We start from the raw sequence: 144,179 nt of genomic DNA, 5'->3' as shown, positions 1-144,179 counted from the left end.
CATTGGGAATGGAGAACACGAGACAATTTCCCAATTTTGGTGAAGGCCACCATGTGCTTTTGATTCTGTTCTTCTGATAGTCCCTGTCTTAGTACTTTAACTCATGCCTCCGTACAAGTATGATCTTCAAAATATTCGAGAACTGATATGGCACTGAAACCAACCAATCAGGACAGACACCATGAATACCCACGAATATCGAACCGGAGGGGATTTCTTGGTTATAAAATAAGTTGAGAGGACAAGGAGTGATTCATTCATAAACAAAAAAACCTGAAGCATATGTGACCTAGACAATGGGGTCTGAGTCCTGAGGTAAGCTGTGCTGGCCACCTTTGTGCTTTTGTGGCTGTTGTCTTTCTCTTACATCATGCTTACTACTTTTAGACTTGTGACTGTTTTGTAAATAAAATAACATAGTTCTTTTTCAACAATATTTCTGCTAATGTGCTTACCATAGATAGGGACTCTTATTTGTAATAGAATCTTCGATCTCAAGGATCTTTAAAAACTTACTGCATTCATGTAGTGTTATATTTAATTCGCACTGAAAAATTAAGATGTCTTTCCAGTATCAAAGCAGATGCTCAATTAATAGCTGTTGAATGAAAATTTATGAAAGCAAGCAAGCAGGGCTCAGATAGATCATGTCTTCCATAAAGTATTCCTGACTGCCTAAGTTGGATGTGATTTCTCCTTCCTCTGATTTTCCATTGCCCTCTTGTTTGTATTTATTACCTCATGCAATTTGTTTTCTCATAAATGCACAAGGCCATTTTCTTCAATGAATTACAAGATTACAGTGTGTTTTCTGCTTTTTCATACCACCCACTTTCTTGGTAATGAAAACTTGAACTGGGAAGAGGGCATGGGAGAGTCAGGGAGACCTGGTGGTGTGAATTCATAACGGTCTCAACTATGTGACCGTAGGAATGAAAGAGAAGGGGAGATAAAAGCAGCATAATAATAGAATCTCTCTGACTTTGTAATTGGGATGGGAGATGGGGAGAAGGAAGAGTCATAGCTAACTTCAGATTCTGAGCCTTTAAAGTGTTAGGATCGTTGGACCTAATCTCTTCCACAAGCTATGTTGCACAGCCAGTGCTGTTTTACTCACAGAATATGAGCTGATAGAGAGAGTCTAAGTATTGCTTTTCAATCTGGAATGGGTTTACCATTCAGCCGAGGTTACACAGCTAGGAAATGGTCGGCAGGGATTATGAACTCAGGGAGTGTGGCTCCAGGGCACGCTTTCTGGCCACTGGGCTGCGTAGCTTCTTACATTAAATGAGATAAGGCATATGAAACTTGCAAATTCAAAAGCTGCATTCAAATATTACTTCAAATGAACACGATGGGTAGTTTGTATCACTGGAACAAACTCAAAGCATTAGGAGCAGTCAGTGGCAGATGAAGAGGCGTCCGAGGGAAAGCTAGAGAGATAGCACAGGACAGGTGATTCCACAAAGGCACAATGAGCAACCTAATGTGTGAGAGAGGGAAGGAAGATGTATGTGGGTGTCAAACAACATGACCAGACCTTTTCTCCAGTCAGCTCAGTGAAAATGGAAACCTGGGAAAGCATTTACTCTTAGAAATTTGATCCCAGAGTTTTCTAAACACTCTGGATCTGAGAGAGGGGGACAATAATGTGGGGTGTGTAGCTAAAATATTTCTTCCACCTGCCACATATACACACAATATCTTCGGGCTAATCAGTTAGGATAATGGTATCCCAGAGCCTGCTAAAGCAAGGCCACTCTATTCCTTGGAATTGTTTCTAAGTGTAAAGTAGAGAGTGATCTTTTGTTTGAGCCACAGAATATAGGAACCAAGAATCCCAAGATCCGTCATTCAAAATGCAAGTGTTATCCTCAGAGACTATCACAGCATAAATAGAATTCCTAAATGCAGAGGGCAAGGATTCTGTATGGCCCACATGCACAAAAGAACCGGTAGAGAGCAGTTGGGAATCAATTCTGTTAAATGCAAACACAATAGGGAGCAAGCGTGACATTGTTTCAGAGGCATTCTTAATTAAACAATTCAAATATGCATTTAATTCCTGTTCAGAGTGGGGGCAGAGAGAAGGCAAGTGGACAGCACGGATTGTTAAATGTCATGCCTTGGGAAGTGCAGGGTGTTAGAGGAGCTTGAATGGGGCCAAACTGGTAAGAACACAAAGCATGGAAGTAAGACAGAGCGGGGACAGTTAGAGAGGTGAGTAGAGTCAGATCATGAAAAGCATTTTAAGCCATGGTAAGGAATTAGGATCTTATTCTTCAGGCAATAGGAAGGAAGCCATCTGAAGATGAAGAAGAAAGTGCATTTTCAGTTTAGTGTTGGTGAGGGAGAAAGAATTGTTGAGGATGGTGAAATAGAGGTTATTCTAATAGTCTCTGCAGGGAACAATGACAGCTAACACTTGGGGTGCCTAGCTGGCTTAGTCAGTACAGCGTGTGATTCTCGATCTTAGGGTTGTAAACTCAAGCCTCACACTGGGAGCACAGTTTACTTAAAAATAAAATCTGTTTTTAAAAAAAGATGACTAGGGCACCTGGGTGGCTCAGTAGGTAAGCCTCTGCCTTCGGCTCAGGTCATGATCTCAGGGTCCTGGGATCGAGTCCCGAATCAGTCTCTCTGCTCAGCAGGGAGCCTGCTTCCCCCTCTCTCTCTGCCTGCCTCTCTGCCTACTTGTGATCTCTGTCTGTCAAATAAATAAATAAAGTCTTTAAAAAAAAAGATGACTAACACTTAACTAGCACTTAAAATGTGATAGTAACTCTTTTAACTACTTATTTATTTTTCTAACTACTTTTTATATAATGTGTATATTTATCTATGATAAGTCATTTAATGCTGTGATGATATGGTAGATGCTATTTTTATTCCCATGTATTACAGATGATGAAACTGAGGAATAGAGAGGTTAAGGAATATCCCATTGTCACATAGTTAGTGGCATCACTGAGATTTGAACTCAGCCAATATTTTCAATCACTAATAATACACTTTCTGACTAAGACAGTCTGATTTGAGGGGAGAAGAAGTAAACAGAGTAAAAAACAAATAATGAGGTGATCCAGCGCTTGGTGATTCACTGCGGGCAGTGGAGACAAGGATTTTGGGTTTAAATATATTGAAATTGAAGGGCCTTTGGGTCATTCAAAGACAGTTGATAATTGCATAAAGGGACAGAAATTCAGAAGAGAGATCTGGGTTGTAGGTCCCCATCTTAGAACTGCCAGAGTGGGAAAAATTCAGCAGGGCTAGTGTGAATTGAAGAATGGAGAAAGGTGAGGGCCTAGGACATAATCTTGAATTTTCCTCATATTCAAGGGCAGATAGCTGTTGGTGTTACCACCTCTGAATTGAAAATTGGCTTCTGCCCTTAGACCTACTGAAGTTGACTATTCCTTTAGGTCGGTTGTCAGTCTTGAATGTGACAATGGGAATATAGCAGAGGCCGATGAAGGTAAGGATTACTTTTCTTAAAAACACAAAATATATCTTGATCACTGTACAAATGAGTTATCCGACATTGTCATTTACCTAAAACAGAGCAGAGAAATTCTGTAGAAAAATATCCAGCCATTAATATAAAGATGACAAAATTCATGCATTCAAACTTGTGGCTTTTCTTGCAGGAGAATTTCTCAGACATCCCATTCACTCCAGTTTCACACATGGCTTGCACAGGCTGGAGTGTCTGGAGTCGGGCCGGAAATGAGATAGGAAGCGCGCTAGAGGCAGGCGTATTGAGAATACAAGCGATGGATGAGAGTAATTCAGTGAGGAAAAGCAATGTAAAAATAAACGTAATGCAAACGAATGAGATTCTCGAGTGTTTCGTGTTGGAGATTCAGCTCCATATCCTTTAATAATTTCTGAGGTCATCCCCAATACAAGTATCAGAGTAGGAATTCGTGATCATAATGATTCTGGAATAGTGTAACTATAGGGTTGTTTAAAATGGAAGCAAGTAAAGTTTTAAAACACTCTAAAAGGGTATAAAATCAATAGCAAGTCACTGTCCCACTCAGAATGAATTTTTATCAAAAGACTCAGAAGATCCGTAAATTATATTATTTCTGTTATACTTTGTGTTCTGCAAACAGTAAAGGAAGAAAAAAATATTTTTCTTCTTCCTTCCTGGATGAGACAAATTTCTTAAGTAGATAAAAATTGTCCATCACACTTCTGTTTCCTTTCCTTGCCTCAATTTAATATTTTTATTTTTATTTTGGGGGGGAGAGAGAGAAAGAGAGAAAAAGAGAGCCCCAGTGAGTGGGGAGGGGGAGGGGCAGAGGGAAAGGGAGAGAGGGAACCTCAAGCAGGCTCCACACTAGCGCTGAGCCAGATGCAGGGCTCAGTCTCACACACCTGAAATCATGACCTGGGCCAGAATCAAGAGTAGGACGCTTCACCGAATGAGCCACCCGGGCACCCTTCCTCATTTTCGTATTTTTAACCTTGAAGGAATTCTTATTACAGACACAGTGTGCCCTCATTCTGCACTAAGCCCTCAAGGTGGCACACTATTACCTCTCCTCTCCACCACTCCCTGCCTCCCCTTGGACTTGAGGACTTGGTCTTGTCCTTGTCCACTTGGTCTCTAAGTGTTCTAGTGATTAGATGCAGCCTGGCACCTAGAAGCCTTCAATAGGTCTAAAGGAATGAATGAAAGAATAGGTGAATAAATGAAAAAAAAAAGCTTTCAGTGCCTCTGATTGTTTTCATATTTTCTCCAGAATTAAGACTCTTTAATTCAAACGCTTTCTGGGAGTTAGGTGGAAGGCAATCTGGTTGAATTAATGCAGTGTGAACATGGTCATGATGGAAAGCCCATTCATCTTTGGTGAATCATTTGCATTGTTAGAGAGAGTGCTTGATAATCCAAATGAAGACCTAATTCACAGAATTTTAGGCAAAGGAGCAAGGTGAGACTACCTACGAACAGGCAGGCTTAGTAATAATATCAGGCAGAAGAGAACTGATTAGGGCAGATTAACTGTTTGTTCCCAGGGTGAGAGTCACTAAAGCTGCCTCTACCTTTTTATAACTTCTTTTTACCTTCTCTTCCAAACCAGTAGGTTTTCTATGAGCTCATAAATGTTTTCTGGACTACTTTTATGTTCCAGTAAAATAGAGCATAGGACTAGAGTAATGACAGTCATTTATATAAATGGGCCGTTGCTGAGTCAGGGACTGCTTGCCCGAGAGATAGAGGAGATGGAGGTCTTTGCTGCGGAGGGTGTTCGTTTTGGCAGAGCAGTTCAAGTTCAGATGTAGAAGCTTGAATGTCTTGTGTAGGGATGCTTCACACCTCTAAGACCAACTTCTGGATGACCCCCAGGAATTTAAGACTGGACTTTGGATCGGAGTGCGTGTGTATGTGTGAGTGTGCGTGTAAAGGTCAGGTTTGGAGAGAGCAAGAAGCAACAAACAAGACTGGCCATGGATCATCCTCTTTCTCTGGAGCAAGAGTCACCTCTGCTTTCCTCCCTTCTCCCCCTCCCCTCCGTTCGCTCACCCCGCTCCGTCTCTGCCTCCATCTTTCTGACCCTTCATGTGACAATATTTACGGATCACGTTCCGTATGCTTGAGCGCTTTCCTACAGTTTCGTTGCATTTGGGTATTAATAATGTTCTGAGACCATACCAGATTTTAAGTCGCTAAGACCTCAATTTTGCTTGAGCTTCTCTAATTAATCAATCCCCAGTGGTTGGTGGTTATTTTTGTAATCGTAGATGTTTAAGGGTGAATTCCTTAATAATCATGAAGCCGGCAGTCTCTGTTCTTTTATGCTTTATCAAGTCCTACTCAGGGCCTCAAAACAATGAACTCTTTGGTGAAAATTCTTCTCAGTAGAGAATGAGAAGAGCAAATTGAGAGAAGGTCGCTCTGCAGTGCCAAAATAGGACTTGAACAAAAATTTAACTAATTATTCACTAATTCATATGCATTTCTTTAATTTTCTTCCATATTCTAAGATTGAGTTTGGGTCTTAGATGGATGTTTGTTTGTTTTTGAGTTATTTATTTCTGATTCTGGAGTACCTTTTAGATTATAACAATGACCAATGTTAACTGAGCTCTTAGTAGGTATCGGGCATTGCACAGACTACTTCTCAACAACCCTGAAGGGAACTGAAGTAGGTACTGTTAATACCAACACTTCATGGATGTGAAAACAAAGCTGAGACTGGTCAAGTTGTTTGTTCGTGCTCATACAGGTAGTGAGTAATGGAACCTGTTTTAGAAGCCCAGAGTCCTACCCTCTGGCATGCACTACATCTTTTCTGTGATTCTAAGAATATAGACATTTAGAATAAGAGAAATATCTCTGTCTGTTTATATCTCATTGACTATAACATGTGTACATTTTTCAAGATTTTGTTCATTTTTTGGGAACATGAATAAAATTAGTAAAAGACTAAAGTCCATTCTGCATTAAACGGAGGTTTTCTGCTGCATCAGGAAGAAGAGTAGTAACAACCATCTTGGTATTTTCTCTTTTTCTATTGCTATTCTGAGCAAGAGTGAGATGGGTTTCTGACCTCTTTTTCTTGCTTTCTACTTAAATAGTATCCTCTGACAGCCAGATAGAGATTAGTCAGTGTAAGAGAAATCAAAGCTATTTTCTATTTGAAAAGGTTACTGAGGTAAATTATTTTTTCTCTTCTGGAGATCTTTTAAACAAACTACACATGCACGCGTGCACGTACACACACACACACACACACACACACACACACACACACATGTTCATTCAGGAAAAATTAGAGCCCTCTGGAGAAGTTTAAGACCGGAATGGATTCTCTCACCTGCCTAAATGTAGAAAGTAAAGATATAATCTTTGTTCTTTTATAACTCTGATATTTTTCCTCTGTAGAGGTTACTGTCCAGTTCTGTAGATGAAACACAGAATCACAATAAAAAGCTTTAGTTTCTGTCCTAAGACCTTTGATAATGTGGCAGAGCAATGATCTTAGTCATGCCTTTCACTTTTGAAAAGCAAGTTAAGGTTTACTGGGTTAAGGCTGCACATTTTAAGAACCATACACAACCGTGTTCCCTTTATGGTTCATATTATTTCTTTGGGAATAGGCTAAGACTTTGCAGAGAATGGCAAACTATTTGAAGTGACTGGGAAAATAGGAAGTGTTGTCCTTACTAAAGACAATGATGCAAAGGGTCTGATTCCTTTTTCAAATAGTGTAGATGATCCAGTAAGTTTTGCTCACAAGTTTTTCTTTGCTATTGTGATAGGTAGAAAAATGGCCCCTCAGAGAAGTTCACGTCTCCATCCCAAGAACTGTGACTGTGTTAGTTATGTGGGAAGAGGGATTTTGCTTGATGTGATTCAGTTAAGGATCCTGGGATAGGGTGGCTATCTTGGATTATCTAAGTGGGCCCATATGGTCCTTGTACAGGAGAGAGGGAGGCAGGAGAGAGCAGGGGTTAGAGTTGGGCACTGTGTTTCCGTCACTGTGTTTCAAGATAGAGATAAGATCCATGAACTAGGGAACGGAGGCAGCCTCTGGTAGCAGGAAAGGCAAGGAAATGGAGTTTCCCCCAGAGCTTTCAAAAAGGAGGTTGTCCTGTTGATATCTTGATTTGAGCTCACTGCTACGGTCTGAATGTTTGTGGCTCCCCAAATTCATATATGAAAATCCTCATACCCATTGTAATGGTACTAGAAGGTGGGGACTTGGGGAGTTCATTAGGTGTTGAGAGTGAAGCCCTCCTGAGTAGGAATAGTGCTCCTATAAAAGAGACCCCACAAAGCTCCCTAGCCCCTTTGCCACGTGAAGATACAGTGAGAAATCTGCCACCTGGAAGAGAGCCTTGCTCAACCATACTGGGTTACGGATCTTCGATGTCCGGCCTCCAGAATGTGAGAAATAACTTTCTGTTGCTTCTAAACTAGTTAGTCCAGTATTTTGTTATAGCTGCCCAAATGGACTAAGAAATCCATTAAGACCCATTTTAGACTTCTGATCTTAGAATCGAAGATAACAGTTGTTTCAAATTATTGAATTTGTGGCAATTTGTTATAAAAGCAATAAGAAATTAGTACTGCCATGGATTGTAACAATTGTTTTGGAACAGGCATTAAGCCTATAACTGGAATCAGCATGGGAGGAAGGTGCCGGGAAGTAATCTGATGTGTGTGAATGATCTTTTTGGTGCTGAAATTAGAGATAGAGTCGATTTGGAGAATACGGCACTTGTTACACTTGTGTTTCTGTATCTACCTCTGCATTAAAAAGTCTGGGGTTGGTAAACCACCTGGAGGGGTGGTTTGTGTAAGTGTGTCATAATCAAATACTGAAAGACCTTCAGGTGGGGAGTGGATGGGAGAGGGAAGAAACCATGTTTTAAGTCTTTAACTAGGAGGATAAAAATTAAAATCAGACATGTGCAAGATCGAAGTTTCTAAAAATTAGTTTCCTGAGACCCTTAATTACATAACAATACCTAAATATGAAAATTTAAAAACAATGAGTTCTTTTTACCCAAGATAGTTTTAATGAGAGCTTTTTTTGTGTTTCTGCATATCCCTCGTGAGATATATAATATAATATAATATAATATAATATAATATAATATAAATGTCTCTATCCCAGTTCCTGACATAGAACTTCTAAAAAATCTTTTTTTTTTTAATTTTCAAAGATTTTATTTATTTATTTGACAGACAGATATCACAAGTAGGCAGAGAGACAGGCAGAGAGAGAGAGAGGAGGAAGCAGGCTCCCTGCTGAGCAGAGAGTCCAATGTGGGGCTCGATTCCAGGACCCTGGGATCATGTCCTGAGCCAAAGGCAGAGGCTTAACCTACTGAGCCACCCAGGTGCCCCAAACTTTTAAAAAATCTTGTGGTTTTCTAAGTTATAAGAGCTCTAGGATATCTTTTTTTTTTAAGTATTTGGTCTTTGACTGTAGTTCTTAAATCCTTTGGAATTTGCTGGGTGATAACAGTGTCTTTGTTCTAATGAGGTGTCTCTCGGGATGCTTAGGAATGGGGCCTGTCACCAGAAAGAAAGATTAAGCCATGACTAGAAACTTGGAATCGTCAGCCCCCATGCCATATTCCCCAGGGATATAGTGTCAGGACTGACTTGAATTGTAGGACCCCCTGCTGGTGTCACAGAGAATTGCTGGTTGTGGCAACAATGCCTCCCACAACTGGTGTCAGAAGTATGAGTATGAGTATGGTGTCAGAAGTATGAGTATGAGTATGAGTATGGTGTCGGAAGTTGTGAGTATGGTAGTTGTGGGAACGTAGAGGAAGCACCTGGGAGGAAGACGGTTTTCCCTGTACACACCTAACCTGTGCTGATCCTTAGAAGGATGTTTCTGAAGAACTGTGATATGACAACATGCTTTGTTATCATCAATATGAGGTAAAATTATTGCTTAGGCATTTTACTGACCGTGTTAAATACTGACAATCCACAAGAGCCATGTATGTCAAGTGTCATGATACTCTGAGAGAACAGAGAACTTGGAGGCATAAAGTCTGAGTTCTAGTGTTGATTCTCAATGCCTGTGTAATTCTCGTAGGCTTATAGCACTTTGGGAGTGAGAAATTCAATTACACCTCTTTCATCTTAGGATGGGGATAGCCCCTTTGCCTGTGCTTTCCCATCTGTAAAGTGGGATTATATACCATCATCTTTCGCAACATTTCAGGAGCTTAAAGACCCTTTAGGGACTTAAAATTACATATTGCACTTAGAATACTTTGTCACCTTAGTCTACTACAGATGTGTAAGGTTTCCTTAACACCGGGGATACTTAATTTGCTGGAAGACACTATTCTTGACTGTGGGGGATCATAGAGAAATGGTCATAAAGAAATGGTCATGACGTTACCATGTTTTGAAAATTCACTCATGTTGGTTTTGGGGAGGCAACAATGATAGTGAGTCTCTTTTCTCCTGTTTGGCCTACATTTAGCCCTGCTTTGCCTTTCATTGACAAGCTTGCTAATTTCTTTTTTCTATCTAGAGAGTATAAGCCTATATACTATGGCTAATGACATCTTTTCCTCTTTCCTGTTTCATTTCCTCGTTCCCGTCAGTGGAGGGGTTACTTGGCTCTGGAGTACTGTTCTGTTTCATATGTCTTGGGGCTGATTTTTTCCATAGAAAGCACAAGCGAATGAGAAAAATATGGTTTCAATATCAGAATTTTGCTTTAAAGACAACTTTTAATAATGAACTCTGTTTATTTTATTGAGAGGTATCAGTATAACTTTGTTTCTGCTCTGTGCTAAGCATTCCAATGTGACATCTATTGTTTGTTACTTTTAATGTTCTCATTAACCCAACGCTTTTGAATGAGCCATAGAGTTAAATTATTTCAGTATCTGAAAGTGAAGATATTATCTAGTAAGTTGCTGCTCCAGCATATTCTGATGGTTTCAAGGAGCTAATGAGGCTTCCAAAGGTGCCTGTTTGGAAGAAGCTAAATGACCACAGACATCAAGCATAAGTAAGTGTGCAATACGGAACTCTAGCTGGGAATGTGAATAATCAATTAAAAAACCCAGAAGCGTCAGAGTAAATCTTAAGGATGGAATATGGATTCTACTGTAGAAGGCTTAATGAATCACTATTTGGATAACTATAAAAAGGTACTTCCTTCCTGGGTTCTTCCCCTCCCCTTACTATTTTCCCTTCTGAGTCTTTTGTTTGCTGGCCCCTTAAACCATTCCCTTAAATCCTTCAATCTTTGGGGCCGCCTTGACCTATGATATTTTTATTCCTCCAACTTTTCCTTAATTGTATCCATGTCCATCATATGACAAAGATTTCTGCTTGTTGAATCAGTATCTGCTTATGCCTCTTCCTTAGTTAGCAGAACCCCGATTTCATGCAGGGAGTTAACGGGGTCAGCTAAAACCGTCTGCTCCCTGACTTCTGTTATACCTATGTGGGGCGGCATGGCAAAGATTAGGCTAAGGAGTTGTAATCGAAGTGGTGTGCACGACTTCAGGGGAGGTTCCTGAAAGGGCCTGGAGATGTCCTCTCCTGCTCTGCTTGCCTTCTTTCAGCTGCTCGTAAAGCAGCCGCGATGGGCAGAGCTTGGAGAGGCGCACGAGACCAGGAGGTGACCTTAAGGATGGAAACCACGTACCGAGGACAGTGATGCAGAAAGCTGGAAACCTTGCTCCGTGATGATAGGTTGTAGTCACTGTATCGGCTTGGACGCTGCATCTCTGGATCCAAAGACATGGCTTTTATTTCTGTTAAAACCACATTATAGCCAGGCGACACAATCTTCATTGGTAAACGTAAATTTTTATGTGGATTCCTATACTACATCTTTATCTCTGACCTCGTCCCTCTGAGTCTTAGATTCGTGTGTTGAAATAATTACAGAACATTTCCTTACTGATATTCTGTAAGTATTATAACGTCATCTTCTCCAGCCTGAGCTCCTAATGTCCCTCCAGTCCTCCCCCTAACCTGCCCCCACGGTTTTTGGAATTTAGCACAGTTGCAGATCCAAGGAGAGCCCACGGGGGCAGTTCTGGATCTCTCTGCTTCCTTTCCCATCATTCCAATCAGTCATCAGACCTTTCTAGTGCTTTTCTCCTCATAAATATTTACTAAGTGTGTCTCCTCTGTCTCCATCCCTCTCACACGGCCCCAATTCAGCTTCTCATCATCTCCAGCCTGCCCTGGGTACTTGAAAGGTGATTGTGCCTTTAATTCTATCTTCGGCACAACTAGTTTTTGCACATGTCACAAAAGATTTATTTAAAAAGCAAATTGGATCACATCATCTCCTGCTTAAAACATTTCAAGAGCTCTGCAGCGACGGCCCCTTGATCTTGGAACACAGGGCCGTGATCGGCTCCTACTTATTTCATAATTTTCATCACTGCTCCTCTCTGTCTTGTATTTCATACTCCAGTAATACTGCAATTTGTCATTTTTACAACACGCGTGGATTTCCGAGCTCCTGTGCTGTTGCTCATACCGTTCCCGTTGCCTGGAACTGTTCTCTCTTCCCCCTTAATCTTTCTTTTGTATACTGCATGTCTTCCGGAACGAGTTCGGTCCCATCTTCTCTGTGAAGATTTCCTGGGCCGCCGTTCCCACCTGGCTGGATTGGGTGCCACCCCTCCTCCCCACCCCCCACCCCAGACCAGTTTTCAGTGCTGAGAATCTGGGGGCGGGGAGTGAGGGAAGAGAAAGAAGGGGTTCTCCAGCAAGACGGCCGGAGTTAGCACATACAAGTCCAGGATGCCCGCTTAAATTTGAAGTTCAGATAAAAAAAAAAATGCGTAGTTTTTAAGTATAAATACATGCCATGCGATATTTGGGAACACATCTATACTAAAAAGATAAGTTGTTTGTTTAAAATTTAGACTTATCTGGGCATCCCATAGTTTATCTGGCAACCTTATATTGAAGACAAATTAACATACTTCTTGTTTTTGCTTCGTTCTCTTTCTGGCCTCGCTTATGAAAATATTGAGAGTAAAGAATGGATCCGTTTTCAATGTCACTGTCTGATCCCTGCCCGCAGAGGCACTCCTTGAAGGAGGGAGAGAGGACAGCGTGAGAGCAGAGAGCGAGCCAAGCTTGCAGGAGGCCTCACTTCCACACGCACTTCCCTCCACTTTAGAATAGGGGCAAATTGGAGGGCGCCTGGGTGGCTCAGTGGGTTAAAGCCTCTGCCTTTGGCTCAGGTCATGATCCCAGGGTCCTGCGATTGAGCCCCACATTGGGTTCTCTGCTCGGCAGGGAGCCTGCTCCCCCCCCCCCCCACCGCCTGCCTCTCCGCCTACTTGTGATCTCTCTCTGTCAAATAAAAAAATAAAATCTTTAAAAAAAAAAAAAAGGATGGGGCAAATTTGAAACAAATTATAACCTTGCCTACTGGATATTAATTGAGCTTGTTGAAGTGTCATTCTGAATCACTACAACCTGGTTTATCATTCTACTCTAAAGAGGAAGAAAAATGTTTTCCAGCTCCCCAGAGCCTCAGGAAGACTCTCAGAAGACAGCAGGAGGCAGGAAAGTAGACCCAGTGGTGGGCTTCAGAGAATGGAATTGCTGACGAACGCGGTCAAGAGTACAGATGAGCTCAGCCGAATTTGGCTGTTCCTTTGAAGGGACAGAGAGGGAACTCACATTTCTTGGGCGACTACAGAACAACACGGTTGCCTAGCATTTCCTTAAAGTTCTGCAGACCCGTATTCAGAACGTTGGTGTCCCACGAGGGTCTGGCAGCTTTCTGTTGAGAATTAGGTCAGATGCACTTTGAAGGAAGTCTGCTTTTATCATACAGGGCATTATAGAAGAAATATATCTACAAAAATAAATTTATACTGGACATTTTGAAGTATAAAGATGAACTTTTAAAATAATAAGCTATGAGCTTGTAAAATCTGTGCGATTAACACTACGGCTACATTTGGCCAGGTTATTTTAGCTGTGTCCACTGCTACTTACAAATTTCCTTTTCCTCCGTGGAAGAGCTATTGCTAACCCACAGTGTCTCTGCATTAGGGTCTGCTCAGTCTCTCGCTATTCTCCCTTCTCACAGCTGGAATTGCAACAGATGGGGTGATCGAATGCAGAGAAAGAGATGAAATTAACCCAGGTAATGAGCAGTAGTTTTACTGATGGAGGAATTTTAGTTCATTTGGGAAAATTCCAGACGCTCAAGATGTGCAGTAAGATAAATCAAAACCTAGTTTTGGGAAATAAAAGGGGTACGGCAGCCATTTAACATTTATCGAGAGCCAACATCACACTGAACATGGCGTGAGGTAGAGGAGCGGCTTGGGCTTTGGCCTCCGTTCCTAGTTTCTTGTCTAAGAAAAAAGCTTTTGGAAGTTGGAGCCACTTCGTATTTTAATTGGTTCACATGGGCATTTAAAAAGTGCATTTAGTTAAGAGGATGCCACTTGCTCTTCAGAGGCTGATGGTTTCTATTTATCTAGATCTACTCAGGAAGCAATGGAGTAGACGTATGCCACCCGTGACTTAAATGTCGTAAACAAGGTAGAGGCTGTTTTCGCACTGAGAGGAGCTAGAGTTTTAATGATCCTCGCAATCCTTCCTTTGTTGGTTCCTTCCTCCTCTCCTTGCCTTCTGCTTCCTTCTTCCTCTCTTCTGCCTCCTTCTACACTATTTACTGAATATCTGCTTGCATTCTTGGTGTAAGAGATAGAGTAGTAAGCAAAATAGAGCCCAAATCCTTGCGCTCAGTATAGTCTACTTGGGGAGACAGATCTTAAACAAGACAAACTTGAAAACATATACTATGGTAGACAGTGACGTGCATGAAGGAGGAAACTAAACAGGAGGAAGACGACGAAGGGCATGGCTGTTAATTTCACACAGAGTGGTCAGGAAGCGCTTACTCAGAAGATTTCAGGACAGATCTGAAGAAGTAAGGAAGCAAATCGTATGGATTTTTGTGGGAAGAGCATTTTAGGAAGAGTGACCAGCAAGAGCAAAGGCCCTGAGGTAGGAATGTGCCTGTCTTTGAGGAGGAGTAGCAGGCAGACCAGTGAGAGGACAAGGTTAGTGAGACATGGCCAGAGAAGGGATGGGGGACCGGACTGTGTCGGGCCTTGAGGTGTCTGTAAGAACTCTGCGCTTTACTCTGAGCAAGATGGGAAGGTGTTTGGGAGTTTGGGGCAGAGCAGAGGCATGAATTGACATACAGGTGGGGGTATTCACACACACACACACACACACACACACGTACACACATATACATACATACATTTAAGATTATTTATTCATTTATTTTGAAGAGTTTATTTATTTATCTGTCTCAGAGAGAGAGACAGGGGAAGAGTGGAAGTGTCAGGCAGAGGGTGAAGTCTGATGTGGGGCTCCATCCCAGGCCCCTGGGATCACGAGCTGAGCTGAGGCAGACACAGCTGACTGAGCCACTCAGGTGCCCCTATTGACTTATTTTTGTGAGACAGAGAGAGAGGGGATGTGTACCCATAATGGGGGAGGTGGGGTGGGGACAGAGGGAGAAGCAGACTTCCTGACGAGGAAGGAGCCCAGTGCAGGACTCAGTCCCAGACTCCTGGGATCAGGACCTGACCCAAAGGCAGACACTTAACCTACTGAATCACCCAGGCCCCAGACTGACTTATGTTTTAAAGGGATCCTTTTGGCTGCTGTTTTGACCAAAAACTAAAAATGGGCAAGAGTGAAAGCAGGAATTCCCATCAGGAGGCTATGACCACAGCCTCAGCAAGATGTGAGGTCAGTGTGGAACGACACCCGAGGGAATTTTAAGAACTAGTCGTATTCTGCTTGCGTTTTGATAGTAGAGCTGAAAAGATTCAGTAGTGGATTGTGTGTAGTGCAAGAGGAATGAAGAAATCGAGGAGCATGCCAAGGGTTTGGCTTCATACAGAGATGGAAAGGATTTGGGGGCAAGCAGATTTTGGTTAGAAATGGCAGAAGTTCAGGCACCTGGGTGGTTCAGTGGGTTAAGCCTCTGCCTTCAGCTCAGGTCATGATCCCTGGGTCCTGGGATCGAGTCCCACATCGGGCTCTCTGCTCAGCGGGGAGCCTACTTCACCCCTCTCTCTCTGCCTGCTTGTGTTCTCTCTCTCTGTGTGTCAAATAAATAAATAAAATCTTAAAAAAAAAAAAAGAAATGGCAGAAGTTCAGTTTTGGGCATGTTAACCTTGAGATGTCTGTTAGACTTCCCAGTGAAGATGTCAGCAGGCAGCTGGATATACTGGACTGGCGTTCAAGGAAGCGTCTTGGATGGAGATAGGAATTTGGTAGATATCGACATGTGGGTGGCATTTATAGTCACGAGGTTGGATGGAATTACAAGATAGGAAAGCACACATGTCCCAAAACTAAGCTTCTAGAAACTTCGTATTTGGAAGTTGGGGAAGTGATGAGAAAGTAGGAAGGAAAATGGAGGAAGAGCATCCTGGGAGGGAAGAAGGAAACCAGAGGGGTTTGACAGGAAGAGGCTTTGAGTGAAAAAAATGTTTTAAAGCAGAGAGAGTGACCAATAGTATCAAATGCTGCTTACGGGTCTGCTCAATGCTGCCAACAGGTCTGAGAGCTGTTCGTGGGGAAGGCCTGGGCGGATCAGTCTTATAACTGAACTTGCCACTTGAGGTGCATTAAATTGAACACAACCCAGGGGAGTGCTGAAAGCAAAGAACTTTTTATTTCTTGTTACACGTAAGGAGGCAGGGAGATAGCTCTCAAAGTGCTGTCTCCCTGTGGGGCTAGTGCAGGAAGCTTTTATTCACCATATCAGGGGCTGGGGGCAGGGAGCCTGCATATACATTAAGAAGCTTAAACGTACTCTGTTACTTAGGCACTGTGGTTCAATTGCACATTCCTAGCATGTCCACGGCTAGTGCATACCTTGAATGTTCAAAAAATGCTGAACCCCCTACCCCAATGGAAGTTCTCGGTATTATCATAAGCTACAGGAAACTTCAGGACCACTCGGGAGGGCTCCTGCACAGGTTCTCAGCTCCACACAAGCTTAAAATGGCTCACGTAGTAGGGAATCAGGTGATTCCCTGATTGACCTAGCTGGGGGTCTCCTTGGCAGGAATTGCTGGTTTTGCAAAACAAAAACGCATTCTTTCCCTGCTTTTATTCCCTTCTCTTCCTTTCCTCTACTGCTAGCTTTCTGCCCTCTGATCTAAGTAACTGCCCATTGCATCGTAGCTAACAGGGGCAGAGGTCACCTGAGAAGGTGGACGCTGTTGATTGAAGGCTCAGGTGGTCATGCTAGCAGGTGCCCTGGTGCCACTTCGTCTGGTCCCCAGAGGTCTTCTCCATCTCAAGAGTCTTGAAATCTAGAAATATCTTTATTCTTTATGTTGAAGATTTCATTTGGTACATTCGGCGATTGTATCTCTGGGGTAGTGCTGATGAACTATCTATCCTACAGGTGTCTCTGAATGATAAGCAAGCATTCTCAACCCTCGAGCCTAGGTCCATGGTTTTCTTCGTTGGTTTGTTTGTGCCTAGGGATGCCAGGACCTCTAATATTCTGAACTGACAGCATGGACCTGGATAGTGGCTTTGGTACTGGTGGTGGGAAGGAAGGCACACTTGGTTAGCGAGAAGCAGAGAGGAGAGAAGGAAAAGATAAAAAATACTGAGTGTAGAGAGCACATCCGAAGAGTTGTATCATAAGGAAGAGAACCTCCTCCCTCCCTTCCTCACCCCTTCCCCTCGTTCCCTCTTTTCTTTATTTTCTTTCCTTCTAATTTTCTGATAAGATATTAATGGAAAAATAAGTGAAGTCCTCTAGAATCCTTACAGCTTCTAAATGGTAAAAGAAAAAAGGCTTTAAGACAATAGGAAGGAAGAAAGAAGGAAGAGGGAATGGTGGGGGGAAGAGAGGAGAGGAGTCTAGGACAACACGGCGGGACTGAGTCACAGTGAGTTCTGTTCCGGCTCTACTACTCCACTGCCCTCTAGCCTTGGCCATGTTATTTCGCATCTCCATCTCCTGGGAACCTCACGTATGGAATGGGAAGAATTTCTCTCCCTTAAGATTACGGTGGCAGAATTCTGCACAAGGCATAAAATGCCATGAGAAATGGTAAAGTAACCTTAGTGGGAATGGAAACATATTTAGAAAGTGCAGAGCAAGTTGCAGTAGATATTGACTTTTTTCAGACGTGAAAAAAAAAAAAGATTACCAATTCTATTTTAGACTTAACCAATATGGGTTATATTTTCTTTGATTAGGAAAGAGCAAATACTGTTTTTATGCAGCTAGTATGTGTGTAAGTCTATGCTACGAGTCTTTATTTCTATGCTCTAGGACCTTAATATATTGGGAAAACAAAACAAAAATACACATCAGTTTCAAATGGAAAGGGAATATAAAAATTTGTTAGGTAGGATACAGCAAGATAAATATTTTTCTATTACCAGTTTACAAAATACAATATAGGCAAAAATGTTATACCAATTTCTTTCAGAGTTATATATCGCTAGTGTAATCCATTAAAAAAAATCATTAAATAGTCATTAGCATTGTCTCATTTACCATGCGCTTAGGTGGAGAAAGTCAATTGTTACCCCGATTCTGGAATTCGGGCCCGTGATATGCAGTCCTGCCTCCGTCAGAAGATTTGGGATGAGTCAGGACCGCATAGGAATTACAATTCTAAGAACTTGTGTCCTGGAAATAGAAAGATTATCAAGTGACAATAGAATCATGATTCCTGGAATAATTTCTGCTTCTGCCAAGAAACCAACACAGTTACCTGAAACCTCACTCATAAAGTGTCCATAATAGGAAGGCATGGGACAGAGCACCTCAGCCTCGGATAGCTCACTTGTGGCTGTAGGAAGAGTATGGCCTGTGAACCAACGCACACAAGACCTACTTGACGCCTGAGAATGTCAAGCTCTACATCAGCACTGGGAGCTCTGAGATTTTTAAGAAAGCAAGCTATTCCTTTATATGAGTTTCATCACCTTACAAAGCCAGGGTGGGTAGCAACATTTTAGATGAATTGTTAGTCTTGGGATCACCAGTTAGCAAGCTGCGAAAATGGATCCTTTTGCACTCAAGACCCCCACTTTCCTATCAAGTAGTACCTCCTTGTCAAGTAGTACCTTCCTTATCATTCCTCCTGGTGTGGCAAACACACATCTTCTGCCTTCACTCTTTTCATTCTCATAGATCGACTTATTAAAAAACATCATCTTCGTGATGAAGAATAGTTTCTCAGTTTGAAAGGTTGCTTTCAGCTCATTTTTAGCTATTTTCTTAGGGCCTGGGACTTGCACACTGCAGGTGCTTAATAAGTGCAGCTAAGGAAAGTTCATGTGACTGTCTTCATCCGTGCTGCCCACTTACAGTAGAGCTGTCATGACAAGGATGCTTCTCAAATGTTGAGCTCTAAAGTTATGTTCTTCCAATATGTGAGAACTGCTATGGACAAAACAGTGTCACCCACCCCTGAATCAATCCTGCCCAACAGCTGCCAGTGTGATATTCCTCCAGCCCCAATTCCCTGGGCTCAAAATCTGCAGTGGTTGCTGGGATGGTTCCAGCGGAGGGTGTACTAGAACCAGCTGGGCGCCATTTTGGTTTTACTGTTTTCCACGGATCTGAATTTTCTGTCAGTGTACATGGTACAAAAGAGAAAGAGCTACACACACACACACACACACACACACACACACCTTGGCTCAGCCCTAAACTTCTAATCAACTCTCATAACAGTTAAGTTCTAATGAAATTGTCCAATGTGCTCATTTGTGACTGAACAAGATTCAAACAGGACTCCCTGCTGTATCTCATAAAGTCTTGTTTGGAAGATTGTATCTAATAATTAACCCATAGGAAGCCTTGATAGGATCGCTTAGAATTTTCAGAGATTTTGCCAGCTCCACACATGAGTCTGAGAGTCCATGACAAATCAGTGCTCCGTTACAGATGGCCTATATATTCTGCGTGGTTTGGGCCCTCATAGAATGAGCACCTGGTTGGCTGACCTCTGAGAGAGTGAGAAACTAATCTTGCAGATCTGTGACTTTGGACTGGAGGAAGAACCAATGTCATCATGCTGCTTTTGCTTCTCTGTATTTGCTCCAGAGGAGTGCTAGGCTCTCCCGAGGACCTTATGGTTTGATCTCATTTTATCTTTCCAAACTTCTCCTTCACATTAATTTTCATTTCAATAGATCCGTGAGAAATTGTGGCAGTTCTAATAACATGAACATTAAAAAAAAATCCCATAACATCAAGGTTGCATATTTCCTACTGATTAGTGGTTTTCTCTTGATTAAATTATGCATTTTTAATACAAGTCCTTTATTTCTCAACAGTAACACATGGCAGAGTCATCCCTTGGTGTAGACCAAATGCGTTTATGGGTCCCTGTCTAGGCATAGAGGGAACTGCTTTGAACTTCAGACTCCGTGTATGAAAGACATCCAAAATGCTTAATAAACGCTTTTGTTACAACTTTTTACATCATCTCTCTGAGGGGGAAAGGAATCTCATTGTTAAGCTAGTGAAGGAAATGGAGACATTGAAGGTGGTTGGCTTGTCCAAGGTCACTAAGAGACTTACCGTTGCACTAGCTGAGTAGCCCAGGGATTGAAATCCCAGACTAGATATCGCCAAGTACATTCGATTTCCAACTGGTTTAGTAACTATGCGAGGCCTCACTGTGGTGCACTTTGTTAGCACCGAACATCCAAACATATTGATCGTTTTATATCGGCTTCTAAAGTACCTTAATCTCAGTAACTTCTTTATGTTCTATGTGATGCTCAGGGAAATCTTGGCCAGATTTTTGAACAATTTACGGCTAGGCAGACAGTGAATGGGACCTGAGGGTTTTCTGCCCCCTGATTCTTCTGTTTCTGAATTTCAGAAAGCTACATGTTAGGAGGAAGTGCTGCACAAAGAAGTTTTCAGGGTAATTTAGGACAAGTCGTTCTATGTACTTTCTCTCCCAGAATTTCTTATCTTGACTAGAGATCCAAGTTCTTCTGCTGGTTGTAGGCTTTTTGCGTGAGTACAGGACTTTGGCAGGAAATTTCTACGTGTCGTGATTCTGGAACAGGGCTGGGCCTAAGAAGCCTCACGTGCCACGGTGTGGCCCAAAATGACCCGGTGCTTGGTATTGTAAAGTTTAGTTGGAAGGAGGTAAGTTTGGTTAACAAGGGAGACAACACCAATTAGCTCTGAATTATTAGTATAGCCTTTCATTTGTTTCCCTGTATCCATTCTTGGCACTATTAGTCTATATTCAGCCTCATAGCCAATGTGAGCTTTCGAAAATACAAGTCTTGTTTTTCTTTTTTAAAGATATATTCATTTTGTCTATTTATTTATTTACATACTATTAATTAATTAATTAATTAATTATAGTTAGTGAGTGAGAGCGAGAGAGTGTGTGTGTGTTGGGGGGGGGGTGGATTGATCCTACAATCCTGAGATCATGACCTGAACTGAAGCCAAGAGTCAGATTCTTAACTGATTGAGCCACCCAGGCACCTCTAAAATACAGGTCCTGGGACGCCTGGGTGGCTCAGTTGGTTAAGCAGCTGCCTTCGGCTCAGGTCATGATCCCAGTGTCCTGGGATCGAGTCCCACATCAGGCTCCTTGCTCGGCAGGGAGCCTGCTTCTCCCTCTGACTCTGCCTTCCACTCTGTCTGCCTGTGCTCTCTCTCTCTCTCTCTCTCTCTCTCTCTGACAAATAAATAAATAAAATCTTTAAAATACAGGTCTTGTTCAACAGTTTGTCCTAATTAAATGCTCTGCCGTTGCAGCCTGTATTTGTAAGGTTAAAGCTAGGTTATGCTGTGGCAGCAAATAAACTGAAAATGTCAGTGGCTTTTTTTTTTAATTTTAAGATTTTATTTACTTATTTGACAGAGAGACAGAGCACAAGTAGGCAGAGGCAGAGAGAAGCAGGCCCCCCACTGAGCAAGGAGCCCGATGCAGGACTCTATCCCGGGACCTTGGGATCACACCCAAGCGGAAGGCTGCTGCTTCACGGACTGAGCCACCCTGGCATCCCTGCAAAGCAGATGTTTTAAGTCTTGTTCATTCTCTGTGTCCCTATGCTGCAGGATATGGGGGGCAATGCTCTGCCTCACGCAGTGGCTCAGGGATCCAGGCGGGTGGAGTCTCTACCATCCATAACTACTGCCTGCCTGCCCCCCTCCCCCTGTCATCCCCACTTCTCATTTGGACGCAGTCATTCTGAGCTTCTTACAGTTCCCAGATTGTGCTCTGCTGTCTCTCACACTTTCGTGTGCACATATACTGTTTCCTTTGCCTAAACCGCCTCTGCCCACTCTTTGGCACTTTTTATACTGCAGTTCTAATATTGCTTTCTCTGGGTATGAAGATGTTCTTGAAAACCCCACCCCCAGGATGGGTTATTTAGCTGTTATCTTGGTTCCGTAATACCCAGTACTTAAGATCTCTGTAGCACTTATAAGATGGCACACGAATTGTGTGTTGATACATATATTCTTCCTACTAGACTGCCACGAGGTATCTTGGGAGCAGAGACCGTGCTTTAATTAGCCTTGAAACCCCAGCATCAAACACCTGGCCAATAGTAGATGTTCAGTAAATACTTATTAAGTGATTAATCACAAACTTTCACCTTTTTTTTTTTAAAGATTTTATTTATTTATTTGACAGACAGAGATCACAAGTAGACAGAGAGGCAGGCAGAGAGAGAGGAGGAAGCAGGCTCCCCGCTGTGCAGAGAGCCCGATGCGGGGCTTGATCCCAGGACCCTGAGATCATGACCTGAGCCGAGGGCAGAGGCTTTAACCCACTGAGCCACCCAGGCGCCCCAAACCTTCACCTTTGTTAGTATGTCAAAATGGAGATTGGATTTGGAAGCTAGGAAATTTAAAAAAGGTCTATATGAAATACATAATAATTGATATCTGATGTTTTGGGATGTCCATATTCACATAATTCATCAGTCTCTTTTTAAGAATAATTTTATATTTATCTGGGATTAAAATTTCATATTTATCTGGGATTAAAAATTATAATCTGGGATTAAAGTGTTATATCATCTAGATGAGGGATTTCTTTTTTCCTCAAGAATAATCTCTCTTTAAATAACTTTATAAATTTGTGACCTTTTACACCTGTGTTTTCTATTTGTAAAATTGCCTATAGGAATGCAAGTCGCCCAAGCCCATGACCACACTGAGGGCCATGATGTACCTTCAGCTGCCATTTTCCTTGCAATTCTAGGGGAAAGTTCATGCTGCTGATTATACTGACCCTTTGTGTGAGACTTAAAACATTTTGCCTCTGTTACGGGTTGAACTGTGCCTGTCTAAATGATGTTTATATACTAACTCTCGGCACCTGTGACTGTGACCTATTTTGAAAATAGGGTCTTTGCAGAAGTAATCAATTTAAGAGGAGCTCATGCTGAGTTAGGGTGAGCCCTTAGAAGAAGAGGCGAAGAATCCTGTGCGATGACAGAGGTAAAGAATGGAGTAATGAGGGGCACTTGGGTGGCTCCGCAGGTTAGAGCCTCTGCCTTCAGCTCGGGTCATGATCTCGGGGTCCTGGGATCGAGCCCCGCATCAGGCTCTCTGCTCGGCAGGGAGCCTGCTTCCTCCTCTCTGCCTGCCTCTCTGCCTACTTGTGATCTCTGTCTGTCAAATAAATAAATAAAATGTTAAAAAAAAAATGGAGTGATGACTCTGTGAGCCCAGGAATGCCAAAGATTGACAGCCCACCAGAAACTAGCAGAAGAATGATTCTACCCAGTGTCTAAGGGGTTAGCATGACACTTAGATTTTGGACTTGTAGCTTTCAGAGCTGTGCGGGAATAAATCTCTGTTGTTTTACATATCCATTTTGCTATACTTTGTTGTGGAAGACTTAAGAAACTCACACAGCCTCTTCCTAATGTTCTTCATGTAATACACAGAATGCGCACTAGTTTTCAAGTTCAGGCTTGCAAGCTAGCTTGTAAAAACAAAGCAACTTTTTGAGCCACTGAAGGGTTTATGATAGTTGTCTCTTTCAAAGGAGACTATTGTAAATCGACTAGGAAAGAGATGTTTGAAAACAGGAAAAACAATAAGAAAACCAGTGACCCCTTAACTCTGATCTGAGACAACTGTTCTTGTGAGGATAGCTCCAGATAAGCCGAGGCTGGGAAGAAGGCAGGAATCTTTCTGGATTGAAGAGAGCATCTCGATGACCAGGGGTACTAAGTGGCCAAATTTTTGTTGGATTTAGTCAACTGACACTCACGTCTTACCTGCTCACTCTTTGACGTGTCCTCCTGTGCTCCACTGGCTGGAAAATTAAAAATATATTTCCAGGAATCCATTGCAGCAGGAATTCTGGAAGGAAATTATGTTCTGGCGGTAGCATGTCTTTAAGAGAGATTTGGAAGATGGAAGCCAGGCAGAGGTCATAATCCTGCTGCTGCTTCAGCCAGCAAGCAAGGTCCTGGAGATGGCTCAGAGGGCAGCTAGAGGACCTGGCCGAGCGCTTCAGTCTGTGTGCTCAGTAGCTCTGTGGGTGTCAAGGGAGGTTTGTGGAGCTGGTGGTGGCGATTTCTTGATTCCTGGGTGGAACTTATGCACTGTGTTCCTGTCTTCAAAACCCCTGGTGGTATCACCCTGACTTCTGATACACCAGCTTTTGTTAGAGTTTTGTAAACACGTGATTCCCTTTATTAAATTCCAGGCTGTTAAAAATACGAAGTCTGTTTCTTGGACTAAATTCTGACTGATGGGAATTTGGGTTGGTTATATGACTTGGTTGGATTTGAGGGCAGTTATGTTTCTGCTACTACCAGAACACTGGATCCTTGTAGTCAGCGGCATACTGTGCAAGAGGTCTTTAAATGACCACACGAGCTCCCAGGGATAAAAAGTCTATGGGATGCAGGCTTTCGAAGACTGAGGGACTTTTCTGAGAGACTCCTCTGGTAGAAACGGAGACGGCAAAGACTATGGAGTGGTATGGCTGTGATGAGGAACCTTCGAAAAAGTTCTTTCCTCTCTTAAAGTTACAGCCGATAGAGCTGTGATCTGATCAGATGAGTTGCTAAATTATAACATAAGTTGAATTCACAGCTTTACCAGGTTTTTTTTTTTTTTTTTTTTTTTTTTTTTTGAGGAGAAGGAGGAGTGTCAATGTTTGGACACTGGTTGGGAAAAGACTGAGACACTAAGAATTGAAATGGGAACATCTGAGTGGACTAAAATGAATCTGGATAGCCTGAGCAGCCAAACTCCTCTGGACCTCCCTTACCATCAGGGGCAGCCCCTCCCTCCTTCCTATGTGGTCGGTCCTGTGTCCGTTGGACAACTTGGCATGACCTCTCTGGAGGCCTTTCCTTTGAAAGGACATGTCCGCTTTCCTCATGCTGCTTCCCTGCCATTCTTTAATCTTTGATGTAACTCAATCTTAGCATATCCCAGGAGCATGTACAAAGTCTGATCCAGTAGAAAAAGCTTAATATAAAAAGACTTGTTAAATATCAGCAGACCTCTGGGAAACATGGGAAAGGATGGGTTCTAAGTATTCTAGACTGGAGGGGGCGGGGATATATCTTTATGTTGGGCTACATGTAAGGATACGGGTAGACTTACAAAAGATTCTGAGTTTAGGGTGCCTGCTCAGGGATGGGAATTGTTCGAACAAGTTGGAAAGGCCATCATCTACGACCTCCGCACGCAGGTGTAGAGGGTTACTAGCTCCTCCCTTGGTGTGATCCCGGGGCTGGAATCCAAGCCTCAGAATGGCAGTACTCTGATGGGGTGGGTCAGAGGTCTTAAGTGGCAACTTAGACCTTTCCCTGAAGTGCCGGATTTCCATACTCCACCACAGACAAGTCCTATGGAAATTTATAGGAGGCCAGCCGGCTGCAGAAAATTAGTTTTGGACAAGCTAACCCTTATCTTTTACTTGTTAGATTGACCAAACTCTGAACTCAGTTAACACCAAATAAAGTTGACTTGGCAAATGTTGTGTGGAAGAAAGAATACAAAGATTTAGGGTGATGAGAATATCAAAATATATTTTATCATACATTACTCACATCATCCTCCTGAGTCTCCTGAAAGGACTCAGAGGAAGTCGCCTTCAGAAAGCCACTAAGAAATACATTGGTAAAGGGAGATATAGCATTTTTTTTTAAAGATTTAATTTATTTATTTGACAGGGAGAGAGATCACAAGTAGGCAGAGAGGTAGGCAGAGAGAGAGAGAGAGGAGGAAGCAGGCTCCCTGCTGAGCAGAGAGCCCGATGCGGGACTCGATCCCAGGACCCTGAGATCATGACCTGAGTCAAAGGCAGAGGCTTTAACCCACTGAGCCACCCAGGCACCCTGAGATAGAGCATTCTTAAAAGGTGCATTAGTGGATATGCTAGTCTCCTAGCGTCATAACAAAATACCTCAAACTAGGTGGATTATACAACACATTTTTTTTTTTCTCACAGCTCTGGAGATTTGAAGTCTAAGATCAAGATGTCGGCTAGTTTAGTTTCTCCTGAAGCCTCTTTCCTTGGCTTGCAGGTGAATGCCTCCTTGCTGTGTCTTCACACGGCCTTTTCTCTGTGCATGTGTGTGACACCGTGGATGTCTAAGAAATACATGTTTAGTCTTCATTTCTGTTTCTGGCCTAAAGCTTCTAAAACCCTTGGAATTTTCTAAGTAATAGTGATGAAAGTATCTGAATCATAACAAGCCTCTTTCAACCACACCTGAGTTTCTGTTAATGAGGTGACTTAAAGGCTGGGATGGGGTAGGTGGGGAGGTGTGACGGAGGGGGTGCTTGTTGCCATGTGATTGGAAGGTTGGGACTTTCATTCCCACCTCTCAGACCTGTCGGGGGAGGAGTTGGAGCTTGCATCAACTGCCAATGGCCAGAGTTATCAATTACGTCTATGTTATGATGTCTCCATAAGAACCCAGAAGGATGGGGCTGGGAGAACTTCCAGGTTGCGGTACGTGTGGAAGCTTGGGAGATGGGATGCTCAGAGAGCATGGAGGCTGTGTGTTCCTTCCCACATACCTTGCGCTATGCCTCTCTTCCATCTGGTTGTTCCTGAATTATATCTTTTTATAGTAAACTGGTAATCCGGTAAGTAAAGTTTCTCTGAGTTCTGTGAGCAGCGGTAGCCAATGAATCAAACCCAAGCAGGTGGTCCTGGGACCTCTGATTTATAGCAGGTCACTCAGAAGCACAGGTGACAGCCTGTACTTGCAATTGATATTTAAGTGTGCGGGTGGTGGGGTGCAGTCTTGTAGGACTGAGCTGTGACCCTGTGGAATCTGATGTGGGTATATAGTGTCAGAACTGAGTTGAATTGTGGGACACCGAGCTATGTTGGAGAATTGCTCAGTAGCGGGGTGGCGGGGAAAGCCCACACATTGGATAGGTACCAAGTTGTTAATGTGCATCCCTAGTATCTCTCTGTGTATCCAAATTTCCTCTTTTTATAAGGACACCAATCAGGTTTGATCAGGGCCCACCTGAATGGCCACATTTTGACCAAATGACTTCTTACAGGCCCTATCTCCAAATATAGTCACATGCTGAAGTTCTGGGGGCTAGGGCTTTAACACTGGAATTTGGATTGGCGGGGACACAATTCAGGCAGTTCAATAGGGAATAAAGTAAGGATAATTATTAGAATAATTTGACTGCTGGGACTTTTGTGGGGGAAAAACTGATGATTGTTCCTACATTGAATCAAATGGTCAAGCAGGCTTTGGTTTTTTTTTTTTTCTTTTTACCTTTATAACTAAAGATATAAAACAAACCCTTATGATCTGGTGAATGGAAACTGACTTGAGTTGAGGCATCGAGGCCCTTTATCCGAATCTCGGTCAGAAAGCATTCTCACGCCCACAGCGGTTCGACATGTGGTTAGAATACCGGCAACACTTTTGTAAGTGTGTCCACTAGCTCTTTTTCCTACTCTTCCCCAAATGATTTGCCATTTGACACTTGAACACGGGGGAAAAGGAAAAAAAACTAGTTCTTTTAAGGATTATTGATCAGTGACTTTCAAATAAGGATAATCCCTGGAGATCTAGAAAACACTGTGGGCCTCAGATCAGAGTGGGTCTTATTGAGGATCAGGTGATGAATGGATTAAGGGCTGTTTTGGTGTTGAAGCCAAGTGAAAACTATTCAAACTGCTCCTCCTTTTCAAAGTGGTAAATCAAAAATCAGTGCGGTGTCTCTGGGGGAAAGAATCACAGAAATTCGTGCTCCCACCAAAGGTGGAATGGATATGGGGTGGTGGCCTCCGAGAAGGAAAGCGGGTTATTTTCATCAAGTAGCAATTCCAGTTAGTTTCTTTGCTAGAATCAACATAGTCCCTGATAGGCAGCTATAATTCTGGTGAATTCTTTTTCTTTTTATCCCAAAACAGGCAGCACCGGAAGCAGTTTGCTCTTAACCTGACAAGAACAGGAGTACACCTCTTACTTTGAGGCTGGGTCATCTCTCTGCCTCTCTTTCACAATCTGCTCCACAAGACATGGGGTGATTGTGTCACCCCATAGGCTATCCTACGGGTCCGCCTCATGGACGACATCAAGCTGATAGAATCTGATGAGCAGAAGATAACAGGTATTCAGTGTTTCTTAAACAATCAAAGATGATGGACCATTTTTTGTTTTTGTGGGTTGTTGTTTTTTTTTTTTTTGGATGGTGAACCATTTAAAAAAATTTCTAATCTACTCAGACCAATACTTTAGTAAAATATAATAAAAATAAATTACCACTAAATGAATTACTACTGAAAAAATAAAAAGGCAGGACTATAAAAATCGCATTTTAAAAAACAGATTCTGGCAATTTACTATGAACCTTTCAATTTCTGTACTCATTGAGGATCAGTAACATTTTACAATCCAGACCACACTTTGATTAGTATTGACCTACATGCCTTGCCTTTCTAAGACTTATGTGTACCACAGGATGGAATGTAACCTCCATGTAAATTTAGGGGTCTGCCACTTTGCTGAAGTTTTTTGAGTACTCAGTGGTATGGAGGATGTCAAAATATCTCCATTCAAAGAAAAAAAAAAAAGAAGTCCACATATCTTATAAATTCTAACCTACACATACATACGCACATGCACGCACCTACAACCACAAATCTTGAAAGGCTTTATAGATTTTTAGAGGCAACACATACATATTTGCTCCTCTGCTATGATCCAATAATCTCATTAGGTTGCCAGTTTTGAGTGCGGTCCAAAGAAAGAAACAGGTCTTCAGCAACTCTAGACTAGAATGTAATCCGTTCTCCCAGAATGTCTTTTCCTTGACCTTGTACCTCGCCAGTCTGAGGATCCTGGAGGGCAGAAGGAGATGCTGTGTGGAGACTGTATTACAGTCCCGTAGGATTTTGAAGAAAATCATGCCCTCTGTCTCAGTCGGGGTTCTCAAGAGAAATGAACAGTAGGAGGGGCAGGTAGGTGTATAGGTAGATTGTCTTAAGTGGTTAGGGAGGAGGACAAGTCTGGTATAAAGCAGCCCGGCAGCCTCCGACTCCCAGCCGGAAGCTCAAACTGCGGCCCTGAGACACACACCACGTCTTTCCTTTCCTGTCGCCCTCCTGTTTTCTCTGGGTAGGGATTCAACTGTTAGTTCTCCAGCTAACTCAGAATTAGCATTAACTCAAGCCAGGTTTTTGGTGGAGAGCTGTTTATAGCCTTTCCTAAGAGAAACCTGTGCCCCTGTGGCATTTTACTCCATTCTGCCCACACCTCATTCTTCTGCCAATTCATGTGGCTTCTGGCGCTCCTTTGTTCTCACATTTTATTTTACGGTTTGCTTAGAGATTAAAGTATTTTAAAATCTTCTTTGTTTTAAATTTTAATATTTGAAATATTTTTGCTTTTCAATAAATGTATCCCTATACCTCCCACTGTAAATGCAAATGTGGTTAAAGTAATTTTTAAAAATCTTTTTGATTTCCTGCATATGGAATGCCTCTAAATTGTTTTGAACCTTTGACAAAAGGGAGTATGTTGGGCTGTTCTGTTACAGTGTTAAATGTTTACCTGTGCTGGCATATGCTCCTTTTCTGTGAAGTGTGGTGTTTGTGTTTCTGGAATGGCTAATGGATCAAATTCATGGCTTTTGAGCTTATACTGGAGAATGGCACAGTGCATAGGTTTGTGGAAAAACAGAAGTTTCTGAAGCTGCAATTGTCTATTTGACAGTCGTGTGATGCCAGGATTCAGTTACGAAGGGTTTCTGGCAGGTCTGTTGTGGAGTCATACCGCTGGTCTGGCAACTGAAATCCAGATTACAAGATCTTCATGGCTAAAAACAAAAACAAAAACCCCCCAAACAACACCCCCATCCCAACAAAAAAATCTCACCAAAATTCCATAAGCAAACTGTGTGCCTGAGTTCTCAATCTGTTTTGGGTACATATATCCCTAATTTATATTTATGGTTTTAATGGAGCTGTAGCTCTCACTGATTCTTTAATATGCTTCCTCAATGCAAACCCGTTAAAGTAAAATTTTGTCAGATTGAATTCCTTTCTGATTCTCTCTTGACATGATACCGGACAAAATAAAACCACAAGGATGAAAGGGTCTATTTTACATAGCCTGGTTCCTTATCTTTGAAATTGGGGGCACTTATTATCACTCTTCTGAGTGTTACCCTTCAAACTTATGGACAAGGTTATTTGAGAAACCGAAGTGTGGAAAAGAGAATACAATAAGAAAAAAACTTAGAGTTTTTTTCTTTAAAAAACTCTAAAAAAACTCTAAGTTTTTCTCTTTAACATGGGGTCTGCTCTTACTCGAACTATAATCCAATGGTGAGGTAGATGTTGATGTCAGCACGAATCCAGAACCATTTTCATATCTTGTGTGTGCAGAAAACATTTATATTCTTCGACAGAAAGTTGTTTGTATGAGCTAGAAGCCTAGGGAGAACAACTTCATGAATGTTAGTGATATCCCGTAGCTTTGTGGTGGTAAGAAACATGTTCAAGCTTTATTGGTTGGACAGGCAAAATGGCAGCCAGGGATCACCATAAAGGACAAAAGAAATTTATTGTTCAAATGAAATAGCTTGGGGCAAAAACTTGGATGGAGAAGAGGCAGAGCACTGAATTAGATTTGGATGAGCTGGAGTAGGTAAACAGGAGGACAGGACAGGTCAAGACCAAGTGATGAATAAATATGGAGGTAGAGCAGTTGAATGAAATTATTAAAATAAAATTTCTCTGTGTAAAATAAGAGGATCTAATTCCCGGGGCATCTCCTACCTGGGTTATTACAGTGGTTTTTGCCCTAACATTTCTCAGAGTTGTGTCTAATGTTAAACCATCGTATGTATCTTCTTGAAATTCAGAGGATATGTATCAAGTTCTCTAAGTTATCCAAATACTTGCCTCCATTTCTGCATGGGACTAGGGCTAATGGACGGACAACGATGGAATCTCTTCCTCCTTTAACTTGCATACTTTTTATACATTTTAGGGAGCTCAGTGCTAAGGTTTGAAAAATTGTTTTTCAGCTATTTCTTGTAATTTTCGTGTAGTTGATTGAGAACCTAACATAGAATATGGGAGTATGTTGGGGGAGATTGTTGTAGAGCCATAACCACTGGTTGACCTGCGAGCTGGACCTGGGGCCTCAAAGTCTCTCTCTCTCCTTTGTTCTTGGAATGTTGGTTCTGCATGCTTTTCCCACGGCCAGAAGCTGCTCCAAGGACATCTGCTTGAGGTAGTGATGTTGTATTGAGAACCCCTGCGCGGTACCTGTGGTGAATCCTGTTAAGTGAGGCCTCTTTAAGAACTTTTACAGTTTGACAGGAGGGAGGGCTCCATTCATCTTGCTGCCACACAAGACGAGTCTCAAATATAAGTTCCATTGGATTGTTAAAACAGCCACCTACCAACCCGGAATGGCCTAACCTCTGTCTTCTCCTCATGCCCTCCAAATACAGAGGCCAATTTCACATTACACCCAGAAAGCTCCTGAGCAGGTTACAAACCAACCAATGGCCAGCCAGCCAGGAAACCTAGAAATGGGCCATGGGGTTGAGGCATCCAAAAGGGAAATTTCAAGATGGCCAGCAACCTCTGTGTGTGTGGGGGGGAGGGCCATTGTGTTAGATGCTCGTGATCACCTGGTGAGTTTGGCAACGCCCTGAAAACGCCAGCCAGTCTGAATGTGCTTATTGGAGGAAATGCACAGAACACAGTGGGGCACAGAAAGGAAACAGATGTGTGCTGCGGAGGGCTGGCCTCTACGATGGGCGATTCTGCTGGCCACCAGTGCCCTGCTAGGGGGGAAGCTTGGGTCAGAAAGTCAGGAGAGCTGAAGTCAAAGAGGGATGTGGGGGGGCGCCTGGGTGGCTCAGTTGGTTAAGCCTCTGCCTTCGCCTCAGGTCATGACCCCAGGGTGCTGGGATCGAGCCCACATCGGGCTCTCTGCTCAGCAGGGAACCTGCTTTCCTCTCTCTCTCTCTGACTACCTCTCTGCCTACTTGTGATCTCTGCCTGTCAAATAAATACATAAAATCTTTAAAAACAACAACAACAAAAAAGAGGGATGTGGGTGTGTCCATTACTCAGCTGGCTTTGGGGCTGGTGGACAAGGCAGGCTAACAGGATAACGTTAGAGGCCTTACTATGCTATTTTGCAAAGCTTAGGATGGCATATGGTGCCCCAGATTAAGATCCGGACACTTGCACCAAAGCCTGATTAGGACTCTTTAGAGGGATTCTTTGAGAAACTGGTGAAAACGAAGAGGAAGATGTGGTAATTAATGAAGGAAATAGACAAAATACCCAATGCCTTCCGACCTCTAGTACAAAGGGAAGTTTTAAATAGTGATTAGGCCAAAACTCCAAAGAGAAAACTTTCATTCTCTGTCCCTTGAAGTTGAAAATGTTAGGTCTTTGAAATGTAAACATCCCAGGAGATAACCAAAACATTGCCCACAGAGACTGAAGGGAAAAAAATAAAGGGAAAAGGCTTTTTAAAATACAGACTGCTGTAGAAGTTCCCTTATCTGTTGCATTATAATGAGCCTCTTCAGATCTTTAACCGGGGCCATTTTTAAGTGCATTGTCATTGGCAGACAGTTATTGTTTTACTCTGATGATTTGATGAAAAGGTGTTCCTGCAAAAGTGCGTTATCTTTAAGAATTCCTGGAAAAGAGGGACAGATTTCTGATGCCTGAGATCCATCTGTCTTCATGGGGGAGGGACAATAATAAACGTTTCAAGGGCTTCCCCAAGGCTATTTGCACAGCCCCACCGTGTCTGGGGTGATAGCTGGGGACCTGTCTCTGCTTTCCCTCCCACAGCAGTAAAACGGGCCCCCTACGTTGATGATGTAACATGAACACGCAAGGATTTGCCTCTGATGCAGTCTTTGCTGAACATCCGTGAGGGAAAGGAAGAGCAAGGAACCCACAGAAAATCGAAGGCCCAGGCACCACAGGAAGGTTTGGGTGTTGTCTGGTCTAGTAAGACTGATCTTCCAAAATCTGTAATCGATAAGGTTCAAACTTCTCCAGTCCCTAGGTATGTGAAAGGGGTACCAGTTTTTGTAGAAATGTGGGGGTTTGGAAAGACTTTTATTCCCCACCTGGCACAGTGCCCCTGTCATTTATCACCAGCTGGTAAAGAAAGCACACGTGGGACTGGGGATCAGAGCCGCAAGCCGTCTTTGAGAAAGCAAACCACGGGCGAGGCAGGAAAGTTCTGGGCATCTCCCAAGCAGGGCTCCCATTTGAGTGAGATGTGACTGGGACTCTGGAAGGTATGCATCAGCCGCTGCGACAGAGACAATATCCCTGGGGTGTTGGTCCGGGGTCTGGAAGGTGGAAGAAAGCCCTGTAAAGCAAAGCTCCTAGCAGGGTACACAGTGCTCCTCCTGGCAGAGCTTCTCACACAGCAGCTAGAGGGCTGAGCTCAGAGTGGTCTGGCGGGTGGTCACTCATGAGCCCTGGCTGTTAACTCTGCCAGCTGCCAGTCAGGCTGTTCTAAAGGGATTAATCCTGTGGCTCAGACAATGGGAAGATGAGGGGTAGATGATTATAAACAAGCTCTTGTGGGGTCTAAATGTATATGGGAAGACATTTGGGTTCATTTCCAAGAGCCCGAGGTGCCTCATTGTTTTTCATGTTCTGGCTCATAAGGAACTGCCAGGCCTCTGTCAAGCGGGAAGCTGGTGCCCTAGCCCAGATACGAGCCCTATCTACCGACCCTTCAGTAGATACAGCAGATTGAGTGCGTAGAAAGAGTGGCCACTGCAGTGCCCAAGGAGAACGGCATCGCCATGAATGCTGAATTGCTCTGGAAGTATGGCGACTTGGCTAATAAAGCAACGATGTGTCTTGTGAACCCTAAAACACACCCAAGGTGACCGCCAAGAGTCCGTGGCCACCCATCAGAGTTCCTAACCGGTGAGGGGTTGGCAAACTTTGTATCAGCCGCCTCCCACTTGGTGTGTATCAACATCGCATCTGGCCTCACCCCGGCTTTCCCTTGTCTTTGGGCAATCCAGGTTGCCACCATTAGGGTATTAGAAAAACTGAGTACTGTGTGTGGTTACCCTTGTACAGTAAAGTGACGAGGGGTCACATTTCAAACAAAGGTCATGATATACAAGACTGGGCAAGAAAATGTGACATGAAATGGAACTCCTATCTCCCCTGTAGCCCACACGTGGCAAGGCTGGTAGAAAGGAAAATGAACTTTTAAAGCAGCAAATTTCACTGTGAACAGGTAAAACCACCTTGGCTGGGTAGACTACAGTACTGTCCTGGACTTTAACACATGGAAGTGTTCAACCAGCAGGGCCCATTGCCCCATATGCAAGACTGGGGGCCCCTGGGGAGAGCCCCCAACGCCAGGGAAGTACATGAGTCAGGGGAGAGCCACTGCCCTGACTCTCCCCATGAGTCGATGGTGAGATGCGCTGCTGAGAACAAGAAGTCCGGTCACACCTGGAAAGGGGATTGTCTGCCGGAATCTACCTTGAGACCGATGGCAAAGGGGTCAGTGCGTATTTCTACAGTTGCAGTGCCAGCAAAGATCCACTTGGCAACGGAAATAAAAGTGCAAAGACGAAGAGGCGAGGATGAGGATAGAAACATACCGCACAGAAACACAGTTTGGGGTATGTTTTGGTTTTGTATTTTCGGTTATTATATCTTTGTTTTTTCCTTTTTTGGAGAAATTGCACATCATTTGACTAATGTAGGTTTGTTCTTTGAGAAAATACAGCCCCTTTAAGTGGACTTTGCTTTTTCTTTTCTTTTTTCTTTCTTTCTTTAAGATATTTTAAAGATATTATTCATTTATTTGACAGAGAAGGAGAGACAGGGAGAGAGGGAGAGCCTGAGTGGGAGAGGGAGAAGCAGGCCTCCCACTGAGCAGGGGGGCTTTGTGGGGCTCCATCCCAGGACCCTGGGATCATGACCTGAGCTGAGGGCAGATGCTTAACGACTGAGCCACCCAGGCACCCCTTGTTTTGTTTTTCTACTGGGGCTGCTTCTTGATTATTTGCATCAGACTGTTTTTCTCTAGTTGTAATTAACTTTTGTTTCTTATAGTTTATTGTCCTCACTTTTACACACAAAATGAACTTGGAATAAGAGGCCAGTTGAATTGGTTTCAGGTGAAAGCTTCATTAACATTGGTTTTGTCAGTATTTCATAGGCTAAAATCTATTTTTAGTTTTCATGCTTTGTTTGGAGAAACCTTCCTGTCTATATTTGAATAAAGTCTCCATATGCTGTTTTAGTAAAGTCATACTTTTTATCATAAAATAATCCATGCTTAATGTAGAGAATATTGGAGAAGATGCGAAGGAGAAAACCAGACCAGCCGTCATTCGGTCACACAGAGATGACTATCATTATCATTTTGGTGTATTTTTTCCCAGTCATTTTTATATGCATGTTTAACAAGAATATTCTAGTGTGTGACCTGATTTTTTTTTTTGTTGTTGTTTCATTTTATGAGCCACAGATCTAGAATATTGTTCAATGTGATGATTATAGGCATCCTTTTGTTTGGCTTCCTCGTTGGATGGAATGCCTTTCCCAAAGTGCTCAGGAGAATACTAATGACTGATATTTGTGACAAGTGTTTTGTGGTCAAGTGAGGGAGTATAGCTATGTAGGTAATATTTCACATTTTCATTTAGATTAGTTAAAATAAATTATTAGTTTCTTGCTCTGTGGCACTTTGGCCAGACTATGGTTTGAATGTATTTGCTTTAGGAATTTGAGATTTCTCTATTATGGAGGGATAGAATATCATTAAAAAAAAAAAAGTCTTTGCTCCAGATACATTTGGAAGGATAGTTTCTTTTGTAGGCGACAGTTTCCTTTATAGTGACAGATTAAATTAAATAAAAAATTATAGCTACAGATTAAATCATAATAAAATTATTAGTTGAATTATTCTAATGCTCAGTAAGAAATGGTACTTCAGAGTTTACTAGGTTTTGCCTAAAAATAGATTTTTGTCTGAAATTATTACCATTTTGACTTTCCTTTTTGCATTTTCTGTCATTTTTTTCTTTTTTGATTACTTGATCTGTCAAAAGTTAAGTTCTACAGTTTTGTTTCTGTCAGTTTCTTTTAACAGTTTGCAGTTTATTTCTATTTGACAGTATGTTATTTAGCCCTTAAAGGTTTAGGATGTAAAAAATCTTTGGTGTGGACTGCATCTTTTCATCAACACAAAATAACATCCAGCTTCATTTTTTTAAAAAAAGATTTTATTTGAGAGCGAGGAAGAAAGAGCGTGAGCAGGGGTGGGGAGGGCCAGTGCAAGAGGACAAGCAGACGTCCTGCTGAGCAGGGGGGCCGCAGGGGCACAGGGCCCAGTCCTAGGACCTTGAGATCAGAGGCAGACGCTTAACCAACTGAGCCACGTAGGTGTCCCATCCAATTTCAATGAGTTCATCTGATAACTGGTGCTAACTTTTTTGAAGTCACTTTCTTGACCCCCAACTCGGGAGAGAAAAAAAACATTTGAATGACACATCGTTCAAGTGAAGATGAGTTTCTTATCATTGTAGTAAGAAGGGAAACCACCGATGGGTAGATATTTAAGGAATTTTGTGGTTTGGTTTAAGGTAGGTCTTCAAGGAGGGATCCTAATGGAATTGTGCAGTGTTTGAGATAACTTAGGATTGGTGGACACAGCATGATGAAAGTTTTGAAGGAAGTCTTGAGGAGTGAACAGGTGTTTCATAACAAAGTATTCTTATCTAAGAAATCTCTTTCTGGAAAGGGAGCTGATTACCCTAATGCCCAAGGAGGAGGAGTAGATCAGTCTACTGTTTGGATAACTGGATTTTGAGGAGTTCAGGAGACAAACAGTAATGTTATTTGAAACTTGGTTTTCCTTGACAAGACTTTACCAGAATAGTAAAGTCATGTTAATACAGGTAAGTCAGTTCTTGATCCTATTAAATTTGTGGTTATAGCAGTTTCTTCTCCATTTGATAAATCTTTGCCCATCTTTTAAAAATAAATGTGCCATTTTATTTTAGGTGTGTCTCTTGGAAGCAACTTATATTTGGATTATGTCTCAACTCAATTTGAGAATCTTTGTATAATAGTAGAGAAATACATGCTTTTTGTACTACACTCAAATATTTTATCTTAAGTCCTCTTGTAAGTCATCATTTTTTCTTGTTAGTCTTTCAAGTTGTGCCTGTTTCCCTGAGTTTTATCTTGTGTAGTAACAAAGCTCCAGTCCTCATCTATGTTAATATGATCTGAATCTTGGCCGTTACCTGCCTTTTATGTCTCCATTCAATGATTACTTTGACATCGGTCCTCAACCTTTTACTGCAACTTAACAACAGTTATTTAAATTTAACTTTATTAACTATTTTCAAAGTGCACTCTTTGTCTTTATATCCTAACTTTCCTATTCTTGAACTCTTAATTTCAGTGTCTTCAGGAAATTTTCGAGAAGGGCAGAGAGTTTATATTTTTGAGCTCCTGCACCTCTCGGAATCTTTCTGTTTTTTTCATGAATGAATCACATTTGGCTGGGCCTAATTATTAGGTCATAGATTTTTTTCTCTGAAGATCTTAGGTATATTGCTTTATTATTTTTCAGTTATATAATTTAAGAGATGTCAGAGTCCACCTGGTTTTTATTCCTTATTGGTTAATCTGTTTAATTTTCTCTGACATGACATAAGAGAGTTTCCCTTGATTGTATTCCTTTTAAAAAGTTGGCCAGAATCACTTAAAAAAATCATCTCTTTTTATAATTTTTCTTGTTTTACTTTATTTTTTCACTGTCTTGGTTGCTATTTTGATTAGGATTAATCCTGCCTCTCGATAAGACCCGTAAGTGTCAGGTTGATTATAATTCTCTGTCTCCACCTGTAATGTTTTCTCACATAATTTTCATTTTGTTTCTTCATCCTCAGTTATGCTCTTTAAAAAGTATCATTCAGATTTTTTGGTTTGGCAACTATAATTTTGGTTTTCTTGAAATATCCTTTGGTTTTATTTATGTTCCTTTAAATTTTACTTCGTTGTCTTAGTGTTTCTTCATTTACCTCTCCTCGCATTTCATTGGTTGATTTTCCTGAGACAGCCTCGCCAGCTACCTTTTATTGCATTCTTTTGAAGGCTCCTTAAAGTTTTCTGAAACTTTTCTTTTGGTGCTTCAACTAAATCAGATTCAGGCCTTTGCTCACTCTCTGAGTCTTCAAAGATAATTTTCCCTTTCCCTCAGATTTAGTTAATTTTTTTAAAACCACCTTCACTTACTCCCCCATGAGCATTCCCTTTCTTTTGAGGAAAGGAGTATCAAGACCTCAGCATGCCAACTTGTACGTGGCTTCTGTTGGCTTCACTACCTGTTGGGGTGGCTGTTGAAAATGCTTCTAAAGATACTGATCTTGCTCTCTTTTCTACTTCTCATTCTTTGTTCCCTGAAACATTAAGTGAATGGCATTTCTCAGTGGTTCTGAACAGCAGTGATTGTCATAGGGCTTTAAAAAGCACCTATCTCTGGACTTCATACCTACACATTCTGTGCATGTAGGTGTGTGTTTAGAAGAATAATGGGACAGGGTTTGGGAACCTGTGTTGCAAAAACCGGATTGGATTTGACAGTCCTGATCAGTCACTGTCTGTGGCTAAAGTTTTCCACTACAGATTTAGGAACCGAGTCCTCATGCTTTGTGTCTGTCTGATTGAGGCAGCCAAGACTGAACGGGGAAGGGGGTGCAGGGGAAAAACATGGTAAAAAGAGAGAAACACGGAGAGAGAATTTTTACAACTCAGAAATAACCTTGTAAACAGTGAAGACCTGTTTTATTCTAAAAAGAATCTAAAATTCAAAAAAAAAAAAACCCACAACAGATTTGGGTACCGCAGTTGGTACTAGATTCTTCTCAGTTCCCACCCATTTGCTTTACTTCTGGAGACCGTGCCCTCTGGCAACACCAGCTTCACAGGCGAGCAACCCGTGCATTGGCACAGAAGCCTGTAGTTGGAGGGCCCATGCTTGGTTTAATTTTCTGTTGTCTCTGAAACTCCTAACTTTATCTTTGGACTCGTGTTGTGTACGTGAAGTCCGGTGGGGCCACGGAGCACGGAGGGTGTGCGTGCTTGCGGTCCCTCGCAGCCCCTTTTGCGTGTGGCCTTTGTGGTGCTCCGCGAGCATAGAATCCTGGGTGGGATTCTGAAAAAGACTCAAAGCAAGCACCTCTGTGAATTAGGCTATTAATTTCCTTTTGCTGCTCTAACAGACTACCATGAACTTGGTGGCTCAAGCCATGCGAATTTATTTTCTTAAATGTGAGGTTAGAAGCCTGAAATGTGTGTTAGGTGGCTGAAATCAAAGACTGCCTTCTTTCTGGAAGCTGTAGGGGAGAATCTCTTCTCTCGCCTTCTCTAGCTTCTAGAGACTGCCTGCATTCTTTGCCTCATGGCTGCATCCTCTGTCGACTTTAAAACCAGCAATAGAGCATTTTCCAATTTCTTTCTTTGCCTCTTTTGTTACGTTGCCTCCTCTGACTCTGCCGTCCTCCGGCCTTCCAATTGAAGCATTATGGTGGACCCTCCTGGGTAATCCAGAACAATCCCTGGTCCCAACATGCTTAACTGAATTCCATCTTCAAAGTCCTTCCTGTCATGGAAGGTAACATACTCTCAGGTTTTGGGAATTAGGAGATGAATATCTTTGGGGTTAATTATTTAACTACCACAGTGAGTGAGGGCACCACACTTTCTGTCTGAACCAGCACTTACTTCAAATGCAGAAAAAAGCCAATGGAGGTTCTAGAAACACAGATGACCAAGCAACCCTGTCATTTCTTGTTCATGGCGCTTCCCTGTATGAGCCAACTACTGCACTCAAAATGATGCCGCAGAAGAAAAGGCAAAAGGGTACCCACAGTTTCTTTTATTTTCAATCCTTCCTTATTCATCAATAAATGAAGAGTGGGCATGTTGGTAGAGTGTGTATCAAGAATTGAAATAAAAATAGTGGCAGTATTTCCACTGTTCCGGTGGAATAGCTTATGCCTGTATGAGCTTTGAAATACATTGTGTAATTTTGCAGCTTTGCATATGAGGTGAATGCTCTTGTGTTCACATTTATTTATTTATTATTATTATTTTAAAAGATTTATTTATTTGACAGAGAAAGAGAGAGAGATCACAAGTAGGCAGAGAGGCAGAGAGAGAGAGAGAGAGAGAGGAGGAAGCAGGTCCCTGCTGAGCAGAGAGCCTGATGTGGGGCTCGATCCCAGGATCCTGGGATCATGACCTGAGTCTAAGGCAGAGGCTTTAACCCACTGGGCCACCCAGACGCCCCTTGTGTTCACATTTAAAACTGGCACTGTGCAATAGAAAAATGCACAGCAAAAGTCATGTTAATAGTAACAATTTTTAATTTTCTTAGAATGGCATTAAATAGCAAATAATAAATACCAGAGGGGAGAGAGAGAGAGAGAGAGATCACTGAAGAATGAAAAAACATTGTATTTTCATACCTTTACAGCAGCACTTTCTTGCTTTCTGAATAGGGGCTCCACATGTTCACTTCGCACGGGGCCCTGTGAAGGATGTGGCCAGCCCTGATTCCAGAAACAAAAGAACTACTGTTCATCTTCTGTATTTCATATAAGCATGCCCATAGCTATCCACACATACGTGCATGTGTTTATGTGTATCTATGTATTTGTGATGAGTTTTTTTTTTTTTTAAGATTTTATTTATTTATTTGACAGAGAGAGATTCACAAGTAGGCAGAGAGGCAGGCAGAGAGAGAGAGAGAAGAAAGCAGGCTCCCTGCCGAGCAGAGAGCCCGATGCGGGACTCGATCCCAGGACCCTGAGATCATGACCTGAGCAGTGGCTTAACCTACTGAGCCACCCAGGTGCCCCTGTGATGAGTTTTTTTCACTAAATTGAAAGGAAGTAGATGGGATACTGGCTGGAGGGAGCAGGACAAGAGGAGTAGGTCCCTTTGTTGAGGGACCTTCTCGCTCTGTTCACCAAGACAGTCTTTTTTTTCTTAATTTCTTCATCTCAGGAGATTTCAATTTTTTTTTTTTTTAAATTTCTGGAACCCTTTCCTATACTATCTTAAACTGCGTTGAGGATGGCAGTGTGCTTTTCTTTGTATCTTATATTTATTGATATTTATCCTAATTTGAAATGAAAACAAAAAAACTACAAAGTGTTTATTAATCCATTAAAAATGTTAATTGGCTAGTCCACATCTCTTTTAAAATAAGAATTAACTATTATTTTCCAAGTAAAAAACAAGTAAGAAGAGTAGCTTTGCTTTACATTTCTGTAAACTTCTTTAATAAATCTGGCCTCATAAAAGACAGCTGGAATTGCTTATCTGTTCCTATATTTAATCTGTCACAATATCACATGTCATGTTGCTGCTGAAAAGTTTCATAGCACACCCGTGAGAGAATTGTAGTGAAACATGCAAATAACATATTATTTTGAAAATACTTCTAGTTTCATAGGGGTTCCATACCACACTGTGAGAACTGCTACCTTACGGCATGCATTCTCTTACACAGTGCCTTTGCATATATTAACTCTGAGTGGGATACTGATTTTCTCCTCTATCAATTCTTCTTCATTTCTTACCTTGAAGATTATTTGCTTTCTCTCATTTCCTCCAAAAGGTCATATTCTGTTACTTTAGGCTTTTGTAATGCTGGGTACTTCCTGTTTAAAATCCTTTGTCATAGTTCTACATGGGTCTATGCGATTGTGTTTCTTTCTCTCCCATGAGACTAGAAGCTTCAAGAGAATAAGACTGCCTCACCACTGCATCCCAAGTATGAAACATAGTATCATAGTCCACAGAGGTTCTGAAAAGTTGTTGGATAAATATGTATGTTAACATCAATAATGTGGTAGATTTACCATCTGTCATGAATTTCAAAAACATTGTAAATGGCAATCAGTAGAACCACTGTCTTTTCTCAAGACCAGGATATAGAAAATCATAAGCATATTCTCTTTGCATCACAACAAAAAGAAGGTGATCAAGTTAAAACATGAGGAATTTGAGTCAAAAAATTCCTTGATATTTAGTTCCTACTTTAAATTGAAATTTTGCAATGACAATTAAGAATCGGTGAGTTGTTCAAATACTTCAGTGAACTGATGCCAAGTATCTGGGTATCTCTAGATACTTAGAAAATACTAGATAATAGGTGGACTGTTACACTGACATCCAGGTGATGGGTTGGTAGATTAAACATTTGCATTTCTCTTGGTGTTGAATAGAATCAAGGTAACAGAAAAATCAGTAAAGGGATCTTTTTTGGGGGTTTTTGCTGAGAGTGTTATGAGATGATTGCAGTGATTAATTTTTTTTGAACTTTCATGGGAGTATGAAAATGTCTTTTATTTATACCCAAGTTAAATTAAGAAAAAATCATGTGCATGGTCAATAGGATGCACAGATTCTTGAATTTAGGGTAAAATTTTGTATCTGTTTTAAGGGATGGGTGGTTTTCTGGTTTCTTGGTTTCTGGATTGTAGGGCTACTAACTTGATGTCAAGGTCAGGGTCTGTCTTCCTTCTACCCCCGGTTCTGGGTTCTCATTCAGTGCTTAGACAAAGGAGGGTGCTTAATATGAATGAATGAATGAATACTTAAAGCAAACTTCTTTTCTCCGCCTAAGTCTCTAATAATGGAACCAAACTGAATTATTTGTTGTATGTAGTAACAGTGGCTTGAGCAACCTTGGTGGTTGAACATTAGGTTTCCGATTTATTTTATTTAATGTATTGGATTATATTGATAGCCTTGTTCTCTTATAATTTTCTTTCAGATGGAAGGGAAAAAAGTAATCTATGTGGCTAAGTGGAAGTTATTAAGGTATTGTCTACTGAAGATTTCAAGGTCATTTTCATTTTTATGTTCCCCGGTTATTATACCAATCCAGTAGGCTGTCCCGTCCTTTGCCTCTTCAGGTATGAAATGGCAGCTGCTGTAGAGACACAGCTTGGTCACTGTTCACACAGTGGAGCAGAAGTTAATCACCCTTTGAAAACAATTGGCTGACATTCTACCAGAGAGTTAATTAAAGGGAAACTGTTGAGACAAGAATTATGCTCGTTTTTAAAAAGTTTGCCTGTATGACTAACAGTCGAAATCATTAAGAATAAGAACAGAAAGTAAGATTCTAAATTATAATAAATCCTGTTTACCTAACTTTTAGATTGGCTTAATCTAAATTTATTTTGTTCCCCTCTGTTTTTAATGCACTCTGCTTGGAAAATGATGTTACACTGTTCAATGTCATCTGTCTTTTTACAGTTGTTAGGAGCACTTTTTCTCTCTTTCTTTTCTTCTTCTTTTTTTTTTTTTTTTTTTTTTAGTTTTAGCTTCTCATGCCTCTTTAGAATGAATTTTGTCTTTTGCTCAAGGCCCACTAAACAAAGTCATTGGATAAAAGACCCAATAAAATCTTCTCTAAGTTTTAAGTCTTTGTAATTTTAAATCCATTGACTAATTTAGTGTCATTGAGCTTTCAATCTTCAGAGGGACTTCTTTTCATTTAATGGTCTTGCTTTCATTGAGATAAAGATATCTATTTTTAAAACACCTTTAATGCCAAATGAAATTGAAATTATTAATTGAATTGTTCTGTATTTCCCCGTACAAAGGATTTTCCGATCCTATACCCTGTTATTTGTATGCATAGAAAGGACGAAAAATGAGGTTAGTGAAAACGATCTACATTTTGAATTAATATATTCTTTTTGGAAATACAGTATCTATAATTTCAAGGTCAGCCTAGGGAGAAATCATACTTTAACATTAGTACTTTTCCTGTGCACAAAATTTCATATTTTTCTCTTCACTGTTATTACACTTAATTTCGGAGATTGGTATAATATACTGTAACAGGACTTCATTTCCAGGACTTGACTTCCTGAGTTCAAATCTCAACACCATACCATATAGTCAAGTGAGTTTGCATGAATCACTTAGTTTCAAGATATTTCTTTCCTTATAGCTTACATGATGGTAATAGTAATAATATCTATCTCATTGGATGTTGTAAGGTTACAGTGAGTTGTTTTTAGTAATTAAGTAAATTTATTAGAATAAGTCCTGGTCCAGAGTTAGGAATATTATCATCACCACCATCATTATCATCACCACCACCATCATTTAAGAATCTAGATTTAAATATGACCATAATTATACACCTGAATCTCAATTCCCATATATTCCCATATATTTGAGATATGTACTGTTGGGTGATTCCTCCAACATCAATTTCCCTTTCTTTCTTGCCAACAGAATGCTGCTAACAGAGTGCCCAGTCATTGGTATAAATCTGGAGGCTTAAGCCACTTATGGCTCTTGCACTCCAGCCAATGAAGGTAAGAAGAAATTTGCTGGGGATTTTCTGGTAAATATTTTTCCCTTTTAAGTAAAATTTCTTATTTGTATGCTTCTCTTTTTTCCTGCTTTGGGTGCTGTGATGACATGATGCCTGGTGGTTTGGCAGCCATCTTGTAACCATGAGGATACAAACTTGAGGCAAAAATCCTGGACTCTGAGTAGGAAAGAGAAAAGAGTAGGAGAAGATGGCATTTTTGAAAATGGAATCACCTTTAGACTTGTTAACAATATATATTCTTTCTTTTTTTTTTTTAAGATTTTATTTTTAAGTAATCTCTAGACCTGGTATGGGGCTTAAACTCACAATCCTGAGATCAAGCATTGCATGCTTCACCAACTAAGCCAGCTAAGGTGCCTCTGTTAACAACAAATCTTCTCATATTCCTTCTCCTTCTCCTCCTTCTTCTTCTTCCTCTTCTCGAAGAAGGGGCAGAGAGAGAGGGAGAGAAAATCTTAAGTAGGCTCCATGCTCAGTACAAAGCCCGACATGGAGCTGGATCCTTTGACCCTGAGATCATGACCTGAGCTGAAATCAAGAGTTGAGATGCTTGAGGGGCGCCTGGGTGGCTCAGTGGTTTAAGCCTCTGCCTTCAGCTCTGGTCATGATCCCAGGGTCCTGGGATTGAGCCCTGCATCAGGCTCTCTGCTCAGTGGGCAGCCTGCTTCCCCCTTACCATCCCCTGACTGCCTCTCTGCCCACTTGTGATCTCTGTCTGTCAAATAACTAAATAAAAAAGAGTTGGGATGCTTAACTGACTGAGCCACTCAGGTAACCCCAACAAATATTCTCAAAGTTTAAGATACTATTAGTAAATTTTCTTTACTTGCAGATGAAAACATCTTAACTAGTACTTCAGCCATATTTTTTTTTTTTTTTTTTTTGGTGCAAGTGACAGAAACTCAACTTAAACTAGGGAACGTACTCGGGGAAACTTTAGCCAAATTGATTGCCATCAGAATCATGGTAGTTCTAAGGACCTCAGAGATGGAAACTAGGGTCTTGCACACCCTTGTACACTTCCTCTCTCTTTTCCCCTCTTTGCTTCTTCCTGTATCAACCTCATTTATTCCTACTGAAGATGATATATTTTTTTTCTGGTGGCATATGAGCTCCATTAGAAAAAACAAAACAATAAAAACAGAGTCCTCTTTCTTAGCTCCTGTTTGAAAAAAGCTAAGAAAGAATGCTAATTTGGTTCTTAAACCACTTGCTACAGCCAGGGAAGGAGGCGTTATCAGCCCATGGCTTTGATTACGTTGTGAGCTCTTGTTTCTGGTAGATTAATTGGGATTACACATGTATGTGGACAGAGAATTACTGTGGGAGGACAGTCACCACTATTTATTTCTGGTATAAAAATTTAATAGTTGTGAAAAATACTTTCCCTGGGGTCATTTGGGTCATGGTTTGAATTAGTTTTGGTGTTCTCTTTACTAGGGTCATTTTTAATTTCCTTGGACTCATTAGACCCTGTGTGTATGTGACCAACAGGGAAACTCAGAACCCGGCGGACTGTGAGGGAATGTTCCTGTGGAATCTGCTAATGTGTCTCACATTCTCATTTCCCAGAGGCTATTGCTCCGTGGGCTGCACGACACTGGGATTTGGAATGGGGTAGCAGATTATGTACCAAGATTTCTTGGGCTCTTGCCATAGACGACTAATGTCAGTCTTGAGCCCCCTCCAAGGACCTCTCCCTCTTTATCCAAGTATTTTTAGGAGCTCTCTCATAAATGCTCACAGAAAACCATGTGCTATTCCCTGAGTGCTGCCCCACAGGGGACACAGCTGCTGGGCTTCACAGTGTCCGCTGGGCATCACCGTTGCTGCTGGTCACTGCTGTCTCCCCTCTAAACTGCTGTTGCTCAGACACTGCTGGTCCCTGATCTGGGCTCTCCTGCCCTATTTGGGGAAGAACTGTGGTTTCTCCCTGCTCAAGGCAGCCCCTTTTTTGTCTCTCGACAAGCTGCCACTGCCACAGGTATAAGGAAGTTTACCCAGGGGCACGTGGAAAGCTGGGCGGAATGCCTCTGCGTTTCCAAATGTCTGTATCTTATAGAGGTTTTTTTGTTTTGTTTTTAAGTAAGTCCAGTCTTGTCTTGTCTTTTCTTTTCTTTCTTTTTTTACGTTTTAAAGCTCTATTTATTTGAGAGAAAGGGAGTGTGAGTGGGGAGCAGGGGTGGCTAAAGAATTCTGAGGAGACCCCTCACCGCATGTGGAGCCCGATGTGCCGCTGGATCTTACGACCCAAGATGGTGAGCCAAGCTGCAATTAAGAGTCTCATGCCCTCCCCGTAGAGCCATCCAGGCACCCCTCTTACAGAGGTTTTAATAAGAAGCTGGCTCTTCTTATTTCTTCAGATATGACCTGCCCTTTACTTCGTACCTGTATTGCGCAACACCTAGACTTAAAGGCCACGCCTGAAGCCGGGCTGAGCCAGGCATGGGGCACACACCAGAACCCTCCCGCTCCCATTTCCTGGAAGAAGCATCTGCTGTTGAGCTCGGCTTATCCTCTTGACACTTTTTTTTTTTTCTATTGTGCTGTTATCTCCCAGGAAGTTCTTCAGTTTTGAATGAAAATAGATTTCTGGCAAGCTTATTCCATCTACTGTTTTACTCTGAAGGTGAAAACTTATCTAATTTGAGAAGTGGATATGGCTAGAATCTTGGTTTTTCAGAGCGTTGGGTTTAAAAGATCAGCAACATTTTTAGAAAAAAGGAACTTGTATAGCAGTTCCAACTCTGTTTTGCTTACTTAGGATGGCATTAAAAAAGTAATCCAAAGTACCCTCACTATCCATTATTTCACAAATAGAAGATAAAATTTAAGAATGATAAAAATGACATACTAGAAAACTGTCTTTTGTTTTCAAAAATACGCAGTTGAAAATAGGCCTACAGACACAAATATTCAGCAGTACTTAACTCTGACTGCACTTCATAATATACATATATAGTTTCTGGACGTGATCCCTAGAGATGTTGACTCGAGACTGTGATCTATATATTTAAAAAGCTCCCCAGGTGATTCTAATGCAGCCAGCCAGATTAGTATGTACACTGTTTTTCTCTTCTACTCTTTTCCCCGTGAAGTGGTGAAAAATCAATTGCAGATCAGCAATGTCTATAGACTGGCCCTTGGGACCCAGCTGGCTCAAATAAAATCTGGAGCCCTGGTTATCTAAGATTTCCCTGAGATACCCAAGTGCTTTCTTTCCTCATTGGAAGGAGAAGTCCTAAATGCTAAAATGTTACAGATAGGAAAGTTATGTGACTTGATCCGGGTCAAGCGTGACAAGTGAGTGTTAAGTGATAATGAAGTGCCCCTCGATCGGCGTGAAATGCTCGAATGTCACACTGAAAAGGCTGCCAAGGATCAGCCGGAGCTCAGAAGAAATGAATGTCATGATTGATGAGCAGTGTCTCGTCTTGGGTAGAAGAGGAATATCATAGCACATGTAGCACGTATTTGCCATTTTTAATCTGCCTCCTTGTAGATATGTGCATCATGTTTGAGAAAATATTAGTTTTAAGTGTTCTAGCCTCCCATTCATTATAGTACAGTAGTGGGCTCTTTGAAACTGTAGTACAATAATGCCCGAATGCCTGTCATCTCAAAAGTCTTTGTGCCTTAAGAAGTCTTTTAATGTCGAGTTGAGTTACAATTATTGCATTTAAATTGAGACCGTGCTATTGTGTTACATCTGTCTGGCTCCTAAGACACCTTACTGTTTACTGAATGTACATGTATTGGCTATTTGCTGCAGACTTTACCTGCAGGACACTTTATCTATTGGGGAAAGTAGATCTGTAAACAAATGATAATAATAGAAGATATGTACAAAACATTCCATAAACAGATAAAGGGAAGATCAGCTAAATTTGAAATGAAGAAAGAGAAATAGTGTATTTCAGTTGAAATAGTAGAGTAAGTTGTTTCACAGAAGATGCTTCGGTAGGACCTGAAATAGTGTTGCTGAATGTGGTCACTGAGTCCTTGGGCCACCGATTTTTATAGGATCAGCTAGGTGTGATATTTACTTCTTTGAGACAATATAAAATTACTTCATTTATAGTGTTTCATGGCATTTAGCTTACATTTTATTAGCATATTTATCTGGAACCTTCCCCCTCAATAGATTGGAAGCTGATCTATATACATAGCACATCTATCAAAATAAGATGTAGAAGAATAGAGTGAATGTGTCGACATTAATCCCTTGTCAACTCTGTGACCTCAGACAAGGAAATTAAAAAAAAATCTTTATAGCTTTTCATCTGCAACATGAGAATAACAATAAGTGCTACATGAGGTTGTTGTGAATATCAGTCCAGGAAATGCATATAACAATTATTAGTACAGCGCTTGGCACTTTTAGTAAATACTCAGTAAAGTTAATTATTATTATATGTTTTGAGCTCTAAGTCTATGTCTGTATCCCAGTGGACACTTAGTTATTATTTGTTGTTTGTATTGAAATGAAGGACACTTCCTTTTATGAGTTTCTTCTCCATGCATCCATGCATCCATCCATGCATGCATCCATGCATTCAGATTATCGGCTATGTGCCTGTCCCTCAATCCCATTCCCTCCAAAAAGCTCACAATCTTGTCTTCCGAGTCTATTTTAATAACTGTTTAAATTTTGTAACTCCCTCCCAGAGTATTTCAGACAGAATTGAGTAAAAACTTTAGTAGAATAGCTTCATCACATTTCAATCACTAGGAAGGGGCAGTGACGTTAAATTTACTGGGGAGACATATGGCACACACGATATTAATATAATTTGAGATGAGGTACCTCTGAATATCACAATGTGCTTTATCACCTAATACTGTACCTTTATGACCCTGAAGACCATCTTAAGTAACTTTGCTTTTTAGTTATATCTTCCCTAAAATTCTACTCTTAAAAGATAAAATACATTGGGGTGCCTGGGTGGCTCAGTGGGTTAAGCCTCTGCCTTCAGCTCAGGTCATGATCCCAGGGTCCTGGGATCAAACCCCAGCATTGGGCTCTTTGCTCAGCGGGGAGCCTGCTTCCTCCTCTCTCTCTCTGCCTGCCTCTCTGCCTACTTGTGATCTCTGTCTGTCAAATAAATAAATAAATAAAATTTAAAAAAAGATAAAATACATTGTATCTGTTTTGTTCTTCATTATATCTCTAACATCAAGCAGATTGACTTCTGCCTAGTAAGTACTCAATATACATTTGCTAAAGGACAGAATAAACGAAGTAAATAAGTTGCGAAATTGACATTATGACTTTGTATTTTGGATGGGGGATATGATTGTATTGAAGTAACATGAAACAATGTTCTATTTTGGACTTTTGTCTTTTGGGTTTCTTTAAGGCAGGAGTGTGTAGGCACGATTCAAGGCATGTGTCGGGGTGGTGTGGTAGGGTGGGGTGGAAATGATCCTTTCCCATTGAATGATTCTGATTTTCTGGAGGGGATACAGTTTTACAATTGCTAATATGATTAGGTCAAAGCTCATTTAAAAACTCTCAGTGTCTCTACAATGTAATTCTGAGTTAAATTAAAGTACTACATAAAGCATTAAGCTAAATCAAATTTATATCATGTGTTTTTGGAGTCCTACATCTTAGCCAGATACTTATGTCACTGATTTCAGCTTTTGGTACACCTTATTGCTATCTGCTTTTAGTGCTGTTTGACTTCATTTACTTTAATGTGTTAGATAAAACTTAAATAAAGGAGAAATTAAGAATAAGTTATTATTCCTATCAAACATTGTAACACCACTCTTTTTACCCAAATCTTGGGAGTAAAAATTCTTACAAGAAAGATATCTAAGGGTGCCTGGGTGGCTCAGTGGGTTACGCTGCTGCCTTCGGCTCAGGTCATGATCTCAGGGTCCTGGGATCGAGTCCCGCATCGGGCTCTCTGCTTGGCAGGGAGCCTGCTTCCCTTCTTCTCTCTCTGCCTGCCTCTCTGCCTACTTGTGATCTCTCTGTGTCAAATAAATACATAAAATCTTTTTTTTTTTTTAAAGAAATCCAAGCTTTTCAAATTATATCTATAAACAGAACTGGAGTCTCAAACAGCATTTATCTTTAAGTCTGCGTTCTAGCTGTCTTCATTGCTCCCTAAACACCAAATTTTCCACTGTGGATGTGGGACATATGCTCTTTCAGCTCAGTATGCTGTAGAGCCCAAGTGTGGCACATTTACACTGGCAGCTCCTTGGGAAGAAAAAAAATAGCACGGGGAACGTGGAAATCTTACAGTAGAGGAGGTTCGAAATACAAATGTTGCAGCGCTAAGCTCTCAGAAAGTAATAATTTCACTGATTTTTATTAGAAAGAGGATATATGAGCATAGCGATGAATGGTAAATCAGCATTTCTGCCTCTTTACCAGCTTTTATGATCGGCATTAATGGTGGCAACTGTCACAGAGATTACGGTTGCTTTATTTCAAGGGAGTCTAAGAGGCAGAACGTAGTATGAGTATTTTATAAACATGTATTTTTAAAGTCAGCCATTTGGGTTTGCAGGGGTGACAGATGATTCCTGGGAGGGCTTAAAAGGGAGAGGGACGGAGTAGAGGAGGGGAGAAAGCGAGGAAAAGAGTATCATTTATTTGATGCAGAAATTTGGTTGTTAGTTATAGTCTACATTTCTGTTAGCCATTTTATTCTAGCCTAAGTGGTGCCAAAATTATTTTATTGATCAGCTATCCTGGGATTGAAAAAGCCACATTCTGACCGGGACCGTGTGACTTTTACTTCCCATTACAAATCAGGATGGGCCCCTAGCGTGTAGTTGGTTTAACTACATTTGTGATTATTTTGTTGAAGATAAAATCCCCTATCTGTCACTTCCCAGACCTGCGAGCCCTTCTGTGAGGTTTACAAAGTCATAGGGAGGAGATAATCCCTACCATCTTTCTTCTGGTGTGTTCTGTATGTTTGATAAAAGGGAGCTAATGTATACAACTATGGTACAAAATGTACCCAAAGCAAATTGTTCCTACTGAATAGCAGTAGTACGATTTGCTAGAAAGCAAGCTTTCAGGCAGTTTGTGACTTAAAAACATTTTGAAGATGGGAAAAAAAATACACACACACACACACACACACACACACACACACATGCACTAAAGACATCAGTATTCCTGCTTCATCCTCATTGCTCTATTCGAGCTGCAGCTGCTGAAGCCATTATGATAATGTCTGGAGGTTTTAGAAAATTTGTTCGTGCATGGATGGGGGAGATACCTACTTAGAGGACCTGACTCTCAGCGTCCACAGCTGTCTTCTATAGTGAACTCTTGACATTTTGAACTTCTTTTTTTCTCTTTACTCCCAAGTTGTTAGATATTTGTTTTGCTCATTTATTTCTTTATCAGCAAACAGTCATTTAATATTTAGTGTGGGCCAGGGATGCTGCTAGGTGTTCAGTGAACAGTGGTGAATGCGACAGAAACAGTTTCCATGTCCAGAGAACTCGAATGGAGAGATGACATAGGAGACCAGGAAGTGGATTGCTAGAGAAGCACATGGCAGGGCTACTGATTCGGTCTGTAGAGGTTGGGGACAGCTTCCCAGTTGAAGCAGTTTCTCAACTAATAACTGAAGGATGAGTCGGAATTAAATCCCGCATTGGATGGCTGCATAAGACAATGTATATGAAATAACTTACAAATTGTGAAGCACTGTGTAGAGATTATGCTTTATTACTTGTCTTGTAATCAGGTAATTTTTAAAATGTCAGGGACCTGGGGCACCTGGGTGGCTCAGTGGGTTAAGCCTCTGCCTTCAGTCCAGCTCATGATCTCAGGGTCCTGGGATCAAGCCCCAGGGAGCCTGCTTTCTCCTCTTCTCTCTCTCTGCCTGCCTCTCTGCCTACTTGTGATCTCCCTCTGTCAATAAATAAAGTATTTAAAAAATATATAAAAAAAATCAGGGACCTTAAAAATCTTAATATATTTTGATATATATTGTGGCAGCATTATTGTTATTGGCAGGAGGAAGCATCTTATTTATAATTGTTGTTTTCTGTACCCTGGTAAAATATATCATTTTTTAAAAAAGATTTTATTTATTTACTTGACTGAGAGAGAGCAGAAGCAGGGAGAGAGGCAGGCAGAGGGAGAGGGAGAAGCAGGCTCCCAGCCGAGCCAGGACCCCGATGCGGGACTCGATCCCAGGACCCTGGGATCACGACCCGAGCCAAAGGCAGCCCCTTAACCGACTGAGCCACTCAGGCGTCCCAATATATCATTTTCTAGAACTGGCGCTGTATAACCAACCATCTAAAATATTTTACCTGCTTAACTTTAGGGACTCAGTTAGGTCTTTCCCATCGCGTGGGGCAGGGGGAGGATGAACTGTTTCTATCCTGGAGTAAAGCCACAGCCTTATGACCACGGCTTGCCTGATTCATAGGTAGATGGTTTTAGTGTGATAGGGATTCAGAAGAGCTGTGTTCTTGTGCTGATGTAGCAATTACATAGGCAAATGGCCCAAAACAAATAACTTAATTTCATTTGGTCTCATTTCCTTACCTGCATAATGATTACCTCTAAGAGATAATCTGTGATAAACTTGCCAGTGCACTTTCTGTATCTTAAGTCTAATGTTCCTCATTTCTTTTCTTTCTCTCTTTTTCTCTCTCTTTTCTCTTTCCTTCTTCCTTCCTTCCTTTCTCCATCCCTCCCCCCCCCCCACCGCCGTCTGTCTGTCTGTCTTTCTTTTTTTCCTTTTTCTTTCTTCCTGCCTGCTTCACATCCAGCATGGGCTCCCTTGAATTCATGACCCCGAGATCAAGACCTGAGCTGAGATCAAGAGTTGGACACTTAACCAACTGAGTCACCCAGGTGCCCCCTAAATCATTTATTAATGCCTGCTTTTTTTTGGCTTTCCTGTTAAGAATCTCAATAGACCTTAAGTCATTTGCTGATTTGCTTACCCCGTGGAGCAAGTTTGCTTAGCTGTTAATCCAAAGGGAGCAGATTCAAGATGCGTGTACATCTAAGTATGTTCTTCACATGTATATGTGCATAGGGGCAGGCTGTCAAATTGCTAAGTTCAAAAAAATAATCTTCAGAAGGAAATGAAAAATGTCTTAAAAATGTCAACATGGTTTTCTCCCTTTGCTTATTAAACTCATTTTTTTTTTCTCCCCAGATTCAGGAAGGATCATTTTTAGAAGGGACTAATAGATAATGCCTGTGGTAACATACATACATCGAGGCTCATACAATACAGCAGTGTAACGTTTAATGTGTAGTAATTTTGATGTATGTCAGAGACTAAAATAAGACCTTAAGTACTTTATATAGTGAAATACAATGGTAGGTAAATGTCTGTGGGATATTTTAGCTCATCCCTGATGATGTTCCAATGTTCTAAGCCTACAATTCAGAGCTTTCTCCTTAACTTAGACTGTTGGCTTACTTTCTCACTTATTAAACCATCTCAGATAAGGCAACCTTACAGAGAATAATACAGATATGGCTTGGAACAAATCTGTTGTTCAAATTCTATCGACTATGGATATCTTCACAAACGTCGAAACGGTGACTTTGACAATAGTTTCTTCTCTGAAATTTTAGTGGGACCTTTACATATGGTCTAGGCATTTTTCAGTATGTTGCTTTGGTGGCCTGTCCTTGAGTGAATGAGTCTGTGCTTGAGCCCTCTACTAGCAAAATTTCTATTTCCTATAGCCCTATGTTTTTTCTGGACATAAGCTCCATTGGTTGTCAAAACCAGATATTGTGGTGGCTCATTTCTTTGGTGCAGGGTTGAGGGGCCTTAAGTGGGGCACAAACCCCCTTCACCCCAGGGAGAAGCTCCACATTTGTCAGATTCTTCCTGATTTCTTCAAATTCTAAGTTGCTGTGCTGGGGGTCAGGTTTTTGGTGAGAAAGTCTCTGTGTCTTCCACCTGTCTGGATATGGCCCTTTAATTTTTTGTTGTGAAGACATGTTCAGCTAGTTAAAAAAGTTTTTTTTCAGATGGAATTGTTGCATATGTAGTTGTAGATTTCTTGCGTCCATGGAAAGAGGTTCAGGATTCCCCTATGCTTTTATCTTGAACTGTACCCTTCAAAATGCTTTCTTCTGTTTTTATATTATCGATATCATTCCTATTACTTTTTTAAAAAAGATTTTATTTATTTATTTGACAGACAGGTCACAAGTAGGCAGAGAGAGAGAGAGAGAGAGAGAGAGAGAAGCAGGCTCCCTGCCAAGCAGAGAGCCTGACATGGGACTCAATCCCAGGACCTTGAGATCATGACCTGAGCTGAAGGCAGAGGCTTAACCCACTGAGCCACCCAGGTGCCCCCACTTCTATTACTTTTTAATATGGCTTAAGTATACGTCAGTAACAAAATTTAAAGGAGTGCTTATTTTGTTTCTTGATAATACAGAATTTCTTTTTTTAATCTTTTTCTTTTTTTAATGGAGAAAAAAGTATTTATTGTTACTGATTGTTGATATTGAGTCAGTGCCTTAAAACACGTGCATGTGAACACGCACACACTCACACAGAACTGAAAACAGAACATCTTCTAGCATTCAGGGTACCAGAGTTCTAAGGCCAATGATGCCTCTCGCTAGAAAAATAAGCCTGAGTTGGTGCAACACTGGGCTGCTGAGATCCCCTAGTTCTTGGAGGCTCATGGCTCACAACTGCAGATTTTCCTGCCTAAGAAAAGAATCCTTTCTTGCCTAATTCTTGGCCTGTCCCTATACGAAGCCCTTGTCCTCTGGCCAGTTAGTGGTGGTAAGTACAAAGACCCTTAATAGGTTGGCAGCTGGCCTGCCTTTTACTCTCGCCTGTTTCTTCCCCAAATACTCTCTTCTTTCTGTCTAAATTCCATCTCTCCAAAAACATTGAACTAGCTCTGTTTCCACCGTGAAGTTTTCGGTGGCAGGTCTAGCACACACTGATTTCTTACCTCATTGTATTTCTATAGTATCCAAACACCTACCTTTGTTTAGTTGCTTTCCAATGAACAAACTGTCTTCACATATCTTCTCTGAGCAGATCCTCAAAACCGCTCCATAATTTGGTGAAAATAAATGTTATCATTCCTGCTTTACAGTAGAGAAGCCTGAGGGCAGGACAGAATGAGTGGCTTGCTTCAAGTCGCAAAATTGGCATGTACTAGAGCTGGGGTTCAAATATGTATATGATGATTCCATACTGAGTGTTCTTGCCACTTACACAGTGCTGCTTTCTCCAAAGCACTTAGTGCTACGTCACTTAGATAAATTAAGTCTATCAGAGTATTGATTTGGGCTTCTTGCTTGTTGCTGTAGATATTTTCCCTTTTCTATCCCAAGGATGTAGTCTTTTAAGTTCTTTTTTTCTTAGGGTTCTCCTACTAGCATTGGTATTTTAGGTTTGGAAGAAAAAATTTTAATAGTAACGGTGTTTCAGCTTTGGAAGGAAAGTATGTCAGATCCCCAGAAGATAGAATTTTTTTTTTTTAAAGATTTTATTTATTTATTTGACAGAGAGAGACACAGCAAGAGAGGGAACATAAGCAGGGGGAGTGGGAGAGGGAAAAGCAGGCCTCCTCCTAAAGCGGGGAGCCTGATCCCAGGACCCTGGGATCATGACCTGAGCTGAAGGCAGATGCCTGATGACTAAGCCACCCAGGCACCCCTTCATGTAGGTTTTCAGAAGGCACAGAAGCTCTGCAGCAGGACTGTGTCAGAGGAAACCACGTCCAAATACCAGAGACAGAGATGGGTAAAGTTAGCTAGTTACAAGGAATCTTCCACGTTCCATTAATAGTGAGGACAGTGTTTTCCTCCTCTGGGGCTCCCTGGGACACAGGCTGGACCTCGGGAGAGAATGTTAATGTTGCACACCTAGGGATAGTCTCCTTGGCCACATTTTGCCCAGAACCAGTGGAGCCACATGCGTTAAGGCCTCTTCAGGACTCTTCAGGTCTACCAACGGTGACCAGCATAACCTGAAGACCTGAGTACCCTCTCTTGAATATTTCTGTTTGCCTAAGACTCTCAGTTTTTTGTGACTATCTGAAGGGGTGGTTTCTTCTTACATGATTAATATTATCATTTCTTGTCATATAGGCAGATGTGGACTTAGAATAGATTTATGTGATTTAGAAAAAGTGAAGAACTATGACGTTCCTTACACCTGACTTTTGTGGAGTGATAATCTCATACTTGCCTCATATTGATTTTATTCATTGGTCATCTCCTGGATGAAATTGCCGTTTCTCTCAAGTGGAGGTTATCCTTGGACTCGTTTGGGTAGCCTCAGTCACTAAAACTGTACAATGGAAGTAGCAGGAATTCATTAAACAACAACAATAACAACAACAAACTGAATATTCAGATACAGACTTAATTCTGATCTTGGATAAAGAACTAGTTAATTTGAATACTGAATATCCTGTTGAACAGAAAAAATGCATTTTTCTGTTTCTTGGTCTTTTTGAGCCAGTTTGGGCACACCTTTGAAGGATTCTTCCCTAATCATAACCAGAATCACAGGTTTTATGCACGTGTTCAACTCCAGACTCTGGGACTCTTTCAGTTTAAGCCATTTGTTCTGTCTTATGTTCCTGGCCTTGTACAAGAATTCTACTTTGCCCAACTTCTAGAGATGGATGACCCAGTTTCATGGACTACATTGGCTTTGCTTTATCCCCTGGCCATTGTCTTTGGATCATCCTTGTCTCCATACTCTGCAGAATTGAGACCATTCTGGCCTTACTATGTCTCTCAAGATTCCACTGTGAGTACAGTGTTTGTCTGGGAAGGGAGATCAGACCAGTATTTGAACTGGTGAATTAAACTGGTGGCCACTTCAAGTATGCTGAGTAGATGATACACACACACACCCCTCATATTATCAGGCATGACTTAGTTTTATGCAAACCTACTGAACATTAGCTGTATTATACATACTAGATTTACAAAGGAAAGTGTCTTGAGTTGTAATTTATTTGATCATATGGAATTTTAAGCTTAAGAGAATGTAACCAAAATAAAACAACAGCAGTATCAAAAGTTTTAATTTGGAATTTGATGATAATAAGGAACTATTTTGTTTCCCTGATTTATTTTGTTTCTGTATCTCTCTGAATAAAGAATTTCCCTGTTATGGGCAACTGTTATCCCTCAGTTTACAAACTGATTTAATTTTGCACCTGGGTCCTGGGGAATGTATTAGTGTGCGCTTCTACCCATTAATGGAGAGATTCTAAAGGATTTAATTAACTCTCATTTTTGGATGACTGTTAGGTTCTAGACGCTCTATATATTTATCTCATTTATCTCATAGTAATCTGGCATATGTATTGTTCTCTCTATTTTAAGGGTAAAGATGAAGCACCTTGACCAATGTTTAAAGCCAGTAAGTGACTGAGCATAGATTTGAACTGAAGCCTCTTATTTCTATAGATAGCCTGCTCTCTTTCCATCATACCATGGATAATTCAGTCAATCCACACTATACTTAAGCCTTGGCTAGTGTTTCTCAAAAATATGATGCAGGGACCTCCTGCATCAGAAGCACCCGTAAATGTTCACTAAAAATGCAAACACCTCTGCCTGACTTCTGACCTGTTGCACCAGAACCTCAAACTCCCCGTAGGAGATTCCTTTCCTCTCCCTCCGTCTCTTCCTCTTCCCCCTTCTCTCTTGTTCTTTCGATTAGGTTTATTTGTGAGTATCCCATATTATGTTCAATTAATTTTTTAGAATTTTTTAAATTAGGAAACATTTCAAACATACACTAAAGTAGAATATTATAATAAACTTTCATATATGCCATTAAGAGTTAGAATGACCAATATTTTGTCAACCCAGCTTTATCTATATCTCCTTTTATTTTGCTGAAAAAATTTCAAACATGTTTTCAAAAGCAAAAGCATTTTAAAATAAATGCTCAGTGTTACATCACTTTATCATAACGTGCAACAATATGAATTCCTAAAAAAGGTCAACTTCTTACATCACCCATGACATTATGTCTCACAAAACTAATAATTCATTTAATAGCTCATATATAAGTTTTTCTTTGTCTAAAAAATGTCTTTTTTGCTGGTTTGGTAAAATTAAGATCCAGAGACCAAACACTGCATTTATTTCTTATGTGTCTTCAGTTCTCCTATCAACCCTCACTCCAAACACTAAAGATCAGTTTTGAGTTTATGCAAATACAAATATATATGTATATGAAACGTGCATATATATACCCAGAGGCGAAATACACACACACACACACACACACACACACACACACACACGAGTGAAATTGCTCAACTGTATGAGAGATCTATTTTAAATTTTTTGAGGGGTCTCTATATTGTTTCCCATAGTTATAGACCAATTTACATTCCCACCAACTGTGTATTAGGGGTCCCTTTTCACTACATCCTCACCAGCACCTGTTATATCTTCTTGATGGTAGTCATCCGAACAGGTGTGAGGCTAACATTCTAACCACATCTCTTTATGGTTCTGATTTGTATTTCCCTGGTGATTAGTTGGGAGCTCTTTTTGTGTGTCTGGCCATTTGGATGTCCTCTTTGGAAAAATCTCTATTTAGTTATTCTGCCCATTTTTTAATCAGAATATTTTTTTGTTATTAAGTTCTTTATATATTTTGGATTTTATATAGTCTTTATCTATTCTTTATATATTTTGGATATTAACCCTTTATCCAATATATGGTTTGCAAAAACTTACTCCCATTCTATAGGTTCTCTTTTAATTTTGTTAATTGTTAATTGTACAAAAGTTTTTGAGTTTCATTTAGTCCCATTTGTTTGCTTCTGTTGTCTGTCCTTCTAGTTTCATGTCTAAAAAATCACTGTCAAGACCAGTATCAAAGAGCTTTTTCCCTACATTTTCTCCTTCAAGTTTTACGGTATCAGGTCCATGTTTAAGTCTTTGATCTATTTTCATCTATTTTGAGTTACCTTTTTGACAATTATTTAAGACCTTTACTAACAGGTGCTTGCCATTCATTGACTTTTTTTTTTTTTTTTTTAATATCAAGCTGCGTTCTGTTATACAAATTAAAAATGAGGTTCTGAAAAATCTCAACTTGACCAGATATAAAACAATTTAAAAATCTTTACAAATGTATTGAGAAAAATGAGGATTTTTAAAAAACACGTTTGTCATTATCAGAGAGAGACGTCTTTAGGTAAAAATAATAAAAACTCCATGCTGCATAGATAATGCAGATAGTTCAAACCTCTGCTCAATGGAAAAAAAAGCAAGCACTTAAGGTCTTCAGCTCCAATCTTTTGTTCATTTCTTATTGCTGGAATTTTGTATTCGCTTCTTGTTGGGTGACTAAACCAGGCAGGTGGGAGAGATGTAAGCCGGCACGTACTCCGCCCCGCGCTGCTCTGCCTTGGGAGCCGAGGAATTCTCAGCGGGTGGATGCACGGCTTCTCTTTGCCATCTTTTGGTTGAGGGTTTTCTGGGTATCTGCTTCAGTAACTGAAGTTGCAGCGGTAACCACGGTGACGTGGGTATTGCCTTTGGGTCTCATCTCCTGGATTTTCCTTATCTTCAGTGCCATCTCTCCAGAATGTTCTTGGCGAGGAGGCACCCTGCGCAATCATGGTCTGTAACGCCCGAACATACTGTGTCTCACTGGTCCGTCTGGTTCTCCTGCACGCTGGTCGTCAGCAGCTTCCATCACTTCTCCCTGCACGGGAGGGTTGGAAGACTGTGGTCCACGCCCACAGGGTCTCTGCAAGTCCTAAGGTTGGACCCCCCGCCTGTGGTAAGGCCTGCGCTGTTGGGCCCGGCCTTGGGGGTAGGGGGGCACTCTCCAATCCCTTCTGCTTTTCCCATTCTCAGTATTCTGGTAATTCTCTGGGTAATTCCGCGTGCACAGTGCCTGTAATGGTTAGAGTCCGCTGCCTGCTTACTGCCTTGCCCTGGAACTCCACGGGGCTTGTCCCATTTGCTGCCTCTGCACCCTTTTCTCCTTCAACAAGAGCCAACTTCAGTCTCTCCATCTCCTGTACTGGGAAGGTACTTCCCGGGGTGGGTCTTTACGGCAGTCTGGGGTACAAATACATCTCCTTCCGTGCGGTTCCTGTCGATGAAACCATTTACGCTTCTTAGAGTGAACCGTTCACTGCTCCCAAAGCCTTCCCTTGTGATGATCTTTCTGTCCCTGCTGGCAGGTGTCCCCCATGCGAGGCTGCAGGGCCGCTGCCCAGGGTGTGGGGCCTGGTGGAGGCCGCACTGAGGGCCGGTGGTGGGTGGCTGCTGGGTCTCAAGCCTTTGTGCTTAGGGCCGCGGCGATGGGGGCCTGGTGCCTGCGGCGGCTGGGCTCCTCCCGTGGGTGGGGGTTGCTGGTAACCCAGCGTGCGCAGGCGGCGGGGCTGCCCAGGCTGTTTGGGGGCCGCTCTCTGCTACCGCTGGAACTCCATTTTCAGTGAATGTTTGTGAGTGATGCGAGATAGGGATCCAATTTCTTGGGTCTGTGCGTGTTTCTCTAGTTCGCCCAGCACTAATGATTGGACAGCCAGTCTTTTTCTTATTGGCCGTTTTGGCTTCCTCGGCAAGTATTAGTTGATTGTATATACTGGAATTTGACTCAGGGCTTCCTACTCTTTTCCACTGGTCGGCATGTCTGTTTTTGGGCCAGTGCTATTTTTATTAGCATGGCTTCGTAGTATAGTTTGAAATTCAGAAGCATGGTACCTCTGGCTTTGTTCTTCTTCTTCTTCTTCTTTTTTTTTTTTTCAAGATTATTTTGCCTCTTCTGGCCCCTTTGTGGTTCCACACAAATTTTGGTGTTCTTTCTTCTAATTCTATGAAGAATGTTATTGGTATTTTGAATTGGGATTGTGTTGAATGTGTAGAAGGCATTGGGCAGTCTGGCCATTTTAACAATATATTATTCTGATCCAAGCACGCAGGGTATCTTTCCATCGTTCTGGCTAAATTCTATAGTTTTTATTGTAGAGATCTTTACTTCCTTGTGTTCAGTTTATTCCTAAGTAGTTAATTTATTTTTTGATATTATTGTGAATGGGATGGTTTTATTTATTTTCAAATTCTTTATCATTAGTGTAAAAGAATAATTGATTTCTGTATGTTGATTTTGTATCCGGCTACTTTAGCAAAATTGTTGATGATATTTTGGTTGTTTCTAGTAATTGATTTTACAAATAAGTACACAATAAATAATGTTTATAAGTAATTTCATACTTTTCCAATGTGTATTTGGGATAAATTCTTAGAGGTGGAAACATCAAAGGGCAAAATCACGTTTTTTGGTAACTATTTTAACAGACTTTAATATTTAGAATAGTTTTATGTTCACAGCAGTATTGAGCAGAAGGTCCAAGGGCACATGCCTGGCTCAGTTGGGTAAGCATAGGATTCTTGATTTCAGCTGAGGTCATGATCTCAGGGTTTTGAGACTGAGGGTCGTGAGATTGAGTCCCGTGTAGGGAATCTGCTTGAGACTGAGAATCTCTCTCTCCCTCTGCCCACACCCCCCACTCCCACACACCCTCTTTCTCTAAAATAACTAACTAACTAACTAACTAACTAACTAAATATCTTGCAAAGAAAAGAGAAGGTACAGAGATTTCCCATATACTCCCTGCCCCACACATCTACAACCTCCCCTATTATCAGAATCCCCCACCAGAGTGGTCATTTGTTGCCAGTGATGAACCTACATTGACACATCATTGTGTGATGCAAAGTCCCTAGTTTATATTAGGGTACAGTCTAAATGGCATTGTGCATTCTGTGTGTTTGGCCAAATGTATAATGACCTGTATCCATCATTATAGTATACAGAACGTTTTCTCTGCCCTAATAATCTTCTGTGCTCTGTCTGTTCATCCCATGCCCCCCAAATCCCTGGCAAGCACTGGTCTTTTCACTGTCTCCATAGTTTTGCCTTTTTCCAGAATGTCATATGTGATATGTCATATATGATTGGAATCATATAGTATGTAACCTTTTTAGATTGGCTTCTTTTACCCAGTAATATACATTTAAATTTCTTTCATGTTTTTTCCTGGCTTAAACAGATTTTTTTTTTTTTTTTTTTAATGCTGAACAGTAATTCACTGTCTGGATGTATCCCAGTTTATCTATTTACCTACTGAAGAATGTCTTGATCGCTTCAGAGTTTTGGCAATTATTAATAAAGCTTTTACAAACTTTTTTTTTTAATGTGGATTTTTTGTGTAAACATACTTTTTTTTTCAACTCCTTTGAGTAAATACTAAAGAGTGAGATTGCTGAATAGTATGGTAAGACTATTAACTTTTGTAAAAAACTGCCCAAGTGTCTTCCAAAGTGGTAGTACCACTTTGCATTCCCACCAGCAAAGAATGAGAGTTTCTGTTGCTCCTCATCCTTGTCAACATTTGGTGTTGTCAGTTTTGGATTTTGATCCTTCTAATGAGTGTATAGTGGTTTCTAATTGTTTTGGTTTGCATTTCCCTGATGATACATGATATGAAGCTGGTTTTCATGTGCTCATTTGCCATCTGTGTATCTTACTTGGTGAGGCGCCAGTTAAAGTTTTGGCCCACTCTTTAATTGGGTTGTTTGTTTCATATTGAGTTTTAAATGTTCTTTGTATATTTTGGGTAACTGTCTTTATTATATACTTTTTGCAAATATTTTTCTCCATCTGTAGCTTGTCTTTTCATTCTCTTGATAGTATATTTTGCAGGCAGAAAGCTTTAATTTTAGTGAAGTCCTGCTTATCATTTATTTCTTTCATGGATCATGCCTTTGCTGTTGTATTTAAAAAGTAATTTCCACCCCTCAGTGGCCTGAGGTCACCATTGAAAATGGTTCACTATTTGCTTGACCCAGAAAACTCTACAAAATCATGCAACTCAAGAGGTTCAAATGTTTGTGTTTACTTTAAGAAAACACTTGAAACTGCCCAGGCCATCAAGGGTATGTATATCTGAAAAGCCACCCAGTATCTGAAAGATGTCACTTTGCAAGAGCAGTATGTGCCCTTCTGTCACTATAATGGTGGAGTTGGTAGGTGTGCCCAGCCAAATAGTGGGCTGGACATGGGGTCAGTGGCCCAAGAAGAGTGCAGAATTTTTACTGCACATGCTTAAAAATGCAGAGAGAGAAAAAAATGCAGAGAGTAATGCTGAACGTGAGGGTTTGGATGTTGATTTTCTAGTCATTGAGTACATCCAGGGGAACAAAACCCCCAGGATGTGGAATAGAATTTAGGGCTTATGGTTGGATTAACCCATACATGAGTTCTCCCTGCCACACTGAGATGATCCTTCCTGAAAAAGAGCAGATTGTTCCTAAACCAGAAGAGGAGGTAGCCCAGAAGAAAAAGACATCAAAGAAGAAACTGAAGAAACAAAAACTTATGGCTCAGGTGTATATTCTGCGTAGAATAAATGCAAATAAAAATAAAAAGAGAGGGGCGCCTGAGTGGCTCAGTGGGTTCAGCCTCTGCCTTTGGCTCAGGTCATGATCCCGGAGTCCTGGGATGAAGCCCCACATTGAGCCCCACATCGGGCTCTCTGCTCAGCAGTGAGCCTGTTTCCCCCTCTCTCTCTGTCAGCCTCTTGCCTACTTGTGTTCTCTCTTCCTCTCTGTCAAATAAATAAATAAAATCTTTAAAAAAAAATAAAAAGAGAGAAAAAAAGTGATTTCCAAACCCAAGTTCATCTAGATTTTCTCCTGTGTGGTCTTTTAGGAATTTTATAGGTTTGCAGTTTTCATTTACCTCCGTCACCCTTTTTGAGTTAATTTCTTACTGTAAGGGGGCAAAGTCTGCATGTAGCTTCATTTATTTTTTTAAAATTTTTTATTTTTTATAAACATATAATATATTTTATCCCCAGGGGTGCAGGTCTGTGAATCGCCAGGTTTACACACTTCATGGCACTCACCAAAGCACACACCCTCCCCAATGTCCACAACCCCACCCTATTTGTTTTTTTTTAATTTAATTTTTTTTTTGGTTCGAATGTTCATTTATTTCAGTACCGTTTATTTAAAAGACGTTCTTTTCTTCATTGTATTGCCTTTGCTCTTTTGTCAAAGATCAGTTGACTATATTTATGTGGGTCTGTTTCTCAGCTCTCTATTCTGTTCCATTGATCTTCACTAGCTCACACATTCACTAATACCACAGAGTTTTATAGTATCATGAAGTCGCATAGTGTCAATCCTTAGACCTTGTTCTTTGCCTTAAATATTGTGTTGGCTGTTTTGAATCTTTTGCCTCTGCACTTAAACTTTAGAATCAGTTTGTTGATATCCACAAAATAACTGGGATATTGATTAGGATTGTACTAAATGTGTAGATCAAGTTGGGAAGAACTGACATTTTGACAATATTTGAGTCTTTCTATTCATGAACATGGAATATAGTTTCCATTTATTTAGTTTTTCTTTGATTTCCCTCATCAGAGCTTTGCAGTTTTTCCAATATAGATCTTGCATGTATTTTGTTAGATTTATACCCAAGTATTTTGGTTTTTGGAGGTGCTAATGTAATGTAAATGGTAATGTGTTTGTAATATCAAATTCAACTTGTTCATAGTTGATTGACTGACTTTTTAACTTTCTATCCTGAAACCTTGCTATAATCACTTATTAATTTTATATTTTTTCTACAGTATCGCCGAGCTGTTATCTTAGTGGCTGTTGCAGTTTGCATTTCCATTTGAAATTGATAAACATTCCTATTCCTAACATTTTCCTTAACAGATTTATTGTCAAACTTTTAGATTTTGCCAGTCTGATAGGTGAGCAATGTTTCCTCACTATAGAGGTATTCAGAATTTCTCGTATTAAGTGAGGTTGGCCATTTTTTTTTCTTTAAGGGTCGTTTCTGTGTTCTGGTTCTGTGAACTACCCATCCAACCCTTTCATCATTCTTCCACTGGATTGTTGCTCTTTTTATCTGAGGAGTTGGGGAGCTCTTGTTACACCATTTATGCTGACTCTCGTCCCACCCCCTCATCAGTTACAGACAATTTCTCCAAGTTTTTATGTACATTTTAAGAAACACTGTACTCTGATCTACAGACACTTTTATTTTTTATTTTTATTCATTTAATTACTTATCAATTTATTTAAAAGATTTTGTTTGTTTACTTGACACAGAGAGAGAGAGAGAAACAGCGAGAGAGGGAATACAAGCAAGGGGACTGGGAGAGGGAGAAGCAGGCTTCCTGCTGAGCAGGGAGCCCAATGCAGGGCTTGATCCCAAGACCCAAGAATCATGACCCAAGCTGATGGCAGAGGCGTAATGACTGAACCACCCAAGTGCCCCTTACTTTTATTTTTTTAAAGATTTATTTATTTATTTAAGAGTGGGGAGAGAGAGCGAGAGAGCGCCGTTAGCTGGGATAAAAGGCAGAGGGAGAAGCAGACTCCCCGCTGAGCAGGGAGCCTAATGTGGAGCTTGATCCCAGGACCCTGGGAATATGATCTGATCCAAAAGCAGACACTTAACCGACTGAGCCACCCCTGCAGGATACTTTTAAATTATTAGTTAATTATTCATTCTTCTTTCTTGAATTGTTATTGGGTATTGAGATAGTTAGGAAGATTTCCCTGATCTCAGGTTGAAAAGGTATTCATTTATATCTTCTTCTAATTAATACAAAATTTTAATTATTATTTTTCAGTAATTTGTAAACCCAACTTGAGGTTCAAACTCATGATCCCGAGATCAAGAGTTGCATACTCGGGCGCCTGGGTGGCTCAGTGGGTTAAGCCGCTGCCTTCGGCTCAGGTCATGATCTCAGGGTCCTGGGATCGAGGCCCGCATCGGGCTCTCTGCTCAGCAGGGAGCCTGCTTCCTCCCCTCTCTCTCCCTGCTTGTAATCTCTCTCTGTCAAATAAATAAATAAAATCTTTAAAAAAAAAAAAAAAAAAGAGTTGCATACTCTACCAACTGAGCCAACCAGGTGCCCCATAAAATTTTAATTATTATTATTATTATTTTACTTTAAATATATGATCTTTTTGGAGTTCATCTTAGTGCATGGTGTGAGATACAGATCTAATTTTGCCTTTACCAAAAGGCTTTCCAGTTGTTCTGAAGCCAGTTATTAAAACGTTTGTCTGGTAGTTTCCATTCCCAGCAGAGTTTGAGAATATAGATTTTAAGTTTCATTTTTTTTTAGAAGAGAAGTAAAACACTTTGTTACACACACACACACACACACACACACACACACATAAAGTTTCCTGATGTGGAAAATAAATTTGCCTACAAAAATTAAAAAAAACTCAGGAATGATGGTTTTGAAATAAATGTTAACACATACTTAAGCTGGATCCCAAATTAATTATCTTTCAAGTCTTTTTAACTTCATCCCATAGTTTTAATTCCAAGTTTGACAATTTAGAGTTTTTGGAGAGTAATAGTCTCTAAGTCTTATTAAAGAAAAATAAAGTTAAAAATTGGTTTGTCTTTTTAACTTCATCCCATAGTTTTAATTCCAAGTTTGACAATTTAGAGTTTTTGGAGAGTAATATTCTCTAAGTCTTATTAAAGAAAAATAAAGTTAAAAATTGGTTTGTCAAAATATAAATATTAATTCTCAAATATTAAGTCTTCCATTGAAGACTTTTCAATAAATGAAGATCAAATATAAAGTAACAAGCATTTAATAAGTATCTGGACATGATCCAAGCTAAAAATTCAGAAAAAGACAAGTTTAAAAAAAACCCAAAAAACAATTTAACCCAAATGTAACATTGTTGCTGATTATAGTCTCAAGTTGTTTTCATCTACCCACTCTGAAAATCAGCATGAGCACAGGCAGTTACAATCAAATAAATAGTCTTAGAAATAATTTTGTTCAATTTCTGTATTTCTTGAGGGTACAATTATTGCCCACATCGGTGCTCTCCAGCTAAAGACCATGAAGAACACACCTGTGGTTAGACAATTTGGATTCAGACTTACTGTAATGAACCATTGAGGGAGACCACGCAACTGGTCATGGGAAATCGCAGGGCATCTCAGTAGGAGTGGTGGACAGGATTTTTAAAATAGGATTTCAATGATGCTTAGGTGATTTTGGGGGAAAATATTAGGAATCTTAAATTTTTGTTCTGAGGCCTTGTTCTGGATTGGATGCTGTCAGGAAGCAGGCTGATTCTGATTGGGTATTTAGTGTATCTTACTTAGAGGGAGGGGAGACTAGAGGAAGCAAAACGAGGTAGCATTCATTCATATTACTCAAGTGGTCTTACTCTAGAGTGGTCTTGTTTTCGTCTTTTTTTTCTTTTTTTCATTTGAGTATAGCTGACACAATGTTACTTTAGTTTCAGGTCTACAACATAGTGATTCAGCGTCTCTGCAGGTTATGCTCTGCTCACTGCAAGTGTAGCCACCATCTGTCACTGAATAGCACTGTTCTAGTACCATTAACTATGTTCTCTATGCTGTGCCTTTGATTCCTGTGACGTATTCGCTCCAGTTTTGTTTCTGTCTTGATAACATAGTCGGTGCTTTCTCTGATGTTGGTGTTCTGTGAGAAAGTGTTCAGGGTAGTTTCCAGGTGTCAGGAGCTGCTTTTCCCTTTTGCACTAAAACAACAACAACAACAACAACAACAACAACAACAAAACCAAAAACCAAAAACCAAACCAAACCAAAACAAAACAAAAAAAAGAAAAGAAAAGAAAAAATCAGATTTTTTTTCTTTTTTGTTAGGTTTATACACAATAAAATATACCTGAATCAGTCAGGCTAACTAATTCCAGCTGCTGTAGCAGATAATCCCTAAATCTCAGTTGCCTAACACAATGCTTTTCTCATGCACACAAAATCCTCTACAGACCTCCCTTCCTGGGCCAGTCTTCAGGCCTCATCCATCTCGTGTACCACATGGAGCCATCCCCACATGTGGCTTCCAACTATGCCGCAGGAGGGGAGAAGAAAGTGGAGAAAGCACACCAGGTCATTAAGTACCTCACTGTAGAAGTGACACACTTCACTTTTCTTATGTTCCTTTGTCCAAGAGTAGCCAATCATTCCACATAGATTTTAGAGGGTCTGCTAGTCAGGATTCTCTAGAGAAGCAAAACAGAACTGAGGGTGTCTGTGTGTAGAGAGAGATTGAGAGAGAGAGGGAGGACTTTATTTTAAGGAATTGGCTCACATGATAATAGAGGCTGGCAGGTCCAAAATCTGCAGGATCGGGTCTAACAGGCAGGTCGCCCAGGGAGGACATCGCAGTTGAAGTCTGCAGGACCTCTGCGGGCAGCGTTCCTTCGAGTTCTGAGATCAGTCTTTGTTCTATTCGGTACTTCATTTGTTTGGATGAGGCCCACCCACACTGTGCAGGGCAATCTGATTTACTCCAAGTCCACTGACACAGATATTAACCTCATCCAAAAAACACCTCCCCAGAAACATCCAGAAAAAATGTTTGACCAAGTATCTAGGCACCAGGGTCCAGACAGACTGACACATAAAATTAATCATCATAGGGAGGTATGTGATTTCTGTCTGGATTCTCTGCCAAACCACTTGGAATTGGCAATTTGCAGCCCGAGTCGTCGGTTGCCAGCCAGCTTTCTTGACTAAACACTCCTTTTACTAATATATATGTTTTCAGTAAAAATGGATATTTTATAAGCATAAGTTTATTCACATTCTAATGCAGTGCAAAACCCTTACATTTATCTAGCATGATTTTATATGCTGTGTGATAGGCAGGATATGTATGGTTATTTCCATCTTAGAGAAGAAGAAATGACACTAAGGTGACTTATTTGGGGTTACACGGTAAGGAAGTGAGAGACCCGAGTCCAGAAATCTAATCTTCACTTTTATTCACCACAGACACATATATAACAAAACAAATCAAAGGGAATGAAATAAATCATTCTTGGAATTTTGGATTTATATCATCTGCTAATAGGGAAAAATGTCTGTAACCTTGCATATTATTAAGATATGAACATAAAAATAATTGACATAATTTCAGTTCTTAAGTGTAATAGCAATATCGTGGAGTATTTAGGCTTTCTGTAGTCTGGGAGGAATGATTAGTGCAAAAGGTGATGAGGTGGCATGATGTTGTGGATTAACTATATTTAGGGCTTTTAATAATAGTTGAACTCACTGGCGTGAAACTTGTAAGAGGTGTACAGTTGCAAGCGAACTCAGTGCACCCGCCAGGATTTCCAAAATAAGTGCTGTCCAACTGCCCACTTCTGAGTTTAAGAGCCAGTGGCGGAATCATGCTGATGGCTTCCGTGTAGCTTCTAAGACTCCGCCAAAACGCCATGCATTGCTAAAACCAGTTTCAGGAAAACCACACTCTTCATAGTGGTTTCAAATATACATTTATATATAAGTTGAATAGAGCACGGTCTGAATTCATGGTGATAACTCTCTTTAATTCCTTTAAAGATGGCATATCCCTGGCGCACAGGAGGGTAATGCCAGTCAATCAGAAACATGCCCACGGGAGTAGATTTCGTTCAAAATGAGCCTGTAGGGCATTTTGGAGAAAATCATATTTAATCATGATGACAGAAATTTAAAATAGCCTCTTTTCATTGTGCCGGTCTTCCTCCTTGTGTCTGCTTTTTACTAGAAAGGCCAAGGAGTCAGCAACGGACAAAAGACTTCTGTGACTTTAGTAGGAAACTGATGTTGAAGTATTAACCCTACTTTTTCTGGCACCTGCGCTGACATTCGGTTTATGGGAGGCAAGTGAGATAGAGAAATCGTGGGGCCGGCTAAAAGAGGGAGCAGGTGCCAGCAGATCAGAGCTGAGAAGAAATCCACGTTTACTGGATGATTGCATGTGTGTGAGCCATAATACATCAAAAAATTCCCTAAATTGTTCTCTCTCTCGCCAGTCTTTTCTATTGATTCATGTTTGTTCTGTATTTATATCTGCTGTTAAGAATGACACAGAAGAAGAGGGGACTGTGGGTGGAATCAGTACTTGGGATTTAAAAAAAAAAAAGTTTCAGCATTATTTTCTTGGTTGTCACATTTTACTGATTCAGAACAACTGGTGATTTCTCTCTCTATAGCTTTAATTATGTTTGCTGTCAGAGACATAAGCCGTAGGAAAGGACAGGACAGCAACTTTATTTTAAGCTGGACTGAGTATCACTAAATCTCCCCAATTCCTATCAGCTCAAGGATTATTGTTCTTCTAAGAAATATTATGTATTTAGGTTTTTGTTTTTTTTTTTAAGTTTAACTTTTGAGTTGTAACCATTTTACTCTTAAAACATTAGTCAGGGGCACCTGGGTGGCTCAGTGGGTTAAGCCTCTGCCTTCGGCTGGGGTCGTGATCTCAGGGTTCTGGGATGAGTCCCACATTGGGCTCTCTGCTCGGCGGGGAGCCTGCTTCCTCCTCTCTCTCTGCCTGCCTCTCTGCCTACTTGTGATCTCTCTCTGTCAAATAAATAAAAATCTAAAAACAAACAAACAAAAGCCATAATGATTCAATATTTGTATATCATGAAAAGTGATTACCACAAATAAGTCTAGTTAATATTTATCACTATATATGGTTACAGAATTTTTTTCTTGTGATGAGAACTTTTAAGATCTATTCTCTTAGCAACTTCCAAATTCTCTGAATCTATCAGCTTGGTGTTTTTTTTTTTTTTCCCCCCGCTTGTTTGTTTTAGATTCCACATATAAGTAAGATCATATGGTATGTGCTTTCTCTGACTTATCTCACTTAGCATAATGCCCTCATCGTGTATCCGTGTGGTCACAAATGGCAAGATTCCATTCTTTTCTGTGGCTGAATAATATTCTAGTGTATTTTATTTACTTATTTGACACAGAGAGAGATCACAAGTAGGCAGAGAGGCAAGCTGGGGAGGGGGAGGTTGCGGGGGAGGGGGAAGCAGGCTCCCTGCTGAGCAGACAGCCTGATATGGGCTCCATCCCAAGACCCTGGGATCATGACCTGAGGTGAAGGCAGAGGCTTAACCCACTGAGCCACCCAGGCACCAAATTATCTGATTTCTATTTTAAAATGTTTACTTTGGCTACTGTGTAGAAAATTGCCTAAAGTAGAACAAAAGCAGAAGGAAGGAGAAGCAATAGGAGGCTCCTGGAATAGCCTGGTTGTGCAGGTGGCCGTGTGGGGAGACGTGCTGGATTGAGGATATCTTTAAAGGTAGAACTGTCAGGACTTACTGATGGATTAGAGGTAGGGTGCATAGGTATGAGGACAAACAAGATGACTCCTAGGTTTTGAGCTTGAGCAAATACATGGAATGTGATATTAATTATCAGTTATAAATCTAGACTAAAAATTTAATTCATTTAAAATTCTTAAAACATTTAAAAATCACATTCTTCATTCAATATTATTACTTTTAAAAGCCAGAGAGGTGTGTAATGTATGGTCAACTAATTATCCTGCATAGACTTTGAATTTGAAGATAAAATGATTAAATGGTAAAACACCTCCAGGCTTTCTTATAACACTTCTGTTTGTAACCTGGTTATGGTAGACTCCTGGGTAGATGGGTAATAGGATCCACTCAAAGGACATTATGGACTCCATTTCTATCCTCCATTAGTTTTATATTCTTCTTTGTGGGATTCTTACATAATTAGGCCAGGTAGGTTTTAAACAGGATCCTGTTTGGGTTGAATCTTTCAGAAAGAGAACAATAAAATGCTAAGTGAAGACAACGTCCTAATGCATTTTGATATTTCCTATCTGATACTGAACTTGACCAGCGATGGAAACAAATTTAGAGGCAACGTAAGTGTCCTTTCCCCCATATTCTTAGATAATTTTGTATCCAAAGAACTAAAATAGAACCTCGTAGGCCTCTGATGTTTAATTGCAGAATGAAGTGCAAAATACCAGTACTGAATTGGTCCATTTTTATTTCTGTCTTCCAATTTTACTTTTCAGTGGAAGAAAGGTGACACATCATATGACTGGCACTATGTGTTCTCTTCCTGGCTTTCCCCAGATAATGAAGAACAGCAAATAGTTTATCTGATCTTACATTGTGATAAAGATGATACACACTGTCTTGTACTCTAAACATTGATGTACAGAGCTGTAATCACATCTGACTGGTAGGCAGACCAGTTGTCTTTTTCTTCAATCTCTCTTCTTGTATTGCTGTGAAGTGCTGTCACAATGACTGATAGGGGGATTGAAGCTGTAAATTCAGGGAAATGATTCTTTTATACAAGCAGAAATGGTGTCTTTCTTGTAGAGCAATCCTTATGCGTAAGTAGAGTGGAAACCACCCACATGTGAGTGGTTTCAGCTGTAAAGGAAGACAGCTTTAGTGCTTTTCAAAATCTCTCTCATACTCCCTTGAGGATGTCCAGAATTACCCAGAAGAAACTATAATCTTTAATTCAAGCCTAAGTAAGGATGCAGATGACTTAAATGGGTGACATGTTAAGATCAAATCACCATGACGCAAGTTTTGAGATAATTGGAGAAGAATACAAAGTCATAAAATACTTGCAGCTAGAGAAAATGGAATTGTTATCAGAGCAGAGGAAAAGGAGCACTAAGGAAGAAAAAGGTGCCTACATCACAATTTTGTCTTGGATTGACCCCATAATTTTTCTCCAAGTAGTAGGATGCCCTTTAAGTTTAGCTGTCTGTCTATATGCATCTGTAATTTTCTGTCATGGCTTTCTTCAAATTATGTAACATGTAACCAACAGAAAAAAAGATTAGAAAACTTGCCTACATTTTCAATTTATTTGATTACCACTGATTTATCTGTTTCTGACATGTTTTCTATTAAGCAGGAGTCTTTCTAAACATGTAAATGTTACACCTTGTTAATATTTGACAAAATTGCTACCTGACTAGTTCTGGCTATCTTTACAAAGTTCTTCAACATTTTCATGGCAAAATAAAAACACAGGATCACAGAATCACATGTATTTTTCCAAGTAAATTAAATTCATTGAGCTTTTCTCTAGATTTTCTCTACCACAGAGGCAGCTTGAACTGATGAAACCAATAGGTTGTAAGACATGTGTTCTATTTCTTGGTGTTTAATTTCCATTCCTACATTTAGCCTGTCTTAACCTTATTTGAAAAATGGAAATAATATCTGCTATTCCCCAGCTCAAAGCAGTGCTATAATCAAGTAGATTTTTAAAAGTTTATGCAAAGGGGGCAGGGACTTTTAGAATGGCAGAATTTGTCTGATTGCTTATTTCACTTAGCATGAAACTCTCCAGTTCTATTCATGTCGATGTCAATGGTAGGTATTCATTCCTTCTGATGGCTGAGAAATATTCCATTATATGTATGAAACACATTTTTTAAAAAATTCATTCATCTCTTGAAGAACATCTTGGCTCCTTCCACAGTTTGTCCATTGTAGGCATTGCTGGTATGAACATTGGGGTACACCTGTCCCTTCTTTTCACTACTTCTGTATCTTTGGGGTAAATACTCAATAGTGTATTGCTGGGTTGTAGGATCGCTCTATTTTTAAGTTCTTAAGGAACCTCCACACTGTTTTCCATAGTGGCTGCACCAGCTTGCATTCCCACCAACATATGGTTTCACTCGTACGTGGAATAGAAGTAATAGTGCAGAGGACCATAGAGGAAGGGATGGAAGACTGAATGGGAAGAAATCAGAGAGGGAGACAAACCACGAGAGACTCTTGACTTCTGGAAACAAGCAGGTTGCGGGAAAGGAGGTGGGTAGGGGAAAGGTATCTGGGTGATGGGCATTAAGCAGGGCATGTGATGCGATGAGCACTAGGTGTTAGATGCAACTAATGAGTCATTTCACATTATATCAAAACTAATGATGTTGAAGATGTTGGCTAATTGAATTAAAAAAAAACACATAAAAAGAGTAGCAGAGTTTGGAGCTTGGTAGACTCTCTCCTTAACAAACAATTTACTGATGAAAATGATAAAAAAAATTAAGATTTTAAAACTGTTCTAAAGAATACAGAGAATGGAAAAAAATGAATTCAGGAGAATCTACTAAATAACAGAAAGAGTAGTGACATGAGAGTCATGATTTGCTTCCTTACACTGCCCCTATCAGCATCCCTGTTCTGTGCTAGGGAAGCTGTATTCCAGGTATATATACCCAAGAAGACTGGTTCCTTCTCCCTCCAGCTTCCGATCTAGGGTTAAAGTTTCATTTCTGGAGACACAGGTTGCCATTTCTCATCCCTCACAGCACCGTGTTGGGGTATGGAGAGAACTGGATCTCTCCTCTTCTACCACTGCTCGGAGGGAAAGAGCTCTACTTCCACCTGCTCCTAATGTCCTTATGAAAATGTGCGAGAAGCTCAACAGTCAAACAGTTTTGAAAAGGAGTATGGGAGTATTCACAGTTGTTGATTTCAAAACTTACCACAAACCTATAGTAATCAAGATAGTGTGGTCCTGGTAGATGGAGAGACATATAGATCAATGGGATAGAATTCAGAGTCCGGAAAGAAACTCACAGTTTAGATCACTCGATTTCTGACAAAGACAACTCAGTCAAGGAAAGAATAATATTTCAGTGAGTAGTGCTGGGAAACTGAATATCCACAAGCAGAATAATAAAGTTAGATCCCTACCTCATCCTATATACGAAAATAACACAAAATGGATTATAAACCTAAATGTAAGAAGTAAAGCTATAAACCTCTTAGAAGAAAAATTCTTCATGATCTTGATTTGGATAATGTTTTCTTAAGTAGAATACCAAGAGTGTGAGCTCCAAAAGAAAAAACCAGATAAATTGGCTCTATTAAAATTTAAAAATTTTGTGCTGAAAACAATATCATCAAGAAAGTGAAAAGACAATCCACAGAATGAGAGATTTTTGCAAGTCATATATCTGATAAGGCACTTGTATTTAATGTATTATCTATCTATATTATAATTCAATAATAAGATACTTAATAAATAAATTTAGAAAAAGAATAAAGGATCTGAGTAGTCATTTCTTCAAAGAGGATTCATGGCCAGCACTGGAAATGATGCTTGATGCATTAGTCATTAGAGAACTTCAAATCAAAACTCCAGTGAGATAATACATCATCATGTTCAACAGATGGATATAATAAAAAAAAGTCAAACAGTTGCAAATATTAATGAGAATGTGGAGAAACTAGAACTCTTTTATGTTGCTGGTAGGAATGTGAAAATGGTATAACTTTTTGGAGAACATTTTGGCATTTTCTCAAATTAAGGACAGAGTTCCCATATGACCCAGCAGATCTACTTTTAAGTATCTACCAAAGATAAACGAAAGTACATATCTACACAAAAATCTTGCATACAAAAGTTCAGAACAAAATTACTCATAGTAGCCAAAAAGTAGAAATAAGCTGTGTGTTCACTGATGAATGGAGAAATGAAATGTGTATAACCATCCAATGGAATATTATTTAGTGATAAAAAGAAATGAGGTACTGATACATGCTGCAAAATAAATAAAACTTGAAAACATGCTAAGTGAAAGAAGTCAGTCGCAAAAGACCTCATGTTATATGATCCTATTTATATAAAATGTCCACAATAGGCAAATCTGTACAGGTTGGAAATAGGTAAGTGGTTGCTAAGGCTGGGGGAGGAGTGGGGCGGAGGCAAATCAAGGTGGGGCTTTTTTGTTTGTTTTGTTTTTTGTTTTTTTGAGAAGACAAAATGATCTAAAATTAGATTGTGATGATGGTTGCATAACCCTGTGAATACTATGGTAAAAAAAAATAATTGAATTGTACACTTTAAATGGACAAATTATATGTTTGTTAATTATATCTCAAGAAAGCTTTTCAAATAAGTAAAAAGGGTGGCATTTAAAAAAAACACTTATGTAAAAACAGTTAAGCTTTTAATATTGATGTACTTTTTGATAATTATGTTTATCTTATAAGGAGAAAAGGCAAAGCCATTTTTCTTTCAAAAACAATCTTTTGCTTCCATAAAATTATTCTAAGTGATTACACTATTTAACTTAAAGAAGTTCATTAAAACCTTACAGGTTCTCTCCTTTGTTGTATTTCATATTTTAATGAGGGAGTAAGTTCATAGTAAATATGCAGAAGAAACAAAACCTATTTTTTATTGTATAGGAATTTTTTAAAGATGCATCTGTCTACATCTGTGCAACTTAATAGAAAATATATTTTTTCCCTGTGACATTTCAGTGGACAGACTACTTTAAATTCTTTTTAAAGACTTTTTTTTTTGAGCAAATGAGAAAATTTCATCCTATAAACATCTTTATAATTTTTTTAAAGATTTTATTTATTTGAGAGTGATAGAGTGTGAGTGTGATTGGGGGGAGGGGCAGAAGGAGAGGGAGAAGCAGACTTCCTGCTGAGCAGAGCTCCAGACAGGAGGCTGGATCCCAGGACTCTGGGATCATGACCTGAGCTGAAGGTAGGCACTTAAAGATTGAGCCACCCAGATGCCCCACAGCATTATAATTTTTAGTACCATGGTTATGCTTTCATAAAAACTCAATTTGACAGCAGTTAAAGATGAAAATATAAAATAATTCTGACTAACTCTTGCTATTATTGAAATATGTTGACTTTATATATAAAGTTAATTTCTGAAAATCTTATCTGTCATTTTCATTCCAAGACCAAACTACCTACATTTTTGTGTCAGCATTTGCTGCCAAGTAAAAGTGTCTTGACTATGAACTGAAGAGCAGGTTCTTTGCCAAGAGGAGAATTGAAAAAAAATGTATATGACCTAGTGGATTACATTTTAATAAAATCAAGTAATTACATTAGAAGATATTAAAAATAAGAGAAAATATCTCTTGAAGAAGGATGACCAGAGATAAACTGTCTTCAATCTGCAACTGTTTTTAATAACCACCACTTAACTCATTCTGACTCTGATGTCTTCTTAATATGATGAGAACTCACACCGAAATTTTGGATATTGAAAGGACGTTCGTTTTAGGCTTGTTCAGAGCTTCTTATTTCCTGGTTCTGCTGTGTTCTGCTGGTTAAGGTAGCCTTTAGAGTAACAGTTGGGAAACTTTTAATCTTATTATAAAGGATCAAGTAGAAAAGTTTTTTAGCTTTGTGACAACTACTCAAGTCTGTAGTGTAGAAACAGCCATAGGCAGTGTATAATGAAGGGGCAATGGCTGTGTTCTAATTAAAGTTTATTTACAAAAACAGGCCAGTGGACCATAGATTGCCAGCCTGCTTTAGACTTTAATTTGCTTGGAAGTTGTGAATTACTCCCTGTTTTAAAATGCTCTTTGCTAGAAACTCAGATGTGTTTATTAGTGGGAGGGTTGTTTCCTTTGACTAGGGGGCAGGAGCATGGTCTCATGATGATGTTCGTTGGGAAACTAACTTCACTGTATAAAAACAAACACTCTTTTGGTGTTCACCAAGAGTAAGGGGGACTTTTCTGTCAGGGGTATTCCTTTAAAATGTTTCCCTGCTCTTCGTTTTTAGGTTCTTAAATGAATTAAAAAAGCTTCATTATAATTTCTTACTTTTTTTTTTTTTTTTAAATTTTTTATTTCTTATAAACATATATTTTTATCCCCAGGGGTACAGGTCTGTGAATCACCAGGTTTACACACTTCACAGCACTCACCAAATCACATACCCTCCCCAATGTCCATAATCCCACCCCCTTCTCCCAAACCCCCTCCCCCCGGCAACCCTCAGTTTGTTTTGTGAGATTAAGAGTCACTTATGGTTTGTCTCCCTCCCAATCCCATCTTGTTTCATTTATTCTTCTACCCACTTAATCCTCCATGTTGCATCACCTTACTTTTGACCAGAATATTTGATTTGTATTTATTTTTCAGGTCTTCAACAATTGGTTTATACCTGGGTTGCTACATTTAGCAAATAAAAATACAGGATTCTCAGTTAAATTTTAATTTTAGATAACAAATACTTTTGGGGAGCATTTTAAGATTATTCATTTTTGAGTATAGTTAAGGCACAGGGTTATATTACTATCCGGTGTGACACTTAATGATTTGACAAGTTTATATATTATGCTATGTTCTCAAGTATCCTGCCATCTGTCCCATTACATTATTATTACAATATCTTTGACTGTATTCGTTACGCTGTGTTTTTTATTCCGATGACTTATTTATTCCGTAACCGGAGCCTGTATCTCCCTGTTCCACCTGTTTTGCCCATCCCCCTCTGCTCTTCTCTCTGGCAACCATCCATTCTATGTATTTATACCTTTCATTCTACTTCTCATTTGTTTATTCATTTTTAAACATTTTAATTTTAATTTTATTTTTTTAAGTAATCTCAACATCCAAGGTAGGGCTTGAACTTACAACCCTGAGATCAAGAGTCATGTGCTCTATTAATTAAAGCCAGCCAGGTACCCCATGTTTAGATTTTTTTTTTAGATTTCATTTATGAGTAGAATCATGTGGTATTTGGCTCTCTCAGTCTGACTTATTGTACTTAGCATAAGAGCCTTTAGGTCCAATTCATGTTGTCTGAAATGGCAAGATATCATCCTTTCTTATGACTGTATAATATTCCTTTGTGTATATATGCCACATTTCCTCATCCATTCATTTTTTGATGGACACTTAGGTTGCTTCCATAGCTTGGCTATTATAAATAATGTTTTAGTAAACACATATATCTTTTCGAGTTAGTGTTTTTGTTTACCCTGGATAAATACCCAATAGTGGATCATATGGTATTTCTTTTATTTTTATTTTTAATTTTTTAGAAATCTCCATACTGTTTTCCACAGTGGCCACCGACGGTGTGTGATGTTTCTTTTTTCTCTACATCCTAGCCAGTACTTGTTATTTCTTGTCTTCTCGATTTTAGCCATTGTAACAAGTGTGAGATGATATCTTATTGTAGTTTTGATTCATATTTCCCTGATGATGAGTGATGTTGAGCATCTATTTATGTGTCTGTTGTTCATCTGTATATCTTCTTTGGAAAAATGTCTATTCAGGTCCTCTGCCCACTTTTTAATCAGATTTTTTTTGTTTTTGTTTTTGAGTTGTATGTATTATGTGTTTTGGTAATTAACTCCTTAGTGGATATATCATTTGCAAATATCTTCTCCCAGTCAGTAGGTTGTCTTTTTGTTTTGTCAGTGTTTTCCTTTGCTATGCAAAAGATTTTTCTTTTACTGTAGTCCCAATAGTTTATTTTTGCTTTTGTTTCCTTACCTTAGTTGATATATCTAAAAAAAGGTTGCTATGGCTGATGTCAGAGATTTCTGTCTGTGTTCTCTTCTAGAATTGTTGTGGAGTCATATCTCATGTTCAGGTCTTTAATCCATTTTAAATTTATTTATTTAAAATATTTTATTTGTTTAGAGGGAGGGCATAAGCAGGGAGAGCAGCACAGGGAGAGGGAGAAGCCGGGCACCTCCCTGCTATGTGGGGCTTGATCCCAGGACCCTTGGATCATGACCTGAGCAGAAGACAGATGCTTAACTTACTAAGCCACACAGGTGCCCGCATTTTATTTTATTTTATTTATTTATTTTATTTATTTGACAGACAGGGATCACAAGTAGGCAGAGAGGCGGGCAGAGAGAGAGGAGGAAGCAGGCTCCCTGCCGAGCAGAGATCCTGTTGCAGGGCTCGATCCCAGAACGCTGGAATCATGCCTGGAGCCGAAAACAGAGGCTTTAACTCACTGAGCCATCCAGATGCCCCGGTGCTGCACTTTAAATTTCTTTTTTGTATGATGTCAAAAGTATTTCAATTTTATTCTTTTACAGGTAGTCGTCCAGTTTTCACAGGACCATTTAGTAAAAAACAATCTTTCCCCCATTGTATATTATTGCCTCCTTTGTCAGAGATAACTCTCTATACATTTGTGGGTTTATTTCTGGGGTCCCTACCCTAATCCATTGATCTGTGTGCCAGATTTTAGTGCCAGTACCATACTGTTTTGAGTACTACAGACTGGTAGTATATCCAGAAATCTGGAATTGCGATACCTCTTCTCTCTTTTTCTCAGAATTGCTTTGGGGTCTTTTGTGGTTCCATACAAATTTTAGTATTATTTGTTCTAGTTTTGTGAAAATGGTATTTTGATAGTGACTGCATTGAATCTATAGATTGCATTTGGTAATGTGGGTATTTTGGCAATATTAATTCTTGCAATCTCTAAGCATGGAATATCTTTCCATTTGTCTGTGTCATCTTCAGTTTCTTTCATCAGTGTTTTCTAGTTCAGAGTATAGGTCTTTAGCCTCTTTGGTTAAGTTTATTCCTAGATGTTTTGTTCTTTTTGGTGTAACTGTAAATGGTGTTGTTTTCTAATTTCTCTTTCTGTGACAGCTTTGTTAATATATAGAAATACTAATGGTTTCTGGGTATTAGTTTTATCCTGCCACAAAATATCCTGCCATTTTCCTGAATTTGTTTATCACTTCCAGTAGTTTTTTTGTAGAATCTTTAGGGCTTCCTATGCATAGTATCATGTCATCTGAAAATAGTGACAGTATAATTTATACTGTCAATATAGATGCTTCTTATATCTTTTTCTTGTCTGATTGGCTAGAAAAGTTCATGCAGTGTTTGAGGCACCCAGATATAAAAGTCCATTTCTTATCTGAAATTAAAATGTAACGGGGCATTCTGCATTTTATATTGCAATGATAATTCATCCTCCATCCCAACACTTCCAAACAGTCAGAAAATAAGTCTCGGCTACCATCATAGGGGTTTCATCACATTATTGACATTTGCTCTATTGACATGTCCTTTTAGCTACTTTTCATATATTTTACTGAAGTCTTTCTATAATGGTTTCAGATTACCTACTGTAAATAAAGCTTGTTTCCTAGCTTTCCGAACTATCCAACTAACCAACCAAATATTCTCTCGCTTTACATTCACTAATGTGTTATAGCTATTTATCAACTCTTTACTCTTATTTTTTCCTACCTAAGCAATGATTTGTACCTCACACCAACTGCGTCTAGACACAAGTAAGAAACGTATTTTAAAAATTTTATTACTATTTAAAAACTTTTATCAAAATAGTACACGTACATTATTTAACAAGTAAAACCAGTAGGCTAATATTTAATAATAGTCACCTATCATATTCTCTTCAGTCCTGGTTTCTACTACCTTGCGTAACTGTTCACATTTTTTGTTGATTGATTATTCCAATAAATGCCCTCTATTTGTATTGATATTTCTACTCTTTAAAAGATGTATTTATTCATGAGAGAAGGGAGGGGCGGGGCGGAGAACATCTTCAAGCTGACTCCCTGCTGAGCACAGTACCCAATGTGGGGCCTGATCTTATGACCCATAGGTCATGACCCTGAGATCATGACCTGAGCCTAAACCAAGAGTCAGACACGTAACTGACTGAGCCATCCTGGAGCCCTTTTATTGATATTTCTTGTTATTTATTAGCCTCCTATTTATATTTTTTCAATATAGTTATGTTACAGTATTTGATTATATATATATTCAATATGTACATTTTTATAATAGAACTGTTTTTCACAGATGACTCAAAAAGTGTTCTATGGTTATGTTTCTTGTTAATTTTTTGCTTTTCCTGGAGTTATTGACTGACTAATGTTGGAATTTGTCGTATTTCCTATGTAGCCTTTGATAATTAATCTCCACTTTATTTATAGAGAACTCTTCTAAAGTTCTTTAAACTCAGTTAATATTTTACCAGTTTCATTTTCATCTTGGAGGTATCTCCTTCTGCTTCTGTCTTCCCATTTTAGTTGGAAAGACTGACTTCTATGCTTCTTACACAGATGCATCCTATGCACTTCCTTAACCATCAATCTGGAAATTCCTTGTGCCTTATGTGCTCTATTTCTTGTTTCTTGGATCATTTTGGTTTGTTGTAAAAGTTTAGTCTATTTAGATTGTATATGACGTTCCTATGAGACACCTACATGGAGATGTGTAGTAAGAAGTTAGAGGGACCTTAGAAGTGAGGTCTGTTCTCTAGGTAAGTACTTGTTAACCATTAATATAATTTATGTAGATAGTAGAGATTATGATTACATAATATGATTACCCAGAAAGAGTGTATAGATTAAGAGATTATGCATTTAGAATGAAAGGTAAATGTATACTGACAATTAAAGAACTGGAAGTAGAATAAGATTCTGTGAATTGGCCTGAGATTACACAGGCAGAAATACTAAGAGAAAGCAAGAAAGTGTTTGGAGTAACTGAAGCCAAGACGGAAAGTAGCCACCTGTATAAAAGTACTGTTAAATGATGAAGTTTGTTGCATTTAGCAGCACTCAAGACATGGATGAAAGTATTTTAGGTAGAATTATAAGAGATAATTTTAGTGGTTAGATAATTATAAAATAGAAAGAAATTGTGATCATAGTTAAATGCTAATGAGGAGTTAGAAAAGGAAGAATTTGGAGATATAGAGAGGAGTGGAGAAAAGCAATGGAGTGAATGACAAAGAAAAGGATGACAGGTTATTAATGCTATATCTTTGTAGGCTTTTGGTTGGGAATATAATGGGGTTCCCTTCTTATCATTTCTGTGATAAAAAGCAAGAATGAGTCAAATTGAGATTTCAGGAGAATGGTGAACTCTTGTGAAGAATAAGAGAGTGAGTTCAAAAGAACTAATAGTATTTCCAGGGAGTATAGAAGAATCCATCTGATGTTCATGAGCACAAATTTATAGTTGAAGCAGTCTGTCTAGTTATAGGTATTTTGTAAGATGAAGGTACAGAAGAATCAGACATTTTTGTTAATTCAAAGTAAGGTGTTTTATTTGGGGGGGTGTTGAGAAAGAAAGGAAAATGAAGAAAGGACTCTGAGAATATGTGCAAAATCATAAAGATTAGAATTACTTAAGAAAAAAAACTCCATAGGGTCAATAGTCAGTATGATAAAAAGAGATAAAGTAGAAGGGTCAGTATCCTAGGGCTCCTTATGAGGTTGAAGAATTGATATACGAAATGCTTAAATGAATGAACTTGGAGGATAAGAGGATATGTTTAGAAAGTGAGATGAGTGAATCCATTATTTTAGAGGAGACACTATCCAGGTATTAAAAATATCCATGTGCACTTATAGAATGTGGGGCCAAAATGGTGTTGAGATCACTGGGGTGGGACTGTGAAATAACCAGTTGGATAGGCTGGTGAATTTCTGAGACATATGAACTCTGAAAGCATCCAGCTGAATACAGGCCATGTAAGACATGAACTTCCAGGGGTTGTATCATCAAATGGCATGATTCTCAAATGAATAATGGTCTATAAGGAGGAAAGAGGAGATGATAGATTTGGGATCAAGATTCTGAGGTATAAATGAATGCATAAATGAACACACTGCACATGAGAGAGCTCAATAGGATATGTTGTTATTCAGAAGTGTATTAGTTAGGATAAGCTAAGTCATCCTGCTGAAACACACAGCATCTATGTCTTAGGGTTTAGATAATAGCAGTTTAGCACAGAAAATTCGCTATCAGGTTGAGTGACTCTTTAGGACCTCTGTCTTCCATGAGGTGGCTCAGTATTCCTGCATTTTTTCATATTATATCACCTGCACAGCAAAATAAACTTCCACGAATCCCACACTAAAGGGAGAAAATATAGAGAGTTATGTACTGGCTTTTATATTCTCCAAAGTAATACAGTGTCCCTTCCTCTCACATTTCATTGGGACGTGAAAGTTACATGGTTATAGCTAACTTCAAGGGGATACCCATACATAAACCTTCAGGGAGGAGAAGAAAATAAGACATGTTGATGAACGTTAGTAATGTCTACCTTAAATGGTAGGCAGATATTTCAGTTACAACCATCTAATAAAGGGAAAATTTATTAAAGAGGTGAGAGATTTTGGAAAGTTTGTTAATCACAGAATGCAAGTTCTGGTGTGCACAGTAGATGGGATTGGAGAAAAGTAGTGAAAGGCTGTTATAGAAGATAAGTGCCTCTCAGAATTAGGATGAGTGTATGGTAAATATAAATGCCGGGGGGGGGGGCTTATATTTGGGTTTTGTCTTAGAAATACAGTCATTTGTAAGCAAGGAAGGATCAGCTGGTCATTAGTTTGTCAAGGAGCAGATGTTCTGGTTCCTCAACTTTGTGCACTGAGCCTGGTGTCAGGGGCTTCAAGGGATGGACAGATCCATCAAAAATGTAATGCATAGGGGTGAGATGGGAAGTTTTCAGTGTGATTCACAGGAGTGATACAACCGGTAGCTCAGCAGTGGTTTGTTCTCATGATCCCCTCCAGATTTTTTTTCTATTCTGTATTTTCTAAATCATTTCTTTATATCTATACAGAACATACTAATGTTTACTTATTTTAATTTACTATTTTCAAATTAAGTCTTTCACTTTCATCATTTTTTCCTTTAATTTCTATCATTCTCTGTTTTAATCTTTTCTTTATTGAGTTTCCTTTCATCATTTGGATCCTGCTTTCTAGAAGAACTTATTTCCTCCCCTTCTCAGTGACCCTGGAGAAATTTCTTGATTCATATAGAGCGTAGTATTTCTTGCAAGTCTCACTCTGAGGGGATAAACAGACATATGAAATAAAAAACTTGAAAACTGTAGGTTGGCTAAACACTAGAGAATTAGAATCTAGGATTTCAGTCTCATTAATCAATCTGGCCTCAATTATAGGCTTTTGGATTGAGAAATTTACACTTGAAGGAAAGTAACATGAGAAAAGAACATTTAGCTGGGTCATATGTTCATGATATTGTCATCGAAGTCCTTGAGGACCAACAATGCTCTACAATTCCAAAGATAATTGTATGTGGCCTACCCCATACTTAATTCGGTACCTCAGGATTTCTGTAGTAATTTTCAACTGTGACAATGTGCCATTTTTAGACTGTCACATTGTTAAATGTTAAAATATAGAGTATGTGAAAATCAAATGGCTTCTAAACTGTACACATGTTCAGTATGCTTTGGTAAAAAATAATGTCATTGTTTTAAAATCCATTAAAATAATGGATGCAAATGACTTGTGACACTCATTTTTTTTCTATATCCACTTTAGTTCACCACTCTGTAACCCATATCAGTCACCCTAATGGTTTGACACATTACAAAAACTTGCTGCTGGGGGAGAACACTAAGGTTAGCCGTAAACAATGAAGCTGAAAGTGTGTGGCAAGGCTGAGTCGTGAAGTACCTAACGGAGGTACAGAACTGTTTCCCACCCAGGAGAACTGAAGTCTGTGAGTTCAGAAAGTTTCCTAAATTACAGCAGAAAAAACAGTGGAAATCAATCGAAGAGACAGAAATAGTTCAGTTTTTTTTTTTTTTTTTTAACCTTTGAAACCACCTCAATGTGACTGCCTAATGGAAACAATTAGAACTGATGTTTGATGTCTTGTCCTCTGATGACAGATCGGATTGGTGGGAGGCTCTTGGAAAGGGATAGATAGAGTGTAATACATAAACTGTGCCCTAAGTCTCTCAAAGCATTTAGGAGCTAGGATATTGGAATTTAGTTCTAGCTCGGCAACTGACCAGTTAGGCGACCTTGTGGATCTTCACATAGTTCATGTAATTCATGAGGGAACTGTAGGATAATAGCTACAGTTTTTTCCCCAACACTCTGAGCTCCACTCCATGTGAAATGCACACAGAGCTGGCCTTTCTGCTGGTCAGGATGATTGGAAAACCTTTCTGGTCATTATTTCCTTCCTTTTCTCCACCCTTTCTTTCTTCCTTATTTCCCCTTCCTTATCCTTTTATTCTCTGTCTTTTTCTTAGGCAAATATTTGTGGAAAGAATAACCTGTGGTAGGCATCATGCCAGCCTAGAAATGCTGTGTTTATTTCTGAAGGAAAACACAAACACTGAACACTAGTCACTTTTAGTTGAAGGGACTTTGCAAGGTAAATGGCCTCATTTCTCTTTCTCTCTTTTCCCTGTTGGCGTGTGTGAGTGCACACTCACACGAACACACGAGAAACAGAATTAAAGGCAGAGCTATGCTCTTCCTACCATGCGATCCTGTGTGATTTATGGGAGTGTGTTATGATGAGAGATTGTTGCTCAGTCTGCAAGGCAGGGGAATTTATGTTGGGTTGGCTTCATATTTGGTACTGAAAAAAACCAAGAAAGTACATCATTAATCATCTTGTCTTCATTTGAATAGTCATTAAAGAAGCGATCTGAGGTGCCTGCCACAATTCCTAGGTGCATAGCGTGCCCGGTGACTAGACTGAAACACAATTACTCTGGGCCTCATATCTATACACCATGCTGCTCTGACAGCTGCCGAAGTACCCTGCCCATGTAGGTGGTACTTCATCATTATTTTGATGTGTGTGGGGGGGGTGATGCTCTGATGTGTATCACATCTGCCCTGGTAAGCTTATTTATTACTCATAATCTTGTGTTTCTCCTTTAGGTTCATTATGACTTGGAGGCGTTCTAGAAGCTTCTTGTGTTATTTATGGTTGATCCAGATCTCCTAAACAGGAAACATTATTTTTCACTTGGCATGAGATGTATTGATGTTACCCGATTTGCTCAGTAACAAAGGCTTTTAAGTTTTTCTTACCATGATACCCCTGGAAAGTGTTTTGCTCCAGAAGCAGAATTTGGAGACCGTGTTTTGCAGTATCTTAACAAAAATGTTGGCGTCTTTGGGACCATTCCTTTAATATGTTATGGTATTAAATACTTAATTGGCAGTTCATAGTACCATATTCAACTCTGTAAAACCGTGCATGATTAATTGCATGTCATGAGCTCACTTTTGGGTACCTGGCCAAGCTCCTAGGTGAGTGGGTTCATGGTTTTGGAAATTGTTCATTGCCTGCTGACTTGGAAAATGGAGATGAAAAACAGAAGAGAGCTTTCTTTTGGGCTCCAGTGTCTTGTCAGGGCATGTCTGTCTCCATTGTTCTCTGGTCTTGCCTGAAGATTACTTAGGACATGCAAGTTTGGATGATACACCCTTCTGAGGCTTACTGATTTCTCATGGCATGGACATGAGCCCGGCAGAAGGACTGGATTGGGTATAAGGCAATTGATACCTTTGAGAACTGGCCAACAAACCCTTTGTAAATAATAAACATGATCCTGATGTTGATACCACTTTTTATCTCCTGCCTTCCATTGTCCTGCTGGTTTGTTGTGAGCTGGTGTCTGATTTGCCTGCCTCTTTTGTCATGTTTCCTGCTCCTTCCTTCTTGTGTTGTGCTCCATTTCTGGGTCTGTCCTCAGGGTTGGGACCCCTACTCACTCATTTAACACCTTTGTTTGAATGAAAAGAGATTCCTTTCTTTAAGTCAAATTTGTTTATGTCATTATAGACTCTGCAGAGCCCTATGTGGCAGTAGTGCTGACTGTGTACACACACTCACTCTCTTGGCCACTCCTATCTTTGTAATTTCCTTGTGTACATGCCACTAGCATTGCACACATTCTTTTTTTTTTTTTTTTTTAAGATTTATTGATTTTTCTTAGAGAGAGGGCAAACACGAGTGGGGAGAGGCAGAAGGAGAGTGAGAGCAAGAGATCTTAAGCAGACTCCCACTGAATGCAGAGCCCTATGCTGGGCTCGATCTTCTGACCCTGAGATCATGACTTGAGTCAAAACCAAGAGTTTGTTGCTCAACCAACTGAGCCACCCTAGTGCACCCCCGTCCCCCATTTTCTTGTAAAAAAAGATTTATTTATTTTATATATAGAGAAGCTGTGCCCATTCTTAACACCTGCTCTGCTAACCACTTTCCAGCCTCCTTTGGAGGTCGAGAGTTGGGTTCTAAGACCTGAGGTCATGAGGACTGGCCAGGGCTTAGCCATGTCATGTGTGCATGTGTGTGTGTGTTTGACCATGTGTGTGAGATCGTATTGCAAACTTTAGGGCCAGTGCTTCTGTAGGAGGATTTCTTTTTCTCTTTCCAAGTCTCATTTGGAAGCTTCAGGATCTCTATTCTTGTTCTTCCACACTCATGTAAGTTAGCAAAAGTCTAAAATGTAGGGAAGTAATACCTTAGATTTGTGTACTATCTGAATGCCAACATGCCAAGCCCTGCACTGCATCCCCTTATGAACTTTCCCTATGTGTAGTCTAGAGGACAAAGTCTGTGGGCTGGGGGTTAAATATGCTTAAATTTCAGATACTCCTTTTATTTTGTAACTTATTTTTAAATTTTATCCTTTAAAGTTTTCTATTTTTATATCATTATATAATATTCATGACATCCGTATTACAAGTGTATAATTTATAAATAAATACATAAACATTCTTTTTTGGGTCTGTGTATTTAGATATTTTCATTCTTAAAATATGTGTTAAATCTTTAAAATTTTTTTATTTGATTATTATAATCTGAATTTATTTACTGAGTAAATTTGACATGTAATATTGTGTCAGTTTAAGGTGTACATCGTAGGGGTGCTTGGATGACTCAGTCGGTTAAGTATCTGCCTTTGGTTGGCTCAGGTCATGATCCCAGGGTTTGAATCTTGCATCAGTCTTCCTGCTCAGTGAGGACCTGGCTTCTCCCTCTCTCTGCAGCTCCCCTTGCTTATTCTCTCTCTCAACCTCTCTGTCAAATAAATAAATAAAATCTTAAAAAACAATGAAGGTGCACAATGTGTTACTTTGATAAACTTATACATTGAAATATGATTGCTGATGTAGTAATATTTATCACATTACATAATTATAGTCCAATGTTATTGTCTATATTCATAATATTATGCATTAGATCTCTATGTTTTATTTACTACTCACTTAGAATTTACACCCTTAAACATCATCAATTTTATTCTCCCTCACATCCCCTTAATCCCTGGTAACCACCATTTTCCTCTTAGTTTTTTTTACAGGGCTTAGCTTTTGAAGATTCCAAACAGTGATATCATGCAGTTCTTGTCTTTGACTTATATCACTTAGCAAAATGTGCTCAAGGACCATCCATGTGGTCACATATGGGGAGATATTCTCCTTTTTCATGGCTGAATAGTATTTCATAGGGTGTATGTACCACATCTTTTAAAAAAATAATCTGTTGCGGTGCCTGGGTGGCTCAGTGGGTTAAGCCTCTTCCTTCGGCTCAGGTCATGATCTCAGGGTCCTGGGATCGAGTCCCACATCGGGCTCTCTGCTTGGCAGGGAGCCTGCTTCCTTCTCTCTCTCTCTTTGCCTGCCTCTCTGCCTGCTTGGTCTCTCTCTGTCAAATAAATAAATAAAATCTTAGGAAAAAAATCTGTTATGGGGTTTTGGGGTGTTTCCATATCTTGGTTTTTTTTTAAAATTTTTTATTTCTTTTCAGTGTAACAGTATTCATTGTTTTTGCACCACACCCAGTGCTCCATGAAATCTGTGCCCTCTCTAATACCCACCACCTGGTTCCCCCAACCTCCTACCCACCTCCCCTTTAAAACCCTCAGATTGTTTTTCAGCATCCATAGTCTCTCACCTCCCCTTCAAATTTCGCTCAACTCCCTTCTCCTCTCCATCTCCCCTTCTCCTCCATGCTATTTGTTATGCTCCACAAATAAGTGAAACCATATGATAATTGACTCTCTCTGCTTGACTTATTTCACTCAGCATAATCTCTTCCATTCCCATCCATGTTGCTACAAAAGTTGGGTATTCATCCTTTCTGATGGAGGCATAATACTCCATAGGGTATATAGACCACATCTTCCTTATCCATTCGTCCGCTGAAGGACATCTTGGTTCTTTCCACAGTTTGGCGACCGTGGCTATTGCTGCTATAAACACTGGGGTACAGATGGCCCTTCTTTTCACTACATCTGTATTTTGGGAGTATTTACTACTGGGTATTTACCCAGTAGTGCAATTGCAGGGTCTAGGGAAATTCTACTTTTAATTTCTTGAGGAATCTCCACACTGTTTTCCAAAGTAGCTGCACCAACTTGCATTCCCACTAACAGTGTAGGAGGGTTCCCCTTTCTCCATATCCTCTCTAACACATGTTGTGTCCCGTTTTGCTAATTTTGGCCATTCTAACTGGTGAAGGTGGTATCTCAATGTGGTTTTAATTTGAATCTCCCTGATGGCTAGTGATGATGAACATTTTTTCATGTGTCTGATAGCCATTTGTATGTCTTCAGTGGAGAAGTGTCTGTTCATATCTTCTGCCCATTTTTTTTATATGATTGTCTGTTTTGTGTGTGTTGGGTTTGAGGAGTTCTTTATAGATCCTGGATATCAACCTTTTGTCTGTACTGTCATTTGCAAATATCTTCTCCCATTCTGTGGGTTGCCTCTTTGTTTTGTTAACTCTTTCCTTTGCTGTGCAGAAGCTTTTGATCTTGATGAGTCCCAAAAGTTCATTTTCATTTTTGTTTCCTTTGCCTTTGGAGACATATCTTGAAAGAAGTTGCTGTGGATGATATCGAAGAGGTTACTGCCTATGTTCTCCTCTAGGATTCTGATGGATTCCTGTCTCATGTTGAGGTCTTTTATCCATTTTGAGTTTATCTTTGTGTACGGTGTAAGAGAATGGTCGAGTTTCATTCTTCTACATATAGCTGTCCAGTTTTCCCAGCACCATTTATTGAAGAGACTGTTTTTTTTCCACTGTATATTTTTTCCTGTTTTGTTGAAGATTATTTGCCTATAGAGTTGAGAGTCCATATCTGGGCTCTCTACTCTGTTCCACTGGTCTATGTATCTGTTTTTATGCCAGTATCATGCTGTCTTGGTGATCACAGCTTTGTAGTAAAGCTTGAAATCAGGTAACATGATGCCCCCAATTTTATTTTTGTTTTTCAACATTTCCTTAGCAATTCAGGGTCTCTTCTGATTCCATACAAATTTTAGGATTATTTGCTCTAGCTCTTTGAAAAGTACTGGTAGAATTTTGATTGGAATGGCATTAAAAGTATAGATCGCTCTAGGCAGTATAGACATTTTAACAATGTTTGTTCTTCCAATCCAAGAGCATGGAATGGTCTTCCATCTTTTTAAGTCTTCTTCAATTTCTTTCATGAGTGTTCTATAGTTCCTCGAGTACAGTTCCTTTACCTCTTTGGTTAGGTTTATTCCAAGGTATCTATGGTTCTTGCTGCTATAGTAAATGGAATTGATTCTCTAATTTCCCTTTCTGTATTTTCATTGTTAGGGTATAAGAAAGCCACTGATTTCTGTACATTGACTTCCCAAAAAACAAGAGCCAGGACCTGATGGATTCCCTGGGGAAATCTACCAAACTTTCAAAGAGGAAATAACACCTATTCTCCTGAAGCTGCTTCAAAAAATTGAAGCAGAAGGAAAACCTCCAGACTCTTTCTGTGAAGCCAGCATTACCTTGATCCCCAAACCAGGCAAAGACCCTACCAGAAAGGAGAATTTCAGACCAATATCACTGAGGAATATGGATGCTAAGATTCTCAACAAGATCCTAGCAAACAGGATCCAACAGCACATCAAAAAGATTATCCTCCATGACCAGTGAGATTCATCCCTGGGCTACAAGGATGGTTCAACATTTGCAAATCAATCATGTGATAGAACAAATTAATAAGAGAAGAGAGAAGAACCACATGGTCCTCTCAATTGATGCAGAAAAAGCATTTGACAAAATCCAGCATTTGTTCCTGATTAAAACACTTCAAAGTATAGGGATAGAGGGAACATTCCTGAACTTCATAAAATCTATCTATGGAAGACCCACAGCAAATATCATCCTCAATGGGAAAAAGGTTACGTCCTTCCCGTTGAGATCAGGAACACGACAAGGATGCCCATTTTCATCACTCTTGTTCAACATAGTATTAGAAGTCCTGGCAACAGCAATCAGACAACAAAGAGAAAAAAAAAGGTATCCAAATTGGCAATGAAGAAGTCAAACTCTCTCTTCGCAGATGACATGATTCTTTATATGGGAAACCCAAAAGACTCCACCCCCAAACTACTAGAACTCATACAGCAATTCAGCAACATGGCAGGATACAAAGTCAATGTACCTTGATTTTTATAAATAGTAATGAGATAGATATGGGAATGCATAGATCTCATTGAATTCTTGTTTTCATTTTCTTTGAGTATCTCAGAAGTAGAATTGTTGGATTGTATGGTAGATCTGTTTTTCATTTTTTGAGAAAATTTTCTCTATATTGTTTTCTGTAATGGTTGGACAAATTTACATTTTCACCAACAGTGTACAAGGGGTCCCTTTTCACTGTAGCCTCACTAGCACCTGTTATCTCTTGATGATAGCTATTCTAATAGGTGTGGTTTTAATTTGTGTTTCCATGATGACTAGTGATGCTGAGTATCTTTTCATGTGTCAGTTGCCCATTTTGATTCCTCTTTGGAGAACGTTTATTTAGTTCTTCTGTCCATTTTAAAATTAGATCTTTTTTTGTTACTAAGTTGTCTGAGTTCTCAATATATTTTGGATGTTAATCCCTTATCTGATATATAGTTTACAAAATTTTTCTGCTTTTCTTTAAGTTCTCTTTTCATTTAGTTACTTTTTTCTTTTGCTGTGGAGAAGCTTTGAATTTGATGTAGTCACAATTGTTGATTTTTTCTTTTGTGGTTTATGGTTTGGTGTCATGCCCAAAAAATTATTAACAAGACCAATATTGAAGAGCTTTCCCCCTGGGCTTTCTTTTAGGAGCTTTTTGGTATTAGGGGTTATGTTTAAGTCTTTGATGCATTTTGAATTAATTTTTGTGATTGGTATGAGATAGGGATCCAGTATCATTTTCTGCGTGTGTTTCTCCACTTTTCCCAGTACCATTTGTTGAAGAGACTATATTTTCTCCATTGGGTATCCAATATTAACAGACCATTTAAGCTGGGGTTTAATTCTAGCCTCTCTATTTTGTTTCATTGAGTGATGTGTTTATTTTTGTGTTTCTACCATACTGTTTTTTTTTTTTTTTATCTGTGGCTTTGTAGTATTGTTTGATGGGATTGCATTGAAGCTGCGGGTGGCTTTAGGTAGTCTGGACATTTTAACAATATCTATTTTTCTGACCCATGAGCACAGGATGTTTTTCCATTTGTGTCTTCTTCAATTTTTTTTTTTTTGCAAAGTTTTGTAGTTTTCATTGTACAGATCTTTCATTTTCTTGGTTAAATTTATTCCTAAATATTCTATTGTTTTTGATACTATTGTAATGGAATCCACCCCCCCTCCAGATCCTATATCATTAGCATAAAAGAATGCAATTCATTTCTATATGTTGATTTTATATTCTGCCATTTTACTGAAATCGTTGATTGAGTCAACAGTTTCTTTGGTGATTCTTTCTTTATATTTTATTTGTAAATTATAAATACACAGGATTTTCTATATATTGTCAGGTTTGGCCAGGAAACCCTGATGTGGCAAATGAAAGATTAGTCCAAACATCTTAGTAGGAGAAAGGAGAGGCCTGGGGACCAGATGCTTCAATGGAGAAAGGCTTCAAGCCAAGCTTTGTCTCCACTTTTATTGGGGTCTTATTAATAGACCAAGCACAAGAACAGAACAAGAAGGAAAATGCAACCTTAAAGATCAGAACAATAATATATGGTGTAGTCTGTGATAAGGGCAAGTAGTCCTTGAGATGTGTATGCAAGGCAAGGAGGCAAGGAGTTTGTGAAGTACCTGACCACTATAGATGTCTGTTTTTCTTCAAATTTAGGCATTTACTCCTTAGATGAGAGTCTTGAGCCTCAGTAAGAATCTGGCCACTTTCAGCCAAGAAACTTCAACGGAGGCCCAGCGTTCAAGGCACTCCTTCTTTGCTCTTCAGTTAGTCTCATCCAGGGAGGCATGTACAAGTCAGATTTTATCTGTCCAGGCACTGTGAGTTCCCACAATATATAGGATTGTATCATAACCAAATAACGACAATTTTACTTCTTCCTTTCTGTTTAGGATGCCTCTCATTTCTTCATCTTGCCTAATTTCCAGCATGGACTCCCAGTACTGTATTGAACAGGAGTAGCGAGGGTGGACGGACATCCTTGTCTTGTTCCTAATCTTAGAGGAAACCCTTTTAAAATTTTCTCCCTTGAGTATAATGTTAACAGTGTGTTTATCATCTATGTCCTTATGAAGTTGAGATATCTTCTTCTATACCCAATCCATTAAAGGTTTTTTATCATGAAAGACTGTTTTATTTTGTCAAATGCTTTTCCTGCATATATTCAGATGATTGTATGATTTTTTAAAAAGATTTTATTTATTTATTTGAGAGAGAGACAGTCAGAGAGAGCATGAGAGAGGAGAAGGACAGAGGGAGAAGCAGACTCTCCATGGAGCAGGGAGCCTAATGGCGGAACTCAATCCCAGGACTCTGGGATCATGGGCTGAGCTGAAGGCAGTTGCTTAACCAACTGAGCCACCCAGGTGCCCGATTGTATGATTTTTATTTTTCATTTTATTGATGTGATGTATTATATACATTGATTTGCATATGTTGAATTAGACTTGCATCCCAGGGATAAATCCCACTAGGTGAAGGTGTATAATTTTTAAATTTTTTAAATTTTTTATTTTTTATAAACATATAATATATTTTTATCCCCAGGGGTACAGGTCTGTGAATCACCAGGTTTACACACTTCACAGCACTCACCAAAACACATACCCTCCCCAATGTCCATAACCCCACTCCCCTTCTCCCAACTCCCCTCCCCCCAGCAACCCTCAGTTTGTTTTGTGAGATTAAGAGTCACTTATGGCTGTCTCCCTCCCAATCCCATCTTGTTTCATTTATTCCTCTCCTATTCCCTTAACCCCCCATGTTGCATCTCCACTTCCTCATATCAGGGAGATCATATGATAGTTGTCTTTCTCTGCTTGACTTATTTCGCTAAGCATGATACGCTCTAGTTCCATCCATGTTGTCGCAAATGGCAAGATTTCATTTCTTTTGATGGCCGCATAGTATTCCATTGTGTATATATACCACATCTTCTTGATCCATTCATCTGTTGATGGACATCTAGGTTCTTTCCATAGTTTGGCTATTGTGGACATTGCTGCTATAAACATTCGGGTGCACGTGCCCCTTTGGATCACTACGTTTGTATCTTTAGGGTAAATACCCAATAGTGCAATTGCTGGATCATAGGGCAGTTCTATTTTCAACATTTTGAGGAACCTCCATGCTGTTTTCCAGAGTGGCTGCACCAGCTTGCATTCCCACCAACAGTGTAGGAGGGTTCCCCTTTCTCCGCATCCTCGCCAGCATCTGTCATTTCCTGACTTGTTGATTTTAGCCATTCTGACTGGTGTGAGGTGATATCTCATTGTGGTTTTGATTTGTATTTCCCTGATGCCGAGTGATATGGAGCACTTTTTCATGTGTCTGTTCGCCATCTGGATGTCTTCTTTGCAGAAATGTCTGTTCATGTCCTCTGCCCATTTCTTGATCGGATTATTTGTTCTTTGGGTGTTGAGTTTGCTAAGTTCTTTATAGATTCTGGACACTAGTCCTTTATCAGATATGTCGTTTGCAAATATCTTCTCCCATTCTGTCAGTTGTCTTTTGGTTTTGTTAACTGTTTCCTTTGCTGTGCAAAAGCTTTTGATCTTGATGAAATCCCAATAGTTCATTTTTGCCCTTGCTTCCCTTGCCTTTGGCGTTGTTCCTAGGAAGATGTTGCTGCGACTGAGGTCGAAGAGGTTGCTGCCTGTGTTCTCCTCAAGGATTTTGATGGATTCCCTTCGCACATTGAGGTCCTTCATCCATTTTGAGTCTATTTTTGTGTGTGGTGTAAGGAAATGGTCCAATTTCATTTTTCTGCATGTGGCTGTCCAATTTTCCCAGCACCATTTATTGAAGAGGCTGTCTTTTTTCCATTGGACATTCTTTCCTGCTTTGTCGAAGATTAGTTGACTGTAGAGTTGAGGGTCTATTTCTGGGTTCTCTATTCTGTTCCATTGATCTATGTGTCTGTTTTTGTGCCAGTACCATGCTGTCTTGATGATGACAGCTTTGTAATAGAGCTTGAAGTCCGGAATTGTGATGCCACCCACTTTGGCTTTCTTTTTCAATATCCCTTTGGCTATTCGAGGTCTTTTCTGGTTCCATATAAATTTTAGAATTATTTGTTCCATTTCTTTGAAAAAGGTGGATGGTACTTTGATAGGAATTGCATTAAATGTGTAGATTGCTTTAGGTAGCATAGACATTTTCACAATATTTATTCTTCCAATCCAGGAGCATGGAACATTTTTCCATTTCTTTGTGTCTTCCTCAATTTCTTTCATGAGTACTTTATAGTTTTCTGAGTATAGATTCTGTGTCTCTTTGGTTAGGTTTATTCCTAGGTATCTTATGGTTTTTTTGGATGCAATTGTAAATGGGATTGACTCCTTAATATCTCTTTCTTCTGTCTTGCTGTTGGTGTAGAGAAATGCAACTGATTTCTGTGCATTGATTTTATATCCTGACACTTTACTGAATTCCTGTATAAGTTCTAGCAGTTTTGGAGTGGAGTCTTTTGGGTTTTCCACATATAGTATCATATCATCTGCGAAGAGTGATAATTTGACTTCTTCTTTGCTGATTTGGATGCCTTTAATTTCCTTTTGTTGTCTGATTGCTGAGGCTAGGACCTCTAGTACGATGTTGAATAGCAGTGGTGATAATGGACATCCCTGCCCTGTTCCTGACCTTAGCAGAAAAGCTTTCAGTTTTTCTCCATTGAGAATGATATTTGCAGTGGGTTTTTCATAGATGGCTTTGATGATATTGAGGTATGTGCCCTCTATCCCTACACTTTGAAGAGTTTTGATCAGGAAGGGATGCTGTACTTTGTCAAATGCTTTTTCAGCATCTATTGAGAGTATCATATGGTTCTTGTACTTTCTTTTATTGATGTGTTGTATTACATTGACTGATTTGCAGATGTTGAACTAACCTTGCAGCCCTGGAATAAATCCCACTTGGTCGTGGTGAATAATCCTTTTAATGTTCTGTTGAATCCTATTGGCTAGTATTTTGTTGAGTATTTTCGCATCTGTGTTCATCAAGGATATTAGTCTATAGCTCGCTTTTTTGATGGGATCCTTGTCTGGTTTTGGGATGAAGGTGATGCTGGTCTCATAAAATGAGTTTGGAAGTTTTCCTTCCATTTCTATTTTTTTTTTTAAAGATTTTGTTTATTTATTTATTTGACAGACAGAGATCACAAGTAGGCAGAAAGGCAGGCCGAGAGAGAGGAGGAAGCAGGCTCCCTGCTGAGCAGAGAGCCCGATGTGGGGCTCGATCCCAGGACTCTGGGATCATGACCTGAGCCGAAGGCAGAGGCTTTAACCCACTGAGCCACCCAGGCGCCCCCCATTTCTATTTTTTGGAACAGTGTCAGGAGAATAGGAATTAGTTCTTCTTTAAATGTTTGGTAGAATTCCCCTGGGAAGCCGTCTGGCCCTGGGCTTTTGTTTGTTTGGAGATTTTTGATGACTGTTTCAATCTCCTTACTGGTTATGGGTCTGTTCAGGCTTTCTATTTCTTCCTGGTTCAGTTGTGTTAGTTTACATGTTTCTAGGAATGCATCCATTTCTTCCAGATTGTCAAATTTATTGGCGTAGGGTTGCTCATAGTATGTTCTTATAATAGTTTGTATTTCTTTGGTGTTAGTTGTGATCTCTCCTCTTTCATTCATGATTTTATTTATTTGGGTCCTTTCTCTTTTCTTTTTGATAAGTCTGGCCAGGGGTTTATCAATTTTATTAATTCTTTCAAAGAACCAGCTCCTAGTTTCGTTGATTTGTTCTATTGTTTTTTTGGTTTCTATTTCATTGATTTCTGCTCTGATCTTTATGATTTCTCTTCTCCTGCTGGGCTTAGGGTTTCTTTCTTGTTCTTTCTCCAGCTCCTTTAGGTGTGGGTTATGTTGTGTACCTGAGACCTTTCTTGTTTCTTGAGAAAGGCTTGTACCGCTATATATTTTTCTCTCAGGACTGCCTTTGTTGTGTTCCACAGATTTTGAACCGTTGTATTTTCATTATCATTTGTTTCCATGATTTTTTTCAATTCTTCTTTAATTTCCCGGTTGACCCATTCATTCATTTGGAAGGATGCTGTTTAGTCTCCATGTATTTGGGTGCTTTCCAAACTTCCTTTTGTGGTTGAGTTCTAGCTTTAGAGCATTGTGGTCTGAAAATATGCAGGGAATGATCCCAATCTTTTGATACCGGTTGAGTCCTGATTTAGGACCGAGGATGTGATCTATTCTGGAGAATGTTCCATGTGCACTAGAGAAGAATGTGTATTCTGTTGCTTTGGGATGAAATGTTCTGAATATATCTGTGATGTCCATCTGGTCCAGTGTGTCGTTTAAGGCCTTTATTTCCTTGCTGATCTTTTGCTTGGATGATCTGTCCATTTCAGTGAGGGGAGTGTTAAAGTCCCCTACTATTATTGTATTATTGTTGATGTGTTTCTTTGATTTTGTTATTAATTGGTTTATATAGTTGTCTGCTCCCACGTTGGGGGCATAGATATTTAAAATTGTTAAATCTTCTTGTTGGACAGACCCTTTGAGTATGATATAGTGTCCTTCCTCATCTCTTATTATAGTCTTTGGCTTAAAATCTAATTGATCTGATATAAGGATTGCCACTCCTGCTTTCTTCTGATGTCCATTAGCATGGTAAATTCTTTTCCACCCCCTCACTTTAAATCTGGAGGTGTCTTCAGGCTTAAAATGAGTTTCTTGGAGGCAACATATAGATGGGTTTTGTTTTTTTATCCATTCTGATACCCTGTGTCTTTTGACAGGGGCATTTAGCCCATTAACATTCAGGGTAACTATTGAGAGATATGAATTTAGTGCCATTGTATTGCCTGTAAGGTGACTGTTACTGTATATGGTCTCTGTTCCTTTCTGATCTACCACTTGTAGGCTCTCTCTTTGCTTAGAGGACCCCTTTCAATATTTCCTGTAGAGCTGGTTTGGTGTTTGCAAATTCTTTCAGTTTTTGTTTGTCCTGGAAGCTTTTAATCTCTCCTTCTATTTTCAATGATAGCCTAGCTGGATATAGTATTCTTGGCTGCATGTTTTTCTCGTTTAGTGCTCTGAAAATATCATGCCAGCTCTTTCTGGCCTGCCAGGTCTCTGTGGATAAGTCAGCTGCCAATCTAATATTTTTACCATTGTATGTTACAGACTTCTTTTCCCTGGCTGCTTTCAGGATTTTCTCTTTGTCACTGAGACTTGTAAATTTTACTATTAGGTGACGGGGTGTGGGCCTATTCTTATTGATTTTGAGGGTGTTCTCTGAACCTCCTGAATTTTGATGCTCATTCCCTTTGGCATATTGGGGAAATTCTCCCCAATAATTTTCTCCAGTATACCTTCTGCTCCCCTCTCTCTTTCTTCTTCTTCTGGAATCCCAATTATTCTAATGTTGTTTCGTCTTATGGTGTCACTTATCTCTCGAATTCTCCCCTCGTGGTCCAGTAGCTGTTTTTCCCTCTTTTGCTCAGCTTCTTTATTCTCTGTCATTTGGTCTTCTATATCACTAATTCTTTCTTCTGCCTCATTTATCCTAGCAGTGAGAGCCTCCATTTTTGATTGCACCTCATTAATAGCTTTTTTGATTTCAACTTGGTTAGATTTTAGTTCTTTTATTTCTCCAGAAAGGGCTTTTATATCTCTCGAGAGGGTTTCTCTAATATCTTCCATGCCTTTTTCGAGCCTGGCTAGAACCTTGAGAATTGTCATTCTGAACTCTAGATCTGACATATTGATTAGGTCCCTAGCCTTCAGTACTGCCTCTTGTTCTTTTTTTTGGGTTGAATTTTTCCGTCTTGTCATTTTGTCCAGATAAGAGTATATGAAGGAGCAAGTAAAATACTAAAAGGGTGGCAACAACCCCAGGAAAATATGCTTTAACCACATTAGAAGAGATACCAAATCGTGAGGGGGGAGAAAGGGGATAAAAAGAGGTTCAAAAAGGAAGAAAGAAAAAAAAAAAAGAAAAAAGAAAAAAAAAGAAAAGAATTAAAAAGAAAGAAAACAAATAAGAAAAATATAAGAAAGAAAAAATACATATATTAGATAAACTAGTTAAAGAACGTTAAAAAAGAAAAAGGTAAAAGTTAAAAATTTAACCAGAAGGCGAGAAAAAAAATCAAAAAATGAAAAAGAAAAAATTAAATTAACTGCAAGACTAAAAAAAATCACAGGGAAAAAGCCATGAGTTCCGTGCTTTGCTTTCTCCTCCTCTGGAATTCTGCTGCTCTCCTTGGTATTGAAACCGCACTCCTTGGTAGGTGAACTTGGTCTCGGCTGGATTTCTTGTTGATCTTCTGGGGGAGGGCCCTGTTGTAGTGATTCTCAAGTGTCTTTGCCCCAGGTGGAATTACACCGCCCTTATCCGGTGCCGGGGTGAGTAATCCGCTCGGGTTCGCTTTCAGGAGCTTTTGTTCCCTGAGCGCTTTCCGTAGAGTTCCGGAGGACGGGAATACAAATGGCGGCCTCCTGGTCTCCGGCCCAGAGGAGCCGAGAGCCCAGGGCCGCACTCCTCAGTGCGCCCTCAGAGAACACCACCCAGTCACTCCCGTCTGCCTGACCTCCGGCCGCGCTCCGAGCTCACCGAGCCTGTGACCGGTTCAAGGTCACCCGAGCTGCGAGCTCACTGTTGGGCTCTGTCTCTGTAGCCGGCTTTCCCGTTCCAATACCCGCAAGCTCTGCGACACTCAGACACCCCCAATCCTTCTGTGACCCTGCAGGACCTGAGGCCACGCTGACCCCGCGTGGGCTTCACCCTGGTTTAGCCTCTGGAGCGATGTCCCTCAGCAGAACAGACTTTTAAAAGTCCTGATTTTGTGCGCGGTTGCTCCGCCGCTTGCCGGGAGCCGGCCCCTCCCCCCGGGGTCTATCTTCCCGTCGCTTTGGATTCACTTCTCCGCCGGTCCTACCTTTCAGAAAGTGGTTGTTTTTCTGTTTCCAGAATTGCTGTTCTTCTTCTCTTTGATCTGCCGATGTATTTTCAGGTGTTTGCAGTCTTTAGATAAGCTATCTAGCTGATCTCCGGCTAGCTGAAGTAGTCTCAGCCTGATACTTCTCCGCCATCTTGACTCCTCCTCCTCTATTTAATTTTTAAAAAAGATTTTATTTATTTATTTTTTTTGACAGAGACAGAGATCACAAGTAGGCAAAGAGGCAGGCAGAGAGAGAAGGAAGCACGGTCCTTGCTGAGCAGAGAGCCTGATGCGGGGCTCGATCCCAGGACCCTGGGATCATGATCTGAGCTGAAGGCAGAGGGTTTAACCCATTGAGCCACCCAGGCGCACCTTGCATTTTTTTTTTTTTTTGGATTTTTTAAAAAAAAATTTTCAGTTTATTTATTTTCAGCATAACAGTATTCATTATTTTTTTTACCACACCCAGTGCTCCATGCAATCCATGCCGTCTATAATACCCACCACCTGGTACCCCAACCTCCCACACCCCCGCCACTTCAAACCCCTCAGATTGTTTTTCAGATTCCATAGTCTCTCATGATTCACCTCCCCTTCCAATTTACCCCAACTCCCTTCTCCTCTCTAACACCCCTATGTATTTATTTTTAAAAACTTTCCTCCACGGATTGCTTTTGCTGTATGCCACAATACCTGATATGTTGTGTTTCCATTTTTGTTTTGAGAAAATTTTCTACTTTCCTTTCTATTTACCTTTGACCCAGTAGTTGCTTAGAAGGGTGTTTTAGTTTTAGTTTTTATAGATCTTCTCACTTTCCTCTTGTTAATTTCTAGTTTCATGACATTGTGGTCAGAGAAGATAGTTGATATGGTTTCAATCTTCTTAAATTTGCTAAGTTTTTTTTCTCCCCGATCATATGATATATTCTGGAGAATGTTCCATGTGCAATTGAGGAGAATATGTATTCTGATATATTCTGCTGATCGAATGTCCTCCATATGTCTATTAAGTCCATTTGTTCCAAAGTGTGGTTCATTTCCCTTGTTTTCTTTTTGATTTTCTGTCTGGACAATCTATCCATTGCTGTTAGTGGGGTATTGAAGTTCCTTACAATTATTGTATTATTGTCTACTTCTCTGCCAAGATATTTTATTAATTGCTTAATATATTTTGATGCTTGAGTGTTGGGAGTGCATATATTTAGGATTGCCATTATCTTTTTGATGTAGTGACCCCTTATCCTTATATAATGCCCTTCTTTGTGTCTCATTACCCTTTCTGCCTTGAAGTCTGTTTTCTCTGGTATAAGTGTGGCTAAGTCCACCTACTTTTCATTTTTGTTTGCTTGGAATACTGGGAATACCAGCTTCCATCCTTTCATCTTGAACTTTGTGTGTCTTTGGAGCTGAAATGAGCGTCCTTTTGGCAGCAGCATCTAGTTAGATATTTTTTTATTTGTTGTTTTTTTTTTTTTTAATCCATCTAGCCACTCTGCCTTTTGGTTGGTGAATAAAATCCATTTACATTCAGGGTGGGTATAGATATGTAATGTTTTAATATGGCCATTTTATCTTTGCTTTCTGCTTATTTCATCTCTCCCTTGCTTCCTTTTTCTTCTGTTTCTGTCTACCTTTTTAAGTTGAAGGTTGTCAGTGGCGATTTGTTCAGCCTCCCCTATCTTTTTATGTTTTGTGTGTCTGCTCTAGATTTTTGATTTGTGGTTACCATGGGGTTTACATAAAACATCTCATAGATAAAGCGGTTATTTTTCTGCTGATAGTAAGTTGTCTTCATTTGCCTATTAAGTTTTCATCCTTTTACTTCCACCTTTTTGTGTATACATATATATATATATATATATGTTCCACTTTTATATTTTTGATTTTACAAATTCTCTTTATGCTGTGATTGTGTTAGCCAATTGTAGTAGATATAGTTATTTTTAATGCTCTTTTCCTTTAGACTTTATGCTGTAGGTAAGAGTTTAATATACTATTCTAAAACATTTACAGTATTCTAATTTTGACTATTTATCACATTAATCAGCATTTTGTGTACTTTTATTTTTATTTCTTTCAGCATGAAGAACTCCTTTCAACATTTCTTTCTTTTTTTTTTTTTTTTAAAGAGAGAGAGACAGAGACAGAGACAAATCAAGGAACAGATTCTTTTTTTTAAGATTTTATTTATTTATTTGATAGGCAGAGATCTCAAGTAGACAGAGAGAGAGAGGAGGAAGCAGGCTCCCCGCCGAGCAGAGAGCCCGATGCGGGGCTCGATCCCAGGACCCTGAGATCATGACCTGAGCCGAAGGCAGAGGCTTTAACCCACTGAGCCACCCAGGCACCCCTCCTTTCAACATTTCTTATAAGGCAGTTCTGTTGGTGGTGAAGTCCCTCGGCTTCTGTCTGAGAAAGCCTTTATTCACCCTTCATATCTGAATATTAATTATGCTCAATAGAGTGTTCTCTTTTTAAAAGATTTTATTTATTTATTTGACACAGAGAGACAGTGAGAGAGGGAACACGAGCAAGGGGAGTGGGAGGGGGAGAAGCAGGCTTCCTGCTGAGCAGGGAGCTAGACACAGGGCTTGACCCCAGGACCCTGGGATCCTGACCTGAGCTGAAAGCAGACGCTTAAAGACTGAGCCACCCAGGTGCCCCTCAAAAAAGTATTCTTGACTGGCAGTTTTTAATCTTTAAATCTTTTGAGTATGTCATTCTACTCTCTCCTGTCGAGTTTCTGGTGAGAAATTGCTATTAAGATGTTTAATAGTGGTTCCTTTGTAGGTTACTTTCTTTTCTTTGTTTGTTTGTTTGTTTTTTTAAATCCCCTGGCTGCCTTTAAATTTTTTTCTTTATTGTTGACATCTGACACTTTTAATATAATATGTCTTAATGTGTTGGGGTAAATAAGATATTCTATTAGTTTTGTGGACTTGTCATCTAGTTCTTTGCCCAGGTTTGAAAAGTTCTTACCTATTCTTTTTAAAGTAACTCTTCCCTCTCCCTTGCTGCTTCTTCTGGAATACCCATTATTCTTGTGTTGGCTTTCTAAATGAAGTCAGATCTTGTAGGATTTCTTCACTTCCTAAAAATTTTGATTCTCCTCTCCCACCTGGATTATTTCTATATTTCTACCTTCAAGCTCACTAATCCTCTCTTCCATGTTATCTTCTCTATTTCCAATGCATCTAGTGCATTCTTCATCTCATTTAGTGAGTTCTTCCATTCCAATATTTGTTTGGTTCTTTTTCAGAATTTAAATCTGTTTGGTAAAATACTCTTCCTGTTCATTAATTTTATGCCTGTGAGCATTGTATTGCTTTTCTGAGTTTCCCTGTGCTCCCTAAATCTCTTCATAACAGCTATTTTCAATTCTTTATCAGTTAGATTGTCGTATTCCACGTCTTTGGATTCAGTTACGGGAAAATTATCATTTTATTTTTGTGATACCATATTCTGTCATTTTGAATGAGGTTGATGAAAAGTGCTTCTGCTGCTGAATTTGAAGTAACAAACACCTTTATCATTTAGGCAAGATTTTTCTTTACTTCGATTCAGAATCTGTTTACTGGGTTGGTAATTAAAAGCCTTACTTTTTTTCTCCAGAAGGTGGCGATATAGCACAAGTCTTTGGTTTCTTTGCAGGTGTGACTGCTAAGGTTGGAAGGCAGCATTAACACACACACAAGCACACTCACACGTGAGTGCACACACATACACACACACCACAAAGGGGCAAATGGTGGTGGCACAGTTGAAAGGAAGGTGCGAAAGGAGCCATGTACTTAGTATTTACGGTCTAGGTGGCTCATTGCTATGGGTATCCTGAAGTGGGGGAGGTCCCAGAGATCTAGGGGCAGCCCTTGCCTCCAGAAGGGGGAGACTTTTTTTTTCCTTTCAGTTTTCTTTGCCTATTTTCCTTTTTCCCCCCTCCCCGCATCTCGTTAGCATCTTCTTAGAGATTACAACTGGTCTCTCCAGCTGCAGAGCAGATCCCCACTCACTGCCTTCTTTGCCAGAAAGGTCATGCTTACTTGCTGCCAGCTGGGCTGCAGCCTCCTTTGCCATCGCCACTTCTGGCACCACCTTCCTCGCTCTCATGTTTCTCTGCAGTCCAGTCCGTCCACTCGTGGTACACAGTTGAATGGATCTTGGCGGTATCCTGGTATGCTGTGTAGAGGCACTTTTCTTTTTTCAGTTATAAATGTTGGATAAGTTGTGCCTCAAACAGGAATGATTCCTGTTGCCTTGATGCTGATGTCTCCCCTCTGATACTCAAAATATGATATTGTCACCATCGTTGTTATTGTCGTAAAAAGTTCAACTTATGTAGCTGTTACCTTACATGAGTCAAACCATTTAATTTCCAAAGGAACCCTGTGGCATAGGGATTTATCCTCATTTTACAGATGACAAAATTGGAGCCCCAGAGAGGTGCCTTGAATCTCCCCAAAGTACGCAGCTAATAAATTATTATAATAATTTAAACAAATCAACTATCTTTCATTTAAATTTTGTTTGCACATTTTTTGGGTATTATTTATCAATCTAAGAGATGGGAAGACTAGTTCTTCCATTTCCCCCAAAAGTAAGTTGATAGACCTTATAGGGTAAAGGCAGTCAACATCTATTGATATGTTATCAAATAATTATATTAGCTCCCATGCTATGAAAGTTAACTCCTTATTTGGAATAACAAAACAATCATACTTTATTAATAAACAAAAACCTCTTATTGGGAGGAAACTTTTAAACATATGTCTCCCTCATAACAGAAGATCACTGTGCCTGGATAACACATGTTCACTGCAACTATAACCTCATAACAGTCCCCTTTCCAAGTTCTCTGTTACCCATAGTCTCTTCACAGTATCATGTCACCCTGCTCCTCAACCTTCATCACCATAGTTCACATTTACACATAATATTTGCAAGCTAAATTTTAAAATTTATTATTATTACACTCGCATGAGTCATAAAGCTTCTCTCAGACTTACCTCAGAATCAGCTTTGTCTTCTCTGGGTATTTTTCCTATCACCTTTTAATGCTTACTTCCTATTCCCCTACTCTAGTTTTTCTCCACTAACCCAAATTTGCTGCTCCATTACTCTGTCAACTAGTTTCCAAGCTGCTCATGTCTGAAACTAAACGCCTTTACAACTCAGTTCTCTTACAATACAAAGTTACTGGAACAATAATAAAGAAAAGGATAAATCTTAATTTAATCTGATTGATATTTATTGAGCATCATGTGTAAAGTAGTGGGTGCTAAGAACAGCCTGAGAAGGAATAAATAATTGAGCAGGGGGCTGAGGTTCGGTGAGGAAGTGCTGACTTCCTGATTAAACTTTACAAGAAGCCATAAATCACGAAGATGACCAGATGTTTCTAGAAGTGGGAGTGTGGCTTGGATTATGTGACTAATGATCACAAGGGATTCTCTCCTATGTTGATAAGACTCAGAAAATTAAAACTACAAGTAGGCAGGGTAATGTCCAAAGGTGATATTGTAAAGGATGGTGAGAGTGCATTGGCTGAAAAACAGAGATGATGTAATGATCGCAGCAAACGTTGACAGAGGGAACAGAGGTGGAAAACCGGTGGTCCGGCATTCCCAGCATGCTGTCTGGTGCTGGTGCTATGTTCTGCAACAGGAGTCACCCGATATGAACAATATGGATTTGGGAAAAATGGTCTTATCAGACAACTTGATCTGATAAACCAAAGGGAGGTATAGTGAGAAACTCTCATTTTATATTACCAAAGTGATACGTTCATTATTAATTATTTTTTCTAGATATCTCTCTGAGTCATGCAAACAAATGCTTTCAGAACTAATTAACCTGGGATACAATGACTAGTCAATGTAAGTCTATAAAATTGGGAGTTAGGAGTAGAATACCACTTTACCCATTTTTTTTTTTAAGTCTTTATTTGATTTGACAGAGAGAGCAAGAGAGTACAGGGGGGAGTGGCCAGGGAGAGGGAGAAGAAGGCCCCCTGCTAAGCTGGGAGCCCAATGTGGGGCTCCATCCCAGGACCTTGGGACCATGACCTGAGCCAAAGGGAGGTGACTGACTGAGCCACCCAAGCACCCCTGCTTTACCCATTCTTACCACAAGATTTGTATGAAGGTGTGATCTCTATCTTGATAAGGGATGGTTGACAGTTATTGTTGCCTGTGAAATTGACATACTTTGCTCATAGTTTCCAACTAAAGAATATTTTCTAATCTAAGGAATTTATGCTATATTATAGTTTCAAAATAAGTATTCTGCTTTTTGAATTTTTTTACTCCAATTCTACCTTAGTATATTTTCTCCCTTTAAAGAACATAAAACACATACTGCTTTAATATTACATCTTAGTCTTGGTATTGAAATTTTAAAGTCAATAGTCTATTAGTTTAACAACCCTTTGTCCCAAGTATCTTAGAAAATATTGACGTGTAATTTGTAAGAGCTTTCTAAGGCTAACTGCAGGCTTTCCCCAGAAAAAGTTTGAGAAGTTGCTACAAAAGAAGAAACGTTTCCCCTCATTGATTAATGGACACCAATTCCATTATAAATATACATTCATGTTGACCTTTTAGTTTGTTTTCCAGAATACAAATTCAGTAGAGCCCCCATACTGTTGCACATTCTGTGAAGGTATTTTGGGGGCACTGAAACACAAGTGGGGACATCAATCTACCCACTTCCTTTCAGAGCCCCTGTATGAAGCCTTATTTGTGGCTCCTCTGTGGTACTAGAACAGAGCTCGTGCTAATCAGTTGGCCTGGGGTTTAAAGATTTCTTCATACTGGAGCTCTGTAAGCTTAAATAAAGAGCAGATTAGAGTCTTCGACAAATAAAATGACTAGTGAGTGGCTTATAAAGTCTTCCCCCTTTGACTTGAAAAACAAATATGCTTGCATTGTTAGACTGTGTGTACGTTGATAGAGGCTTACCTATTACAGCTGGTAAGCTAAGAAAACAAAAACAAAAATGAAACCCCAATTTATTTTTTCCATAGATAGAAAAGACCAATTTTCATTTGTGTGATTTGGAAGGATTATCTTAAGTATGGTGCTGCCAATCAAAACACAAATTGGGAGATTGAATAACATAGCACTTTTTCATTTAGAAAGATATTTTCAGATTCCTTGTACTAAAATTTACTCTGTATGAACAGTGGCAGCATAATTATTGCTTCCATGTACTGACTTGCCAGAGTTAGACACTGTGCTATTGTCTTTATATTCTGTATATATTATCTATAATTCTCACAAGGAATATTTTATTTTCCTGATTTTAATAAAGGAAACAGAACCTAGAGAAGTTAAGTATAAATTTCAGGTTCAAATTCTGATTTCCCACAAACTTATGGTAAAAACTTGAGAGGGTTTCTTAACCTCTTTGGGCCATAATTTCTTCATCTCTAAAATATAGAAAAAAGTATTATCTACTTGTAGATTCATTATAGAGATGAAATGAATTAATTATATGAATAGGCAGACATACATAAAGCCCTTAATACAGTGCTTGAGACATAACAAGCATTGTACACAACACTATAGTAGACTGTGTTATCTACTTCCTGAACATGTAAAAAGTTTTCATTTTTAACCATTGCTTTGCACCTCAGATAACAGAGAATAAAATGAAACTACAAATTCTTGTTCTTAAGAAGCTTCCATCCTAATCGAGATGGACAGTTAATAAGGAATATAAGTAAAATCATAGTATGTTGTATGGGGAAGGTGCAAAAGAGTAAAACCAAACAGGGGAAGTTTTTTAAAAAAAATTTTTAAATTTTAAAATATGGTGCTCAGGGGAAATCTCTCTGAGAAGAGAAGACCTGAACAAAGACTACACGTAAGGAGGTAAGGGACGGAGTCATATGGCCATCTGGGGGAAGAGCATTCCAGGATATGACATTGGCAAGTGCAAACAGTCTGGTGAGAAAGCACACGGGCCAATCGGAGGGAGAGCAAGGTTCCCAGGAGTGAGAGACTGCAGGAGATGAGAATGAGCAGGGAGAAGATCCAGTAAAGCCATGGATACCATTGTAGAAACATGGGTTCTTAATTTGAGTGCAATATCAGAGACTTTTGAACAGAAAAGTGAAATTATCTGTTCAATGTATACACGTTTTCCTGGAATCTCTGTGGCCACAGTCTTGAGAATTTATAGAAAGAAGCAGGGAGTCCGGTTAGAATGCCCTTACTGGAATGTAGGCAAGATGGAATGGTGGTTTGGGCCAGATTAATAGCAGCAGAAGTAGTGAAAAGAGGTAGTACTCTGGATATATTTTGAATCAGAGTTGGTAGGATTTGGTGTTGGATGAGATAAAATGTAAGTGGTGTGTGTATGAGAAAGAAGAGTCAAGAGTGACTCCAAGGTTTTTGGCCTGAGCAACTGGAAGAAAGGAACTGCTTTTCATTAAGAAAGCTTGTCATTGGGCGCCTGGGTGGCTCAGTAGGTTAAGCCGCTGCCTTTGGCTCAGGTCATGATCTCGGGGTCCTGGAATCGAGTCCTGCATCGGGCTCTCTGCTCGGCAGAGGGCCTGCTTCCCTCTCTCTCTCTCTCTGCCTGCCTGTCTGTCTACTTGTGATCTCCCTCTGTCAAATAAATAAATAAAATCTTAAAAAAAAAAAAAAAAGAAAGCTTGTCATAGGAGTTCTGGGGAGATGGACCAGTTAGGGAATTCAGTTGTGGTACTTTATGCTGGAAATGCTTATTAGACATGCATGCAGAAGCACTGAGTAGCCGTTTGAAGTGGAGAGGTGAGGGGCTGTTGGCCGGAGATTAAATTTGGAGTCATCAGCGTCAAAGCAGTATTCAAGAGCTTGGATGGAATTACCAAGGAGTGGGTGTAGAGAAAAAAATAGGCAAGGTTCAGGGATCAAGTGCTGGGTTACTCCATTATTAAGAAGTTGGTGAGCTGAGGAGAAACTCGCACAGAGACTGAAAGAAGTACCTGGTGAGTGAGGGGAAGTCAGGGAACTGTGGAGTTTTGGAAGCCATGACAAATGATCAAATATGTTAAATGCTGCTGATTGCTCAAATATGATGAGGATTGAAAATTGACTCTTGGATTTAGTAATGATAAAATCATGCAGACAACATGAATAAGAGTAAGAGGAATTTCCATGGAGTTGTGGAGTCAAAAACTTTATTAGAATAAAAATAGGGAGAGACAGAACACAAGTAGGCACAGGGACTTCTGTATTTGTGTTTACTGTAATGGAAAGGAGAAAACGTGGTCTGTAGTTGGCAGGGGAGGTGAAATCTAGGGACAGTTTTTGTTTTCATGGAAGAAATAATGCCATGCCCGTGTGGTGATAGAAGAGAAGCACCAGAAACCTCCGTAATGCAAGAGAGAGAAGAAACCAGACAGACCAATATTCTCAAGCAGGCAAGATCTGATGATGTTATTTGCAAAATAGAAGAATTAAGCTTAGCTAGGGACATGGGCAGTTAGCTCATAGTGATGAGAGACAAGGAAGAGAGAGAGAGGTAGGTAGAGTAGTAAAGCTTGAGTGAAACTCATCTGATTATTTCCTTTTCCTCAGGGAAAATAAGAAGAAAGTACAGGGAAAACAAGTGAGCAGAGAACTTGGTTTCCTGTGATGAAGACATCAATATTAATAAAAAGGCATTTTGAAATTAATCCCAATGGACCAAAGGCTAGATTGGAGCATCAGTGTTGAGGCAGGACAAAAATCTGACAGTCTTACCTGTAGATGTGAAGTTTTGGTGTTTTCACCTGATGCTAGGCAGTGAGGGTGTGAAGGACCAAGGGTGTTAGGCTTACTGTTAGCACTTGGGGGAATCCTTCTGGACCCTTCAGGTAAAAAGCTGTGGTAGGCCAGAGTATGATCTTCCTTTGAACGCGCAGGCCTGTCTGTGTGAGTCTTCCTCTTAGGCCCTGTTGGTGGAGGAATCTGTCTCTCAGCCTCTTGTGCCGTAATTCTTCAATAGTTGGTTTTAAAGGCAAAAGCTTTAGACCTGAATAAAACATAAAGGGATTTAAGCAGTGAAGTAATGCTACGATAATATTATTGAGTAGTCAGCCCAAGGGCTAATGAAGTATGCAGATCCAGGGAGCTTCTGTTTTGGATTAGTTTCTCATTTGTACCTATTTGATCCATAGCATGGGGTCAGTCCTTTTCCATTTCAGTTCGGTTGATTTCCATCATTTAAACATTATCTAAGCACGACAAAGGATTTTGAAAATTTTGGGAAAATATCCATCATTGATGAGGGACTTCAGGTTATCCATTGAAAAAAAAAAAGGCTTGATTTCATGAGGTAAAGCAGTATTCAATTAATTATTTACAAGTGACTATAAAATGATCAAACTGCTTTCTTATGCTGAGCCAGCGTCATAGTTTTATAGACAGAGATATTATATTGTATATTCATTTTATAAAACAGGAAAGCTTTTTGTAGTCTCCACTTGAGAGTAAAAATAACATCATTTGATTTTTAAAATAAGGGTTATCATTAGGTTCCCAGAGAAGCAGTAGTAATAATGATAGTTAGGAGTTGTTACATGGGTAACAACATAAAAATGATATATTATCATTTTTATTCTTTAAAATAATTCAGGGACATGGACACTCCTAATACTATTTTACAGGAGAAAACTTAAGATCAGACAGAGGAATAAATTGCTCAAAGTAAAAAAAATAGAAATTATAGAGCAGGGACTTAACTCCAAGTCTATTTGCTTTCAAAGTCTGTGCTGATATGGTATTCTTTCAACTCTTCTACCTTGAACTACTCACTCTAGATGAATCAGCCAGGACGGCTTTATGAGTAATCAAGGTAGATGATTGCTTAAGCTCAAAACATTAACTCTACTTCCTCTTAGTTCATCATTATAATTTCAGTCTTTTGGTTCATGATGTGTTAGTCTTTGAGAGTCCATTTATGTTTAAAATGCTATTACTTGCGGGTCATTCATTCAGCCATTATCAACGAACATCTTTATTACTAGTCAACTATGCAGCATTAATTACCAGAGAGTTTGACTGCTGAAGAGTAAAAATATTCACCCAGGGTAAGATCTGGAGGCTGGAGAGAATGCTGGAGGAAATGTGCCAAGAGGAAAGAAATATAAACTGATAGGGAGGTTGTAGGCCAGAAATTGATTGAGTTTCCTCCATCAGGTCACAGTAGAGAAATTTACAGCTTGAATGGTTCTTACAGATCAAGCACTTCAGTACTTTTATTTTGTAGATTACAAAGCCTAGCCCCAAGATCACACAGCAGGAATGGAGGTAGAGGTAGGACTACAATCACACATCAGAGTTCTTCACATTAGAAGGCTGCCATACTAGGTTGTTGTCAAGTTATAGCCTTTGAATCTTAATGTGCTCACCCTTCTTCCCTCTGTTGGAGTCTGAGCCATGTACTTCTCTTTCCTCATTTACTTCAAGGTGTTTTGGACATAAAAAGCAGTGAGCTGCTCTTTAGTTCTGAATTTCTCCCACCTCTGTGTGTCCCCAAATCCAGGGCCATTAATATATAAATGTTACCCCAACAACTGTGCAAAAGACAATTACTGCCACACATACAGGTCTAGAAAAAAGGATGCAAAACTAAATTGCCTGATCTTACTTGAAACAGTTCCCACTGTCAGTATTAAGGATCCTGTCAGCAGTAAGAAAATGCACAAGCAGCAATTCCAGAAATGCTCAGAGGCAATTAACTCACTATCAGTCATCTCAAATTCATTGTCTTCCAATAAAAACTCAACATCTTTGTTCTCAATTTCTCACAAGGTTTTGATTTTAGAGTATAAACGGAAAATGAATAGACAGCAGTAGGTGCTACTATCTAAATATATAGAAAAACTGCTTTTGCTTTAGAAGCTATTCAAGGAAGCCTTTGAAATTTTTAACCAGGCAGTTTTAATCACCCATGTCCAAAAGAATTCCCCCAAACACTCTAAATTCCCACAGATAATTCTGTTAACTTTGAAACTTAATGTGTTGTTCAACTTCCACCAGACAAATAATAGAACTGACTCCTACAAGGAACCACCATTCATCTAATCATTTCTAAATCCTTCTTCGTCTCCTGTGGATATGAACCAACACAGAAATGAATAGATTTGAGGTTATGTGGAATTTGAATCTATTGATGGGAATTTACCTATCAGTTAGTCAGTATCTGCCAGACAGATACTGCTTTGTTTCTTCCTTTGGTCCTCAACTTTGAGTCCAGCTCAAGTCAGATTGACCAATTGATAAGAGAGTCTAGCATCTCATTGCCATTTTTATTATTTATTTATTTATTTTAAAAAAGATTTATTTATTTATTTATTTGTCAGAGAGCGAGCGAGCGAGAGCAAGCACAGGCAGACAGAGTGGAAGGCGGAGTCAGAGGGAGAAGCAGGCTCCCTGCGGAGAAAGGAGCCCGATGTGATGTGGGACTCGATCCTAGGACGCCGGTTCATGACCTGAGCTGAAGGCAGCTACTTAACCAACTGAGCCACCCAGGCGTCCCACATTGCCATTTTGAATAGGTGGTTGATCTGTGCAGAGAAGGAAGGGTGAAGTGTGGATGTGGACTGCAAGGTTTAAAAATATACTTGTAACTTAAACTAATCTTATTATTGAAGACATTCTTAAGTGTTGAGAAGAGAGTAGGAAGTTTTCTTCTTTGTCTCTAGGGAAAAATTATGTTTATTTACTAATGGTAGAAAGGGGTGTTTGTTTCTTCATGTGGCTGAGATAGTTATATAAGTGTAGTTCGAGTTGTGGCCATAAGCCCTGGTGTTTCTGTTCACAGTGATTTCCTATTTCCTAGAAAAGTATTTCTGTATGATGTGGTAGGCAGTTTGTGACATCGCTCTCAATGAACACTCTCCCACTCTATCTCCCTAGGGGTCATGCCTTTATGAAACCCCTCCCTTTGAGTATGTGCTTGGTCCCTCATGACTTGCTTCTAATGAAAAGAATGTTGCAAAAGTGATGCCTGCCATACATGTGATTAGATTACAACAGGTTGTGACTTTAATCCTGCTGGCACTTTCTTGTGCTCTTACTTGGTTCGATGAAGCAAATTGCCATGTTGACCATGGGCAAAATAACAATGATGAAGGTCTTTGGCCAGGAGCTCACTTAAAAGTTAGGTCTTGGGACACCTGAGTGGCTCAATTGGTTAAGCGTTTGCCTTCAGCTCGGGTCATGATCCCAGGGTCCTGGGATTGAGCCCTGCGTTGGGCTCCGTACTCAGTAGAGAGCCTGCTTCTCCCTCTTCCTCTGCTGCTTCTCTCTCTGTCAAATAAATAAAGTCTTTAAAAAAAAAAAGGTCTCAGTCAAACAAGATGAAAGAAACAAATCTTGCTAACAACCATGTGAGAGAGTGAGGAGGAAGGCTCTTCTCAGTTGAGCCTGAGATGACTACAGCCTCATGGAAAAACTCAGAGCCAGACAACTCAGCTGTCACCCAGATTCTTGAATCATAGGATCTGTGAGGTAATAAATGCTGTTTTGAGCCACTACATTTTTGGGTTAATGTATTATCTAGAAATAGATAACTAAAGCACACGGTGATTAGGACATTCCTATAGTCATAGACTTATGAAAAATGTGGAAAGTACAATCTCTATCAAAACACATTTTTGTTCTTTCATTCAACAAATATTTATTGAGCACCTATTATGTGTAATGCAGTTTTGAATGGTGAGATGTACCAGTGGACACAGATGTAAATCCCTGCAGAGGCATGATCTATGTAATCCCAACTGATAACACCTGGTCATCAGTGTTTTTCTAGATAAATTGAATTTTTCACTATTAATTCACCAAACCTTTATTGGATGCTATGTTTAGGAAATCAATGATAAACTTACTATATCACATGAGGAATAAAAATTAGCCTACAAAGCATAATAACACAAACATCATTACAAGCAAGAGGTCCTTCATCTGTTATGGCACTCTGTTAGGTGTTCCTGAGTTTTGTGACTAAATAAATGTCATTTCTGAAAGATTAAAGGAGGAAAAGTAGATTTAGGTTTAAAGAGGATGAATTCACTTTTGAATTTGTTTGATTTTGGGAGATACCTGGGTGGACATATCAAGAAGGAACTTAAGAGCGAGCTTTGGATTTGAGATAAACATTTGGAAGTCATCAGCATGTAAGTGGTAACTGAAACCACAGTATTTAGGGCTTGTCCAGGAAAATATATAGAGTATGAAGGAGCACACATATTTAAGGAGTGGGCATTCAGGACTATAAAGAAGTGTTGAATAGATAGGAGGATGAAGAGGAAGAGGTGTCGTTATAATATACCACTGGAGAAGGGGATTTCATGAATTGGGAAATACAGTGTTCAATCATATCAGAGACAATAAAATAAGGGCTGGAAGCTTCCTTTCATATAAGAACAAGAAGAGATTGATGGTCTTAACTGAGAGTATCTTCAATGGGGTGGTGAGGTGGAAATGAGTTGAAGGATAGACATGTATGAAAAAGGAATTTGTAAGATGAAGCTCAGAAAAGTTGGATGTAATAATTGTAGATTTTTCCATTAGATGGTGATGAAGAGGTGTTATATAGAATACATGATATATGATGTTATATAGAATATACATAAATATCATAATTTCATATAGTAAATTTCATGCCTTTTTGAAGTTTTGTCTTGTTTCTGAAAATTAAAATATAGTAATTTGGTGCTTATGTTGGAACATCATGGTGAAATTTAGGAGTGTTGTTTCAGCATATGAAGGGTGTGTAGGCTCTCTTCCATTTCCCTGGTTCAGTGCTTAATGAGGAGTGATAGGAAGAAGAAAGGAAGTCAACACTGTTGCCTACTCTTGGCTGTGAAAAGATGGTGATTAATGAAGATGCAGCTAGTGGAGATGCAGGTCTGAATGTGAGATGAGAAGGAGTAGAAGGAAAGTCAAAGTTTGAGAGTTTAGGGAAGGGAGGAACATCTGATATAACATCAAAAGTGGTGGATTGGGGCGCCTGGGTGGTTCAGTGGGTTAAAGCCTCTGCCTTCGGCTCAGGTCATGATCCCAGGGTCCTGGGATCGAGCCCCACATTGGGGCGCTCTGCTCAGCAGGGAGCCTCCTTCCCCCTCCCCCTCTCTCTCTGCATACTTGTGATCTCTATCTGTCAAATAAATAAAACCTTTAAAAAAAAAAAAGTGGTGGATTAAGATAAGACCCAAATGACACATAGAAAGAGAGATGCTTCTGAAACCGAAAGAAGTGCATAAGAATAGGTGTAAATATAGATAATTTGTAGGTGGAGGATGAGGAACTGAATGGGTTCATGTCTCATTCTCTTAATTTTCTTACTGAAATAGACAAAATTTACTCTGAGAAAATAATGAGCTCTTGGGTATCCTTAAGGGCTTAATGAGAATGCTGAAGTTTGGAAAAGTTGCCATCTAGACTACAGAAAGGGAAGAACTAAGAAGTAAACACCCTTTAATAATGTTTTGCCAGCTCTTGGTTTGGGTACTAGATGGAACTGGGTGCACTTTTCTCTATTGTTCCTACTAAATGCAGTTAAGAATCCTGGATATAATAATTTCTCTCTCTTTGTCTCTCTCTGTCTCACTCTCTAATAAGGAAACTATGAATGGTGTAGAGAGGGCTGACTGGCTAGGATCTCATGATCTAAGGAACAATAGAATGGTGACTCTTCTAGGTTTTCTTTTCACCTCATAGACTCTAAACTTGGAGTTGGGGAAGCCCACAACCCAGAAATGTCAATGAAAGCAGACAAAAAAATTCCCCACAAAGCCTGTGATTTCTTGCCAAAGTACAAAAAAAAAGTCATCCTAGCAAGATAGAAGACTTTTAGATAATAATTTCTCTACTTTAGCAAACACCACTTAAAAAATATGTGGTCCCACTTGGCTACTGAGCAAAAGACAAGTGGAGAGCCTAGACTTCTGTTCTTGCTGGATTGTAATGGGTACCCTTGGTTTCCTCCAGAGTGGTCTTAGATGAGGCTGAAGGGGGCTGGGTCTTTCACTCCTGTGAGCTGGTAATGAGAATCAGTAAATTTGAAGACAGAACAATAGAATGATCCATTCTGAGCATCAGAAAGTTCAGAAAAAAAAATGCACAGAACCTCAGGGATGTGGAGAGCTATAACTCTAAAGATTTAACGTTTGTGTCCTTGGAGTCCTAAAGGGAGAAGATAATGAGTATGGGGCTTAAAAGTTATTTGAAGAAATAATGGCTAAAAATTTTTCATATTTGGCAATAAACTTACAGATTTAAGAAGGTGAGCAAATCTCAGACAGGATAAATCCAAAGAAATATAGGCAAGATACATCATAAAGTCCTGAAAGCTAAAGACATAGAAAATATCTTGAAGATGGTGAGAGAGAAATGATGTTATCAAACCTATAAGGGAAAAAGAATTTAAATGACAGTAGATTTCTCTTAAGAAATCATGGAGGCCAGAAGGAAGTAGTACACACGTATTTCAAATGCTGCAAGCAAAGTACTGTTAACCCAGGATTCTATGTTCATTGACAGTATCCTCAGGAATGTAGGGGGAATGAAAAGATTCTCAGATAAAGGGAAACAAAAAGAATCTTTTGTTCTACCCTTACCTACCCTGAAAGAATGGCTAAGGAAAGTTGGAAGGAAAGGAAATTATAAGAAAATGGAATCTTGGAACATTAGGAAGGAAGAAAGAATAATGAAAAGAGAAAAAATATGGGTAAATGTACTCAGCTTTCTTTCTCGAGTGTTCTAAATTTTGTTTGACAATTGAAGCAAAAATCATGCCTCTCATATGATTCTGCAAATATGTAGAAGCACTATTTAAGCCAATTTTATTGGAAATGGGGGAGAGTAAAGGGGCTTAATGGGAGGTAAGCTGGCACTGGTAAAATGTTGGCCCCTGTAAGTAATGATGTTATGCTTATATAATAAAATGCACAGAGCAACCACTAAAAAATCTATATAGAGGGATATACTAAAAAACACTGTAAGTAAATCAGAACAGGATTCTGGAAAAGGTAAAAGTGACCCACAAGAAAAGAAGGAAAAAGAAAGGCCCAAAGACCTTTCTTTTGGGCCAATATACTAGAAAAGGAGATAAAACTTGGATACCTAAAAGAATGTTTTGAATATTACCCCCCCACCGATGGCATTCATTGTGATTATGTTTCTGCATCTGATATTAATTTTGCATCTTTAGATTGTCTTTATTGTTTAAAATTTTTTTCCAGTTGAAGGAAAAACAGTTGCTAAATTTGAGCCAAATTAAAGGGAGTATTTAGCTTGAGCTCACCCCCAAGATACACTTTTTGTAAATGAAATCTAAATGAAATACAGATTTTTGTAAATGAAAATGAAAATCAGTTGAATATTATGCTTAGGAGAGCCTTGGAGATAGGATTGCCAGATAAAATACAGATAACCCACTTAAATTTGAATTTTAGGTAAACAAAAAACAATTTTCGTGTGTGTGTGTATAAAGTATATCTGAATACTGCATGGGACATACACAAAAATCTCCATTATTTATCTGAAATTCAAACTTAATTGGTAGTCTTATATTTTTATTTTCTAAATCTGGCAATCCAAGTTGAAATAAAAAGGGAAACTCTTAAAGACTCTCTTGAGCATCCATGTTCTTTCTCTTTCCTGTCCTTCTCACTTATCTACTCACTCACTAGCTCACTAGTTTGGTGGAGCCTCACCTTTTAAAATAAGTCTAGTTGCTTTTTTCAGTCATGCTTTTCTAGCTCTGCAAAGAGAGAAACCATATCTCCTTCAACTCTCCTGCCTGAGGGAGAAAGTGCTGCAGAAAGCACAACTTTGGGAAGAAAACTGCAGGAGAAAGAACATGGAAAAAGATTGTGTAAAGTGAATTAAAACTGATTTCCCCAATACCACGATTCAACCCAGAAGGTGACAGAGAAAATTCACTCCATTGGACTCAGGTTTGTTTTGTTTTGTCAAAGTGAATCCAATTATGGCCAAAATTAATTTGGTAAAAATGCAAAATTTACCTAAAAAATTATTAGAATAAAAGGAGAGCATGCTCTCAAACAAACAAGTATTGATGTATTTCTCAGAGGCTTATACAAATAATACACACATCAAACAGCCTAGAGGCTTTAAAGTCTCCTTCTATTTTTTTCTAATTTTCAGTCTGTATTTTACAGCTGTTATAAAATGAGAAAATGTACCTGACCCTTGAGTAGAGTTTACTGCTCATAGAGAGTGATGTGTCTGAAAAAACCAATCTAAGTAACAAGAGGTGGTTATATCAGAACATTGATGGTGTAGCTTTATGATTCCGAATTTTATTTAGTTTTTTTGCTATACGTCTATATCCATACCCACAATTCAGTAAGGACTTTATATTTACAAAATGTTTCCAATTATATTTGTTATTCTTGTCAATGGAAGAGTAAGAAACATAGTTCTATGAAGTTGAATCACTCAGTTCATTAATACAGTTGTCTGGGAGTTTAGATATATATTTTTGGTATTAGAATTGTTTCTTTAAATAGTAAATATATTTACTTGAGTTTATAGTCCATTTAGCTGCTTCTAAGAGTTCTCCCCTCCTCTATAAAATTACCAAGCATATTTAGGTAACTCTCACCAGCTTTTAAATCTCTGAGGTATTCTTCAGGTATGAATTAATGATTAAAAAATGAAAAGAAGGAAAAATAAATAATGAATTACTGGGACAAATTTTAAAAAATAACTTTGACTTTAGTCTTTTTATCCTTCTTTAGTAAACCTGATTTCATCTCTCTAGATTGAAATAAGTACATCTAGAAGGTAGACAATTCTTAAGACTCAAAGAGAATTTGTGAAAAATTTCTACAAATTAATTTTAGTAGATAGAATGTAATTGATTTAGCAATGAAGGATTAGTAGGGGAAGTAAAGTAGAGGGGAAGTAAACCTCTGTTCAAAACAGATTTTTAAAAATAAAATACCACAGTGGTAGAGAATAACTCTTAGGACTAGTAATATATAGAAACCATCTGTACTTACAGACATATGACCCACTGTTCTACAATCAGTTGACATCCAATACCTAAGTACTAAGTAGTGTTTCCCTACTGGGTGTGTTCTTTAAAGCTAAGTGGACGATTATGCATTCCTAGAAATTCAGGGGGAAAGTCATTTCTCGAAAGAGGGTGTGAAGGTTGCTATCTCGTCCATCAGCACCTCTCACTGGTGGGGTGATGTCACTAATAACAGTGTAGTACAATAAGGAATAGTGAGCAGAGAAACTAGGGAATTAGTAGATTTGTCAAAAATATGCCTTTTAATTCTATATTTTTTGTGAACAGGAATAGATTTTCTACTGAGAAATTTTAGATTCCATAACTGAATAACAGAAGACCTTTATATTTTTGTGCAAGGTGAGAGAGAAATCTATATCACTGTGTCTTACCAAAGAGGCAGAGGAAAAGCAATTGTGTTTCTGTAAAAGACAGCAGGGGAGTCTAGAAAATTTTGGTTAATAGTTTAACCTATTATTACAGAAATGGAGAAAATAATACACATTAAAAGATGGATTTTTGGGGCACCTGGGTGGCTCAGTGGGTTAAGCCTCTGTCTTCGGCTCAGGTCATGATCCCAGGGTCCTGGGATCGAGCCCCTCATCGGGCTCTCTGCTCAGCGGGGAGCCTGCTTCCTCCTCTCTCTCTGTCTGCCTCTCTGCCTACTTGAGATCTCTTCTGTCAAATAAATAAATTAAATCTTTAAAAAAAAAAGATGGATTTTTGATTTTCTGTATTTGCTATCAACCAGGCACCTACTTTTAATTACACATCGTTTTCTTAAAAAAAACCAAAAAACAAAAATAAAAAACAAAAAAACAACAAAAAACCAAAAAACCCCCCAAACAAAACCTTTTCTTCTCCCTTCTTTCCTTCTGTTCTCTTCTCTCTCTCTGTTTTTTTTGAAGGTGGAGGTGAGAGAGACATTGAGACAGTTGTCAAGATTAAATGGACAAGAGATAGATATAAACTTCTTTTTCTCTATTTTATTTGACAGAAAAGAATAAAAGGTAGTAAAGGAAGGTAATAATTATTGACCCTCAGTATTAACTTTGTTCTCTTGGGTAAGCACATAATTAGGTTGTTCTTTAAAATGCATATTATGTAGCTGGCAGCAGACTCTGGTTTAGATCTGATAACTCCTTATGCAGGCAGCTTTTCAAATGCACATGATGTTCCAAAGGAACTTTTCTGGTCTATTGGGTAAATATGTATTAAAGTAATTTTTAAAATACTTATGTACTCAATAGGCCGGAAGTGGTCGATGGTTTAATGAATAGTCATGCATTTTTAAACATGTATTATTATTTATGCACTGACCCAAGTGAGGAAGTCTTTTAAAAATGGCATATTCCTGATGACTGTGTAATTTTGTAGTAAAACCTTAAAAGTATTTCAGGAGAACAGAAGCCAATTTAAAAATTACATTGTCTCATCATGCCTTCACCTCCTTTTTCCTGGCCGCTCTTCCTCTTCTGCGATGTATTATAATAGGCTCATTTATGGCCTCTTTGCTGGCCGAATTTCATTTTCATAGATTAAAGCTGATTTACATTTCAATTGCAATTCCAGGGTTGAATTTATTCTACATTGACTCATTGTACCTGGCACGTAGTAGGCCCTCAGTCGATATTGATGGAATGAGTTGTTTTGATCATTTTGTGTCATTCTTGCGAGCCAATATACGTCTTGCGCCTACTGCTATATTGCCTATCGATCAGTTTAACACAAAGGTAAGACACCTACAGGTGGCAAATAGATGGAAGCCTGATGTCTAGCATCATCACTTATGGGCTGCCGCTCTGACAAAGTAGCTCCCCCTCTCTGCAACTCCACCACAGAAGAGTAGCAATGGCTCCAGTCAGCAGATTATTTTACGGGGATCAATTGGAACTTCATGTGAAAGATGCCGAGCACAGTACCAGATACCCACTGAGCTCTCAGTCAATGCCTTTTCTCTCTTGACTGGTTTTCCTATTCAGGAACATGAGAAATAATTCATTTCTAAACAGTAGAGCCTTCCAAACCATACAGGGCCCTCATCACTGGATTAAGAAGAATTTTTTTTTTTAAAGATTGTATTTATTTGACACAGAGAGAGAGAGAGAGATCACAAGTAGGCAGAGAGGCAGGCAGAGAGAGAGAAGGAAGGAAGAGGCTCCCTGCGGAGCAGAGAGCCCCACGTGGGGCTCGATCCCAGGACCCTGGGATCATATGACCTGAGCTAAAGGCAGAGCTTTAACCCACTGAGCCACCCAGGCGCCCCAAGAAAAATATTTTTAATAACCATAGCAAGCATCATTCTCTGGTGTCAGGAACACATTCAGAAATTCTCAACGTTCCATTTTCAGGGGGGGGGGGCCTCCTGTGGGCACTGACCTCTCTGTATCAGTACTTAGCTGGCGATCCTCAAACCCCGTATGTTCATCTTTGCCCTGCCTCCTGAGGGGCTGTCCCCAGTGTTTGGGTGCTTTCATTCCCGTGCTCACCGTCCGGCAAGAGTAGAGGAAATCAGGCCTCAAGGTCTCTTCTGAATTTCAGAAAGTTCTACCAAAAAACCCCTCCCCAAAGTCAGATTTTCTAAGAGCAAACAGAGGTAATGGGATCTACTTCAGCACAACACGGTAAATGGGGCCTTGAGAATAAGCATTATTAACATGCTCACTGAGCTGCCTCAAATCCCATTTGGAGGGAGGCATGGTATAAATAAATAAACCTGCTTCCTGGATCTTTACAGTCTGAGGTTTAGTGAGCCACTTCAATCTTGGAAAGGCATTAAAATCACGGGAACGTAATTGGATTTGTTTTGCTATTAGGTGCAGCTCTCTAACTTTCCCCCTGTACGCCACATTCACGAACAGGAGAATCTCAACTTGATGGAAATGCTATCAATGATGTGACTCCTGGGATCCCCTGAAGGGCAGAGAAGGGGAATCAGGGGACGCAAACTCTTCTGTTCTCTCACATTCTCCTGTGTTTTTTTCAGCAGATGCTGAGTCAGTGGGCAGTGCTCACCACTATTGTGCTGGCTTCATCAGTAGGTAGTTTATTCTTTACGGTACCCATGGTCTTGGATCAGCAGGCTTTGACTTGTTAAATGACCTAATTTGAAATGGAAATTGTATATTACTTACTTTTCATTTATTGGAAGAAGATTATTTTAATTATTTAATCTGAAAGAAAATATATTTACTCTGTTACGCTGTTCTAAAAGTATGTTGTAAATTGTTATACATGGCAGTTTAAAAAAGAAATTATTATTTTTTAAGCTACCAGTGGTAGAAAGCAGTTCTCTTTTCCCAGCAAAAATGGAAAGACAGAGGGGAGTTGGAAATCTTTCCAAGCGATCATATGAAAGAAAAATCAGAAATATCTTGAGAAAGTTGATGTTATATTGGAGGGATCCTTTTACTTAATTTTAAAATTTTTAAATTTATTTTTAAGATCTTACTTATTTGTCAGAGAGAGAGAGGGAGAGAGAGAGAGAGCATGTGTGAACTACAAGCAGAGGGAGTAGCAGACAGAGAGAGAAGCAAGCTCCCAATCAAGAAAGGAGCCCCTATGTGGGACTCGATCCCAGAACCCTGGGATCCTGACCTGAGCCATAGGCAGATGCTTAACCCACTAAGCCACACAGGCATTCCTGGAGGGATCCTTTTAGAGACAAACTTGGGTCCCATCAAAACTTTGCAGTACATATAAACCTTGGGACAAAGAGAGAAACCAAAATGAATTCAGGGAAGCAAGAATTCAGAGACCCAAGAGGGAAATTATAGTTTTGAGGTCAGCTTTGAGTGGATTTATAGGGAAAGAGTGATTATAAGTTTAGAAGGAACCCTCTCAAGTTCAAGCTCTGGTTCTGCAAATGAAGGAGCACAATTTAATTAGTGGAAATATAGTTCAGTCTGGGGATAGCCAGGAGGACACAGACTGCCCTGTTTGTTGATAGAATAGCTTCTCTCTTTCAGAATAGCTGAAAGAACAGATATCAGATAGGTTCGGTGAAGAATGCATCACTGCAGCCACAGACACCGACGGACCAGAAACTTTTGTCAGTGTAACTTCTGAGCCTCTTGCTTCAGGATAAGAAAGAGGCCTTTATAGAGTGTTCACTGAAGGGTATGAGTTGCGTTGGTAAGTCGGAGTTAACACGCAAAGCATGTTACATGGGGCCATGTAAAAGAGACCTAAGGAAGGCAAAGAAAAGATTGTTTTACAAAAAAGGCAGGTGCATGCCAGAGGCAAGGATATTATATGATAAGCAGGGCTGACCTAGATGCACTCAAAATCTATAATCTCTGATAAGAACGGTGGTTCTGGAATCAAGACCAAGAGGTCGCAGATGGGGCTAGGAGACCAAGATTCTTATGATAAATGTGAACAAAATAGCAAAAATATGGAGACATGTGTCCGTTAGTGGAATACTGATAGGCATACTTCAACACCACTTGCAGTCTTCAGGGAAAAGCAAAGACTGAATGCACAGCTGGTTAAGAATAAAGCACACCTTGAATACTCTGCTTTGACAGTACTAGAACGAGAATCTTTTCTGCCCTTTATATTCGTTCAGATCACCTTATTCATTAGGCGATGCTTTTGCTCTTGGTTCCTGCCTGGCTCTAAGAGGGTCTGGTTACCGTCTTAGATTTGATTGACTCCCTCCCTTCTAATTCATATAATATTACCAAACCAAAATCAACAACTTCTTACCACTTAAATAAGAGACTACCTTTTTAGCCAAAGAAAGATGTTGTATCAGCAGGAATACTGTCTTTACGTGGGTTCTGTAGGCTGCCAGGTATGACCCAACTGTTCTTCCCTCTCCTTGCTACAGGCCTCAGACCACAGAGATGCTTCAAGATAGGAAAATAAGAAGCTTGGCTTGTTGGGAAAGAGACTTTCCAAATCCTTGTCCTTAGCTCAAGCTTTCCAAAGTTTTATTTCTATAGTATTTATAGTTTCTTAAGAAATAGCTTCTGGCCCACTTCCTCTTTGGTGAGTCTGAGAATGTAAAACAGAGTTTTCTCTATTTACTAGGAGAAAAGGGGACTGGGTAGTAAAGTCAACTATTAAGTTGGGACCCTGGGGTTGATGGTAGTTCCTGCCCCCTTCAGTGGTATTCTGTTGCATAAACCATCCAAAACCAAGGGAGGTCTAAGGCAGTAATCTTTTTTTTTTTTTTAAATGTAAAAATTTTTTTATAAACATATAATGTATTTTTTTATTATTTTTATTTTTTAAATTTTTTATTTTTTATAAACATATATTTTTATCCCCAGGGGTACAGGTCTGTGAATCGCCAGGTTTATACACTTTGCAGCACTCACCATAGCACACACCCTCCCCAATATCCATAACCCCACTCCCCTCTCCCAACCCCACTCCCCTCTCCCAACCCCCCTCCCCTCAGCAACCCTCAGTTTGTTTTGTGAGATTAAGAGTCACTTATGGTTTGTCTCCCTCCCAATTAGGGCAGTAATCTTTGTTCTTTATCTTTGCATCCGTCCTTTCTTTATTATCACTTAGGGCTGTGCCACCATAATAGAAGAAAAAGAACAAGGTGAGTATGCTATCTTGTGGATCCTAAGAGGTTATAGGTATTTTAGTAAATGGATTTACTAAGATCAAAAGTCATAGAACATGGGAGTGAGTGGTAAAAAGGCAGTTACAGGACTAGAACTTTGAAAAGAGTGAGCAGAATAGAAATACAGAGAAGGTGTAACAAAGTATTCCCCCACTTTATTTATTTATTTATTTTAATTTAAAGGTGTGAGACCCTTCATGTATTTGTGAACAGAGTAGTCAGTACACAGGGTATGTATAAAGGTATTAGTGTGAAAGGGGAAAAGTGTCCTGACTGGTAGTCATTAGCACTGTGATAATGAGAAATGTACTACTCGTACATAGTTTCATTTTTAATTTTTATAATAAAACTGGCTGTTAGTTTAGGTCAGGAGTTTTCCCCAAGTGGTAAACATCAGAATCCCCTGGGGGCTTTTTTCAAAGTACTCTGAGGGTTGAGGTTGCTACATGTATGTAATTACAAAGCTTCCTGGATGATTTGGATATATAGTTTCTGTGACTTAAAAGTCAAAACACAGCTTATCTGAGTCCCTTCTAAAACTTAAGTCAAGGGGTCAACTGGTGAGATTTCATTTGAGGTTTGATTGGGGAAGGATTTGCTTCCAAGCTCACACGGTATTGGCAATGTTCAATATTTAGTGGTTATTGGCTTGGGGGCCTCAGTTTCTTGTTGACTGTTGATAAGGAGCTACCCTCAGTTTCTTGGCATGTAGGTCTACCCTGCATGATTTCTTAGTTCCTTAGAACTGTTAGGGAAGGGGGGAGTCTCCTCACAAGATGGGCATTACAATATTATGTAATATAGTTGTATGCTTGTAAACAAATATACCCCATTGCCTTTGATTTATTCACTTGGTTAGACATAATCACAGATTCCACTTACCTTAAGGTATAAATACCAGAAGGTAGAAATCATGGGTACTACGTTAGACTAGTCTTTCCACCACACTAGTTATCTAAAATCTTGTGAATGCCTTCAATTTTAATTGCTATAAATGAGTGAGGGGTTTTGTTTTGTTTTGTTTTTTTTCACTTTCTCATTCAACAAGTACTTCGTGTATCAGGCACTGTCCCTTGGATACAACGCTTGCCTTCAGTCACAGATACATGGAAAATTACAATAAAATATGATGAGAAGAAACTAAGAATCAGGGGGAGAGCCTATGTATACATGCCTGATGTTGACAGGGGTAGGTTTTTATCATCAAATTTGGGTAAGACTCTGAGAAAGATTATTAAAGGGATAATTTGGTGCACTGTGAGTGGAAAATGGCATTTACTAAAAACCGTCAAAAGATTAGTGGGCCCAAGTTAGGCCCTCATTTATTTTTTTCATGGAAAAAGTTATCAGGATAATATGGTAAGCTTAGAATATTTGGCCCAGAATGTTTGGAAAGTTCTTACTATGCTGATTTGGAAATAGTTTAGAAATGTGGACTGGAACCTTGTACAACTCAAGAGATTAACTGCTATTAGAAGAAATATACTCAAAAGAAATAATCAGCGCTGTTCAACCAATTAACCCATGTCACTGTCTGGAGGACAATCCGTGTGGTCAGTGCCCTGAGCTCCATCTGAGTTTTGCTCCTCTTGAGCACTTTGATGAGTGATGTGAGTGAATACAGAGCTGGCCCAGAAGCAGAGAGGAACAGTGACTAAAAATGATGACAGAAACAAAATCCCCAAAATGGTGATGTAGTAACAGTAGATCTACCCTAATATGGTAGCTATTTTTAGTAATAAATGGAATATCCTTTTCTTAGGGCCAAAAGTTGGCAGCAAGTATGAATATATGGAAAGTGGTTTGTCCATTTAGGAATTTTAGGTTACTTAGGTTAAACATGAGCTGTTTGTGTGATATGGATGCCACAAAGAGCAGCACAAATAAATACTAAAATACATTCATTGAAGCATAACATCTAGATTTAGAGAAAACTAGTTTTGATCTTCCAGATTCTGAGCTTTCTTAGGAAGGATTTCATCTGTTCTAAGGGTGCTTGGGTGTTGTGTAAGACTGAGGAATCACAGGCCTGTACCCCTGAAACAAATAATACATTATATGTTAATTAAAAAAAAAAGCAGATACAAACAAACCATAATGTGTTCAGATAGCAAGAACAGAGCTGGTGAAATGGATTGGGAATGTTACCGTATAGGAAAAAGTTGAGAAGATGAAGGTGTTGAGCCTGGAAAAGGGTGTTTCAGAAATGAATCTACTTGAAACCTTTGAAAGGCCATCTTGGGTGAAGTGAATCAGATTTGTTTTAAATAGCTTCATTAAAAAGACATGAAACCAATTTCTCAAAGTTGTTATTTTTTGGAGGAATTTCTTGCTCTCTAAAGTTGGGTAGGTTTGCTTTGGAAAGTGTGTTCACTGTCACCGAGGGAATTCACTAACATCTTGGACAACTTGATAGGGTGTTAGTAGTTTGAGAATTAGATATATAATTAGGCACATAAGTTCTCTTCACAAACCATGATTACAGTTTCATGTCGCTATCATCTGTGGAGTTTTAAAGGGATTACACATCTGTGTTCTACTCCAGCCCTATTGTAAAATCGGAATTACTCCATATATTTCTACAAAATTATTTCTATAGTTTGAAGAAGTTCCACAGGTAAATTTGTAGGGCAATCAGAGTTGGCTGGAGCGTTGGTTGGAGTACAAAGCATCATTAAATAAGTGTGTCACACTTTGTTTTCTCTTGCCATAATTCTGAAATACACACACCATTAACTGTTTTATCCCTTTCCCCCCATCAGTTTTGTGGTAAACATTGTGCTGTCACATGTTGACTCAACTTCTCCCCAGTGGAAGACAATAATGATACAGGCATCTAAACAAAGAGGTTTAGATTAAGAAGAAAAATATCAACTACTCAGATTGTCTAAGAGGAAGGAAAAAATTCAGAAGCCTATAGATGAAGAAGGTATCTTAAAGACTAACTTCTTTTCCCTGTAAAGTATGTCCCTAGAAGACAATGACTAGAAAAATATGTTTAAGTAAAATAAAACTGCTGATTTCTGGGTTCTACAATTAATCAACTAATACTACTGTTCTTTTCAATTGACTTCTCTGTACCATTGAGGCACAGAAATAATGTGCTTAAAGGGAACAAAATTGTTAATATTACCCATAAAGTTGGGGTGCCAGAGTGGCTCAGTGGGTTAAGCCGCTGCCTTTGGCTCAGGTCATGATCTCAGCATCCTGGGATCGAGCCCCCCATCAGGCTCTCTGGTTGGTGGGGAACCTGCTTCCCTCTCTCTCTCTGCCTGCCTCTCTGCCTACTTGTGATCTCTCTCTCTCTCTGTCAAATTAAATCAAATAAAATCTTAAAAAAAATAAAATAACCCATAAAGAATCAAAGCACTTTTAAGAAATTTGAAAGAAAAATAATAGAAATAACTTTTATGCAATAAGGAAGACTGTGTAAATTATAGCAAAACTTCTGACATTTAGAAATTTTACAAAATTAGAAAACTTTACAGACTACAAAATTGTCACATTTAGAGTTAAAAGGCAATCCAGAAATCATCTCCAATAGTTATATTGATTGATGAAGTAAGAACTTTATGGTGCAGCTTCCTTGTCGCCCAGTGTATTGGAAACAAGTCACGACAAACCACTTTGACTAGGCCTGAGCAACTCAGTACTTTTTGCCTTATAAATGAAAAACTAATTGGAATAAATCCTAATTTCCTCCAAATAAGCCTTTATTCAAGTATCTAGCATTTACATAAAAGCTAACTAGATCATTTTGTCATTATCTAAAGATTTTTGGGGGTGCATATGGGGTATTGTCTCCTATTTCTGCTATTTGAAGACAATAGAATGAGAAATGTGAATGAGAAAGCTTAACATCGTAAAGATGTTAATTCTTCCCTACCTAATCTATAAGCATATTGAAACTCTATTGGAAATTCCAATGTGATATTTTTGAGAATTGAACAAAGTAATACTAAAATTCATGGAGAGCTAAATATCAGTCAATAGGCAATACCCTTCATACCCACAAAAGTAAAGAGAGGACTTACCTGACCAAAGAATAAGGTATTATTTTACCAGATAGATAGATCGTGTATGTGTTTGTGTGTGTGTGTATGTGTATACACGTATATATCAAATGCTTATATATGTATATTTACATATACAGTAGAGGTGGGTTCATAACTAATAGAAAAATGATTATTTAACAAATGCTATTGGGAAATAGACTTCATCCTTGCGTCCTTAATGTCAAAGTTGACTAAAAACCTATATGTAAAAGGAAATGTTATATAACCAATAGAACAAAATTCAGGATATCATTATGACCTTGAGTCTAGGAGAGATTTTTAAATTTTAAATTATTATTCTTTATTTATTTTTTGGTGGGAGAGATTATTTTTTTAAATAAGAAACAAATGGATTAATCACAAATAGAGGAAGAGTAATAGGTTTGATTACAGTAACATTAAAGATTTCTTCTGTTTAACAATGGGTATTGAATATAAACATTAAGAAACAATTGAAGAATATATTTTAAAGTATGTGAATGAAAAAGGATTAAATAGCTTAAAGTATAAAGAACCTGCAAATCAAGAAGAAAGTGTCAGGCAACACAAGATAAAAGTTCACAAAGAGTTTGAGTGGATAATTTCCAGGACGAGAATGTCAGTGGTTAATATTATAATAGATGTATACTACAATACCATTTCGGTACGTTTCATACTCAAGTTCAGGTGCTTAGAGTGTGGAAAAGAATCAGATGGGTTATTGTGGCTGTGGAGATGAAAGCAATGAAGACATTAAAAAAGGCATTAATTGATTATTAAAATTACCTGACACAAATTGGTATTTTATGAATCCGAGGCCAGAGAGAACAATGCAAAAACTCTCATAAGGCCTGCTCTCTACAAGAATTTCGTAGATCCTAGATCCTACACCCTCATTTTATAAAGGATTTCTTGTTCTTTTCCACAGTCTCCATGACCATGCGAGAGTACCCATGGTTTCAAAGCTCACAGCTGTTTCCAATCAAGGAAACGGAAGACTCACATCCTAACGATGATATCGGTGCACTTTATCTCGATGAAAATAGATAGATGGAAGGTTTAGAAAATCTCCTTATTCGCTTACCTAAGGACAAGGGATAAAATTCGGAAGGGACAATGATAATCAGACCCACAATATAATAACTAGACTGAATCCAGGAATTTCTATAAGCTGATAGAAAATCAAACCTAAATGCTTGAGGTAAGGTAGGTGCAGATGGAAGAGTTTAGGAGGTGAAACAAAGATGGTGAAAATCAAGGAAGGGACAAGGAGGCACAGGGGATGGTTGGAAGACTTGAAAGTCGAGGGAAATACCTGTGGAGGTCGAAGCAGGTTGAGTTGGGGATGGAAGAGAGAAGCATTATTAAAAATACATGACCTACAAATCTAAATTATCTTTTGTAAACCGAAACTCAAGTCGATTTGAGCGGGGCTTCTTTTTTTCCTAGCTGGCTGGTTGATTTTGGAAGCTCCAATAAAATACTTATTTTAAGAAATCTGTTTTTAACCCTTGTAACCTCTAAACAGAGGGTAGCCTATTATTAGGGTCACTGCCTCCACTTGATGAAGGTTTTCTCCTTGACCCAACATTTGGCAGGTTCCTGTGAGCATTCCTTCTTTCCTTCCTTCCTTAGACTAGACCTCATCCTTGGGCCCTCCCTTCGGTCTGCTGAATCCACTTTTAGGATGAATCCCATTAAGTCAGTTTAGTGAGAACCTGCCCTCCCTTGATCCCTGGTTACCCTGGCCTGCCTTCATCAATTATCCCATTAGGTCAGTTTAGTAAGAGTCTACCTACTCTCCATGTCTCCCCTTAGTCATTTTCTATCGACTGACACCCCCATTGGTCGTAAATCTTCAGCTGTTTTGGTGTATTCAGAATTAAGCCTGATGTCTCTCCTCAACTATAAGAATCTTGAGATCTATCACAATAGTGTTGAATAAAATCTTCCTTTCCATTTTAACAAGGGTCAGAGCAATTTTTTCTTAATAACCTAAAACGAGAAGCTTTAACAATAAATAGTGCTCTTGGGAGGTGAAGGAAGAATGGCTTGGGAATGTAAGGGATAAGGTTATCCTGCTTACTGTATGCTGGAGATCTAACAAACTCCAGGGAAATGCCCCTCTTTAAGGAGCATTAATCCTCAGTATTGAGACATATATGCTACAATTATAAGGAAATGTAAATCACATCAAACAAAGGTTTAATTGTATCCCTTCCGACCTGTGGAGGAAGACATATAGGCCCAATGATTGGTGATGGAAAGCATTGTTTCCTAATTCCTTGTGCATCAGATCCATATGCTGTCAGAGGTTAGTCTCCGATCACTGTGACTTTGTCTCCGTATGGACAGTGATGGTAGCCCCTTAGAAGGAAGCAGCTTTTGAGGAAGTTAGGAAGAAGATCGCCACTTCAGTAATCTCTGGAGGCATTCTTTAACTTTTCGTGTAGTGCTGTGGCGTGTTGGCAGGGAGTCTGAAAACAGAGATGACAGCGAAATTTTCTGCCTCTTATCATCATCATCATCTCTGTTTCAGAATATTTTGCCTCTCTAGGAGTTCCTTATTTTGAGCTCTACCAGTGGAGCAAATGGATTTGGCTCTCCACAAAAGCTGTGTACCTTCTGGCCAGATGTAAGCACCTCTCTGTCTTGCCCTCCTCCTGGAGGTGAAGAGGAAGGTGAGCACTTCTGCCTACTGAGTCTGGTTTATGTGATTGATGCTGAGACTTCCAATTCTGAGGACAAATGATCCATTAGTGGAAATGGGCACACAGGAAACCTCTGTGCCGATAAGTTAAGTGCCCATCACTGTACTCAGTGAACAGTCTGCTGATCTCAATTGTAGGCAATTAACAGTGATTAGCAAGTGCGTGCTTGGTGGGTGGCTCAATGAGATTCTTCTTACTGATGAGACAAACTCACAAACAACCCAGAGAGATATTGCCATGAAAATGCAACAGAAAAGCTCAATCACTGTGCAAGGGGGTCTGACCAATGGAGGGCTCTTGTGAGTGTTTTAATTTCTCCTCTTAAACCTCTCATTAACTCTCAGACAATCCAGTAATATGCGGGGAGGGCCGGATATTCATTTAGAATCATACCCTTTATGCATCCTGAGTTAGAGAAATTAGAACGAGAAGAAAATAAATCCCCACAAAATTGTGCAACTGTGGGGAGCACAGCTATTTCTTACTTATCTTGGTATTTTCTTCCAAACTAGCACACTGCCGTGCACCTGGGGGAGCCCAGCAAATGTTGGTGAAAGTGAATTGAGATCAGGTCTTCTTGTCCTAGTGACTTATAACCGAGTTAGCCTTTTCTTGATTCTTCAATTATTTTGGTTTTTTCCTTTTTAAATTAGTTTTTTGCTACCCTTTCTTTCTTTTTTCTTTTTTTAACCATTAAGACTACTTTTGCAATGTGTTTTTGTATTAGGTATATATTTGAGAGATTTGTGAAGTAGAAATTAAATATAAATTTTTATTTTCCTATTGACTTTTATTATAATTTCATAGCAGTAGTCTCATCAATATTTGGGCTCAAAGGCATGGTGAAAAACAACAAATGTCCATTTCAAATAACTTTCTGCTATTGGCAATATGTAATCAGTGGGCAATTATTCTCCCATATAGCAGGAAAATAATCAAGTAGACAATTAATTTACATGTTCTTTAAGCACCCACATACTGAATCACATTATACAATTTCCATTTCCTTGGGAGTTCTCACTGACTTTATGAGACTTGCATGTGTAACTAACCACATGAGCTATACCAGATAGTCCGAGAAATTCACTAATTGGAGAAAACTCATAGAGATACTGTTTTTAAAAATGCAGTCTATGTTATTCCACTATGAAGTGCAGAATGCTCTATGAAGGCAAAGTCCCTGCAGGTTTACCATAAAATCCCCAGTGCCTAGCACAGTACTTAGCATGTAGTAGAATCGAAAGAGTAAATTATTTAATTACTCAGTATCAGGGTACAAAGATATTGCATCATGAAAACCAAAATATATCCATTTTTATTCTTCCTTCTTAAAACTTAAGTAATCACTTCTTTAAAGTCTTATTTAAACCTATTTATAGCTGTGTGGTAGGAAACCATATATTATGCCACTGAAATCATTGATCATGCTTAAAGATGGAGAACTTTATTGCTTAAAACATACCATTGCTGGTGGGGCGCCTGGGTGGCTCAGTGGGTTAAGCTGCTGTCTTTGGCTCGGGTTATGATTTCAGGGTCCTGGGATCGAGTCCCGCGTTGGGCTCTCTGCTCGGCAGGGAGCCTGCTTCCCCCTCTCTCTCTCTCTCTGCCTGCCTCTCCATCTACTTGTGATTTCTCTCTGTCAAAAAAAAAAAAAAAAAAAAAAAAAAAAACCAAAAAAAAAAACCACACAAAAAAAACATACCATTGCTGGTTGTGTGATTTGAATATGTGATGATATGGTCTGTAAGTAAACTATGCATCTTAATATCTAGGGCCAAGGCAAGAAAATGCCCTTACTAATGTTAACCAGAATCAATGCCTAATGGATGGAACTAATTGTAACCTTTCTCTACAATTTGGGTCAAATTATCCTACTTAAAGGAAACACAGCCTTGCCTTTATTCTAATCATATTTTCACCAAGGAGTCATCTGATTCTGACTCCAATTTCTTCTTCTTATTTTATTTATTTTATTTTTAAGTACTCTATTAAAATAAGATTGACATACAAAAGTTTGTAGATATTGAGTGTACACAACTTGATATGTTTGGAGATAAGTCTACACCTATGAAACTCTCGTCACTATCAAGGTCATAAACTTATCTGTCAAGTCCAGTGTTTCCTCTCATACCCCTTGGTTTTTTTGTTTTCATTGGTGGTAAGAGGACTGAACATAAGATCTATCTACCCTCTTAGCAAATTTTTAATTTTGTAATACAATATTATTAGTAATATGCTCTATGTTGTCCAGTAGAACTCCAAAACTTATTTATTTTGCTTATCTGGAAATTTATCCACTTGGATCAACATCTCCCTACTTCCCCTTCCTCTCAGACACTGGCAGCCAACGTTCTACTTTCTACTTCTATGTGTTTGACTATTTTAGATTCTATATGTAAGTAAATTCATGCAGTATTTGTCTTCTGTGTCTGGCTTACTTCACTGTTGCACAATGTCCATGCCTGTTGTTGCCAGTGGTAGGATTTCCTTCTTTTTTTGAGACCGAATGGTGTTTCATTTTATGTATATAGCACTTTCTTTCTTCATGTGTCTGTTCACGGACATTTAGGTTGTTTCTACATTTTCACTATTGTGAATAATGCTTCAGTGAACATGGAAGTGCATATATTTATTTGAGATTTTGATTTCAATTCAGGATATATACTGGTAATTCAATTTTTAAGTTTTTAAGGAACTTCCATACCGTTTTTTTGTAGTAGCTCCATTGATTTACATTCCCACCAATAGTATACAAAGGGTTCCTTTTCTCCATATCCTTGTAACATTTGCTAACCTTTGTTTTTTAAAGTTTTCTTAACAGATGTGAGATGATATTTCATTGTGGTTTTGATTTGCATTTCTCTGATGATTAGTGACTTTGAGCACCTTTTCATAGTCCTATTGACTATTTGCATGTCTTTGGAGAAATGTCTATTCAGGTCCTTTGCCTTTTTTTATATTATTTGTGGTTTGTTTGTTTGTTTTTTTTTGCTATTGAGTTGTGTGAATTCTTTATGTATTTTGGATATTAACCTGTTATTATGTGTGTGTGTATGATCTATTTCAATTATTTTGAAAATCTTCTTAATTGTAAGCGTAAACCTTAGTGTTATGTTTTTTGCATTGGCCAATTTTGAATGTGCTTAGCATTAATCGATTTTTCAGACATCAGATCATCCCTGAGTAAAGTGATTACAATATAGGTTCTTGGGTTTATTTGTTTGTTTGTTTGTTTTGTTTTTGTGTGTGCAAAATTGAGGAATAAATGTTCCAAGACACAACTAATTTATTATTCTGTCCCCAAATTATCCAGAATAGACTATCTCGCCTTTTAAAAATTATCCATCTTAACCATACTCAGTAACCCTTGATCATCATTTAATGTATAATCATTCATGCCTAGACTATGTAAAAATCCAGGTTTTACCTGATTTCCACAAAGCCCTGATTTTGAATAATCTGTGGCCAGATTAATGAGGATTAATTGTATGCCTTCCCTGATGTTCTTTTGACCTTTTCATGTGCATAAATCACGTTAGCCTTCAGCCCTTCTGACTTCTATTTATAGAAGTCTGCAAATATCTAGTAATGAGGTGCTTGAAATTGAACAAAGAGTATTCCAGAGCGTTCTTGTTGGGAACAATTAATATCTCCTATCGTTATCACCTTAATAACATTAAAATATGAGACAAAAAATAAGAAAACATGAGACCAAAGATTTCTTTTTATGTGCTTTAGAGATGCCTATTTGATTGGTGAGCTTAATAAAAATGGTTCAAGGGTGACAAAGTACTTTTTCATTTGCTCGAAACAGACTTTATATGAGGAAGCAATAGCAAAACTAGTAAAAAACCAAACCAAAACAAACAACACTTCATTATCATCAGAGACATGTGTTTTTTTGTTTTTGTTTTTGTTTTTTAATTTGAAGCTGAAAACAAGTACTTTGTATAGCTTTTGCTGATGTTTCATGACAGAGGAGCCATTATTGGGCAGGGAGTCAATATTTGTCTGAAGAGGTCTGAGAAGTCTAGTTTGATGCTAACTTAAACTATAGAAGATCCTGGGGAAACTGGCCAATTCAGGGGGTTCCTGATAAGTTACTTTTTAATTTCTTTTTAGGTTTTTATTTATTTGAGAGAAAGAGAGAGAGAAAGAGAGAGAGAGAGAGAGAGAGAAGCAGACTTCCTGCTGAAGCTGGATACGGGGCTTGATCCCAGGACCTGGACATCATGACCTGTGCGAAGGTGGTTGCTTAACTGTCTGAGCTACCCAGGTGCCCCTGATAGGTTACTTTTCTAAACTAAGGAAAGTTTTTTTTTTTTTAAGATCGAACTGTGAATCAATGAATCTCATCTGCCTCTGAGTTTTTGGTCTCACCATGATTTGTTTCTGATGTTTCTGAAGTTGTTGCTGCCTAGAAACAGAAACATTTCCAGCGACTTGAATATGAATACCCATTAGGGAAGTAGATTTGTCTGGCCAATGTCTCTTGAATGGTCATGGCTGGAAAAAGCTAATCAAAACAGTCTCATTGATTTTTGCTTGCCCACGCAAAAATAAAGAGTATTGTGAATTTCATACTTTCATTTAAATTGAGTGCCTATCCTTTGTAAGTTACCCTGTACTCTGGGGAATACAGACCATAAGTTCTTTTTCCAAAAAACTCACAACCTATTATTGTATTATGGTTTAGTCTTTATTGTGTCATTTGTGTTCATCAGGAAATAACATTAAAAAAAAAACAACCTTATGAATTATAAGTGATTTTGAAAATATTTTCAGTATTTTTCAGGGTTGAAAGAAAGAGAATATTGAAAACTTAAAAATGTTAAGCTTCCTTAAAAAAAAATTGAACAGCTTCTATTATTTTAAATATCCATTTTCTATTTAACTTTAATAAATCCAGATATTTAAGTAGAAATTTCATTATGAAACAGAGTTTTTACTTATGATGAAATTTTAAAGAGGTGAAGAGTGGCCAATGAGCACTAATTGTGAAGTTATTGTAATAAAATGAAGACAAATTGTTCTGACACTTTAAAATAATTATAAAGCTGATTCATTGCTGTACTGAAAAAGCTGAGCCTAAGTATTGCTCTGTTTTTTTTGTTCTAATTAGATTTTATTTATTTCCAATATCTTTCAAGGAGACTGAGAACAGATCACAAAAAGTGGTCCATTATGCAGCTACAGCATTTGAACTTTTTAAAGACAAAGTAATTCTTGATATGGCAGAAATCCATATGACGCACAGGCTTTCCTCAGGAAACTCATAAACAAATGGCAGCAATAACATCTTTAAATCACTTTCTCAAGTGCTTCTCCACTGCGGCTCTGACAAATACACGTTACAACACTGAATGTGTAATAACTGGGAAAAGTATTTCTAGGAGAAAAAAAAGACTCATCAAAATTCAATTCAGAAAAATGCAAAACAAAACAAAACAAAAAAATAAAACAAAACACACAAACTCCAAAACAATCTATGAGGAATCACACAAAAACTTTTGGGAAGGCTCTTTATTGATTTTACTGTTGAGTATGCTGTAAACAAATATGACCAACATTCTGCATGCACTCTTTCTGGTCCTTGGTTTAGAATAGCAAATTGGCTTAGAGTTCATTGTTGCCTACAATATTAACTGGGAGTCCTTAACCAAGACCCTTGTTTGAAAGTGCTGGGCATTTACATGCATACATAAAGCCTTGGACTGGAGAAGAGTCAATATATTCCATAGCCATATGGCATGGATATGGACCAATCAGAATAGGAACGTAGCAGCGCTGTTGCGTACCAGCTGGGGGTCAGCGCCCATCGTCTGGTGTTTGTGAGGTTTTGCCCATGGTGGCATTTACTCAGAAGAATTAGAAGAGATTAGATTAATGGGAAGCAAATCAAACCGTCCCTTTGCACACAGAGAAGCAGTATGTCAGAGTCTCTGGCAATTTTATCTTTGCATACATATAAAGGAACAGCTTGGGAATAATTTTATTTGTTTAGCAAACACCTATTAAATATCTACATTGTATTAATCTCAGAGTCTATCTATTAAACTTTTCCTATTACATCCTCCTTTGAATTTAAAATAAATGATGGAGCTGGAAAGAAATTCGAAGGTCATCCAATAAAGCCCTTTTATATTACCAATGAAGAAACAGGCCCAGACTGATTAAGTAACAAATATTTATTGGGTATCTACTATGTTCTCAGCACTTTTTTAGGAGCTGGGGATGGACTGGTGAACACATGAAACACAAAAAGAACCGTCTTCTCACAGGTGCACGTTTAAGAGTTAAGAGGGAAAAAAAGAGCAAGATTTCAGAGAGTCGTGAGAGCCAAGAAGATGAGGAAACAGTAGAATCTGACAGAGTGACTGTGGGCCCCTTGAGAGTTGGTGTTCAAGGAATTCTACTTGAGGTGGTGACAAATTGAGATCTGAATGAAAAGGAGAAGCCAGGCTTACCAAGATATGTAAGGGAGAACACTGTTTAAACAGAGGAACCGCCAGTGTAAAGACTGAGGTTCGCCAAGCAGGAGAAACAGAGATAAAGCCTGTGTCTCTGGAGGGTAGTGAGTAACCAGGTGAAGTAGGAGTGGTGGGAAGAGCCAGATCACTGAGGCTTTTCAGGTTTTGGTGACTGGTTTGTTTTTCGCTGTGGGAATATATTTATATTTATATTTATATTTATATTTATATTTATATTTATTGCCTGTTACACAGAGCAAGTCTGTGTACACATACACAAGGCATGAGAGTAAGAGCTGACATATATTTCTGAAATACCATTCTGGCAGAGGGAGGATCACCTAGTAGGTTATCACAGTTGACCTTTGAACAACAGGGGTTTGAACCCCATGAGTCTACTGATGGACAGATTTTTTTTTAAATAAATACACTACAATACTGCAAATGTATTTTTTCTTATGATTTTCTTAACGTGTTCTTTACTCTAGCTTAGTTTACTGTAAGAGTACAATAACAAACTAAATATGTGTCGGTCAACTGTTTATGTTCTCAGTAAGGCTTCCAGTCAGTAGTAGGCTATTAGGAGTTACATTTTGGGGTGGAGTTGAGAGTTATACGTGAATTTTCAGCTGTGGGGGTGGGGGCTGGTGCCTCTCACCCCTGTGTTGCTCAAGTCTATGGTCAAGTGAATGGTGGTGATAAGAGTGGAAGATGTGGGTTTGAAAGAAGAGCATGGTTGTGATTTATTTTGAATATCAACGTGAGGCAAAGAGAAGAATGAGGTTGTCTCTCAGTTTTTTGCTTGGTTATCTGGGCTGCTGGGGATGCTGGTATGCTGAGATGGGTACACTGGGGAAGGAACACATGGATTGGGAAAGAAATTGAAAACGATGCCTGTGGGATATCTCCATAGGGATTTTCAGTGGGCTGTCGTGATGTTTGGAGCTGAATGAGGAGGTCTGGACTATAGAGAGAAATTTGGGAATCGTCTATGTACTGAGGGTATTGGAAGCCCTGGAACAAGGTAGAGTCTCTCAGGGAAGGAGAACAGATAGAAAAGAGAACTGCACGCTAGGTTCTGGGACCCTCCAAAATTCGGATTTGGGGCAGAGAGAACAGCCAGGAATAAAGACTGAGTAGGAACAGACACAGAGGCAGGAAAAAAACCAGGGGAGGTGTTGTCAAGGGGATCCACAGGTGGACATTAAATCCCAAGTTACCGAATTTTTAGACCAGAGCTGTCTTTAACGCCATGTTCCTCCTCTTCCTAATTCTTCTTTATGGCTCATATTTTACTGCAAAATAAAAAAACGGATACGCTGAGTCCATCGGTGGCTAAATCTTTAACTTACGATCTCCTGCCCCGGCTCATTGGGCAATGTGCTTGTTTTTGTTCTCATCATGGTGGGGTGGCGTTTTTCTCATGTATCTGAAACTACATTTCTTGAATTCAGAATGCTTTCTGGTCTGTTTTTGATGTGCCTCTGAAGTCCTGGGGATGGTCAATCTGGTGATGTCGGGAAGGAGCGAGGATAAGATGTTATTATTTTTTTTTTTCCTTGTTCTTGTCTTTCCCACTGTCATTAGCTCCTTAATAGTATTTCACAGGCGGCAGCAGCTTCGAGTTTTAGTCTTTCTGACATCCAAACCCCCAACCTCAGCGATAGCTTTATACGTCTTTGCCCTTTCCTTGTTGCATCGATTGCCAAATCTCGCCGCTTCACTTTTTATTTGTAGCTTTTTTCTCTCTCCGTCCACTGCTGCCCTAGCCTTTACCTGAATGACTTTCTTGCCAGAACGGCTTCACGTGTAGGCAGTGCATCTGTACTGTTTCTGACTGCTGCCACTGCTCCAATGATTCTTTCTGAGGGTCTGGCATTTCCATTCTTACTCTTAAATCCCACAGGGGCTTCCTGTTCCCTAAAGAATCCAGTTCACAGTCCTTGCCCTGTCAGGTGTTCAAGCTCTAAATGATTTCCTTTTTGTCATCCCGTTCAATATGCCTGACTTCTTTCACTTTTCCTGGGTTTTCAGAATTCTTTTGTCTACAATTAGTTCAAATTTTCCTTTAATCATGCCTCATTTATTTATTTTTTAAAAGATTTTATTTATTTATTTGACAGACAGAGATCACAAGTAGGCAGAGAGGCAGGCAGAGAGAGAGGAGGAAGCAGGCTCCCTGCTGAGCAGAGAGCCCGATGTGGGGCTCGATCCCAGGACCCTGAGATCATGACCTGAGCCCAAGGCAGAAGCTTTAACCCACTGAGCCCCAAATCACGACTTTTTCTTTCTTTCTTTTTTTTTTTTTTTTAAAAAAAGAGCTGTTGAAATTACAAGAAAAACAGGACTATTTTTTGCCATTTCTTGCTGAAGTGTAATTCAGTTACTCATGATCCATGTTTAACATGTTACGTATTTACATAATAGAATTAATGTGCAGAGCAGTTAGAAAGATTTTAACCTCATGGCTCTTCTAGAACTCACCTATTTCTAGCCAAAAAAGAAACAGACAGAAAATGACCTTCTGATGCCCTCCAGGCAAGAACAAATAAAAAGCCTTGCACAAGCGTGGGGCTCTGAAATGAGCCAATACTGTGAATGAAAAAAATGTTCTTTATTACAGAGCGCCTATTTTTACCTTACTTCCTTTAACCCTGGATCCTGTTAGACAACATTCATATATAGGCGGTAGGGTGCTCAAAATAAAAAGGGGGAACTGAGTTAGTAAGCACCAGTTGCTATGTGAGTAGAGATCTGTTTGTGTCAGAGATCTCGGCAAAGATCAAACCCGGGATCAAAGGCTTTGATAAAATATGACTGCGCTTAGCAGCTCTTCCCAGAGCCACGGGGAGTAGTTTGTGACTGTCTGCCGCGCGAGGTGTGCCTCTCACAGGGAGTCTACATGAGAGCCGCTGGCTGGGACCGAGGTCAGCCTGGGTGGTAATGATGATGATCTGCTGATAGAAGAGTAGAGGTGCCAGGTTCCAGCAGGAGTTGACATAGCAGATACCAGCCAAGCTTGCTGTGAGCTCAGACAGATGTGACAGCAGCTGGAGAAAGCTATAGGAGCAAAACAAGCAGCAGCGGCTTCAAAGAGAGCTGAAAGATTCTACTGTTATGTCCCTTCTCCGACAGGCCTTGTGCGGGCATCCGGTTTTCTGTCTCTGCCATTATTTCTGAAGGGCTTAACGTTTGCCGACTGACTATTCCTTATGCTTACATACCCCATCTAAGCCCATCTTACAGATCTAAAAGATCCGTGTTTACATGGGCCTGGTGTAGGTACTAAATATTTGGCATTCTCCATAAATATTTGTTGAAGGAATGAAAGAAGGAAAACAGGAGGGAAAGCTGGTTGAAGGGTCGAACTTACATGTGAATTTCCAGCAAAGAAGTACTTGTAAGACCGAGACTGGTGTAGTGCGGGCAAAATGGCAACATCGGAGCACGTGGACTGCTTTTTATTTTCTCCGCAATACCTGCCTGTGAAACTTACCCTGTAACCTGTTTATTCCTGAGTGGCATAAATCTTTTCAGACTTGAAGGGTTTCTTATAAAAATGCAAATAACGCTTGTGAGAGAATGCACCTTTCCTATATGTTTGACTTACACTGTAACTGACGGCTCATCAGCTGCAGAGCCGGTTTGGTGAAGGGACACGGACCAGGCATCTGGGTAGGTATACTTCCGATTTCAAGAGGAGAGCTCATTTCGATCTACTCGAAAGAGAGCAGCTTCTTCTGTTTTACAATCTGGATAGAGCTTGCACAGACAAGAAAGTTCTGGTCTCACCTGCTGTCACTCTCTAAAGTGACATCTAACCTGATTTCAAACAGTACATCTCCATTCATTCCCTAAAGGTATTTTTGTCCTAACGCAAAGTGCAACCTATACAAGCAAACACACACATACATGCAAAGATATACAGAAAATGAACGTGTGTGTGTGTGTGTGTGTGTGTGTGTGTGTGTGTGTGTAGTTGGGGAAAAAAGTTCAGATGGGGTTTCTTTGAGTTTATTAGTCTGACCAATAATTCATAGAGCCCAGGTATAGAGTGTCAGATACTATTATACTAATAAAGCATATTATTTACTCAGGAAATAAACCTAGAGAATCAGCACCTCTAATAACATGATGACTTATACAGCCAATCTCATCTGTTAGTCTTACTCTTACCTTTTAATAGTTGTAGAAAATATTTAGATTCACAAAATGGGTGACAGAATCACATTCCACTTCGTGATGTTAATGGGTCTCTAAAGCAGCATCAGGGAATCTGGTTGGATGTCACTGTCACTATTATTTTCTAAAGGCAATTTGAGAGTCTGATAAGGTGCAGAAATTAATGTGCAGTGAGTGTAAATTCAAGCTTCAAATAATTAGCCTCCTGTGGAGCAATTCTTCACCTTCAAAAAGTATCCCTGTATTCTGCCTGTTATTTTGATGAAGGCCAATTGGCCAAGACTTTGAATTACTTGGAAGAATTCCTTCAGGAATGAAATGAAGAGACTCTGAGAAATGAGTAATTTGTAGTCATTGTTTTGGTACTTGTTCGTGACATAGTACTTTGGGAAATAGTTATTTATTTGTTTGTTTGTTTGCCAGAGAGGGGGAGAGAGAGAGAGAGAGAGTACACAAGCAGGGGGAGCGGCAGGCAGAGGGAGAGGGAGAAGCAGGCTCCCCATGGAGTAAGGAGCCTGACAGGGCTCGATCCCACAACCCTGGGATCATGACCTGAGCCAAAGGCAGATTTTTAACCGACTGAGTCACCCAGGCACCCCGGGAATATTTAAACCTAAGCCTCATTTGAGTTTTGGTTCCTCTGTGACCCTAACAGCCATTTCTCACCATTTTGCTATTATACGACGTGGCTGGCCCAGTTTGGATTCTGTTTTGGAAACAAATGAGACTGGATTTTGCTTCTCTTCTCCCTGAGTTTTTTCAATACTTATAGTTGGCTAGATGATTGAGACTGTATTCAAAAAATAAATTTATGACCATATTTAATCAATATTTTTGTAATTCAAGGAAGGTAAGTATCCCAATCAGTTCAGTGCGGGCTGTGGTGGGAGTCCGATCTGAGTATGGATCTCAGCTCTATCACTTACTAGGTATTGGACAAGCC

The 144,179-nt window shown here is 39.3% G+C and overlaps 2 pseudogenes; one reads left to right on the top strand and one right to left on the bottom strand.

The window, feature by feature from the left end:
• Nucleotides 1-59,769: 59,769 nt before the first annotated feature.
• On the bottom strand, nt 59,770-61,135 carry LOC123392046 (annotated as a pseudogene).
• A 2,128-nt stretch (nt 61,136-63,263) lies between these two features.
• On the top strand, nt 63,264-130,923 carry LOC106007018 (annotated as a pseudogene).
• The last annotated feature ends 13,256 nt before the right edge of the window (nt 130,924-144,179 follow it).

Source organism: Mustela putorius, unplaced genomic scaffold (assembly GCF_011764305.1).
Source record: "Mustela putorius furo isolate JIRA1106 unplaced genomic scaffold, ASM1176430v1.1 tig00000430_pilon_pilon_pilon, whole genome shotgun sequence".
NCBI classification, from domain to species: domain Eukaryota; kingdom Metazoa; phylum Chordata; class Mammalia; order Carnivora; family Mustelidae; genus Mustela; species Mustela putorius.
Note: the sequence above shows the minus strand (reverse complement) of the source record. Positions and strands in the feature narration are given on the sequence as shown.